The 144179-nt window shown below is 45.4% G+C and overlaps 2 protein-coding genes across 5 annotated transcripts; one reads left to right on the top strand and one right to left on the bottom strand.

Moving 5' to 3' along the window:
• The first annotated feature begins 58267 nt into the window (after positions 1-58267).
• On the top strand, positions 58268-65940 carry ZBTB33 (zinc finger and BTB domain containing 33). 4 transcript variants are annotated; one of them, XM_027608919.2, is made up of 4 exons: positions 58546-58724; positions 59638-59728; positions 60164-60227; positions 60936-65940. In XM_027608919.2, exon 4 carries the CDS (start codon positions 60938-60940, stop codon positions 62954-62956), a length of 2019 nt encoding a protein of 672 aa, XP_027464720.1. In that variant the 5' UTR covers positions 58546-58724; positions 59638-59728; positions 60164-60227; positions 60936-60937; the 3' UTR covers positions 62957-65940. The 4 variants fall into 4 exon arrangements, with proteins under 4 accessions (XP_027464717.1, XP_027464716.1, XP_027464720.1 ...); XM_027608916.2 differs by lacking the exons at positions 58546-58724; positions 59638-59728 and adding an exon at positions 58268-58490; XM_027608917.2 differs by lacking the exon at positions 59638-59728.
• Positions 65941-66799: 859 nt separating this feature from the next.
• On the bottom strand, positions 66800-116248 carry TMEM255A (transmembrane protein 255A). Its single transcript, XM_027608260.1, has 10 exons — positions 116037-116248; positions 109249-109391; positions 99589-99651; positions 97704-97793; positions 92657-92725; positions 91367-91438; positions 90845-90933; positions 82736-82898; positions 76818-76961; positions 66800-69210 (listed from the first exon to the last, which is right to left on the bottom strand). Exons 1-10 carry the CDS (start codon positions 116092-116094, stop codon positions 69052-69054), a joined length of 1050 nt encoding a protein of 349 aa, XP_027464061.1. The 5' UTR covers positions 116095-116248; the 3' UTR covers positions 66800-69051.
• Between the last annotated feature and the right edge of the window lie 27931 nt (positions 116249-144179).

The raw sequence follows: 144179 nt of genomic DNA, 5'->3' as shown, positions 1-144179 counted from the left end.
CCTCGTAGTACCACAGCAGGTGCCAAACCGTAGCCTTGCCCTCTCCCTGTGTTCCCTGTGTACGTGTGTGGTGGAGGCGGCACGCGGTACCTCTGGAATGGGAGCCCGAAACACCCAGCCCCACAGCAAGGGCTTTCCTAAGGGGCAGAGCTCTGAGCTCCTTTGTGTCATGCTTTTGGGGCAAGGACAGCAGGGACCCCTGGAGAGAGTAAGTAGTCTGGCTCCTGGCGTGATCTTTCAGGCAAATACAAAGGATTTGTTGGGCAGGCATCATGGAAAGAGGCTGGTTTCTCCACATCTCACTTGGTGCCCAGCCCGTGCACTGCATTCTCTGGAGGGAGGACCCCTGGTCAACCACGCTCTTACATGTAGCTGCCTTCCTAGCCCAGTGCCTATGGCAGAGGCCTTCCTCAGGCACCTCTGCTAACGCCTCCTCATCTGAGGCAGTGGGGCACTTAAAGACACATTTTCTCCACTCAGTACTCAGTACTTTTCCAGTCTCAGCCCTTCCCGCGCCTCCTCCTGCCTGTGTGTCCATAAGATGGCAGGAGCCTTCTGTTCAGGGCTTCCTCCACGGTGAGACCATCCCTCGAGGCTGCGCTAATCCATTTGACCCTTGCTGGAGCCGGCCCATGGGAGGAAATGGAACAGTGGGGGGGTCGTCAGCACCTTCTCTGGTTCACCCTCTGGCTATACTATCAAAAGGAAGTGATTAGAGCCTTGACTGTTAGTTTTACTTTGACTTCTTGTTTTAATCGACTACTCTGAAACCTGGTGACTCAGCTTTCTGTAGCTCAGCTCAGCTCTTGAGAAAGAGGTGCAGGAAGCAGGGTAGTTGATGTGGAAGAAAATCTCAGGGGGCACTTCACCAATGGGGTACCAGCAAAGCGTGCTGGCAAGTCAGCTGCAAGAGGCAGAGGATCTCACGGGGCACTTCGCCAGTGGGTGTCAGGAAGTGGCAGCAGAAGCCACGGGGCATTCTTGGAGGATGGCAGCGAATTGTTTTTTCCTTTTTTTTTTTTTAAGATTTAGTTATTTATTTGAGAGAGAGAGCGCACGAGCGGGAGGGGCAGAGGGACAGGGAGAATCTCCAGCAGACCCTGTGCTGAGCACGGATCCCAACGCGGGACTCTATCTCAAACCCTGAGATCATGACCTGAGCCGAAATCAAGAGTCAGCCACCCAGGCACCCCGCAAATTGTTTATATAAGCTTTTGCGTTCCAAGATGGACCACTGGTCCTTCTCTTTAGCTCCCAACACCCTGGCTGAAATCGTTGGGTGGGTCAAATTAGAAATCCAACAGCGAGGGACTGTAAGAAGGCCAGGGAAGCAATTTGCTCACTACTCTTTCCTGTTCTCTGATGACGGAACCAGAAGTTGTCAGAGACCAGGGAAACTGAGTTGCACCCAATGACTGTTCTTAGATCTAAGCCCATCCCTGGTGCCAGTGGACAGTCTGCTGGGCATTGTGTTAATTGAGACTCATGCTTCTAATTAAAAAAAAGAAACAAAACGTAGAGCTCTTTGAGATTGCTATGTCCAGTGACTTGACAAGTTTGCCTCTGTGATGAAAGAGGGAATCGTGTTCAACTTCACAAGGGAAAGGGGCTCCGAGTGAGGTGCGTCACCATAGACCCCCCTCCTCCAGAGTGCCTTGACGGTAGCCACTTTGCCTGAGGAGGAGGAAGAAGGGAGAGATGAGAGGGTAGGATTATCAGAGACCCTCCTCCTCAGCTTTGGACTCTGACAGATTTGGCCCACACATGAGGAGGCAATGGAAAAACTTGTCTGGAGCGCCCTTACAGAAGCTACGGAGGCCCCGCGCGCAGCCTGGTAGTCTTTGGGGTCTACAGTGAGAGAGTGGGAGTGGGGTTTGATGAGGTGGTTCACCAGGCGAAGATTTTTAGGTTTGTTCATGCTGCTTCTGCTCGTTATCGAACCCAATTAAACCTCCACCCAATTAAGCTTCAGAATGAGGTTAGGTCAGTTGGTCAGCCACACAATCTGGATCTTCACTGAGAAATTTCTGGGCACTGAAAAAGTGGCTACTGCAAATAGAGCAAATTTGACTGACCAAAGAAACAATGTCAAAATGGCGATCAGGAGCCCTCTTGTGGACTTTCTGGGCAAGAGCTTTTTCCAAAGACAGCTCTGGGCCCAGTCACTCAATAACGGGTCCTCAAAGAAGGAGATTGATGTGCTCCCCACTAAGGAACTCTGGGCCAGTACCAGGTCATGGGGCACTTGATAGATGCTAGGGTCTGCATGGTGATGGCCCTCTGCCTCTCCTGGTGAATCGGGAGACAAATCCAAGAGTCCGAATGTCTTAGTGTCTTGGTCAGCTCAGGACAGAATGAGTGGCCTGCTATTGGCTTTGGTGGATACTGAGCACATGATCGATGGCTGTGAGGTAATCTTAAGACCAGAAATCCCAGTCATGTCACAGATCCAAGCAGATGTCTCAAATCACCTGGTGGAGGTGGTTCAAGAGTCTTCCATACTAAAATATAAATGGTACCTATAGGAATGAACAAAACTCAGCCCAGATGAGGTCTCATAACTCCAAGGAAAGATCTCAGGAATGTCTCTCTGGCTCCCTGGCATATTTCCCAAGGAGGCAGCCCAGTGAGGTCCCAGATAGAGAGGCTTCCTGGACCACAGATGGGCCTGTTCACTGTCAGCTCCTCCTGGTTAACTACTAACAAGCAGGGATGGGGTTCAGCTGCCATCCACTTCCCGGGTGTGGTAAGGGATGCTCAGTATAATGGGCAGAGCTTCGTGCAGGATGACTGGCTGGCTGTCCCGGCCACCTCAACAAAGAGGTTTGCTATATTTTTGCTGACTGGTGTACTGTGGCTAATGGCCTCGACATATTTTGGGGCCACTGGCAAGACTCAGATTGGCATGTAGAGCAAGCCTCCCTGTGGGGACTAGCCATTAGTAGAAGTCAGTTCTCCTAATAAGCTTCTTGTTACTCATATGGACGCTCACCAGAAAGACCCCAACGTGGGGGTGGGGAACATCACAAACGGGTGGACTGTGCTCATCAACCACCTAGGGAGACTGAAGTGTCCTTTACCCCAGAGCAAGCAGACACGCCTCTAGGATCCACAAGAGAATGGCCGTTGAGAATTCAGTGTAGGGAAGGAAAAATTCTTTCTCTACCCTTCAAGGTCTTCTAGCTGGACTAAATTAAATCTACATGAGACAGAGTAATATGGAAAAAAACCCCAGTGTCATTATGTGAGCACAGAGGCCCAGTAATGAAATTGAGACCTAAAGAAATAAATGACCAAAACAGGCAGTTTTTATACTTTTTAGACAAAGAGACAATAAATTTATGAGGAATTGACAGGATAAAGAAAACAGGTGTTTGGGAGCTTTTTTTTTTTAAGATTTTTATTTATTTGACAGAGAGAGAGTGCGAGAAAGGGAACACAAACAGGGGGAGTGGGAGAGGGAGAAGCAGGCTTCCCGCGGAGCAGGGAGCCCGATGCGGGGCTCGATCCCAGGACCCTGGGATCATGACCAGAGCTGAAGGCAGACGCTTGGCAGACGCTTGACGACTGAGCCACCCAGGCGCCCCTGTTGGGGAGCTTTAGTAGGGGATTCTAAGCGGAATTTAGGCTGAGGTAGTAGATTAAGAGGAAAAGAAAAACCCCACAAGGTTTGTTTCTACAGTTTTCTCAGCTTTGAAGTCTCTATCTCTGGTCACAAGGATATTTTTTAACTTCTTAGTACAAGGATGGTATTTTTCTCAGGGGAGATTTGTTTCCTGTTTCTTGGGGACAGGACGGTCTGAGTGTCCTTATATTGGCTGTAACTTTTCTTTAAAACTATCGGTATGCCAAAGTGGCACATTTTGGGGTGGCCTGCCCTTGGCCCTGCGTCGGAAACCATCCTAGACTGGGCCCACGTGCAGGGGCTGTCACTGCTGTCAGAAGAAAACATGGGGAGAAAGCTCCTTGATGTTGGTTCTGACAGTGATTTCTTGGATGTGACACCAAAAGCACATGCAACAAAGCGGGAATAAACGAGTGGGACTACCTCAACCTAAAAAGCTCCTGCGCAACAATGGAAACCATCAACAGAATGAAAAGGAGAAAATATTTGCAAGCCATGTATCTGCTAAGAGGTTAATATCTAAAATATATAAGGAACTCCTATAATTCAACAGGGAAAAGACAAGTTACTGGTTAAAAAGTGGACAAAGGCCCTGGGTGGACAGTTTTCCAGAGAAGTCATGCACATAGCACCACTCCTCATCAGGAAAATGCAAATCAAAAGCACAATGAGATCTCACTTTCTGGGGGAGCAACATTTGCCACCCCAAAATGTGTCTCTGGCATGAGGATTAATTTAGGCTGATCATTATTATTTTTTTAAAGATTTTATTTATTTGACAGAGAGAGACACAGTGAGAGAGGGAACACAAGCAGGGGGAGTGGGAGAGGGAGAAGCAGGCTTCCCGCTGAGCAGGGAGCCCGATGTGGGACTCGATCCTAGGACCCTGGGATCATGACCTGAGCCGAAGGCAGACGCTTAACAATTGAGCCACCCAGGCGCCCCTAGGCTGATTGTTTTTAAGAAACCGAAGACTCAGGAAGTTTTTCTTTTTACTTCTCTCTTTTTACCTTTACCACTGCCTGAAAGAATTTCGATAGAGGGCCTCTTCCTGGAAACGAGCTACTATCCTAGATAATGACAGTATAATGTGACCTCAGGTGTGGTAGACAGGGAGAAACCTAGCAAAGTCTATGTGTTAAAATTCCTCTCTGCGCCTTGTTGTTTCTTTATGGCCCAGCAAATATCTGTTTCCCAAACATTTATTTTTCATCTTCCTGCGAATGACTCGCCTGCCCTTTGAAGTCTCAGACCCCTCCCCACTTCTCAGTTCAGGATGGCATACATAACTTCATTTTGCCTGTCTTTGGAATGTCTTATGTTTATGGGGATTCCCCACAGGTATATAATTAAATTTGTTTTTCTCCTATTATTCTGTCTTGTGTCATTTTAATTATTCAGCCAACCCACCAAAAGAACTAAGAGGGGAAGGGGGAAATTTTCCCTTCTCTGACAACCTTACCCCTGTTGGGATGGCTACTATCAAAAAGACAGGAGATAACAGGCGTTGGCGAGGATGTGGGGAAAAGGGAAGCCTCGTGCACCGTTGGTGGGAATGTAAATTGGTGCAGCCACTGTGGAAAAACAGTGTGGAAGTTCCTCAACATTAAAAATAGAATTACTGGGGCGCCTGGGTGGCTCAGTTGGTTTAGCAACTGCCTTCAGCTCAGGTCATGATCCTGGAGTCCTGGGATTGAGTCCTCCATCGGGCTCCCTGCTCAGCAGGGAGTCTGCTTCTCCCTCTGACCCTTCCCCCTCTCATGTGCGCTCTCTCTCTCTCTCATTCTCTCTCTCTCAGATAAAAAAATAAAATCTTTAAAAAAAATTGAATTACTATATGATCTAACAATCCCACTTCTGGGTATATATCTGAAGGAAAGGAAATCAGAATCTTGAAGAGATATTTGCACTCCCATGTTCATTGCAGCATTATTCAAATTATTCACAGTAGCAAAACATGGGAACAACCTAAGGGTCTATAGATGGATGAACAGATAAAGAAATATATATAAAATGTGGGAGAGATATATAATGTGAGATATATATATAATGTGAGATATATGTATATATATCTGCTGTCATTTTTGGCAACATGGATTAAACCAGAGGGCATTTTGCTAAGGGCAATAAGCCAGACAGAGAAAGCTAAATACTGTATGATCTCATTCATACATGGAATCAAAAAAAATTAAGTCAAACTCATAGAAACAGAGAGTTGAACGGTCATTGCCAGGGGCTGGGGCTGGAGGAAATCAGATGTTGGTCAAAAGATAAGTTCTGGGGAGCTAATGTTTGATGTGGTGACCACAGTTAATAATACTGTATTGTGTACTTGACATTTGCTAAGAGAGTCTATCTTTTTCTCTTTTTTTCAAGTTTCAGATATTTATTAATGATTTCATGTATTTAGAGGGGAACGATTTCCTGGATAACTGGAAAGTTGTGCAGGTGGCTTCTGGAAGACCTTCATTTTAAGCAGCTTTATGGTGAAACGTTTCATTTAGAAGTCTGGACCTTCTTCAGTTTGCTGCAATCTCCGTTCACTGAGTAGAACTGGTATTGATTCTTGGGACCCAGTTTGTTCCAGGGTTCTGGATTGAACAAATTCTAGGCACAAGACGTAGAACGCTGCCAGTACCTCTGGCCCCACGACATACGAAGGGGGCACCCAGCTTGGCTGCTTCTTGGAACGTCTCAGAAGATCTGGCAGAACGTGGTGGCGGCAGAAGCCTAGAGTCTGGAAGGAGAGAACAGATCTGCAAGGAAGAGATTCTGCTAAGAGAACAGATCTTCAGCCTTCTTTCTACACACAGAAAAGGTAACTGTGAGTTGAGGGATGTGTTAGAATTACCTTAATTGTGGTCATTTCACAATGTGTATGTATATCGAATTGGATTGTGCACTTTAAGTGTATACAACTTTATTTGTCAATTAAAAATAAAGCTGGGAAAAAATTACAAATAAACTGTCAAGTAGATCCATTGATGGATGGTTCTGTTGAGTTCAGCTATCCTTACTGATTTTCTGCCTACTGGATCTGTCAGTTACTAATAGAGGGAGTGTCAAAATCCCTCACATTAATAGTGGGTTATCTATTTCTCTGTGCATTTTTATCAGTTCTTGACTCTTGTATTGTGACGCTTCGTTGTAAAGTGCATATATTTCAAAGATCATTGTGTCTTCTCAGAGAATTGACCCCCCCCTTATTATGTAATACTCTCTTTATTCCTGGGAAGTTTCCTTGTTCAAATGCCTTTTTTGTCTGAAATTAATCTCACTACTCCAGCTTTCGTTTGATTAGTGTCCGCGGTACCCCCCTCCCCTCTCTTTTACTCTTAATATATGTGTGTTTTTATATTCAAATGGGGTTTCTTGTAGACAACATATAGTCTGGTCTTGTTTATCATCCACCCTTACAGTCTCTTCTCTTAATTGGCGTATTTAGACCACTCCCATTTAAAGTGATTGTTGATATAGTTGGATTTGTACCTACCATGTTTGTCAAAATTTTGTATTTGTTGCACTTGTTCTTTGTTTTTTTCTTAATCTTCCTGTTTCTGCCTTCTCTTTTAATTGAGCATTTTTTATTATTCCATTTTCTCTTCTCTCTCAGCGTATCAGTTATATTTCTTTTTAACTTTTTAGTGGTTTCCCTAGACCTAGACTGTGCAACATAAATTTACAACTACTCTAGGTCCACCTTCAAACAGCACTGCGCCACTGTATGGGCAGTGTGGCTGTAACAGAGAATCCCCAGCTCCCCACTCCCGCCCCTTCATAACACTGCTACCGTTTCTTGCACTGACCTACGCGCTATGATCACCCGTACATTGTGGCTGTTATTCCTTTGAACAGTCGTCCTTTAGATTAAATAAGGAAAATAAAATACTGTATTTTAATCTTCATTTATTCCTTCTCTGACACCTCTCCTTTATTTATGTAGATCCAGATTTCTGACCAATACCATATTCCTTCTCTCTGAAGAACATCTTTTAACATTGACTGGTGACAAAAATTCTCTCAGTTCTGTAAGTCTGAGTGTTAATGGATTGAATTGTGTCCCCCTGCAAAATTCATCTGTCAAAGCCCTAACTCCCAACATGACTGTATTTGGAGAGGGCCTTTAGAAAGGTCATTAATGTCCCCTGTGGCTATAAGGGTGGGGCCTTACTGCAATTTGACTGGTGTCCTTGTAGGAAGAGCAAGAGACACCAGGGATGCGCGCGCGCACACAGAAGGGTAAGGCCATGCGTGAAAATGGCTGTCTCCAAGCCGAGCAGAGAGGCCTCCCAAAAGGCAACACTAAAGCACCGTGATCTTTGACTTTCAGTCTCCCGAACTGTGAGAAAATCATTTTTTTGTTGTTTAAGTCACCCCGTTTGTGGTATTTTGTTATGACAGCCCTAGGAAACTACTACACCAAGAAAGTCATTATTTTCCCTTACGTCTGAAGGATGATTTTTCTGGATATAGATTCGGTTGGTGGGTTTTTTCTTTTAACACTTTAAATATTTCATTCTACTCTCTTCTTGCTTGCATGATTTTTGAAGCAAGTCTGATGTAATTCTTCCCTTTGTTCCTCTCTAAATAAGGTGTTTTTCTTCTCTGACTTTTTAAAAGATTTTTTCTTTGTCTTTGGCTTTATGCAGTTTGAATACGATATGCCTAGGGGTGTGTGTGTGTGTGTGTGTGTGTGTGTGTGTAGATAGATAGATATATATGTATATTGGCATTTATCCTGCTCGGTGTTCTCTGAGATTCCTAGATTTGTGGTGTGGTTTCTGTCATTAATTTTAGAAAAATCTCAGCCATTATTACATCAAATAGTTCCTGTTTCTTTCTTTCTTCTGCTTTTGATAGTCTCATGATATATATGCTATACCTTTTGTAATTGCCCCACAGTTATTAGATATTCTGTCCCAATTTTTATTATTTTTTTTCTATTTCAGTTCAGTTTGGGAAGTTTCTGTTGACGGATCTTCAAGTGCTCTGATTCTATCTCCAGCCCTTTCCAATCATCTGATGGGTCCATCAGATGATGTATACTTGATTTCTGTTACAGTGGTTTCTTTTTCTAGTCTTTCCTTTATATTCTTTCTTAGGGTTTCTGTCTCTATTTACATTACCTGTCTGTTCTTGCATGTTGTCTACTTTTCCCACGAAAGCCCTCAGCATATTAATCATACTTATTTTTAATTTCCCTGTCTGGTGATTTCAAAATCTCTGCCATATCTGAATCTGGTTCTGACACCTGCTTTGTCTCTTCAGATTGTTTCTTCTTTCCTTTTATCATGCCATGTAGTTCTTTGTTGTTGTTGTTGGAAGCCAGTCGTGAGTTATCAGGTATTAGGATTACAGTAAGTAGGCCTTTAGTATGATGTTTATTTTTGTCTAAGACATAGGCTGTATTTACTGTTTTCTGTCTCTGTAGTATCAGAGGATTCAGTTTCCACTAGTGTCTTTGTTTTTGTCCCCCAGCATCTTTTGTTTCCCTAGCAAACACTTCTTCCATAGAATTTGAGCCTTGCAGTTCTCGGCTGTAATCTGTAATCCACTATTGTGAGCCAGGAGCCCTGTTGATGTTTGGTCAGGTCTGGACTGAAGGCACGCATTCTGTAATCCTGGGATTAGGTCTCAGTCTTTTAGTGTACCTGTCCCCCTGGGCTGGGACCTTCTCAGGTGTTTCTCTGTTTTTCCCCCCACCTTATGTGAAGAGAGAAGGCTCAGGGGGCCTGGAGTTTGCTCATTTCCCTTACCCTGAGTCCAGTAAGGCTTCTCCCTTGCTGGGTAAGCCTTTGTTGTGGAGAATACTCTTGGCTTCTTTCAAAATAGTTCTTTCTTGCCTCTCCCTGGCCCAACAGGAAGCAATTTGCTCTCCTCGGTTATCAAGAAAAGCTGTTGAGGATTCTAGGGGCAAACACCATGATTGTGGAGGGGGTGGCTACCTTAGGTGGGGCCCCCAGGAGTTTCATCTCTCAAGCTAGTCCACAGCTCACTGAAGCTGCCGTTCAAGTCCTGGTTCAAGTCCTGGTTGCACTCACCAGCACTTCCTGTCTCAGGGGTGAGGAGTTGTAGTCCCTGCAATCTGTCATCTCTGTCATCGCTGGTTCCTCTAGGTTCGGGGTGCAGCTGGTCCCATGACCTCAGTACTCTGATGTCTCCACAGAGTCATTGATTTTTAATCTGTTCATATTTTTTCTTGTTGTGAAGATGGGAGTGAAGACTTGTAACAAGCCCTTTAGGTGTTAGAGTAGAATCTTTCCTTTTAGATTTTAGACGTTTCCGTTAGCTCTTTGGACATATTAAAATAGCTGATGAAAGGCTTTATCTAGTAATTCCAATGCCTGTGCTTCCTTGGGACAGTTCTCTTGATTGCTCTCCCCTCCATACATGGGCCATCCTTTCTTGATTCTTCATGTGCCTCATAAAATTTTATTTAAAACTGGACATTTTTGAATATCGTCATGTGGCAACTCTGGGAATGAGATTCCCTTCCTGCTGGGCTTCGTTGTGGCTGCCTGTTGCAGTTCATGTTTATTTAGGACTTCTCTGAATTAATTCCACAAAGACTGTCTTCGTTGTTGTATATAGCCATTGAAGTCTTAGCTCAGTTAGCTCAGTGGTCGGCTAATGGTGGACAGAGATTTCACTCAATGCCTGGAACAAATAAATCTCGCCCTCGTTTCCGAGAGGCTCAGTGTGTGCATTGCTTTCATCATTCAATCAAACAGTTTACAGCTCTGAATTAACCTTCACTAGCCTCAAGGTCAGCCAGAGTTGAGAAGTTACAGGGCCTTCTCACACTTTTCTGGAGCATGTACAGTGTCCTAAGCATGTACTTGACCTTCTAGATTCCCAGGAATATGTCAGAACTTTTCAAAGCTCCAGTGGACATGTAGTTGCTCAGCCGATTCTTTTCAGTTTTTTGGTTAGTGTGTTATTTCCCTCAAGTGTTATCTAATGCCTTAGGCATTCCCCCCCCACACACACACACAAAAACCCCACTTTCCAATGAATGTTTTTGGCCAGTGCCGTCAAGAAGAGAGCACTAGACGAGCTCTTAGTTCAAATAAAGACGAGTCTTTGGAGGAGGGTCTTCCAGTGATCCGTGAGGTTAAATAATTAATATTTGGGGAGGATGAGGCTTTCAAAGAGCACCACTCTGCCCCCTCCTGTGCTACAAACTTGGGCTGTTGTTTTTCAAGGCTCGCACAGAGCTGTGCAGTGGTAGATGGGACTAGGGTAGTTGAACATACCATAAAGTCTGCTGTTCTTGTTGACATTCAGCTGTTTTTTCTTGAACAAACACTCCTAGGTTGGGAGCGTAAAGTAGGGCAGATGTTTTGGAAACCGCTTTTCCAGTAACTCAAACAGTTAAACATAGAGTCGGCATATGACCCAGCGATTCAGCGCCTGGGCATATACCCCAAGAGCATGGAAACCATATGTTTACACAAAAATTTTGTGAATATACTCAAAACCACTGAATTACGCACTTTCAAATATGTGAAATATCTCGATATATCAAGTAAGAATTGAAGTTCTGAGATATGGAGGAACCTTGGAAACATGATGCTAAGTGAAAGAAGCCACACAGAGAAGGCCATATATTTTATGATTTCATTTACTAGGAATGTCCGGAATATTGAAGCCCATTGACAGAAAGTATATTAGTGGTTACCGGCGGCTGGGGAATGGGGAATGGGGAGTGACTGCTGGTGGGTATGAAGTTTCTTTTAGGGGTGAGGAAAATGTTCTGGAATTAGATAGTGAGGATTGAGGCAAGAATTCGCAAATATACTAGAGACCACTGAATTGTACATTTTAACAGGGTGAACATCATGGTATATGCATTGTCTCTTAATAGCAATGTTATTTTACAAAAGAAAAAATAATGCCGTGGAGAGCGTAAATCCCTCCATGTATTCAAAAAATACCAATGGACCGGCCACCATTTGATATTTCTAGGGACTAAGGACCAACAATTGAACACAAATTCTTTCCCTTGTAGGCCATATACTCTGGTATTAGATGAAAAGCAATACGGTAGCTTTTCATAATAATATCTCTGAAAATATCTTAAGAAGATAAGCACACTTGAGACTATCAAATAATTTGTTTTCCGGCTTCCTAATTGCCCTTCATGTATGATCTAGTCTGTTGTTTCTGCTCATTAGGGTCCCAAAAGCAACAAGTAAACTTTTCTCAAAACAAACACAATGATGAAGCTTTACTCAGAATTGCCAAAACGTCGAAGGAACCAAGATGTCCTTCAGTAGGTGAATGGATGAATAAGCTGTGGTACATGCAGACAGTGAAATATTATTTAGCATTAAAAAGAAATGAGCTATTAAACCATGAAAAGACATGGAAGAACCTAAAATGCATTATTACTAAGTGAAAGAAGCCAACTTGAAAAGGCTCCATCCTGTAGGATTCCAACCACAGGATATTCTGGAAAAGACAAAATTATGGAGATGTAAAAAGATCAGTGGTTGCCAAGGGTTGGGGGTCATCCGGGGAGGGTGAGTAGGGGGAGCACAGGATTTTTAGGGCAGTGCAACTACTCTGTATGATACCATAATGGTGGCCGCAAGGTAGTATACGGGTTGTTCACATCCATAGAATATACAACAGCAAGAGTCCCCTGGTTACTTCTCCAAACTCCTGTGGAGTCTCTCTCCTCCTCACTCCTGACATCCAGCCACATGGCCTCTTCTAGAAAATGTGAAACCCTCCTAACTCAGGATCTTTGCCCAGAACCTTTCATCTGGCTCGTTCATGTTTATCCTTCAGGTTCAGCTTTCATGTCGGTCTCTTGGAGTAGCCTTTTTTGACCTCACAGCCTAGATCTGAATCCATTGTACTCTCTCCTTGTACCGTGTCCCTTACATGGATGCACTTACCACCATCTGTGTATTTATTCATTTATGGTCTGGGCCCTCAGTTGGGTGGCCAATTTCATGAGCGCAAGGAAGGCGTCTCCCTTGGGCACTGATGTATTCCCAGCACATAGCCCAGGACCCAGCTGGAGTAGGTGCTCAGTTGACCTGTTGACTGCGTGAATAAATGAATGGACTCTGTGAGGTCGATGTTATTAGCTCAGAGTACTTTATCCATTTACCTGCTGCCACACAGCTAGCAAGTGGACAGAAATGAAGGAGACCTCAGAAGTATAGTTCCTAGGTGACTCTACCAGCTAGGAAAGTATTTGCTAAGAAAGGAGTTGGGGGGAGGGGCATGGAGCGGGCAGGGTAGAAGATTCCAGACCAGTGACTCTCAGGGAGATGGTCCCAGGTGTGGGGGGTATGGGGTGAGAGTGTGCAAGCTGCGTATTCAGTATTTTACTTTTGTTGAAAAAATATCTTCTGTTTTCATAAAACAGACTGCTGAGATTATCCCTTCCCTGGCTGGGAAGGAAAATAGGAAATACAGCGCTTTTCCTCTAAAAGGGCAGATTTTTCGGTTTTCCAGATGGAAGCAGGTTTCTTGGGGATCGGGAACCCACCGCCCAAGGGCTTTCCAGCCTTTCCCGAAGCAGAGCCAAGGGCTGCGGGATGCAGGACCACTCACAGGGGGAAAGTAGGTCTTGGTGACACAGCACCCCCCAAGCTGCATGCTTCCGGAACCCCCATCTCCCAGACGGCCTGCCCTTCATGCCCTCTGGCCTGCCCGTTACTTGAACATCACGCGCCCCTCCAACCTCAGCCCCCCCATTTCACCCCACGTCACCCCCATGGGCTTCGCATCCTCCCCACCGCCTGGAGTAGGCTGCTTGTCATGCTCTCTGCTGGGCAGTGAGAGCCTGTGCTTCCCAGTGAGACTAGAAACGGCCCCGTGGCTGTCTGTGAGCGGCAGGCTGGCTATTCTCCTGAATCAGATGGGGGGTGGGACCCGGCGATCTGGGGGGAGAAGCCGGCGTGGTGTGGGGTAAGGACAGCAGTGGGCATTGTATTTGCATACACGGCTTTGGTTTCCCTCTGTGGCTTGGATTGTGGGCAGTGTCGTTTCGGCATGTAGTGGTTTTTTTGTCTGTCTGCTTGTTAATATATAGGTTAAAAATAGTCTTTCTGGGAGAAGACCCTTATTTTTCTAGAGCGATATGACACATTTTTAGTGAGATGCATTAACATTCCCTTTTCAAAGGACTGATGGGAAGGGAAGAATGAGAGCAACTTCACATGCCAAAGAAAGCAAATAAGGTGTAAAGTGACTGTTTATCAACATTTAAGTCCCCACGTGCCAGTTTTTTGTTTTTGTTTTTAAGAACTTCACTAGGAATGAAATTGACTAAGTCAAAGAATGTTAAAGCTGGGAGACACTTGTAAAAAGAAACCAGCTTCTCATTATTATATATATGGAACAGGAGGCCCAGAGAGGGTAAGTGACTTGTCCAAAATCACAGAGCACTTGAGTGCAGTTGGGGCTGATTTCTAGTCTGGGGCTCAAGTGGGAAGCGGTATCTCTCTATGAAAGGAAAGTAGTGTGATTTTTAAAGATTTTATTCTATTTTTTGTTAGATGGTTATTGTAAGAGAAGTTGGGAGAACTTAATGTTTTAATTTACCTGGAGTCCTACCACTTCAAAATGATCATTGTTAGTATTTTTGCTATATTATTTTCCAGACCTCTTAATGTATATGTATCCTGGCAGAAATGCTATATTTATTAAAATTGGGTCACACTGTGCATACTGCTCTGCAATGTAATTCGTAACAGATGCTTAACTATTGTATTGAGTGGATGTACCTTCATTAATTTAATCAGTCCCTTATGATAGACAAAAAGCTTTTTCAGATGTTAAACTCTTATAAAAGATGCTGCATTAAAGATCCCTGTTTGTACATCTTTTGCTGAAGTCGTGTCTACTTATTGATCTGTGTGAATTTTTGTAGGAATGTAGTGCCGTTGTGTAGGCTGGTTGAGAACTTGGGCTCTGGAATTTACTGTGTGTCCTTTACACGCATCACAACGCTTCTAGGCTCCAATTTCTTCATCTTTTAAGTGGGATCAATCATACTACTGCTCTGCTGGAGGTGCTGGGAGGATTCAATGAGATAATACGTGTAAAATCATTAGTGCCTAACACATAGCAAGTCCTAAATCTGTATTAGCTATTGTTATTGCCTCAAGAAGATTAGTTCGTTAACATAACCCCCTTCATTTTCTATTACTCTGTAAAAGAGAGTAATCAGTTTCTCTTCATAAGGAGGTTTTTAGGTATAAAACTTCAGTAGCTAAATTGATATTTCCTATTTCTAACTCAGTTTCTCCAGAGGATAAATCATAAATTTAAGTGAATCGTGGGCCGTTGAGCTACTCACCGCGTTCTGGTTACAGAGCTTAGTGCCAGTCAAAACGGAAAAGCATAGCTTTTCATCGAAGGTTCTTTTTTTTTTTTAAGATTTTATTTATTTGACAGAGCACGAGAGAGCACAAGCAGGGGAAGTGGCAGAGGGAGAGGGGGGAAGCAGACTCCCTGCTGAGCAGGGAGCCCAACGCGGGGCTCCCACGTCGATCCCCGGACCTTGGGACCATGACCTGACCCGAAGGCAGACGCTTAACGACTGAGCCCCCCAGGCGCCCCTCATCAAAAGTTCTTGAGTAAAACTCAGCTGTTTCGTGATAAATAAAGCCGCCTCGGACTCTTTGTCCTTTGGAAAGTGCTCAAAGCACAGCGTATCCTATAAAACCAGCGGGATTTCTAGGCTATCCCCTGGAAAGATTCCGCGGTGCCTCAGAAGATCGGGGCGAGTCTGGGGAAGCGAAGGTGAAGCAGCAACAACCATTAGGTTCTGCAGTTTGGTGGCAGGTCGCCGCTGGTGTCACTTGTGCACAGGGCCGCTGACCCTCGGGCGCGCCCTGTTGGTCGGGGCCCGCAGTGGCCCCAGGCAGCTCGGGCTTCAGCGACATCTCTTCCGGCACGTGCAGCTCCTTCTCGGGGCTGGAGGCAGGAAGGGGCAGATAGAGGTTCCGCCCAGGTCATGGTCTCCGGATCATGGTCTCAGGGTCGTGAGATCGAGCCCCCCCACCCCCGTCCACGGGCTCCACACTTAGCAGAGAATCTCAGCGCTGTTGCCTGAGATTCTCTCTCCCTCTGCCTCTCCCCCTGCTTGCTCTCTCTTAAAAAAAAAGAGAAACTTAGAAGAATTTATAAACGGAATTAATTAATGACCAAAAATGATTAATGGATACGTCCAGGATAAAGGTACCCAAGTCGCTGATTAATCGAATTCCCTTGTCCCTTCAAAGGCAGGTTTGCTGACGCAGCAGGCTCAGCCTCTCTCTACCTGCCCTTATTTTTCTCTTCCGACTTGCTAGTGGAAGAAGGGCCACATCTGCAGGTCCAATGAGCAGAACCACTGCATTCATCAAGGCAGGGCAGGGCTTGTCTGTGAGTGAGGTGGTGTCCCCGCGCACTGGAAGGAAAACACTCGGACTCAGTACTGAGCTGACGTGCAGGAACTGCCTCCGGAGGAGAACAGCGACTGCACAGGTTTAAACACGGTTTTTATTGAAAATCTTATCAGATTCATCAAAGAGCTTTAAAGCAGAGAAGGCTTAGAATGAAGGAGAGCTATTACTTTTAAACATTAACTACTAACTCATGCATAGGCTATGTGCAGTTGTTCAGAAAGTAAGTATAGAAAAAAGATGGGCTATAATTATCCCTGCCCCCTAGAGCCTCCTAAGGGTCATGAGAGCTTTGTCTCAAATACCCTCACTTGCGAGGGGTTGAGGCAAAGCTGATGCTGATGTTTCAGCAAACGCCTTGGACGCAGGCCTGGAGGTTCAAAGTATATTTTCTAAAATTAACTCCACAAGGTTGAGCCATCCCACCCTGGCTAAATTTCTTTTAAAAAGGGGACGATGAGGGGCGCCTGGGTGGCTCAGATGGTTAAGCGTCTGCCTTCGGCTCGGGTCATGATCCCAGGGTCCTGGGATGGAGCCCCAGGGCCGGCTCCTGGCTCAGCCGGGAGCCTGCTTCTCCCTCTCCCTCTCCCTCTCCCTCTGCCTCTCCCCCTGCTCATGCTCTCTTCTCTCTGCATATCTGTGTCTCAAATGAATAAATAAAAGAAATCTGTTTAAAAAAATAAAAAAGGGACGGTGGTAGTGGTGGTTGTGCAGGGAAAAAGAGTCAGTCACCTACAGTTGTCGGGCACGGGGCCCAGGGTTAGAAGCCGTTCTCAGCATTCAGGACATTAACACATCCCAGGGTACCTGTAAACACCTGTCCAAGAATCATAAAGCCGGCAATCTGGCCTGGCTCTTATCTGACACTTCTCAGTGGGGAGCAAGAATTCAGGAAGATAGTTGGGGTGGAGGGGAATATGGAAACTCTCCCTGGTCCACAACACGGGCCCAGTAAAGGGCAAACCCGCGCTGTTGCAGGGCGCCTGCAGCCACGGGAGCGGAGCCCAGCAGACGCTGCATGCCCCACGGCTGCGTCCCAAGTAAAAGGAGGGGCCCCTTGCGCTCTGAGCGTTCTTGAATACACGAAGTAGTGGGCAGGGGGTTACACTTGCACCCTGACGCGGGTTTATTCATAAAAACGTGGAGTACTTGGGACTTTCTCAAGGGGCATCTGGGGTTTCTTGTAGGGTGCATCTGAACACCCAGAGGGCTCCACTTTCAGCGCATTCTGGCAAAAACCCAGAGCAAGCAGCCCCCAAGCTAATCGTTTCGTCAGGATCACTAGCCCGGCTCGTGGACTCTGGATGCGAACGGAACCCAACCAGAGTCCCAACCATTAGTTACCGACTTGCCGGAGGGGAGAGTCGTGCTCAGAGCCCACACGGCGAGGAGGATACCGTCGCTCCGGTGCCGGGGCTGCCAGGGGCCCCGCGCCTTCTCCAGCCCTATCTCTGCGGCTCTCGCCCTGGAGAGGCGAGGGCAGGCGGTGAGACGTTCTCCCAACACGTCTCCCAGGGCTCCGGGGCGTGGTGGGAAGTTTCACTCCCCACCCCTTCCCCGCTCCCGGCGGGCTGCCACCACCCACCAAAGCCCCTTCCCCAAGGCGGTGCCCCGCGGGAGTCGGGAGGAGTCGGCTAAGCGGCGAGTTAGAAACCCCCACCACGGCGCGCGCGCGCCCCCTGCCGGCAAACGCTCCGCCCACCTCGTGGCCACGCCCCGGCAAGTCCCGCCCACCACAGCAGTGGTACTGGCTCTCAGCCGCCGGACTCGGGCGACACCGGGAGAGCCGCGGGGTCAGAGCCCGGCCTGAGATAACGTCAGCGGACGGCCTTCCCCTGGGAGAGGCGAGGTACGGGACGCCGCCGCTGCTCGCAGGTCGCGACCCTTCCCCGCGCCCTGCCCGCTCTGCCTTCCGCCCTCCCAGGATCTCAGTGAAGGTAGCAGAAGAGGAGGACCGGGAGGAGGCGGGGTGGGGAGGGCGAGGAGGCCCCGAGCTGGAGCTGTCCTCCTTAGGTTCCTGGGGGGCGGCAGCCCGGAGACAGGCGGCAGCGCCTCTGCCGCACCCCGTTCAGCCCTCGCAGCTACAGAAGGGAAGCATTTCACACCGCACCGAGTACTCCCGCGTGTCCCCGCCCTACGGCGGCTTCTGGAGGTGCGAGCTCTCCAGGGCTTCGGTCCTCTCTGGATCTCTTCCGGAGTCCCCCGCCCCCCCACCTCTAATTCACAGCCAAAAGCCACCTAGCGGGCCCAAGGCCACCAGGGCCCCCCCCACCCCAGGACTCCGGGGAATCAAGGTAAATACGTTCATGCACTGTTTAAGCCAAGTGGGGGAACACTGGCCCGAAGGCTGTTTTGTAAATAACCTCTTACCGAGCCGTGCGGAAGGCACTGTGGAGCAAGTACAGGGTCAGGTCCAACCTCAATTTAAATTTTGATAATTTTAAAATCACGAGTTATTTTTGCCATGTTGTTTGATGTTTATGTTAAGTACCGCATTAAAGCATGTATCTTGATTACTGATTTCTTTGGCCTCATTATATTTTGTGTGGGAGGCAAAAACCATCCCCTAAAGCAAGCCTCAACCTGAGTATTACAGAAAAGTGCCCTGAGAGGAGCGGCATGAAGGGGATAGAAATTTTAAAACAAGCATGAAAATGCCATCCACGTCTCCGAATAGGGGACGTTGGCGGTTTTCTCTTCTCAGAAAGGAGCTTGCAATCAGCAGGGGTGTGAGTGAAGCCACAGTGCAAGCTGGTGGGCCATTCTAAAACGTGCTTCAGGACTTTTGTCCTGGACATTCTCCTGTCGGGTTTTATTGCTTTTTCCATGATTGGAAAATAAGTTTTGAATTTGGGGGCTTTAAGGGATAGAAAATGGGATCAATTCCAGATTATGGAAATTGTCCATTACCAGTGGAAACATGAGTTCGTAGAGGAAAAAAAAAAAAGAACCATTTTTCCTACACCTGTACTGTAATTTTTTTTTTTTTTTTTTGCAATAAAGCTCAACTCCTAACATAGAAATCCTTTGGGGTGGATGGTAGCCCTCCATAAAGGAGTATTTCTGTGTCCCTTATAGTCATGTTGGGACTCAATCTGACCTGGAAGTATTTACATTAATGCACTGAGGAGCTGGGTTAGAAGAGAGTTCAACTGTACTCAATTATTTGAAATATTTAACACCAAGCAGAACCTCTGAGCTAAAATGAGTGATTTTGTAAGTATCCTGGTGTTGGTGCAAGGGAGTCATTTGTCCACAGAACACAGGATAGGAGTGCCTAATGTCTGCTTAGTCATGTTGAGACTGATGGAGGAAGAGAACTTCAAGTCCAAGTCCTACTGTTGTTTTTAAGCATTTGGTAAAGCAGTGTAGGGAGTGGCACCCCTAAATTTGTCTAAAAAACAAAGCAAAAAAAAAAACAAAACAAACAATGGATAAACTTCCACTGACCTAAAAAGAGTGAAAATGGGAGTTCTGATATGGAGATCGCAGATACCACACAAGTTCAATGTTAGCAAACTACCGAAGGCATTAAGTGAATATTCTCGAGGATTTTCTAACTCTAAGGATTTTTTTCCCTTTTGGCAGTACAATTATGAACAGGTGGGTTTTGCGGAATTTGGGGGGCGGCTGTCAATTCACGGTAGACTTGTACCTGTGTTAATTTGAAGTACTTTTTCGTTTTCTCAAGCAGTGTTGACTTATTTGTAGGCCATGGGATCAACGGTGATTACTTGAGAAGATAAAAAAGTTGTATCAAAGCGCTGGCAGGGGAAAATCAGGATGACCTTATTTACTAGCTTTGCTGCAGAGCGTGTGTGAATGCCCCGTTGGAAACAGGCTGCAGATCTAGTGGTGGGGTAGTGGAGCTGAAAAGCAGCTCGCAACCTAAGGCCACAGCTGGGCTCCCCAGTCAGGTGTGGCCAGGACGTGGGAGGCCCAGGCCTCTGTGCTTTCTCAAACAGGCAAAGCAAACTTGGAGGAAGAGAAAAAGTCTGGTGACTTGCTTTCACTGGAGTTACGCAGTGGTCCCTTAATGGGGTTCTGAAAGGAGGAAGAGCCACAAGAAACAAAAAGGAAAGAAAATGTTCTCATCCTTCAAACTCTACAGCATGAATTCCAAGAAACTCAATATATGCTTTTCCCGCTCTCTCTTGCAAATATAATAGACCCATTTTATGAAGCAGTATTGGGAATAGGGACCTAATATTGGCCCAGATGACAGCCCACTGTGGGCTCTGGCTGTTGATGGAGGTTTGAGCACCAGTACATTTGAATCTCCCACAGATGAGCTCTATTACACCGGCCTTCTTTAAGGCTATATATTCATGCAGAGGAAGGGTCCTAGACCCTGAATCTGAGAGCAAAATCGAGGAGTCAGGCAGGAAGAAGAGGCCCACAGTGTCACAGTTGATAGTTTGAAAAGTTCCAGAAGGATTAAACATGATGTAAATTCTGTTAATTAGGATGCCAAATGCTGAGTGGACAGTGAGGTCAATTGACATGGTTGTTTTGTTTTTAAAATTAATTTTATTGAGGCATAACCAACACATAACAGTTTCAGGTGTACAACAATGATCTGTATACACTGCAAAATGATCGCTAAGTCTAGTTAACATCTGACATCAGTTACAAATTTTTTTCTTGTGCTGAGAGCTTTAAGATCTCTCTTAGCAACTTGTATTAACTAGTCATCATGCTGCACATTATATCCCCATGACTTATTTTATAACCAAAGTTTGTATGTTTTGACCCTCTTCACACATATCTCCCACCTCCCCCCCACCTCTAGCAAATGCCAATCCATTCTTTATCTATAAGTTTGGTTTCTTGTTTTGTTTTTTTCTTTTTTAAACATTTATTTGAGAGAGAGGCGCCTGGGTGGCTCAGTCATTAAGACTCTGCCTTTGGCTCAGGTCATGGTCCCGGGGTCCTGGGATCGAGCCCCGCATCAGGCTCCCTGCTCGGCGGGAGGCCTGCTTCTCCCTCTCCCACTCCCCCTGCTTGTGTTCCCTCTCTCGCTGTGTCTCTGTCAAATAAATAAATAAAATCTTTTAAAAAAAAGATTTATTTGAGAGACAGAGCACAAGCATGAACAGGGGGAGGGGAAGAAGGAGAGGGAGAAAGCAGTCTCAAGCGGACTCCCCATTGAGTGCAGAGCCTGATGCAGGGCTCGATCCCAGGAACCTGAGCTGAAATCAAGAGTCAGCCATAACTGGCTGAGCCACCCAGGCACCCCTTGGTTTTTTTAGATTCCATAATGTAAGATCAGACCGTATTTGTCTTTCTCTGTCTGACTTACTTAATTTAGCACAATGCCCTGGAGGTCCATCCATGACAGGCAAGGCTGGGTAGGGAGAGACAGGTAGGGGGCTACATGACTAGGCTCACAGAAATCCCAGATGTGGAGAAATGCTGAGGCGTACAAAACCAGGAATAAGGGTTATTGTTGGGGGTGAGTTAAGATGGCAGAGGAGTAGAGGATCCTAAGTTCATCTGGTCCCTGGAATTCAGCTAAATAGTTATCAAATCATTCTGAACACCTGCAAAAATCAACTGGCGATCTGAGAAAAATGCTGCAATTCTACAAATAGACAAGCAACCGCTTTTTGGAAGGTAGGAGGTGCTGAGCCCTGAATCTGGGGCAGAATATCAGAGGATAGGCAGAGGGGAGGGAGCCTACTTAAGGAGACTAGTGCAAAATATTGTAAGTAGTGGAGCACAAAATCAGAGTGTTTAGAAGTCTGATGTGGTGGGGGACGTCCCTGGGTTAAAGGTGCTAAGGTGGTGAAGCGGGGTGGAATCCTAGGTGGAACATGGTCTCGGGATTCCCAGGGTCACAAGAAGAATGGGGGTGCGTGAGTGCAGCAGAGTTCCCAAGCATCAGAGCGGGGACGCTGGCTGCAAACAGCGGGTCTAGGCGCCGGCTTTCTGCTCAGTGTCACCATAAACTGAGAACTGCTGCCCAGTCGTGTGACCTCTCTCCAGGCTGGGGCCCAGCAAAAGGCAGAAGCGCGGAGAGACCCCTGGGAGGAATGGTGCAGGTCTGCACTGCATGAATCTGTAGTTTGGAGACTTTAAACTGGGTCACGTGCCTGAGATAAAAATGCTCGGTCACAGGCTGGGTGAACAGAGTGCAGTCGGAAACCGGGGAGACAAGAGTGATTCTGTGAGGGCGCACTGAAGAATAGGGGGGTGCGGACCCTCAGCTCCAGGGCTAGAAAGCGGGACGCTGCCATATTCACCCCCCCTCCACGGCCTGCAGGCAAACAGCGGCACATAGTGCAATCCGGAGGAGCCGCTTACACTGAGACCCACCCCTAGCAAGGGTGGGGGGGCGCAGGTCCACCCAAGCAAGGACACCTGAGATTCAGCCCAACAGGCCCCTCCCCCAGAAGACCGGCAGGAACTTCCGGCTAATACCAAGTTTACCCATCACAGAGACTGGAAAACTTCAGCTCTCAGGAAAAACAGTATATAGCATTTACATTTTTTTCTTATTATTCTTTAGTCTTTCAGTTTTATTTTTTCCTTTTCAGCTATTATTTTTTCAGTTCTTTATTATTTTTATTTTTATATATACATACTTTATACATACTTTTATTATATATTATATATTTAATGTATATTTTTAATATATATATTAAATATATATATTTAATTTTTGGTTTCCTTTCACTGTATTTTATTTTTGTATATTTATAAGTTTTTCTTTTTTTTATTTTGGGATCTAGTTTCTTTTAACAAATAGACCAAAATACACCCAGGATCTAGTTTATTATTCTGTTGTTTTACTTGTTTGATTTTTTCTTATTTTGTTTTGTTTGTGTTTTCTTCTGGTTTGTTTTGTTTGTTTTTTCTGGTGTTCCTATTTTTGTCTTTTCTCTTTCTCCTATTCTTTTCTGGACATAATGACAAGACAGAGAAACTCACCCTAAAAGAAAGAACAGGAGGAAATACTCACTGCCAGGGATTTAATCAATGGATATAAGTAAGATGTTGGAACTAGAATTCAAAACAACGATTATAAAGGTACTAGCTGGGCTTGAAAACAGCACAGAAGACACTAGAAAACCCCTTATGGTAGAAATAAAAGAACTAAAATCTAATCAGGCTGAAATAAAAAATGCTATTACTGAGATGCAGTCAAAAAGGGAGGCTCTAACAGCAAGGATAAATGGGGCAGAAGAGAGAGTCAGTGGTACAGAAGACAAAATGATGGAAAATAAAGTAGCTGAGAAAGAGAAAAACTACTGGCTCATGAAGGAAGACTTCAAAAAACCAGTGATAGCATAAAGCAAAATAATATCTGGATATAGGGGACCCAGAAAATGAAGAGGGGGAGGCATAAGGTTTATTTGAACAAATTATAGTTGAGAACTTCCCTAATCTGGGGAATGAAACAGGCATTCAAATCCAGGAGGTACAGAGAAACCCCCTCAAAATCAAGAAAAATAGGTCAACACCCTGACATATAATAGTGAAGCTTGCGAATTTCAGAGATAAAGAGAAAATCCTGGGGCGCCTGGGTGGCTCAGTCGTTAAGTGTCTGCCTTCAGCTCAGGTCATGGTCCCAGGGTCCTGGGATCGGGCCCCACATCAGGCTCCCTGCTCAGCGGGAAGCCTGCTTCTCCCTCTCCCACTCCCCCTGCTTGTGTTCCCTCTCTTGCTGTGTCTCTCTCTGTCAAATAAATAAAATCTTTTAAAAAAGAGAGAGAAAATCCTGAAAGCATCTCGGGACAAGAGGTCTGTAACCTACAAGGGTAGAAACATGAGGCTGGCAGCAGACCTGTCCACCGAGACCTGGCAGGCCAGAAAGAACTGGCATGATATAATCAAGGTGCTAAATGGGAAAAATATGCAGCCAAGGATACTTTATCCAACAAGGCTGTCATTCAAAATAGGAGAGTTTCCAGGACAAACAATAACTAAAGGAATTCATGAACGCTAAACCAGCCCTGTAAGAAATATTAAAGGGGATCCTTTGAGCGAAGAGAGAGCCCAAAAGTAACAAAGACCAGAAAGGAACAGAGACAATCTACAGAAACAGCAACTTTAAAGTAATACGATGGCTCTAAATTCATATCTTTTAATAATTACTCTGAATGTAAATGGGCTAAATGCTCCAATCAAAAGATAAAGGGTATCAGACTGGATACAAAACAAGACCCAGGGGCACCTGGGTGGCTCAGTTGTTTGAACATCTGCCTTTGCCTCCATGATCTCTGGGTCCTAGGATTGAGCCCCACATGGGGGAGGTTCCCCCTGCTCAGTGGGGAGTCTGCTTCTACCTCTCCTCCTGGCCCTTCCCCCTCATCCCACTCTGTCAAATAAATAAGTAAAATCTTAAAAACTAAGACCCATCAATAAGCAGTCTACAAGAGACTCATTTTAAACCCAAAGACACCTCCAGATTAAAAGTGAGGGCGTGAAGAACCATTTACCATGCTAATGGATATCAAAAGAAAGCTGGGGTAGCAATCCTTATATCAGACAAACTAGATTTTAAACCAAAGACTGTAATAAGAGATGCAAGAGGATACTATATCATAATAAAAGGGTCTATCCAGGGGCGCCTGGGTGGCTCAGTCATTAAGCGTCTGCCTTCGGCTCAGGTCATGGTCTCAGGGTCCTGGGATCAAGCCCCGCATTGGGCTCCCTGCTCGGCGGGAAGCCTGCTTCTCCCTCTCCCACTCCCCCTGCTTGTGTTCCCTCTCTCACTGTGTCACTCTCTGTCAAATAAATAAAATCTTTAAAAAAAAAAGGGTCTATCCAACAAGATCTAACAATTGTAAATATTTATGCCCCTAACTTGGGAGCAATCAAATATATAAACTAATTAATAACAAAATTAAAGAAACACACTGATAATAATACAATAATAGTGGGGGACTTTAACACTCCACTGAAAGCAATGGACAGATCATCTAAGCAGAAGATCAACAAGGAAACAAGGGCTTTGAATGACACACTGGACCATTCTCCAGAATAGATCACATACTGGGTCACAAATCAGGTCTCAACTGGTACAAAAAGATTGAGATTATACCATGCATATTTTCAGACCATAATGCTTTAAAACTTGAACTCAATCACAAGAGGAAATTTGGAAGGAACACAAATACATGGAGGTTAAAGAGCATTCTACTAGGGAATTAATGGGTCAACCACCAAATTAAAGAAGAATTTAAAAAATACATACATAAAAAATTTATACAAATGAAGATGAAAACACAACAGTTCAGAACCTTTGGGATGCAGCAAAGGTGGACCTAAGAGGGACGTATATACCAATACAGGCCTTTCTCAAGGAGCAAGAAAAGGCTCAAATACACAAGCTAACCCTACACCTAAAAGGAGCTGGAAAAAGAACAGCAAATAAAGCCTAAATCCAGCAGGAGAAGAGGAATAATAAAGATTAGAGCAGAAATCAATGATACAGAAATAAAAAAACCCAACAGATCAATGAAACTAGAAGCTGGTTCTTTGAAAGAATTAACAAGATTGATAAACTCCTAGCCAGACTTATCAAAAAGAAAAGAGAGGGCGTCTAGGTGGCTCAGTCATTAAGCGTCTGCCTTCGGCTCAGGTCATGATCCCAGGGTCCTGGGATGGAGCCCCGCATCGGGCTTCCTGCTCAGCGGGAAGCCTGCTTCTCCCTCTCCCACTCCCCCTGCTTGTGTTCCCTCTCTCGCTGTGTCTCCCTCTGTCAAATAAATGAATAAAATCTTTTTTTAAAAAAAGATAGAGGGCCCAAATAAATAAAATCATGAATGAAAGAGGGGAAATCACAATCAACACCTAAGAAAAACCAACAAATATAAGACACTATTATAAGCAATTTTATGCCAACAAATTAGGCAATCTGGAAGAAATGGATGCATTCCTAGAAACATATAGACTACCAAACTAAAACAGGAATAGAAAACCTGAACACACCCATAACCAGCAAAGAAATTGAATCAGTAATCAAAAATCTCCTAACAAACAAGAGTCCAGGGCCAGATGGCCTCCCACTGGAATTCTGCCAAATGTTTAAAGAATTAATACTGGGGTGTCTAGGTGGCTCAGTTGGTCAAATGTCTGCCTTTGGCTCAGGTAATGATGCCAGGGGCCTGGGATTGAGCCCCACATTGGGCTCCCTGCTCAGTGGGGAGTCTGCTTCTCCCTCTCCCTCTACTCTTCCCCCTGCTCAAGCACTCGCTCTCTCAAATAAATAAAATCCTAAAAAAGAAGAAGAATTAATACCTATTCTTCTGAAACTGTTTCAAAAAATAGAAATGGGAGGCAGGTGGGTGGCTCAGTCAGTTAAGCATCTGCCTTCAGCTCAGTTCATGATCTCAGGGTCCTAGGATCGAGCCCCACATTGGGCTCTCTGCTCAGTGGGGTGTCTGCTTCTCCCTCTCCCTCTGCCTGCCATTCGCCCTGCTTGTGCTCTCTCTCTCACTCTCAAATAAATATTTTTAAAAAATAGAAATGGAAGGAAAACTTCCAAACTCATTCTATGAGGCCAGCATTACCTTGATCCCAAAACCAAACAAAGACCCCACCAAAAAGAATTACAGACCAATATCCCTGATGAACATGGATGCAAAAATTCTCACCAAGATACTAGCTAACAGGATCCAACAGTACATTAAAAGGATTATTCACCATGACCAAGTGCGATTTATTCCTGGGCTGCAAGGGTGGTTCAACATCTGTAAACCAATCAATGTGATGTACCACATTAATAAAATAAAGGACGAGAACCATATGATCTGCTCAATAGAAGCAGAAAAAGCATTTGACAAAATACAGCATCCTTTCTTGATAAAAACTCTCTGCAGTATAGGGATAGAGGGTACAAACCTCAATATAATAAAAGCCATCTATGAAAAACCCACAGCGAATATCATTCTCAATGGGCAAAAACTGAGAGCTTTCCCCCTAAGGTCAGGAACACGGCAGGGATGTCCACTATCACCACTGTTGTTCAACATAATATTGGAAGTCCTAGCCTCAGCAATCAGACAACAAGAAGAAATAAAAGGCATCCAAATCAGCAAAGAAGAAGTCAAACTGTCACTTTTCAGAGACAACATGATACTCTATGTAGAAAACCCAAAAGAGTCCACCACAAAATTGCTAGAACTGGTAGAGGAATTCAGCAAAGTCACAGGATATAAAATCAATGTACAGAAATCTGCTGCATTTCTATATACCAATAATGAAGCAGTAGAAAGAAATTAAGGAATCGATCCCATCTACAACTGCACCAAAATCACAAGATACCTAGGAATAAACCTAACCAAAGAGGTAAAGGATCTGTATTCTGAAAAATACAGAACACTTATGAAAGAAATTGAGGAAGACACAAAGAAATGGAAAAACATTCCATGCTCATGGATTGGAAGAACAAATATTGTTAAAATGTCTATGCTATCCAGAGCAATCTACACATTCAATGCAATCCCTATCAAAATACCATCGATATTTTCCACAGAGCTGGAACAAATAATCCTAAAATTTGTATGGAACGAGAAAAGACCCTGAATAGCCAGAGGAATGTTGAAAAAGAAAACCAAAGCTGGAGGCATCACAATTCCAACTTCAAGCTATATGACAAAGTTGTAATCATCAAGACAGTATGGTACTGGCATAAAAACAGACACATAGATCAATGGAACAGAATAGAGAACCCAGAAATGGACCCTCAACTCTATGGTCAACTAATCTTCGACAAAGCAGGAAAGAATGTCCAATAGAAAAAAAACAGTCTCTTCAACAAATGGTGTTGGGAAAATTGGACAGCCACATGCAGAAGAATGAAACTGGACCATTTCCTTACACCACACACAAAAATAGACTCAAAATGGATGAAAGACCTAAATGTGAGACAGGAATCCATCAAAATCCTAGAGGAGAACACAGGCAGCAACCTCTGTGACCTCAGCCACAGCAACTTCTCCCTAGACACATCTTCAAAGGCAAGGGAAACAAAAGCAAAAATGAACTACTGGGACTTCATCAAAATAAAAAGATTCTGCAAAGAAACAGCTGACAAAACTAAAAGGCAACCTACTGAATGGGAGAAGATATTTACAAATGTCTTATCAGATAAAGGGCTAGTATCCAAAAATCTATAAAGAACTTATCAAACTCAGTACCCCAAAACCAACAAATCCAGTCAAGAAATGAACAGACATTTCTCCAGAAAAGACATACAAATGGCCAACAGATACATGAAAAAATGGTCGACATCACTCAGCATCAGGGAAATGCAAATCAAAACCACAATGAGATACCACCTCACACTGGTCAGAATGGCTAAAATTAACAACTCATGAAACAACAGATGTTGGTGAGGATGCAGAGAAAGGGGAACCCTCCTACACTGTTGGTGGGAATGCAAACTGGTGCAGCCACTCTGGAAAATAGTACAAAGGCTCCTCACAAAGTTAAAAATAGAACTACCTTATGATCTGGCAATTGCACTACTGAGTATTTACCCCAAAGATACAAATGTAGGGATCCAAAGGGGCATCTGCATCCCGATGTTTATAGCAGCAATGTCCACAATAGCCCAGATGTCCACTGACACATGAATGGAGAAAGAAGATGTGGGAAATGTGTGTGTGTGTGTGTGTGTGTGTGTGTGTGTGTGTGTGTATACACACACACACATAATGGACTATGACTCAACCATCAAGAAGAATGAAATCTTGCCATTTGCAATGACATGGCTAGAACTAGAAGGTATTATGCTAAGTGAAATAAGTCAGAGAAAGACAAATACCATAAGATTTCATTCATATGTGGACTTTAAGAAACGAAACAGATGAACACAGGGGAAGGGAAGGAAAAATAAAATAAGACGAAAACAGAGAGGGAGACAAACCACAAGAGACTCTTTACTATAGAGAACAAACTGAGGGTTGCCGGAGGGGAGATGGGGGGGAAATGGGGTAACTGGGTGATGGGCATTAAGGAGGGCACTTGATGTAATGAACACTGCATGTTATATGTGATGAATCACTCATTCTACCTCTGAAACTATTAATATACTATATGTTCATTAAATTGAATTTAAATTAAAAAACAGATAAGGGAACATAAGGAGACCACCTTGTTTGTCTTAAATGTTATAGACGAGATATTTTCATGATAGTTACAAAACGACCACTGAGAGTTACCAAACTTCAATGGAGAAGTCACCAAGGTGCTGCCAGTGGTGACTTACAGATTTCAGTCCCCTGGTCAGTTTTCTATACAAGACCGACCATAAAAGCCCTCAGTGGCAACCCTGTCGGGACCCCTCTCACTCTAGTTTTTTTTTTTTTCTTTCCTTTCTGTTCTCACCTTCACTTAATAACTTTCACGTCACTTCACCCTTTTGTGTCCACGAGATCTCCATAAGACAAGAACCCTGCAACCCTGCAACAGTTGCAAATGGCAAGATTTCACTCTTTTTTACCACTGAATTGAAGGGGAAAAATCTGTGTCCAAAGATGGCTGACCGAGCCAGCAAGGGAGTCCGAGTCCCAGTCCCTGCCCTGGGGCTCTTCGGGGTCCTTCTCCCTGCCCCGCTTCATGCACACGCCAAGAGTGCCCAGTATGCAGAAGTGTATAAATTGCCCCCTTTGTTTGTGCTCGGGGCTCAGACCTTTGGAGACCACTCTCCTCTGAGCCCGCCGGCGTTAAATAAACCTCCCATCCTCCAAGATCTCCGGGTGCCACTTGGTTCTTCCGTCAGGTGATCCAGTCCAGCTTCCGTAACATTTGGTTCCCACACGGCGAAACCCAACCGCACTGGCCCATAGTTGCCACAGGTTTGGGGGCAACGGTGGGGCAGTGACGGAACGAGGGGTCATAATGGAGAAGACGTGCCCTGGCCTAATATTCAGCAGTCTCCCGCCCCAGTCGCTTCGGAGCAGCCCCGCTCTGCTGTTCCCACCGGACTGAAGGAGACTCGGCAGGTGAGGACCTGGTTCTGACATCAGATCATGGTAAGGCCTGGGGCCCCAGACCCAGACAGACCCACCTGTCGGGGTGGAAGGGGAGCCTGACCACCTCCCCCTTAGAGGTGTCACAGGTAGGGATTCCCAGGGAGGGAATGTAATAACCTCTGGAGTGTGAATGTGTGAGTGAGTGTGCAGTCCGACCTGACTACCACCAGGTGAACTGATTCTGTGGCTCCACGGGCAGGCACCTTTAAGGTCCCCAGAAGCCTATAGAGTCTGAGTGGGCCCGTCTGTGATCCCATGGTGAACGGCATACAGTCTAGGGCAGCATCGGAACAGTTTCTGATCACAAGTCCCAACGCTGAGACCGCTATGGCTAAGCCTCACCTAAGCTCCTTCGGGACACAGCCAGACGGGCATCTGATTGGTCTCCTCACCTCAGGAGGCAGCCCCCCCCCTTTGTCTGTCTCTGCGCCATTACACACGGGAATATCACCATGGGATCAGGACAGAGTAAACCCACGGTCCTTAAGACCATGATCAAAAATTTCCAGATAGGGTTCTCGGGAGACTATGGAGTCAGCACACTGAGAACCCTATGTGAATTGGAATGGCCCACCTTTGATGTCGGGTGGCCTTCAGAAGGGACACTGGACGTCCCAACAATCCGAGTGTGGTGAGTTGTAACAGGAGAACCAGGACACCCCGAACAGTTCCTGTACGTTGACTCCTGGCTAGGAATGCCCAGACCCTTCCTCCTTGGGTGCGATTCACTTGCATTAGGCAGGGACAGGCCAGGATCTTAGTCGCCTCATCTAAGCGGCCCAAAGAAGACTGACAGAAGCCCCAGCCTCCACAGAGTCTAGCTGGAGATCCCGAAGATGAACCGATCCTGCCTCCACTGTACAAACCCCAAAGTTCTGCACCCCCAGTTCCAGACACTCCACTGCCATCAGTCTCCCCGCCACCCCTAGGCCCAGAAGATACACTATGTCCAGGACTAGCAGCCAGGCTGTGCCCCAGGTTGGGCGCAAGTGCCCTCCAAATGCTGGTTACAAGAGACTCGGGAACCTGAGAGGCGCGATGAAGACGGGACAGTCCAACCCGGTCATTCCATGATGTATTATCAACCTTTCTCCACCACTGACCTCCTCAGCTGGAAACACTCCTTCCTACTCTGAGAAACCACAGGCTATGGTAGACCTCATGGAATCCCTCTTCCAGACTCATCGGCCAAGCTGGGAAGACGGCCAACAGTTACTCCGCACCCTGTTTAACACAGAGGAAAGGAGGAGAATGATGAAAGGTGCACAGCAGTACGTGGAAGAGCACGCACCAGTGGGAGTCATCGACCCTGCTGCCTGGGCGAACACAGCTGCACCCAAGGAGCGCCCAGCAGGGGACTTCCCCACATCTGAGGGACAGGCCCACATTCACCGATACCAGGAGGCCCTCCTCTGGGGAGTCCAGGCAGGAGCTAAGAAACCCATGAACACGACTAAGGTATCCTCGGTCACTCAACAACCAGGGAGTCCCCCGGGGAATACTACGAAAGATCATGTGAAGCCTACAGGATACACACTCCATTTGACCCCGAGGCACAGGAAAGCCAACAGATGGTAAACACCTCCTTTGTGGCTCAGGCTGCCCCAGACATCAGAAGAAAACTTCAGAAACTAGAGGGTTTCGCCGGGATGAACATCAACCAGCTAATAAGAGATTGCCAATAAGGTCTACATGAACAGGGAGGTCACAGCCGAGAGGGAAGCCAACAAAATGATGAAAAAGAAAGTTAGCCTCCTCGCCGCCGCCCTGAAAGAAAAGGACAACATAAAGGAGGGGAGATCCCGACCACTGAAAAGGGGGGAGACACAGAACCCCCTTGGCAAGGGATCAATGTGCCTACTGTTAAGGAGAAAGGGCATTGGAGAAACAAATGTCCCAACCGGGGAAAGGCCCAGAAGCCCAGCCACTACAAGGGAGAACCCCGAGAGGAGGACCTCATAGGCCTTGCGGGAATGGACTCAGACTGAGGGGGGCCGGGCTCTTTCCTCCTTGGCCCCCAGGAGCCCATGGTCAGAATGAAAGTAGGGGGCCAACCAGTGACTTTTATGGTTGATACTGGGGCCGAGCACTCTGTTGTCACCTCCCCAGTGGCACCTTTCAGCAAAAGGACTGCGACCATCCTTGGGGCCACCAGGACGCGGGCGATACAACAGCCCTTTTGCCAGGCTCGCCAGTGCGAACTCGGGGGCCACAAGGTCCGACACGAATTCCTTTATCTGCCCGATTCCCCATCCCCCTCCTGGGCCGAGACATACTCTCCAAGCTTCAGGCTCAGATGACCTTTGAGCCCACCGGACATACTAGCCTCTGATTGAACCTAAGGCAAGACGGGGTCTCTGGTACTAGCAATTACCACAGGGGGGGAGAAGAATGGAGGCTATTCTGAGCAGCCCGCCGGAGTTCAGACTCGCCTTCCCTTCAGTATGGGCTGAGGACAACCCGCCTGGACTAGCCCGGAATCAGGCCCCTATCATTGCTGAACTGATCCCAGGAGCCCAACTTCAGAGGCAAAGGCAATACCCCCTCCCACAAGAAACTAAGATTGGCATCCAAGAACATCTGGCCAAACTCAAAGAAGCAGGTATTCTAGTCGAGTGCCAGTCGGCCTGGAATACCCCACTCCTGCCGGTCAAGAAGCCAGGAGGGGGATACTGACCAGTTCAAGACCTGTGGGCCATCAACAAGGTGACCATCTCTCTGCACTCAGTGGTTCCAAATCCACACACCCTCCTCAGCCAAATCCCACGGTCGGCCAGATGGTTCACATGCCTAGATTTGAAGGATGCCTTCTTTTGCCTCCGCTTAGCTCCCCAGAGCCAGCCACTGTTTGCCTTTGAATGGTCTGACCCTGATACAGGGCGCCAGATGCAACTGACTTGGACGCGCCTCCCGCAGGGGTTTAAAAACTCACCACCCTCTTTGGGGAAGCACTGGCCGCGGACCTCGCCAGCTTCCCAAGAGAGGCCACACGATGCACCCTCCTCCGGTATGTGGATGACCTCCTCCTCACCGGTGACACACAAGACGACTGCACAAAAGGCACCAAGGCCCTCCTACAGCTCCTGTCAGACTCGGGATACCGAGCCTCATGGAAGAAGGCACACTCTGCCAACAACAGCTCCGATACCTTGGTTTCCTCCTCACCCAAGGGAAGAGAGAACTAGGGCCGGAGAGAAAGAAAGTCATCTCCCTGCCACAGCCGCAGACATAAAGGGGCCTACGAGAATTCCTGGGAGCTGCAGGATTCTGCCGCATCTGGATCCCTGGGTTCTCGGCAATAGCAAGACCCCTCTGCGGTCTCTTAGGGGGACCAGATCGAGAACCTCCTGCCTGGACTGAGGAAGCAGAAGCCGCCTTCGCAGAGATAAAGACCGCCCTGGGGCAGGCTCCAGCCCTGGGCCTACCAGGTGTAGAAAAACCCTTCAATCTCTATGCATGAAAAGGAAAAAATAGTGCTCGGGGTACTCACCCAGATTGTTGGACCCCGGCAACAGACAGTTGCTTACCTGTCGAAGAAGCTGGACCCTGTGGCAGCGGGATGGCTGCTGTGCCTCAGGGTGCTGGCAGCCACAGTCCTACTCATCAAGGACAAACTCACCCTGGGGCAAGAACTTAACGTCAAGGTCCCCCATGAACGCACAGGGACACTGCTTCCTTTCCAACTCTCGGCTAGCACAATACCAAGGGCTCCTCTGTGAAAACCCACGGGTCACCCTCGAAACAGTAAAGACATTAAACCCAGCAACCTTTCTCCCCATGGAAGAGGGGGAACCAGACCATGACTACTCCGAGGTGACTGATGAAGTCTACGCAAGCCATCCAGATCTGCGGACTCAAGCCATAAAGAATCCAGAGCTCACACTGTTCAGCGATGGCAGCAGTTACCTACAAGAGGGTGCCCGGAAAGCAGGTTATGCAGTAACCACAACCACTGAAGTCCTAGAAGCTAAGGCATTACCAGCTGGATGGTCAGCTCAACGGGCTGAACTATATGCCTTAGTCCGAGCCCTCACCCTTGGTGAAGGCAAGCAAGTCAACATCTGTACAGACTCTTGGTATGCCTTTGCTACTGTACATATACGTGGAGCCATCTACAAGGAAAGGGGCCTTCTAACCGCTGCAGGAAAAGCTATCAAGAACAAAGAGATACTGAGACTCCCCGAAGCCGTCTGGTTTCCAAAGGAAGTAGCAATCCTGCACTGTAAGGGACACCAGAGAGGAGACAACCCCACAGCGCAGGGAAATTGTCTGGTAGATGAGGCAGCCAAGACCATAGCCAGTGAGGACATGGACAGAGCCCCTTCCCTCACCATGGCCCTGACACCCCCAGAAGTCCCTCCGCCCAGTCACACTGAAAAGGAGAAAGAATGGGCCATGGCTGAGGGAGCCACCCTGACTGAAAAGGGATGGTGGATGATGCCAGACGGGCACGTCTTCATTCCAACAGCAACTGGAGGGCATCAAGTCAAGGAACACCACCAACTCACTCATCTGGGAAAAACTGCATAGAGGCCCTTCTCAAGAAGCACACTACATCAGTCAGCTGCCTGCACTACGCCGAGCAACGAGTGAATGATGCATAACATGTGCTAAAAATAATGCTCGGTTTGCACCACGGTCCCCCCCCCCAGGTGTTCAGAGGATGGGAGCAACCCCCTTCAAAGATCTAGAGGTAGACTTCACAGATGTGCAGCTGAGCAGGGCGTTCAGATATCTCCTAGTAATAGTATGCACATACGCTGGGTGGGTCGAAGCCTTCCTGACTTGGACGGAGCAAAGCCGGGAAGTAGCTAAAGCGCTCTTGTGGGAAATCGTGCCCCGGTTCGGCCTGCCATTAACAATCCATAGTGACAATGGACCCGCATTTGTGGCAGACATTGTACAGGTCTTGACCAAATCTCTCAACATCACCTGAAGACTCCACACCGCCGCCAGCCCCAAAGTTCAGGGAAAGTAGAGCGAATGAATCGCACCCTCAAGGAAACCTTAGCAAAGTTTTGTCAGGAGACTAACCTCCCGTGGCCAGATCTGCTACCCCTAGCTCTCCTGCTTGCTCAATGCATGCCTGGGACATTAGGTTTCTCCCCATTCGAATTAATATATGGACAGCCTCCCCCGTGCCTGGGGAGCCTTCCAGGAAACTTACATCAGGCTGGAGATAATAAAATAAAGGAGCAGCTTCAGGCCCTGGGGGCCACCCTAAATGAATTACAAAAATACACCACTGAGCAGACCCCTATCTCCTTACGGTCTCAAGTACACTCCTTCCAAACAGGGGACTCACTTTGGGTCAAAGATTGGAAGAAAGACCTCCTCAAACTGCAGTGGACAGGGCTCCACACTGTTGTACTAACTGCCCCTACTGCCCTCAAGGTCTCAGGTGTCACCCCGTGGGTCCACCACTCCAGAGTAAAAAAAGCTCATCATTCGGACAAGGAGTCATGCAAGTGGAAAGTCCAGCCAAACCCCACAGACCTGCTCCGGCTTCACCTTTGACGAGACCCCACCGGCTGATGGACACCTGCTCGTCATGGTCCCTAGCCCTCATCGGCGTGATATCCCTCATGCTAGGAGTCGGACTCTATACTGCTGCCCCTTCTGACTGGACTTTCCCCCAGAGACTTGCCGTTGTTGTTGTTTAGTGGGTCACCTTAGGATGTATTACTACACTCACTTGCTCACAGGTTTCCTCTCCCTCACTCTCCAGGCCACAGGGATACTAGGGAGCACCAACTACCTGCCATGTACATGCCAGCATTACCCCAAGCCCTCCTGGGCAAATAACCTTGATGCATGTGCTAAACGCCACCCAACCCTCTGCCAATACGAGGGTCTGTTCTACGTGTCCAGTTGCCCGACAGGCTGATGTCCCAACTGCTATGCGGCCCTACCCCCTGGGGACCCCCCAGCCCCTCCATGGACTCTCCCCACTCCTGTCCAGAAGGCCCCTGCCCGAGCTCCCACTCGAGAACAGACAACACCAACCCCACGGTCTCCCTGTCCTGTACCTCAGTGTACCCTAGCATGCCGAGACAATGTTATGACTCGAGGTAAGTTACTATTTGTCACAATAGGGGAGAGACACTCATGACAGGAAAAATTAGGCCCAGACTATACTGGGGGATATAGGGATCTGGGATGTTCTGAGGAAAAGGGCCTAACCTGCTGGAAACCTGACCTTTATCAACCCCTGCTGAGGCTTCCTCCCCACTGGGGACCTCTCACTCTAGACCCTCGAGTAAATGGTATGTTAGAAGGGGTCCACCATTTACTCAACACAACCAACCCTCGGTTGGCTGCAGACTGCTGGCTCTGCCTGTGAACCGGGCCCAGCTCAGCTTAGAGCGAGCCCACTGAGTTTCCTCAACCTGATCAGGCCCGCAGCTGACCCTCCCAAACCCGCAGAAATAGACCCAAAACTGGCCGATACATTGTTGTCCTACCCGGCCCCCGACTTTGTCCATAATCCTGGGGAAACACATTCAATAGGAAGCCTATCTGCCACCCAATGTCTCCAAACCCACAGCTGCTTTTCGCTTGATGGGTGCATGTCTGCCACACCATGGTGCAGTCCAGAACCTGGCACCCTTTTCACGTGTGGAAAATATATTTATCGATGCTTACTGGCTAACCGGGTGGGGACATGTGCATTGGTGCTTCTTACTCCTCAGGTAGATAGAATCCCCAATAATCAATCCCTTCCCATTCCCTTGTTGGCATATACACGGCCCAAAAAGGCCATCCAATTCATCCGACTGTTGGTTGGATTCGGCATAGCAACGGCTGTGGGCGCTGGAATAGGAGGAATCGCCTCATCCTCCAATTACTACCAGAAACTGTCAGAAAATCTCGCAGAAGATATGCAACAGGTGGCCAAGTCTATAATGACTATACAAGATTAGATAGACTCCCTCGCAGCAGTGGTACTACAGAATCGGAGGGGCTTGGATCTGCTCACTGCTGAAAAGGGGTCTTTGTCTCTTCCTAAATGAGGAATGTTGTTTTTATATGAACCAGTCAGGGTTGGTCAGAGACATGATCCAACAACTACAAGATCGGGTTGCACACAGGAGAGAAGAATTAGCAAATTCTTGGGGCAATTGGTTTAATACCTGGAGCTGGGCTACATGGCTCCTTCCCCTAGCTGGTCCTCTCCTCATGATCCTATTGGCATTCCTTTTCGGTCCATGTATTATTAATCTCATCACCTGATTCATCAGCTCTCAGATAGAATCAATTAAATTACAACTACTGGTAACCCAATACAGACCTCTAGACTGGCAAGAACCCTAATAATAATCGATGCCCATTCAAGTAGGAAAAGGCATCAAAAGGGGGGAATGAAGGGGAAAAATTTGTGGCCACAAGCCACAAGCCTCCTTACCAGACCACCTTTTTAACTCTCGAGAGGCTTCGGAGGATGTATGACCCTTTAGTCATCCTTGAAGGAAACCTTCTGTCTAAAAATCCAATATACGCTTATTGATAAGCTACTTCAGACTAAAGATGGGCTTTTCAAAGAGGGGGCTGTTTCCCTCAGAATGACTTTAAAAAGCACCTGCTTTTTACCATGCTCAGCAGCCCCCACCACCAGGGTGACACTATCTCTAATGGTCTACTGTCGGGACAATAACATTTCTTTATGCTATTACCAGGCAAAGCATAACAGCAAGGACACAGTGCAATTCACTAGCTAGTCTTGCATCCAAGACCTGGAAAATAATTAAATAACAATAAAAGTGAGGGACGCCTGGGTGGCTCATATGGTTAAATGCCCAAGTCTTGGTTTCGGCTCAAGTTGTGATCTCAGGGTTGTGAGATCAAGCCCCGTGTCATGCTCCGTGCTCAGCATGGAGTCAGCTTGAGACTCTCTCTCCTTCTGCCCCTCCCTCCCCCTGGCACATGGACTCCCTCTCTTTCTCTTAAATAAATAAATCTTAAAAAAAAAAAAGAACATTAAAAGTGGGAGAATAAAAGCAAAGCAATAAGCCTAGACCAGAGCTTGGCACATAGTTCATGCTCACTAAGGGTGAGCTGAATGGAAGGAGTGCAATATTGACTTTCCTAAGATATTTTAGCAATAATGAAAAAGCTTCTCCCATTGTGGTTTAAAATCTCAATAGTATATAGATTGGTAGGTTGTGTTTTCCTATTAAGACATTAACTTTTCAATATACTAAACAAATCCGTCTTTTCTAGAAGGTTTGGTTTAAGAATAGGAGGGCCAAGTATTAGAGACATCAGAAGTTTTAATTCTCAGAAATATGTCCCCCATTGCCATGGGTCACATTGCCATCATAATCTTAGATGGACCCCATAATACCATTTTTGTTCTAGAGCCCAAATGGAGATGGGTATTCTGGTGCCCCTGTGGCCCAGAACACCCATGGTGAGATCATGGTATTGTGGTTAAGTAGGAAAATGTCTTTTTTTTAAGAGCTACGTACAGAGATATCTAGCATCAAAGTAGGATATTTATAATTTAACTTTGAAACCTCAGCAAAAAACTCATATTTGAAACAACTATGTCAAAATGCTAACAAATGTTTAACCTGAGTGGTAAGTATATGGTGCTAATTATACTATTCCCTTTGCTTTCCTGAATATTTTCATGATGAAAAGAGAAGAAAACCCTATGTGTTTGGGGTGGGGGGCATGTTTTCCAGGAGCTCAGTCTAATGGAGGAGACAGAGGTAAAGAGATGAACAGAATCCGGAGTGATACAGGGAAGCACGGGGTGCTCGGGGCCTACAGAGAAGTCTCCGAATCTGGCTAGCTTGGAGAGGGTGGTTAAGGAATGGTGACTCTTAAGCCAGTTCTTTTAAAAATCAGTTTTATGGGGGCGCCTGGGTGGCTCAGTCGGTCAGTTAAGCATCTGCCTTCGGCTTGGCTCAGCTCATGATCCTGGGGTCCTGGGATTGAGCCCCATGTTGGGCTCCCTGCTCAGCAAGGAGCCTGCTTCTTCCTCTGCCTGCCGCTCCCCCTGCTTGTGCTCTCTCGGTCAAATAAATAAATAAAATCTTTTAAAAAATAAAATCAGTTTTATTACAAAAGTACTGCATGCCCATTGTTGAAGTGAGTAAGCCAAGCCGCATGCAGGGAGAGACTGGCATTGTAGGCAGATGGACTCTCTGTATCAAGTAACAGAAGCGAGAGAAAGAACATGGAATACTGAGGAGACAGACAGTAGTTCTTTGGTTACAGAGGATGCTGCAAGAGTGACAGGGCATGTGTGATTAGAGAGGGACCAATCAGGGTCCGAACTTTACCCTGAAGGCTACAGAGAGCTTCTGAAGGATTTTTAAGTAGGGGACAGATGTGCTCACGTTTGTGCTCTAAGAAAGTTCACTCAGGGGCACCTGGGTGGCTCAGTCGGTTAAGCGTCTGACTCTTCATTTCAACTCAGGTCATGATCTCACGCGTTGTGGGATCAGCCCTGTTTCAGGCTCCATGCTCAGTGGGGAGTCAACTTGAGATTCTCTCCATCTGTCCCTCCCCCCACTTGCACACCTGCACACTCTCTCTCTGAAATAAAATTAAAAAAAAGGTAGTTCACTCTTCCGCAGTGAGGAAGAAAAGTGACAACAGGAGCCAGGAAACCAGGTGACATCAGAGGAAAAGACACCTTTATGTAATGTGTCCCCAGAAGTGGCACCCTCTGTCAACCATCAGCCAGAAGGCACAAAAAAGTGGCTTTCTGTGAGGCACCACCCCATGGGGGGTGTCTTCCCTAATCAGCTGCCAGCCTGAAAGGGGTCCATTGTGGCGTGCCTTTTTGAAAGTGGCACAGAGGTGCCCACTGAGTGTGGGAATGACACAAGAGAGCTGCCCCCCCAGGGCTGACGTAGCCCTGTACGGCTCGCTTTGCTGCTGCACGTCTCCCGGCCCGACCCCACCTCGGTTCGCTGCCACGTGCCTCGTACGGCTAGACACCGCCCATCTGGGTCACGCCGTTCGGGTCTGAATCTCAGCTGTGTGAGCCTGAGTGCGGTGTCGCAACCTGCTCTGCGCCCCAATCCCCCAGCGCTAACATGTGGTCTGGAGTCACGTGTGGATTAAACAGCACTGACGAACACCGAGCACTTAGCGCGGTGCCCAGCACAAAGTCAGCGAGTGCTCAACGACTCTTGGCTACCGTTCTTGTGGTTTAACCTTCCTCTGAAATCAGTTTTATGAAGTAAAATGAGTTCTGAAGCCAGGCTTGCAGAGTGATGCTGGCCTTCTTACCGATGGAGGCTGAGTCACAGTCAGAGTCACTGTCGCTGTCATCAGAATACTTCTTGTGTTTTCTTTTAGAGGATTTTTTCTTTCTCTTTTTCTTGGACCTTTCTTTCGAACGACTAGACTTCCTCTTCTTCTTCTCTTCTACGTAAAGTACAAATATAAAATTAACTTCTAACAAGTATTACGATCATCAATTAGTATTACGATCATCAATTTTATTGTATTTGAAATACTGAAAAAGAACAGATGACGGGCAACTTGAGTACAAGCGAAGTCTATTGTTCGACTATTTAGAAACATTTTTTTCAACTTCTCAATACAGCAGCTCTGTAGTATTTAAAAAGATACCTTCCAGGGTGCCTGGGTGGCTCAGTTGTTAAGCATCTGCCTTCGGCTCAGGTCATGATCCCAGATCCTGGGATCGAGTCCCACATCGGGCTCCCTGCTCAGCGGGAAGCCTGCTTCTCCCTCTCCCACTCCCCCTGCTTGTGTTCCCTCTCTCGCTATGTCTCCCTCTGTCAAATAAATAAATAAAATCTTTTAAAAAAATTTAAAAAAATAAAAAAATAAAAAGATACCTTCTGAAGTAGAAGCTTAAGTGGTGCTTTTCTTTGGCTCATCATCCTCTACTGGTGTGTGTTCATCAGAGCTGAATTTAAAGAAGATGGTTGTAAGAATCAGAAAAGTGATAAAATGTGAATCGTGGAGTATAAAAATATAGAATCAAAAAATTTCAGTAATGACACCAATTGTCCAACAACAATTAAGAGCAAACACTGGAATAACTTTGTTCAGGGTCTACCACCTTCATGATAATATAATAATCACTTATGTTTGCATAAAGCTTTAGAGTTTACAAAGTACTGATCAAACCGAAAGCAACATGTAAGATTTATATTTTAAGACTTATTTTTTATTATTTGAGAGAGAGAGAGAGAGAGAGAGAGAGAAGGGGGGAAGGGGCAGAGGGAGAGAGAGAATCCCAAGCAGACTCCCTGCCTAACGCAGAGCCCAATGCAGGGCTCAGCCTCACAACCCCGAGATCATGACCTGAGTCAAAATCAAGAGTTGGACACTTAACCAACCGAGCCACCCAGGTGCCCTGTAAGATTTATATTTTCAATGCTGCCTACAAGATACTCACTTCAGACCTAATGGCACGCACATTGAAAGTGAAGGGATGGAAAAACCTTTATTGTGGAAATGGAAGTGGAAAAGAAAGCTGGGGTAACAATACTATATCAGACAAGACAGACTTTATTTACAAAAATTTTTTAGGGGCACCTGGGTGGCTCAGTTGGTTAGGCGACTGCCTTTGGCTCAGGTCATGATCCTGGAGTCCCGGGATCGAGTCCCGCATCGGGCTCCCTGCTCAGCAGGGAGTATGCTTCTCCCTCTGACCCTCCCCCCTCTAATGCTCTCTCTCTCTATCTCATTCTCTCTCTCAAATAAATAAATAAAATCTTTAAAAAAAGATTTTATTTATTTGACAGAGAGAGAGAGAAAGAAAGCATAAGCATGAGGAGCGGGAGAGAGAGAAGCAGGCTTGATCCCAGGACCCTGGCATCAGGACCTGAGCTGAAGGCAGACGCTTAATGACTAAGCCACCCAGGCACCCCTAAGAAAATTTTTTTTAATTTTTAGTAATCTATATGCCCAACGTGGGGCTTGAACTCATCACCCCGAGATCAAGAGTCGCACACCCTACTGACTGAGCCAGCCAGGGGCCCCAGACAAAATAGACTTTATTTTTTTTAAGGATTTTATTTATTTATTTGACAGAGAGAGAGACAGCGAGAGAGGGAACACAAGCGTAGGAGTGGGAGAAGGAGAAGCAAGCTTCCTGCAGAGCAGAGAGCCCGATGCGGGGCTTGATCCCAGGACTCTGGGATCATGACCCGAGCCGAAGGCAGACGCTTAACGACTGAGGCACCCAGGCGCCCCCAAAATAGACTTTAAGACAACAACTAACAGGGGTGCCTCGCTGGCTCAGTCAGTAGGGTGTGTGACTCTTGATCCTGGGGTGATGAGTTCAAGCCCCACACTGAGCATACAGATTACTAAGAAAGAAAAAAAGAGACTAAGAAGACACAAAGAAGGACACTACATAATAATAAAGGTAATAATTCAACAAAAGGATATAATAACTGTGAATATTTATGCACTCAACATGGAAGCACCTAATACTAAATACTACATTGCCTAAAGCAACTATTAACAGACATAAAGGAAAAAAAATTGACAGTAATAGAGTAATAGTAGGGGACTTTAACACCCCACTTACATCAATGGCCAGATCATCCAGACAGAAAATCAACAAGGAAACAGTGGTTTTAAAGGACAGATGGACCAGGTGGACCCAACAGATGTATTCAGAACACACTATGCAATAACAGTAGAATATATATTCTTTTCAAGTGCACACAGAACATTCTCCAGAATAGATCACATGTTAGGCCACAACACAAGTCTTAATAAGTTCAAAAGGACTGAAATCATATCATGCAACCTTTTCTAACCACAACAGTATAAAATTAAAAATCAAGAAAAAATCTGGGAAGAACACAAACACATGGACGCTAAATAACATGCTACTAAACAATGAGTGGGTCAAGGAAGAAATAGAAAAGGAAATAAAAAATACATGGACACAAATGAAAATGAAAAAAACAATGGTCCAAAACCTTTGGGATGCAGTAAAGGCTGTTCTAAGAAGGAAGATTATTATAGCAATACAGGTCTACCTCAAGAAGTAAGAAAAATCTCAAATGAACAACCTAACCTTACACCTAAAGGAGTTAGAAAAAGAACAATAAATGAAGCCTAAAGCCAGCAGTAGGAAGGAAATAATAAAGATTAGAGCAGAAATAAATGATACAGAAACTAAAAAAACCAATGGAACAGATCAATGAAACCAGAAGCTGGTTCTTTAGAAAAGTCAACAAAATTGATAAACCCTTAGTCGGGTTCATCAAAAAGAGAGAGAGAAGACTCAAAATTAGAAATGAAGGAGGAGAAATAACAACCGATATCACAGAAATGCAAAGGATTATTAGAATAGTATGAAAAATTATATGCCAACGAATTGGACAACCTAGAAGAAATGGACACGTTCCTAGAAACATATAACCTTCCAAAACTGAATCAGGAATAGAAAATCTGAACTAGTATTGAAATTAAATCAGTAATCAAAAACTCCCAATAAACAAAAGCCCAAGACCAGATGGCTTCAGAGATAAATTCTACCAAACATTTAAAGAAGAGTCAATTCCAAAAAGCAGAAAAGGAAGGAAAGCTTCCGAATTCATTCTATGAGGCCAGTATTACCCTGATACCAAAATCAGATAGAGACACTACAAAAGAGAAATACATGCCAATTATTTTTGATGAACATAGATTCAAAAATCCTCAACAAAATATTAGCAAACCGAATCAAACAATACAATAAAAAAGTCATTTACCAGGGTGCCTGGGTGGCTCAGTCAGTTAAGTACCCAACTCCTAATTTCAGCTTAGGTCATGATCTCAGAGTTGTGGGATCAAGTCCCACATCGGGCTCTGTGCTCAGTGCAGAGTCTGCTTGAGAGATTCTCTCTCTCCCTCTCCTTTTCCCCGGTGCAGGCTGTCTGTCTGTCTCCTATCTCTCCCTCCAGTAAATAAATAAATAAACAAATAAATAAAATCTTTTTTTTAAAGTCATTTACCACGATCAAGTGGGATTTATTTCAGGGATGCAAAGGTGGTTCAAAATCTGCAAATCAGAGGTGCCTGGGTGGCTCAGTCGGTTAAGCATCTGATGCTTTTTTTTTTTTTTAAGATTTTATTTATTTATTTGAGAGAGTGAGAGGTAGAGAGCACGAGAGGGAGGAGGGTTGGAGGGAGAAGCAGACTCCCTGCTGAGCAGGGAGCCCGATGAGGGACTCGATCCTGGGACTCTAGGATCATGACCTGAGCCGAAGGCAATCGCTTAACCAACTGAGCCACCCAGGCACCCAAGCATCTGACTCTTGATTTTGGCTCAGGTCATGATCTCAGGGTCCTGGGATCGACCCCCAAGTTAGGCTCCCCACTCAGCAGGGAGTCTAATTGTCTCCCTCTTCCTCTGCCCCTCCCCCTGCTCGTGTACACACACACACTCTTTAAAATAAATAAATAAACGTTTTTAAAAATTGCAAATCAACCAATGTGATGCATCACATTAACAAGAGAAAGGAGTAAAACCATATGATCATTTCGATTGGTACAGAAAAAGCATTGGACAAAGTACAACATCCATTCATGATAAAAACCCTCAACAAAGTAGGCTTAGAGGGAACATACCTCAACATAATAAAGACCATATATGAAAAACCCACAGCTAACATCATCCTCAATGGGGAAAAACTGAGAACTTTTCCTCTAAGATCAGGAATGAGACAAAGATGTCCACTCTCACCACTTTTACTCAACATACTACTGGAAGTCCTAGTGACAGCAATAAGACAAGAACAAGAAATAAAGGGCTTCCAAATTGGTAAGGAAGAAGTAAAACTGTCACTATTTGCAGATGACATGATACTCTATATAGAAAACCCTGAAGACTCCACCCAAAAACTGCTAGAACTGATAAATGAATTCAATAAGGTCGCAGGATACAAAATCAATATACAGGAATCCAGTGTATTTACACAGTAATAATGAAGTGGCAGAAAGAGAAATTATGAAAACAATTCCACTTACAATTGCACTAAAAATAATAAAATACCTAGGAATAATAAACTTAACCAAGGAGGTGAAAGACCTGAACTCTGAAAACTATAAAACATTGATGAAGAAATTGAATATGACACAAACAAATGGAAAGGCAGTCCATGCTCATGGACTGGAAGAACAAATATTGTCAAAATGAGCATAGAAGGGGCACCTGGGTGGCTCAGTTGGTTGGGCGACTGCCTTTGGCTCAGGTCATGATCCTGGAGTCCCGGGATCGGGTCCCACATCGGGCTCCCTGCTCGGCAGGGAGTCTGCTTCTCCCTCTGACCCTCTTCCCTCTCGTGCTCTCTATCTCTCATTCTCTCTCTCTCTCTCTCAAATAAATAAATAAATCTTTAAAAAAATAAAGAGCATAGAACCCAAAGCAATCTACAGATTTAATGCAATCCCTATCAAAATACCAACAGCATTTTTCACAGAACTAGAACAGATAATCCTAAAATTTGTAGGGAACCACAAAAAAATCCCAAACAGCCAAGGCAATCTTAAAAGAACAAAGCTGGAGGTATCACAATCCCAGATTTCAAGATATACTACAAAGCTATAGTAATCAAAACAGTATGGTACTGGCACAAAAATAGACAAATGGATCAAGAGAACAGAGTAGAGAGTCCAGACATAAACCCACACTTTTATGGTCAATTAATCTATGACAAAGTAGGCAAGAATATACAATGGAGAAACAACAGTCACTTCAACAAATGGTGTTGGGAAAACTGGTCAACTACATGCAAAACAATGAAACTGGACCACTTTCTTACACCATACACAAAAATAAACTCAAAATATATTAAGGACTTAAATGTGAGACCTGACACCATAAAAATCCTAGAAGATAACACAGGCAGTAACCTCTTTGACATTGGCAAATGATGTATCTGATAAGGGGTTAATATCCAAAATATATAAAGAACTCACACAACTTGGGATACCTGGTTGGCTCAGCCAGTAGAGCATGCAACTCTTCATCTAATGGTTTTAAGTTCGAGCCCCACATTGGGTGTAGAGATTACTTAAAAATAAAACCTTAGGGGCGCCTGAGTGGCTCAGTCAGTTAAGTGTCTGACTCCTAGTCTCAGGGTCATGAGTTCAAGCCCTGCATTGGGCTCCACTCTGGGCGTGGAGCCTACTTAAAAAAAAGTAAAAATAGAATTACCATATGATCCAGTAATCCCACCACTGTTACTCAGAGAAAACAAAAACATTAACTAGAAAACATATGTGCACCCCTATGTTTATTGCAGCATTATTTCCAACAGCCAAGCAACCCAAGTGTCCATTGATAGATGAATGGATAAAGAAGATGTGAAGATGTGGTGTTTACACACACACACACACACACACACACACACACACACACATAAACGGAATATTACTCAACCATAAAAGAGAATTAAATCTTGCCATTTGCAACATGAATAGACCCAGAGGGTATAATGCTAAGTGAAATAAGTCAGAGAAAGACAAATACCATATGATTTCACTCATATGTGGAATTTAAGAAATTAAACAAAGTGAACAAAGAGAAAAAGAGACAGACAAAAAACCAGACTCTTAAATACAAAGAACAGGGGCTCCTGGCTGGCTCAGTCAGTAGAACATGCAACTCTTGATCTCGGGGCTGTAAGTTTGGGCCCCATGTTGGGTGTAGAGATTACTTAAAAATAAAATCTTAAAAAAAATACAGAGAACAAACTGGTAGTTGCCAGAGAGAAGGTGGGTAGGGGAATGGATGAAATAAAGGGGATTAAGAGTACACTCACTGAGGGGCGCCTGGGTGGCTCAGTCGTTAAGCATCTGCCTTCGGCTCAGGTCACGATCCCAGGGTCCTGGGATTGAGCCCCACATCGGGCTCCCTGCTCTGCGGGAAGCCTGCTTGTCCCTCTCCCACTCCCCCTGCTTGTGTTCCCTCGCTCGCTGTGTCTCTGTCAAATAAATAAAATCTTAAAAAAAAAAAAAGAGTACACTGAGATGAGTGATGAGTAAAACTGCTGAGTCATTATATGGTACACCTGAAACTAATACCATATGATAATTATACTTGAATAAAAAAATACTTGGAGGAATCTTAAATGCATATCACTAAGTAAAAGAAGCCAATCTGAAAAAGCTACATACCACATGGTTCTAACTATATGGCATTCTACTAAAGGTAAAACTATGAAGACAGTAAAAAGATCAGTGGTTGGAGGGGAGGGAGAGATGAATAGGCAGAGGATTTTTTAAGGCAGTGAAACTCCTGTGTATGATAGTGTAATGGTGAGTACATGTCATTATACTTCTGTTCCAAACCTACAGAATGTACAATACCAAGAATGAATCCTAATGTAAACTATGGACTTTGGGTGATTATGATGTGTTGGTGTAGGTCTCACCGGCTGTAACGAAAGTACCACTCTGGTGAAGGCTGTTGATAGTTAAGGAGGCTGTCCCTGTTTGGGGCAGGGGGTATATGGGATTTCTCTGTACTTTGTGCTCAATTCTGCTATGGACCGAAACTGCTCAAGAAAAAAAAAAAGTGATTTACCTTTTCAGAATGAAACCACAGGGTAAATGTAGGAAACTATAAGGAAAGATGGAACAAACTAGAGCTAGGAAGACTGAAGAAAGACTTCATGACCGTATTCTATGTGTATAAAGGACATCCGGTACAGCAGCAACCGTTCTGTCCCCAGAGCAAGAAGCTAACACACTACAGGAAAAAGAGATTTCATTCTGTTGTAGAGAATTCTGAAAACAAGTATTATTAAAATTCTATAGTAGTTAAAAAGGGAATTTCCATATCATATAATCTTTTCCTCTGGAGATCACATCTAGAATAATTTAGGTATTGCCTAGAACATTATTTTTAGGGTTCCTTTCAACTCGAATTCTATGATCTTTTAAGAACAAGTTTTTCAGTTTGTTTATTTTTAAAAGATTTTATTTTTAAGTATGCTCTATGCCCAACACGGGGCTTGAACTCACAATCCTGAGATCAAGAGTTGCAAGCTCCACCAGCTGAGCTGGTCAGGCGCCCCTTAAGAACAAGTTTCTGATAATGCTTTATCATCCTGTCACAAATTACAGATTTTACCCGTCAAAGCACATTGTCTCAACTCAACCTACAGTGGACACAGAAATAGATGAGAGGTGGGGTGCCTTGCTGGCTCAGTCAGTAGAGCACACAACCCTTGATCTCAGGGTTGTGCGTTCAAGCCCCATGTTAGGCATAAAGATCAATGAGGGGGAAAAAAAGAAAGAGGAGAGGAAGAAAATGCTTGTGAATAGTACCAAAGAGGAAAGAAATAAGGAAAAAGAAGCAGCATTAAGCCTTCAGAGACTACTGACTTTAGGAAAATTAACTAAACTAAACCATACTGGTATATTCATTTTATTTTATTTTTTTAAGATTTTATTCATTTATTTGACAGAGAGAGACACAGTGAGCGAGGGAACACAAGCAGGAGGAATGGGAGAGGGAGAAGCAGGCTTCCCGTGGAGCAGGGAGCCTGGATTGCGGGGCTCGATCCCAGGACCCTGAGATCATGACCTGAGCCGAAGGCAGATGCTTAACGACTGAGCCACCCAGGAGCCCCTGATATATTCATTTTAAAAATCCCTTTGTAATGTTAAAACCTGACAAGCAATCTGCTATTGGGTTAGCTGAGAAAAGAAATTCAAAATAATAGAAATGTATCATTAACACTGGACCCTTCTATGAAGAAATTAGCACCCCATGAATTATAATTTAAAGAGAACACTTAGCATCCTAAAATCCACTGGCAACATGTTTTAATTCTTAGGTATGTTCCATGTTTTTATTTTTTTTAATGATTTTTTTCTATTTTGTAAAGTAAAAGAATATCATAACAAAACACATTCTGGGTGGCTTAAACAACAGAAATTTATTTTCTCACCATTCTGGAGGTTAGTAGACCAAGATCAAGGTGCCATCAGAACCGATTTCTGGTAGACCTCTCTTCCTGGCCTGTAGACTGGTGACTTCTCCCTGGGGCGTACTAGCTCTGGACCAGTGCCCCAAGACTCAGAGGGTCTCCCACTTTGAGGAGCAATCTAAAAATAAACAGAAATAACAGTTCTTGGAATATATGAGGAATATAGGGGCCAATAAGGCCTGTCAGGCTGTAAAGGCACCCAGCTCTTGTGGTTTAAGGCCTAAAATTAAGGCCCATTATTGTGGCGCCTGGGAGGCTCAGTCATTAAGCATCTGCCTTTGGCCCAGGTCATGATCCCAGGGTCCTGGGATCAAGCCCTACATCGGGCTCCCTGCTCAGCCAGGAAGCCTGCTTCTCCCTCTCCCACTCCCTGTTTGTATTCCCTCTCTGTGTCCCTCTCTGCCAAATAAATAAATAAAATCTTAAAAAAAAAAAGGCCCATTATTATGTACTGCTTTGACATCTGGGAAAACCAGTAAGGCCTCCAATGGCCTAACTACAAATTCCTCTCCCCATTCTGTCTCTGTAGGTAAGATACCCTAGCCAAATAACCCTCTTCATCATAGGGAAAAGGCCCAGTTCCAGATTATCCCTGAGTAGTGGGTCTCAGTACTCTGCCAGCGTACAGATCTCATTTGTCCAGTGTCAGGTGTCCTGTGTTTGGCCTCCCCATAACCCCATGAGGGAAATCCCTCCCTCACCAACAAGGTGAATAGGAGACCATTAAAATAGTCCCTGTTGCTGCCTGGTTTCATCTGTACTAGTAAGATAAATTATTTATCTTCCACATGCACAAATACAAATCTCATCCAAGCCGTTCTTGCATCTTTTAGTTCGAATTCTAAAATAAGAAGCTATTTGGTTTGGGGCGCCTGGGTGGCTCAGTCGTTAAGCGTCTGACTTCGGCTCAGGTCATGATCTTGGGGTCCTGGGATTGAACCCTGTGTCGGGCTCCCTGCTCAGCAGAGAGTCTGCCTCTCCCTCTCCTGCACGCCCCCCTTCGTGCGTGTGCACTCTCTCTAATAACATCTTAAAAAAAAAAAAAAGAAAAATCACAGCTTCATAGGTGCAACTTTACTGAAAAAAAAAAAAACTATTTGGTTTGATTGGCACAGACTGAGGGCACCTTTCTGAAACACATAACTCGAAGAGGTAGGTCTCCAGTGTACTCAGGACTGTTTTTACTCTTTCTGCTCCCAAGCATGAAACCCTAGTAGCTAACAGGAATGTATATTCTGTTCCAGGCACTAACTCATTACAACAACCCTAAAAATATCAGCACTATTTTTATCCCCTTTCTACAGGTGAATAAATGAAGCTAGAGAGGTTAAGCAATTTGCCCGATGTTTTGACTTTGAATTCAAATAACATTTGTTAAGTAGAGCACAGGGTGCTGGATGGTGAGCCAAAGTTCAACAACAGACCACAAGAGAAATTAAAATAGAGCAGTTAATTACTCAGAAGACCTGGAGGGAGTACAGGGAATGCCTCCAGAGGCCACACAAGGAGGTCAAGGCAGAGTGCAGATAGGGACAGGAGCTGGGGCACGTGCCTTTATTAGGGTCTGTGGGCATGGGGCTTTGGAGTTCCCAGGTTAGGGCTAGATTTAAATCTCTCTTTTTTTTAAAGATATTTATTTATTTATTTATTTATTTGACAGAGAGAGACACAGTGAGAGAGGGTACACAAGCAGGCTCCCTACTTAGCAGGAGCCCAACGTGGGGCTCGATCCCAGGACCCTGGGATCATGACCTGAGCCGAAGGCAGATGCCCAATGACTGAGCCACCCAGGCGCCCCCAGATCGGTCAATTTAAACCAAAAGAGTGGGATTTTGGTAAGCTCCAAAGGGATCTTATCTAAGGGACCTATAAAGCACAAAGGCACTGGGAAGCAGGGGAGACGGCTGATCACAAGGGCCATTGGGGAAATCCCTTAAGAACTTAACATTTGCTTGTGATTCCATGGGCAATCGCATGTGCTTGCATGGCGGGGGGGGGGGGGGGGGGGGACTAGTGTTAAGTTTAAGGTCCCTGCAGGCCACTTGGCCAAACAAAATGGATGCCCAGGCAGCAGCACCATGGAGTAGCTTGGCTAAACTCTCCACACTCAAGGCCACACAGGTATTAAGTGGCAAAGTGGGTATTCAAACTCAGGTAGTCTGAATCCAGAGACTATCCCCCTCAGTATGCCTTATTACCTCCCACTGCTGGAAGAAAAAGAATCATCAAGACATCGCCCAACTGTTGTAATTTCAACCTACCTCTCAATGTCTGTAATGGGTTTTTTTAATTTTTAATTTTTTTAACACATTTAAGGCCCTTAGTATGGTACCTGACACACTCAATAAACATTAGATATGAACACTCACACAGCAATAATTATAACTCTTTTCCTTCTTAAACTACTTTTCCACTCCAATACTCACTTTCATTAGCGGCAAACTGATCTCACCCTCCCCTCATTTCTCAAGGTCAAGGTCAAGATTGGGACCCCTTTTAACAAGACCTTTCTAGGTGGCCCCATCTCCAGTAGAGCACATCACTTTTCCTACATTCATCCAATCACCTCTTGGGAGGAAGGTTCTTCTAACTTTCCAATTTAAACCCGTTCCCAGGCGCCTGGCTGGCTCAGTCGGTAGAGCATGCAGCTCTTGATCTTGGGGTTGTTAGTTGGAGCCCCACCTTGGGCACAGAGAGTACTTAAAAAAAAAAAAAACAACCATAATCTCAACCCTTCCCAACTCCCTACAAAGAATTTCTATTTACATATCCTGTTATCATCTCAAACCGATCTTTTCATTCATTCAACACGCCATGGTTGAGCTCTTTACTAAAGGGCTAAACGCTGTGAATTCTGTAATGAATAAAATCTTCCTTTCCACGAACTCAGTCCAGTGGAGAATAAAAACATGCTCATGAATGAGAACATAACGCTATATATAAATCTGCGACCCCTGGCCACGTCCGCTACAAGGCCGAAGATGATAGGGACCAGAGGCACAGGAGGAGGGCGCCCAAGGATGAGCGAGCATTAAGAGAGGAAAGGGGCGAATAAGCGGCTGCCTTGCGCAGACTGAAGAAAAAGATGAAAATGGGCGCAAGGAAGGGAGAAGGGAGCACATGAAACGCTAAGAAGCGGGATGGGCGATGAAGGCAGGCGGGCTCCTCAGAGCGAAGGTGCGTCCGGCTCACTCACCTCCCTCCCTCTCCTTGTCCCGGAGGCCAGGCCGCCGCCCGTGGCTCCCGGAGGGGCGCGGGGAGCGGACGCAGAGACAGAAGCGAAGGGCGGGGGGCGGGGGGCCGCGGCGCAGACGGCCGCTCTGGAGAGCGAGACCGCGAACGGGATCGGCAGGGCAGGTGTGGGGATCCTCGGTCCGGGCCACTCCGGGGGCGGCGCAGGCCATTCCGGTGCCCACGCCGCCAGCAAGAGTGCGAGCGAGAGCCGCGGCTCCGCGGGGAGCGAGCGGATTTGCCTGGCTCCGCGCTCTTCCACGAAGAACTGCGACGCTTCCCCCCGGAGCCCGAGGCCTCCGTCTCCGGACTGCAGAGCGGGACACTGGAGCCATTGCTGTCGCAAAGGCAGGGAACACTCTCGGGAGCCTGGGAAAATCACAGTTGCCGTGGCTCCCAGAAGCCACCTGCGCAACCTCCCAGAGCTGAGAAATACCGGGAGAGCGTTCCGGGTACGTCGGCAAAACCCTTCCCCGGGGCTACGTGGCGTCCAGCCCATGAGAAAGGGGTGGTGTATCCGTGTAAATAAGCCGCCGCTGTCATCGGCTCGGAGCGCCTATCCTTCCAGTTCCGCGGAAGGTTGGGCAGGTCTCATTTGGGTAGGAGACCGTGTCTTTCTCAGCCTTATACTTAAAATAACCGAAGGGAAGGATGACGGACCACAGGGTACATTTCACAGAATGGCCATATCAACAACACAGTCAATTCTGCTTGTGTTTCGGGTGCTTTCTGTGCGTCTTTGTGCGTAGCATATTATATAATATTGGGCGCTTAGTGTGTCTCATATGTGTATGCGTATATATGTATGTATGCATAACATATGCATAGATATATGTGTATACATGTACATATATAATATATAGGAATGGCTCAAGTCGAATCACATATTTTTTTCTGAGTCTATCCTGAATTAAAAATCTAAATGAGGAATGGGACGAAAAAGCACAAAGTATTCAAAGTATTTCTACGCAGCTGACAGCGTGTTTATTTTAGTGTTGTCATAGTTAGCAAAAAGAAAAAATACAGTAGACCCACTTACATTTGAATTTCTGATAAACAACGAACAATGTTTTAGTATAAGTATGTCCCGTACAATAATAATACAGTATTAAATGACTATTTTTTGTTGAAGATGAGAAGGCCACTATTGTACCTCCTCCACGACCTCTAAATTCTATTCCTTACAGCTTTTCACTTGCTGTTTGATTAGGGGGAAGGGGAGGCAGCCCCTGATATCTGGAAGCTAGCAGAGCATTCAGGCCATGTTCTTCTGTTGGACATAAACTCACACAACATTAACCTAAGACAAAGTCACTAAGAGACTGATGAAGTGAGACAAAACAGACCAATTTATAATTTTGTCTAATCATAGATTTAAAAAAAAAGTCACCGTGTCACTCAGAAAACACCAGACACCCCCTCTCTTGGCCAAAATGGGTGACTGCTACTTTATCAATTATAGCTTTATTCCTGCTTTCCTCTGCCCTCCCTATAGATAAGATTTATTGAGATGCCCAATCATACAATTGCCCCTGCTTTCTGACAGCATCTGATCTAGAAGGAACTCCCCTTTCCTTAGATCATCCCCTAAATCGCCCAAATACTACAATAGGTTCTTTCTAACGTCCTCTTACTGAAACACCCCCCAGTTCCCTATGGTGTGCTTTCTCCCTCCCTGCAAAGAATAATAAACACAACTTGTCAACTATGGGTATGTTCCTGGTGATCTTTGGTTGAAGGGCATTGACATGTTCCACTGCCTAGAATGTTCTTCCCCAGATATTTGCATAGCTCTTTCCCTTACTTTATTCTGTTCTTTCCTCATACATCATCTTTTCAGAGAGGTCTTCCCCAACCACACTATTTACAGTGGCACCTGATCATTCTCTATCCCTTTACACTGTTTATTTTTCTTCACAGCATTCATTACTATCTGATATTATACATTTAGATAATATATGCACATATGTTTATTGTATGTATCTCCCATTAGAATCTAAGTTTCATGAAGACTGGGACTTTGTCTTTTTTTTTTAAGATTTAATTTATTTTTTGACAGAGCGAGCAAGAGAGGAAACACAGGCAGGGGGAGTGGGAGAGGGAGAAGCAGACTCCCCACCGAGCAGGGAGCCTGATGCGGGGCTCTATCCCAGGACCCTGGGATCATGGAACTTTGTCTTTTTGACTGTATCCACACTGCCTACAACATTGCCTGGCACAGAGTCGGTATTAAATGATATGTATTTAATGAACATATGAACGAATGGGTTTTTATTGTGTCAGGGCTGAAAACAGTTTCATTCTGTCACATATTCATTGTTTGGTCTTAGTCCTCCATTTAAATAGACTGGCTCACTGCAAAATATCCTTTCTTAATTTTTTATTTTGACTCATTTCTTATTTGATTTTATTTCACATTGCCAAGTAATTTTTCACAAAGAACTCATGGGTAGTATATTCCCTCAATTTTTTTCATATTTGAAATAAGCTATCTGGTTGTTGTTGTTGTTGTTTGATAGATTCTATTATTGTTAGCAATTGTCCACTCCCTCTTTCCCATTAGGAGGGTTATCTATCCCTATCTAATTGACTTTGGAAGGTTTTAAGAAGAAAAAGAGAAGCAGCAGTATCAAGTCACTTAAAGAGCAAATTGTTAGGATTAAGTAGAAAAGGGGATAGAGATGAACAAGCAAATGTATATTCAGCACTTATTAGGTACCAGACACTCGTTCATTCAACATTAAGTAGTCATATTTATCCACCTTTGAGTGGATCAAGTCAGGCTTCACAGGTAAGTTAGTGCTTGAATTGCATCTTTCTGGAAGACCAGGCACTTGGCCAAACAACAGGAGAGACAAACTGTGGATATGAAAGGAATGGTTATCCCAAGCTCAGGGTTCCTGGCACGGACATGGAAGCAGTCAACAGCGTGACATAGTTTGGAAACTGAAACTCAAAACAATTCTATGGGAAGGTATTATCTCTATTATACAGGGACTGAATGAACGTCATTTTTTAAATCTTTTATCATCATCCATTGAATATATATTAAGCACCCACAAGATTCTTGGCATATTAACACAGGAGAGGACAGTTGCTGCCCTCAAGAAATCCATAATCAGGGGTACCTGGGTGGCTCCGCCGGTTAAGCGTCTGCCTTTGGCTCAGGTCATGATCCCAGAATCCTGGGATCGAGCCCGCTTCTCCCTCTCCCACTCCCCCTACTTGTGTTCCCTCTCTCGCTGTTTCTCTCTGTCAAATAAATAAATAAAATCTTTTTAAAAATTAAAAAATTGAAAAAAAAGAAATTCATAATCAAGTTCAAACAAGGCAAGCAAAACACTGACAATGTGGTTATAAAACCTAACTGAGGGCGCCTGGGTGGCTCAGTTGGTTAAGCGACTGCCTTCGGCTCAGGTCATGATCCTGGAGTCCTGGGATCGAGTCCCACATCGGGCTCCCTGCTCAGCAGGGAGTCTGCTTCTCCCTCTGACTCTCCTCCCTCTCATGCTGTCTCTCATTCTCTCTCTCTCAAATAAATAAATAAAATCTTAAAAAAAATTAAAAAAAATAAAACCTAACTGATTCCATTATCAGCCAATCAAAAACCTTTCCAGAATGTGAAACAATTGATACCTTTAAAATCTACTGGGTTATTTGAAGTAGGCTTAAGTCTGCAGATAAAAAGAAAGTGAAAGGTGAAATGACCGGTCAAGAAACAGAAAATAAACGAAACTTTCCAATGATCTTGTCCAAAAGGCAATCATTAAGGCCACTCAAATTTCTTGGTCTGCTCTGCTTTCCTGCAAGAAAATTCCATTCCTGATCATTGAATCCCCTTTGGTTATAGGTAGCTTTTAAATTTTAATTTAGTTTTTGCTGGGCTGGGGGGTGAGGGACATGGCCAGAAGGGAAGAGAAGGTTTCCTGTGCTTTGAACCAACAGATTTTCATCATACCTTAGTTGGGGCTCCACATTTTAAAAGCCCTTTCAGGAAAGGGGAAAAGGCAAGGTGCTGGTAATGCTGGTGCAAAAGAAATGATATCATGTCTTCCAGTTTACTGAGAGGTAACCAACAAACATTTGATACGAAGAGTGCAGCTACTGCCACTGTGATCTGTATTTCAAAGATACATCTCATTCTAGTTTTAGTCAACTAAGCTACTGAAAGGCAAATAGATCCTAAATTTTCAAGAAGTACTTTGTCCTGTTCCTAAAAACATTTTTTTTTTTTTTGCTCCTAAATTTTGGGCAAGGATGACTCAAGAAAATGGTCATTAATGGTCATTAATCTGCTAACTAGTTTTGTTAGATCTGCTAACTCATTTTGTTTAAGTGCTCAGTTCCAGGAAAATACTAACCATCTGCTTTAGTTTCCTTTATAACAGTGTACTCCATTTTCCTGTGAAATGTCTTTATATTAAACAATGAAACTCATAATTTTAAGTTCTAATTTTAAAAACCCCAATAATGTAGTGATTCTCACATTGTTTTCTCACAATACAAAATCTTGAAGAGCCTAAGGAATTTCATGTGGATTTCTTATTTCTATGTGAAAATACAACTGTAGTACACCACTTTGGTATTTTTCTATGTGGCTTTACTTTATTGAGGAGAATGTAGAATCGATTAGGGATGGATCGATGGTGACATTCTTGTCTGATTTCATGTTGAAAAAATTAAATATAGTTAGATTTGTTTTCATTCTGGAATATCCTGATGGACATTTTCAGCAAGATTTTTGTAGGAAGGAAGCACAGGGATTCTGACTGAAAGATAAACAGGTGCAAATTCACGTTTTGGGGGATGGATGCAATATTATCCTGTACGTATTTTTTTAAAAAGAAAATGAAGGTAGTGAATGGCCTTAATTGTTGAAGAAAAAAAGCAGTATTTTGGCTCCTTAGTTGGATACGATCAATAACCAGTGTAAAGGGAGAGATTTTGCTCTCCAAACACCCATTCTGTTGTTTCGTTCATCATGGTACTCAGAAGTGTATTACCGGAGGGTTTTAAAAAATTACCACGACTCATTCATTTATTCATTCATTAAACAATTATTGAACACCGACTGCATGTCAGACACTAAAACCCCCTGAGGAGGAAATGCTATGTAAATAAAAATTATAAATTAACAATGCAAGTATTAATTTAGGGGCTCAGTGGTTGAGCGTGCGCCTCTGGCCGGGGCTCAGGTCGAAATCCTCAGATCAAGATCCTCGGATCCTGGCATCCAGCCCCTCCGCGTGGTCCCTGCTCAGCGGGGGGTCTGCTTTACCCTCTCTCTCTGCCCCTCCCCCCACTAGCGCGCGCGCGCTTTCTCTCAAATGAGTAAAATCTTAAAAAAAAAAACCAATGCAAAGGTTAATTTATTCCTCTTTCAAGATACAGCTCAAATGGGGACATTTAGTTTGCTATTGCCTTCTCTGTGTTCTATACCTTGTACTAATACTTTTGTCGACGTTTGTGTAACCATCTACTGAGCTCTTTGGACAGGGAGAGACCCTGGCTTACTCATTTTCGTATTCCACCACACCTAAATTAGATTTGGTATAGCTCAAACAGGTGGTCAGTAAACGGTAGTCGAAGCGAAGGAATTAAGATAGTACTGCATCCTTTAGTCTTCAACTTAGAAGACAGTTTAGTGTCCAAACCCTAGACTTATTTCTTAAAAAGTTATTGTAACGTCGTTGTTAACTTGTCATCCTGAGTCGATCAATTCGACTTTATTTTTATTCAGATTTTATTTCAAGGTGGTTTATCGTCTAAGAAACGGGCTAATCGAACAGTTTTCAAACTTGCAAAAGAAGTGAAACTCGTACGGTCTCGAAAAGTTTTCACGCCCTAGGAGCTTGCGCCGAATTTAGGATCCCAACCGCCCGTGACTGACGGCATTACCCCATCTTTCCCTTCCCTTTTTCCCACCCTTTCGCCCTCCGGAAAGGGCCGAACGCTCCCAGAGCTTCCCAGTCTCACTCCGCCCCCTGCGGAAAGAGCCGAAGGTAAAGCCGGGCGCCGAAACGAGCGGATTAGAGCTCGGGCCCTTCCGGAAAGACCCGAACTTCTCTCGGAGGAGGAGGGCGCCTTCGACTTCGGCGTTGCGCCCCCGCGCTGTGCCCTCTGTCGGTGGCGTGGGGCAGCTATAGCAGTGGTGGCGGCAGCCGCGTCGACGTCGACCAAGACTGGAGCGACGTTTAAAGAAGGAGCCGAGTCGCCGCGGAGTCCGGCTTCTGGTTGTTGGAGGGCTCCCACCCGTCCGCGCGGCCCGACGAGGAGAAGCGGCGGCGCCGGGAAGCAGGTGAGGACCCGACCCGGTGCCGGGAGGGGCGAGGGAGCGCGCCCGCTGCCTCCGTCGCTGGGCCGCGCCTGCGTTTGCATTCTCCTCACTTGAACCAGGAAGCGGCGGAGTCGGAGGCTCCGCTCCTCCGGCCCTTTCTTTGTGTGGGCCCGGGAGCGAAGGAGGGGACGAACCCGGAGGGCCGCGGCGCGGTCCCCTCCGCCGTCAGGGGCCGAGGGGCTGCCGGTGCCCTGGGTAGGCCCGGCGCGTGGGGAGCCCACCACGGGGACCCACTTGGCTTTTTCCTCGCCCTCCGCCTGCCTTTTTGTGCCTCCTTTTCTCCTCCTAGCTCCTACTTTGATTTAGAGCTTTTCTGCCCGGCCCATCCTCCCTTTCGTCCCCTTCCCAGGGCATAACAATGCCGCCCGTTTGGCCTCATCCCCTCCCAACACCCCACCCTCCCGTTCGCCACCTTCTACTTTCCCCGGCTTGCCGGCGGACCCCCGCCCTGGCGGTGCCGTTCGTACCTCCATCAGGATTTGCAGGAAGCTGCCTTTTCGCGTGAATTGGGGTGAAAGAAAAAAAAAAAAAACCCTCGGTTGCAGCCGGCTGGGTGCAAATGGGGAAGAGGGGGTGGAGTAAGGAAGATGGGGTTCAGCTGCCGCAGGGAGCCGCGTGTCGGTTGGCTTTACCCGCTCGCGGATGGCGTTTCTCTATTTTCCACCTTCACCTGCCCTCAGTCAAGGGTTTGTCTCACAGTGATGCGGAATGGCTTTTCCGTAGGCAGGTCGCAGATCTCGGGGTGGGTTCAGAGCGATTTGTGCCGTTCCTGGGCCCACCCTGACGGGGAAAAGCGGGAGGAGATCTAAACAAAATGAAACCAATTCCCAGTGTCACCTGGACACGTACGTTTGATGCATTGCCCCCTTCCAAGGACCCATTTGCAAAAGACAAAAATTGTATTCGGAAAACCTATCTACCTACTTAAAAGCGACTTCTGTCGAAATCCCCGTATTTCGGAAGCCCTGGTGGCTGGCTTGCTGTCCAAAGGTCACCCTTTCTGATGAGTGCCTTTATGGTAACCTGGAATTCCTTGGTACTGTTAAACGAGCAACGCCTTATTTCAAATCCTCATTTCTAGACTTTTTGCCTACTTTTTGTTTTTAAGCTGCAGTTTTGAAAATTTCGAAGATGCTTGAGACGCCCCGCCTTCCACGTGTATATAACTTGAGCACTGTGACGACAGTGCTACTCTTTTGGTAACTTTAAAGGGAAAGAATATTAGCAATAAAAGTGTTTCTCTACCTAAAGTACTTATCAGCCAATTGTTTATATATATATATATAATCTATAAAAGTTAAATATATAAAAATTATATATTTAATACATGTATATATTTTAAACTACTCGGCACCCTTGTTACTGCTAATGTATTCTGTGACGGGCAAAAAAAGAATGTTTTGGGAGTGGTACACAGCATTGCTCTTTACTGACCTCCCCCTCCCTTTTTTTAGAGTAACCGCCTGCTCTGTTCCAATAAGTTTATGTTTTCATTTTCACTAACACATCTGGTATAAAAAAAGTTCTCATACCAGTGCGCATAATTCTTTACCAGCAAATTGAAATGTTTCGTGTTTTCATGCAAATAAGCATTAAGAAATGGTGACCTTTCCTTTGTCTTATTTTTTTCACAGTACCATCTGTTGACTTCGCTTGGCACTCTAACATTTCACCTCTGGAGATTGTAAGAGTAGAGAGGTGAGGGGAAGGGGCAAGGAGATGATGAAAGGGGCGAGGGTAAAAAAGGTGGTTCATAGTTTATCTAGGTGAGGCACCCCAATTTAAATAACAGAAAACTGACGGGCAGTCTAGAGGTCATAACCTGTCAGTGTTTATAAACACTTATTCGGTCATTGGCTGTAGGGAGTAGCTTTTGAATGTGTTCTTAAAAGATCTGTTAAATTTTAGGAGGAGTATAGAATGATGTTGCACACAGCAAGCTTTTCTGACACTTAAATCATTCATTTACAGGTGAAATAACTTCTGTGTGTTCACGAAGACTTTTTCTTAAAGTTTTAAGACCATTAAAAATGAACTCTTTAAGTCTTCTTGAGGACAGAACCTAAAAATGGAACTAAGAAAATTAGTTCTAATCTTAAAAAAAAAAATTGCTTAGTGGTGACGCATGTATCTGAGATTCAGAGGAAGAGATTACCGTTCAGATCTGTAGATCAATTAAAAACTCGCTTGTCTCTTCTCAGGGGGAAGTCATGAGATTTGATGCATGGTCCAAAAGCCAGCCTGTATGAACAATTTATATACAAGCCAAAAAGTTATGCCAAACTTCAGTTAAAACTTGAATACACTATTTAGTGATGCTGCAGCTTACATTCTGAATGATAAAAGTACTTCTTGTTTTTCTTTTCTAATCCTCTCCCACCCCTTCCTCCTCCCTTTCTCTTACAGGCATGGAGAGTAGAAAACTGATTTCTGCTACAGACATTCAGTACTCTGGCAGTCTGCTGAACTCCTTGAATGAGCAGCGTGGCCATGGACTCTTCTGTGACGTTACCGTTATCGTGGAAGACCGAAAATTCCGGGCCCACAGGAATATTCTCTCAGCTTCTAGTACTTATTTCCATCAGCTCTTCTCAGTTGCCGGGCAAGTTGTTGAACTGAGCTTTATAAGAGCAGAGATTTTTGCCGAAATTCTCAATTATATCTATAGTTCTAAAATTGTTCGTGTTAGATCGGATTTACTTGATGAGTTGATTAAATCAGGGCAGCTGTTAGGGGTTAAATTTATAGCAGAGCTTGGTGTCCCATTGTCACAGGTTAAAAGCATCTCAGGTACATCTCAGGACGGTAATGCAGACACCTTACCTCCTGGTTCTAGTGACAAGAACCTTGAAATACAAAAATCAAAAGATGAAGCCCAAGATAACGGGGCCACTATAATGCCTATTATAACAGAGTCTTTTTCCTTATCTGCTGAAGATTACGAGACAAAAAAGATCATTGTTACTGATTCAGATGATGATGACGATGACGTCATTTTCTGCTCTGAGATTCTGCCTGCAAAGGAAACTTTGCCGAGTACCAATGCAGTGGCTCAGGTCCAGCCTAACCCAGGTTCTGTTGCCATTTCAGATGTTGCACCTTGTGCTAGTAATAACTCTCCCCCTTTACCAAATCTCACACCTACTCAGAAACTTCCTACTTCTGTGAATCAGGCAACTCTGAGCCAGACACAAGGAAGTGAAAAATTGCTGGTATCTTCAGCCCCGACACATCTGACTCCCAACATTATTTTGCTAAATCAGACACCACTTACTACACCACCAAATGTTACTTCTTCACTTCCAAATCATATGTCTCCTTCAATCAATTTGCTTGTGCAGAATCAGCAGACACCAAACAGTGCTGTTATAACAGGAAACAAGGCCAATGAAGAGGAGGAGGAGGAAATTATAGATGATGATGATGACACTATTAGCTCCAGTCCAGATTCGGCGGTCAGTAATACATCTTTGGTCCCCCAGGCTGATATCCCCCCAAATGCCACTTTTGATGGATCGTTGGTACAGAAGATGCAGATACCTACACTTCTGCAAGAGCCACTTTCCAATTCTTTAAAAATTTCAGATATAATTACTAGAAACACTAGTGATGCAGGTTTAGGATCAAAACATCTAATGGAGGGTCAGAAGATCATTACTTTAGATACAGCTACTGAGATTGAAGGCTTGTCAACGGGTTGCAAGGTTTATGCAAATATTGGTGAAGATACTTATGACATAGTGATCCCTGTCAAAGATGACCCTGACGAAGGGGAGGCCAGACTTGAGAATGAGATACCAAAAACATCTAGCGGTGAGACGCCCAACAAACGTATGAAAGTAAAACATGATGATCACTATGAGTTAATAGTAGATGGGAGGGTCTATTATATCTGTATTGTGTGCAAAAGGTCCTATGTCTGTCTGACAAGCTTGCGGAGACATTTTAACATTCATTCTTGGGAGAAGAAGTACCCTTGCCGTTACTGTGAGAAGGTATTTCCTCTTGCAGAATATCGCACAAAACACGAAATTCATCACACAGGGGAGCGAAGGTACCAGTGTTTGGCCTGTGGCAAATCCTTCATCAACTATCAGTTTATGTCTTCACACATAAAATCAGTTCATAGTCAAGATCCTTCTGGAGACTCAAAGCTTTATCGTTTACATCCATGCAGGTCCTTACAGATCAGACAATATGCATATCTTTCTGATAGGTCAGGCGCTATGCCTGTAATGAAGGATGATGCTATTGGGTATAAGGTTGATGCTGGGAAAGACCCTGCAGTAGGGCCTGCACCTCCTCCTCAGAACAAGCCAATGACCTGGGAAGATATTTTTATTCAGCAGGAAAATGATTCAATTTTTAAACAGAATGTAACAGATGGCAGTACTGAGTTTGAATTTATAATACCAGAATCTTATTGAACTTTGAAATCTCAGAAAGTTTGGTTTGCGTTCAGGGGCAGGGGTTTCAAAAGACCTGTAAAACAAATTAAGGTGAAAACGAGTTCATTTCATCTGCCACGTCATCTGAAGGCAGTCTAGTTGGATTATTTGTTGATAATTTTTAGAAGCAAATTATTCTGAAAGTTTGAGTAGAGAGTGAGAAGTTCCCCCCCACCCCGAGTATCTGTTTATATAGTTAGCTTTCAGCTCGTTTTAAAGAGGCAAGAAGAAAAAAAGCTTGGAGAGATAGTTTCCTGAATAGAATTTGAAGCAGTCTGAATGTTCTTTGAAAATAACTGGAGTTATTAGCATACCCTAGTTTATCTTACAACTTTCCCCTTCCATGTTAGCACTTTACTGCTGAATTCTCAATTACCTTAATATTGAGACTATAAATGTGTGTTGTGTTTTGGATGTGGCATAAAAAGTAAACAAGAACTTCTAAAGTTGTTCTGGAAAATTTCAGAGTAAGTCTCTGCTTGGTTGTGTATTCCACTAGTCCAAATGGATAGCAACCTCCTGCCTCCCTCCCGCCGTGAAAATGGCTGTGCAGACAAGTGTCTCATCTGAAGAAAGAGTTTTAGCTAATTAGAATTGAGTTTTGCTTTTATTGCCATCGTCTGGAAAAGACTTTGGTGGCTGGACTACTATATATATACCTTTGCAGTTGTGGTCTCTGTGGGCAAAAATGTTAATGGAAAACAAATCTCTGTATTGCAGACAGGAGGAGAGGAGAAGTTCTGTTGCGTTTGTTTTGAAGTCTTTATTCTTACATGATAGAGAGTGGAAGTGAATGGAGAGTTCCTTTTTTGTTCATATGGTTAAAAATGTTCCCTTGAGAAATTTCAAAGTTCGAATCCGAAAGCCACCAAATAAATCTTTCATTATGTATAAATCTTTATAAATGATAGATTCCATAAATGAGACTCCTACATATTTTAGGCAGGAGGCTACTGGTATATATTTTTAAATGTTCATATTACTTAGAATTTCTAATAGAAAGTTTTCATTTGAAATAGTTGAATCCATGATCTAGTGTTTTCCTTTCACAAGACCTTTTAGGTTTTTACCCTTTCTAAAGTAAGTTCCATTCCATCTGCAAAGTGCTGCAATATTATAGCAATCAGAAACTATATATGGAATGTTATATAGGCTTGTTGATTCCCGTTTATCTTGAGAACAATACGTGTACCTTTCTTCCTGTTCAAGTGACACATATTTAAAACACTTAGAAACTAAAGTCAAAACTCATTGAAGTGCTAGTACTAAAAGGAAGCAGGTTGGAACAAATATATAGCCTAGCCTTTATAACAGGATTAACGTGTTGAACTTCTGTAAATTACTTTTTGCAAAGGAAAAAGATTAATAGATACTGAAAAAGTTTGTTGTGCATAGTCGTTAGTCCTTTGTAACCTTGCTTAAATATTTCTTAACATAGATATTTTCTTTCTCTTTAACTACGTATTTTTAAAAACAGTCTATTTCTTGACTTTGAACTTAAAGCTTTAATCATAATTTTTCATGTATACATCATTCTTCTGATGGTAAGCTAGATTTGAAGATAATGGTTTCAGTGTTTCAGTTGGTAGTGGAGGGTATCAGGCCTCAGTATTTGCAATAATACAAGAAGGAAGAAAAATATTATAATCCTTTGCTTACCGAGGGCTAGAATGATGTGCATCTGTCTGTTTTCTGTTCTGTGAGTCTAGACGTTTAAACCGTTTTGTGAACTAATCCTTGGAGAAGTTTAAGTTAACCTTAGAACTTGACTCTGATCTCTGGAATCACAATATCTGTTTCCGTTCTGTGCAGATATTGACAACATTACTCTTTGACTATAAGGTGCACTCAGAAATATTTTCAGTGGAAATTTGTTTGAGTTTCATTAATGCTGTTTCACCAGTTAGACATAATTACTTCTGCAAGCGTGAATGATACTGATGGCCAGCAGAGCTTCCAGACCTTTCAAAGTTAACTGCTAGGAAAATTAGATGATCATAATAAAACTTGAGAGTGTCTAACAAGGCTATTATGACAAACCAGGAATTGAGTCTGTAAGGGAAAACTATCCATTCTGAATAATATGGATGTAATTATTTGCTGCTGCTGTGCTCTGTGTCAATTCTGAGTATACAATTTAAACCCTGTGCCTAATGAAGGTGTCTTCTAGAGTTTTTTTGGGGAGAAGGAAAACTGGAAAGTTAACTTGTATTTTTGCCAGAAGACTCTTCCTTGCATGTATGTCAAGGTCTTCAGTTTTTTCAGAAGTTTCTATATCCAAAGTTAAGAATTCGTGTGAACTACTCCTTTGGGGCTGAAACCATTCACTCCCAGTGTTTATTGGGTTGGAAATCTGTAGCAAGATTCTGTTTAAAACTTACCGTGGTGTTTTCCTATTTCATACTTAGCTTTCTGGCTACTAAATTCCTTCTTTTTTCTTTCAAGTTGGCTGCAAATTTGCTCCTGTGCTAAATTACCTGTAAACCTTCTGGATAGGAACTGTTTGAAATAGCAATTTGTTGAAAGAGAAGACAGAAAATGAAAATGCCCAAACTAAGCAAAGATTTTAAAATGCCATAGCAATCTTGCAAGATTTACTTTAAAAAATATTTTTAGATGATCATTATCATCTCAGTGGTACTGATCCCCCACATGCAACTACTATGAGGAATTGATGTTTTCTTCTTTCCATTGTACCAAAAAGATAAATGGTTAAAAATGGTCAAGGTATTTTGTATTGTCAAGGCATGCCTAATCTAAAGGATTAAATGTTAATTCAACAGCCCTGGCTTCCTCAGCTCTGTCAATCATACGAAACCTTGTTCATTTCCACCCAATACTGTAATGTTCATACTTGTACAATCTTTCTTATCATATGACTTTAAGTTCTACTTTTCATTAACCATTACCTGGTATTAGTTTGTAGAGCTTCTTATGGCAAAAATAAAATGTTATAATTCTGATTTTTGAGTGTATTTTTTACAAGATTATCTTTCAGAAATGATACAGACTTGGAGGGCCTGGCTTGCTCAGTTGGTGGAGCATGCGGGGGGAGGTGGGGTCGTGAGTTCAGGCCCCACGTTGGCAGTAGAGCTCACTTAAAAAAAAGAAATTACATAAGACTTTACTAGTCTGTTGCTTTTCGGTTTCTGTAGTAGGAGACTGGGGCTATTTCTGATGACAGCATAACAGAAGTTTCTACTAGGTCTGTAGGGGTGCTGACCATACTGACTCCATCTTTGGCTCTCCATTTTGTTCATGTCTGTGCAGTGACCTCCCTTGGGGCCATGTGTCCCAGGCCCCTTGGAGGTTAACGTATGACTGGAATGCGGGAAGGCTTGTTTTGATCTTTCCTAAAGTTGTGTAAACAACTAGGAGTGCTAACAGTTTCTTCCCCTCCCCTCTGGCACACAGATGGCACCACTTTAGATAGCTACACTTTGACCTCACCACAATGCTGTATAAAATCTGTGGATTAAGGTCCAGACTTCGTGGAGTATAGCTGTTGTAGTGCCTGGATTGTGGTGGTCTGCTCCATTCTCCACCCCCCCAACCCCCGTCAGTAAGTTACCCTGAGTAAAACTCTGTCAGCGGTATGGCATGGCTCGCTTCGCTTGCTTCATTGTTTGGTCTCAAAATGCCTTCTCAGTCTGGAGGATGCTTTACTGTCTCTCTTCTACCTTCTACCAGGTTTTATATGTTGGTTCATCGCATCCCCATTGCACCTTGAACCATAATAGTCAAAAGTGAGCGGGCTGTTGTCAGTTGCTTTGGAGCGTTCATGATACTTTTGTAGGTTCCATGAAGACGCGTGTAAGTGGATAAGGAGGAGGGTAGTTTTATTAATTTGAAACATCACAAAAGCAGTCTGGGTTTCCAACATGGCAGTGATACAGATTTTAAGCAACATCCAGTTTATACAGGTTCTGGATTAATATTTTAATGTTTCATGCCCAGTTCAATACTTGAAAGCAGAATTAGGAATAAAGCAGTAAATATTACAAAATGCAGTCAAGGTACATATTGGAAATACAAATTCCTTCATTACAGCAAATGTTTTGCAAAAGAGTAAAGCAGCAAATACTAATTTTTCTAAGGTAACATGCACTTTATATAATTCAATGTAATAAAAAAAGAAGCTGCTCAAATTAAGTGTTACAAAATCTATTCTGTTTCAAGTTATTTTGTAAAGTAAGAAAAGTATATAGAAATGAGTCAGAGTCTTAACACTTTAAGAAATGTGATAAATGTAGGATATACTGTGTAATGGTGCCTCTTAAAAAATTAAATACTCATACACGTTCACTAAAGCAAAAGGTACAGTGTAAATGGCAAAAAATTTCATTGAGTATTACAAGTTGGTATTTGTATAGTAAGTCAATTGGTTATTAGTCCCTTTTTGAAATCCAATAGAATTTAATATGCTCAGAACTGTAGAAAATAATAGTAATTTTATATAACGCAAAAGGATTCTAGTGTTCCCGATTTGAACTCTGGATGAGGCATCATTCGCGATGCCGGAAGTCAAACTGAATGCTTTGCAAACACTTACTGTGAACAATGTGTGCACTTGTTGTGCCTTGATAATTCTTGATGGCTGGGTGTCTACAAGGTAGATGGGAGCACCAGCATTTGCCTGCTACCTCTAATCCATCAAGTCGGGAGGTAGCGAAATTGGCCGGAAAATTTTCCCATATGCGTTCTGTGTTTGCAGAACTATCTAATTAGGTACCCTCCTGTAGCCCCTGTATTTTTACGTCATACAAGTGTAGGATTATCCGTCTTCCTTTAAATCACTCCAGTTCTCAGGTTAACATAAGATCGCAGTGAAAGTGTTGGTTCTGAAGTGAAGGCATGGGTGCCAAAGTGTTAAATTCGTCAGGTGGATGGTTTAAAGCTATGCTTAATTAAAAGAACTGTACAAACACCTACCACAATGTGCTAGATGGATTTGAAATTTACGGTAACACCTAAGAATTTGTCAAGTTGGCTACTTTTGAGGTTTTGCAGACTTAAAGCGGCATTGTAACACTTTCATAATCTTGAACACTGTCATGATTGGTCTCAACAGAAAAAAGGACCAATAAGAGCAGTGGCATTAGAATACAGATGATTCTTTTGGGGTGGGGTGCGGGATACGAGCGGTTTGCTGGGATGGAAGCACAATATTTGAAGATTAAATAGTCACAAAGATTAGTAACAATTCATCATCACCACCCAAGAACCTAACCTAGCGTTTTTAACTCTGAATTTTAACCGTAAGATCTCCCATAGCCAATGTCTTTTGTAATACTGCACCATGCAGTAGAACCACTGTCTCCTAAGTTATCGGGTGTGTAACTGAGATCAACTCAAAACACCTCACACGTTGCTCTTTGTATTTCAGTGCGTCCTAAACAATCGATCCTGTTCCCCACTACTCGAGGGAATATTGCACTTTTCCCTTTGGGAGGTACTGATAACAAAAGCTGAGCTGAATGATCACAACAGCCGTTTTTACAATACTCACAGAGAAGAAAGGAGTACAAGATACGGGCAGCGTTTTTCGACATCCAGACACAAGCAAACAAAATCTTAGCCGGAACTCTCTGTATTGGAACCACTGGGTAGCTCCATCTGGGAAATTTTCCTTAGGGACTGACTTTAGTGGTAGGGAAAGATAGGGCCTATAGATAAGCCAGGTGCTTCACCCAAGGTGCTAGGGTGGCGGTCTGCCAAGGGTTTGAGGACGACACTGCATTTACACAAAGTGAAATAGGTGGCAAGCACCACTGAGGACAGAGGTGGAGCCATAGGGAAATGCACGTCCATACAGGACAAGCTTCTTGCCGGGATGGCTCCCCAGCCTTGCTTAGAGTGCGCGCTGCCCTTTTTGGAAGTGCTGGGTTCAGCCTAGCCACCCCTACTCTGCACTGATAAATGAATAAGCTTCATCCCTATCTTTCCCTAGCTTGGCAGGCCTTCGCAAAACTTTATGCGTAAGAATCACACTTTAAATTTTGTACCCTACGCACTTCCACTAAAGCAGAAATACAAAAGCCACAATAATCTCAATAGCCAGCAGGCATTCCTCTTTAGGGGCTGTAAGGTGGTGGTTTTTCAAAAGGCGGGTAGTAGGGGGGAGAGTAGCGGGGCGGTGCGCTCGAGGACCACATGTAGCTGGGCGAAGGCGAGGCGGACTGGGGCTCATCAGAAAGTCCAGAGGGAGGGGAGGATGGAAAGACACCGGAATGCTGTGTAATAAAAGCAAAACCAGTTTAGGCAGCCGGGTTGCGATTCCTCCACAGCCCATCGTTACTTAAAAAGTGAATGTGGACCAAGTTTGCTTCTCTTTGGAAGAACGGAGGGCTCCTAAGCCTCACAAAGTTAATGAGGGGCAATGAGCCCGTGGGTCGGTCCCACTCTCCCGGTCCCTCAGGCTGCACAGCTCCCTGCAGATAGCATGGGGTCCTCCTCCCTGGCCCTTTGAGCCCTGCATCCAGTCACCCGTTCTTTTTTTTTTTTTTTAAAGATTTTATTTATTTATTTCAGAGAAAGAGAGGATGAGAGACAGAAAGCACGAGGGGGAAGGGGGTCAGAGGGAGAAGCAGACTCCCCGCCGAGCAGGGAGCCCGATGTGGGACTCGATCCCGGGACTCCAGGATCATGACCTGAGCCGAAGGCAGTCGCTTAACCAACTGAGCCACCCAGGCGCCCCAGTCACCCATTCTTGTTGCTCCTACTTCTATGTTGTCTCTTCAATCCACCACTCCCTTGTCCACGTTTACAGCCCAAGCCTTCAATACCTCTCCCTCGAGCCTATGGCAACAGCATCCCAGCTAGTCTTGAGAAAGGTACTTTGGGCCATAGGAACTTCTGAGGTTAAGCCAGTAATACCTGGGAAAGTCTTTGCTACCAGAATATGTCGCAGAGCCCATCTCACAGACCAAAACAGAAAACAAAAACTAAGGTCAGAGAGCCTAAGTGGGCTTTCTTGGATCTGGGCTCTTCTGAGTCTGACAATTTCTATTTCATCTATTTCACCCACCAACCCCAAGTGCAGGGTAGGTTGGAGGGCAGAGAGGAACACAGGCATGGAGGTGAGAATACCAATGGTAAGAACAAGGAACAATCTGTCAGGTTGCAGAGACACAAGATGCAATTTGACTTTGTGTTGTCTAACTTTGGTACTCTTTGGGAAGAGAGAGGATATAGATTTTTTTTTTTCTTTTTTAAAAACAGTGAATTGACACATCGGGAGTCATTGCTACTTCTTTCTCTCTGGCTCATGTATACCCTTGACTCTAATGATTTTCCTGCTCAAGGAGAGTTGGCCTGTTTTTGTTTTGTTCATTACTGTATCCCCCAGAGCTCAGAACAGTGCTTGGCAAGTAGTAGGTGCTCAAATAAATGTTGAATGAGTGACCCTAACCTCAGGAGTATATAAGATGAACTTGGCACGGTTTTCTTTTTTAAAGATTTTATCTACTTATCTGAGAGACAGAAGCAGACCCCCGCTGAGCAGAGAGCCCAACGCAGGGCTCGATCCCAGGACCCCGGGATCATGACCTGGGCGAGGGCAGATGCTTAACTGACTGAACCACCCAGGTGCCCCAATTGGGCATGTTTTTTTAAAAGTAAAATCGATTTGGGGCGCCTGGGTGGCTCAGATGGTTAGGCGTCTGCCTTCGGCTCGGGTCGTGGTCCCGGGGTCCTGGGATCGAGTCCCGCGTCGGGCTCCCTGCTCCTTGGGAGCCTGCTTCTCCCTCTGCTGCTCTCTCTCTCTCCCTCTGTCTCTCATGAATAAATGAATAAAATATTTAAAAAAAAAATAAATAAAAGTAAAATCGATTTTCAAAGAATACCGTCCCATCTTGTGGGTACCGCTGCCTTGCTCCAGCAGTAGGACATGGCTGAGGCCTGAAGACGAGGGGATTAGCCGGATAGCAGGAGGCCAGGGGCCAGTTTTAGGCTCTCAGGGAGGGTGAACATAATAAGCCAATGAACAAGGCTGGAGAACTGCAATTTCCTGGTGTGTCGGTGTGTCTTAGCTCTAGGAGCAACTGGTACATTAAACAAACAAACAAACACAAAAAGGGGCGCCTGAGTGGCTCAGTCGTTAAGCGTCTGCCTTTGGCTCAGGTCATGATCCCGGGGTCCTGGGATCCAGCCCCGCATTGGGCTCCCTGCTCGGCAGGAAGCCTGCTTCTCCCTCTCCCTCTGCCCCTGCTTGTGTTCCCTCTCTTGCTACGTCTCTCTCTGTCAAATAAATAAATAAAATCTTAAAACAAAAAGACCCATTTACCCCAAAATTTCTCAAGAGTTCAAGTGCTGTTTGGGGGGAGGTCATGCCTTTACTTTGTGTGGCTGGCCAGAGTCTTGAGTCCATCATGTTATTTTTTAAAGGCCTGGGGCAATCGAGACGCAGCCTTGACATGGGATTTCTGGAGCCTGAGCCCACCTGGCTGAGTCTCCTAATCCCCAGTCCTCACCCCTGCATGCCTTAGAAAGGGCTGTCCAGGTTTCTAGGTCTTGCAGGAGACACGGAAATATCTGTCCACATCATGCTGGGGCCACCATCACTCCCTCCGCCTCCCCCATCCCATCCATTATTTCTGCCCTGAGGGAAGGAATGACAGGGTCCTAGAACCTGCAGAGCCTCTAAAGACAAAACTTGAGTCAGTGGATTTGAGACAAGCCCGATTCCTTGCTAAAATCCCAACTTCTCTCCCGCCTCCGGGAAGACTTCCTGGTTTTCCATTCTGCACTGCAGGCCTCCCTCCCTCGGCCCTCCTCTCCTGCTGCTTTCCTCAATGAAGAACGCTGTCCTCTCAGCCCAGTGGGGACAAGAGTCTCCATGCCCAGGGACAGGGACGTGGTGCTTGGCCCTTCTGAATGCCGCCACGGGAGGGTGAGAACCAGGCGGCTGGTCTTAGGTGCTTCCAGCCCCAGACGGGAGGCCAAGTTTCCGACAGCGCAGCGAAAGGCAGTTCTGTCCCGAAAGGTGCTATGAGAGGCTTCTGTGGGCAGCCCCTGCCGCGGGGGGCAGTTGTACACTTTGATAGTAAAAGGGGGGGGGTGACACAACGGCCTTTGGTACTCACTTCTTGCTTTCATGTTTGGGAAGTATTCAAGTGGCCGGGGCTGGGATGTTTCTCACTTCCCTTTGAGGACGTTGGGAGCCTTAAGGATAAAATTGAAGGGCTCCTGGCAGAGCTAAGGAGCTAACTGGCTGTAGTCCACACACCCTTGGGGCCCGGTGGGGGGTGGGGTGGGGGACAAGGCCCACAGGACCAGCACGTAGTTTCCTAGCAACAGGCAGGCACCTTGGGAAGGATTTGGCTTTGTTGCAGCTGGGGAGCTGGCCTGGTGCCTTTTGGTTCCTGCCTCCGAGTCGACTTTACTAATGGGACAGGCAGCTCAGAAGAACAGAGCTTGGAATCCTCGCTCAGCGCGAAGCATGAAAAGCACCTAGATAGCCTACTGGTGGGCCTCCGTCAGTTCGAGCTTCCCGAGTCCCTTCTTGGAGGCCGGAGCCAGAGGAGGGGCGAGGCGCAGGCGTGGCAATTCACCAGGTGGACAGGAAAGGAACCAGCCCCTGGTTAGAGTGAAGTAGGGGGACCAGCCCGGTAGGCCCGACTGGGAAGTATGGCTGGAATCCCTTAAGGTTGTACATAAAGCTCCCCTGGGTTGAATTTCCCAGCGGAAGTGGAAACCGATGCTTTATACCCTGCGGAATTTGGACTACTTGGCTGAAACCAAAGTACAGGCAGGAGGGAAATGAACGTGTGGGCAACAGAAGTGAGTGGGGAGGTTAGCGAGGAGGCAAAGGTAGTCTCAGTTTCTATCCTTCCTGCCTTGGGGGATGGGGAGCTCATGAAGGGAAGACACCGCGGAGTCCAATGTTTGCAAGAGTCCCGTTCCTCCCAGCTCAGCACTCACAGTATCCTCGGGGCCATCTGACCAGAGTGAAGTCCTCGCTTTAGGTCTGACCACAGGGAATGTTTCCCAAGCTTCCTAACTGGACAGCTACCCAATGAGGGCACGACTTGGAGGGGTTAAAACAAAACCCTATCCCTCTCTTTCCTCTCCCTTCTCTCAGCCTCTGGGTAAAAAGGAACAGTAGTCTTCAAACAAAGTCACAAATATAGTCCTATTTGGAAATGACCCGAATGGGGAAGTTGTTTGGAAGAAAGTCTAGAAAGGTCATCTGTGATGTGGGCCCTTTTCCAATCTGAGAAGATCCTAAGGGAACTCTGGCTTTTTTTGGTGGTGGTGGTGGTGGGAGTGGGCCTGTGCTTCTAGAAGTTTTATCGTCAGAGCTGGTGTGCGTTTTGCTGATGGCTTTCTATTTATCTGGCAATGCAAGCAAGGTGTTCCCCCATCCTCTTGGCTTTCCTGGGTAAAGACTGGTATTTCCTCCTATGAAACTATAAGGGAATGAAAGTTGGTGAACAAAAGAAAGCTCAATTCAAACACACCATTTAAGTTCTAGAAGAAAACAAGTTCCTTAAAAACACATCACTTGGGGCGCCTGGGTGGCTCAGTCAGTTGAGGGTCTGACTCTTGGTTTTGGCTCAGGTCATGATCTCGGGATTGAGGGATTGAGGGATTGAGCCCCACAGGGGACTCTGCTCTCAGTGCGGAATCTGCTGGAGATTATTTCTCTCCCTCTCCCTCCCCTTCTGCTCCTCCCCCTGCTCATGTGCGCTCTCTCTCTCTCTCTCTCTCTCTCTAAAATAAATAAAGTCTCTAAAAAAATTTAAAACCCCACATCACTCAAAACCCACACCACACAACTCTAAAGTCTCCAAAAAGGAAACACAAAGACAGCTCGAACCTAGAAAAAGAACCGGGAGAGGTATGAGAAGTGTCCCAGCAGCCGCTAGAGTGGGGAGCAATTTAATAATTAATCAGAGAGAGTTTACTCTCTAGAGACCCCTTCTGAGTCATGATTAGGAAGCCCATAATTTAAATCAGTAAAAAATATAAAGATCCTAAAATTAACTGGGGGAAAAAGATCTATGCTGTGCTCAGGTTTACGGCTTCTCCAAAGAATTCTTCAAGCCTCTTCTAGAGTCAGACAGACTCCAATGACAAGAGACTGGCAACGACAAGACTGTTTCCCTCAAAGGATTAAATTGGATGATATATGTGAAGCACTCGGCACCATGTTTGGTGCAGAACAAGGGCTCAGTGAATGGGAGCTGTTATTAAAAAGTAGAGGCTTCCACAAATCCCTGACGTCCGTGCTATAAACCCACAGTGTAGGTTTGGGTTAGGGACCCTGTTGCTGGGTTTCCACAGCACTCTGAGTAATAGACTATTCACTTTTTTGTCTCCACTGCTGTCCCCTGACCACCTCCCACTCAAGTCCCTGATTTCTTAATGCAATCAATCTTTCTATCCATGGCTCCTAGCACAGTGCCTGGCACATGGGAACACAGAGTAAACACCGACTGAACTGAAGCCAACAGCCCGGGTCACCACTGGCATTGTCAATCTTGTTTTCATCCCTGGGGTAGTGTCTGAATGAGGAACGATGGACGAAGAAATGTCTCCATACCCTACAGAGAGGCTTCCTATCTTAGAGTGTACAAGGACCATCACCAGGGAGATGATTGTTCCTACTTCAGGGGTTCGTTATAAAGCGAAAATTCCTAAAATCAATATAATCAACATAATTTGCTTCGATAAAAAATAAATGGAGGCGGGGCGCCTGGGTGGCTCAGTTGGTTAAGCAACTGCCTTCGGCTCAGGTCATGATCCCAGGGTCATGGGATCGGGCTCCCTGCTCGGCGGGAAGCCTGCTTCTCCCTCTCCCACTCCCCCTGCTTGTGTTCCCTCTCTCTCTGTCTCTCTCTGTCTCTCTGTCAATTAAATAAATAAAAAAAAAAATCTTTAAAAAAATAAAAAAAAATAAGTGGAGGGGCGCCTGGGTGGCTCAGTCGGTTAAGCGGCTGCCTTCGGCTCAGGTCATGATCCCAGGGTCCTGGGATCAAGCCCCGCATCGGGCTCCCTGCTCAGCAGAGAGCCTGCTTCTCCCTTTCCCTCTGCCTGCCGCTCTGCCTACTTGTGCTCTCTATCTCTCTGTCAAATAAATAAATTAAAAAAAAATAAGTGGAGGCAGCCTCTGGGGCTGGACCTATGTGTCTGTGGCCCCTCTATCCCAGGATGACTTTTTTTTTTTTTTTTAAGTAAGCTCTACGCCCAACATGGGGCTTGAACTCAGTCCCCGAGATCAAGAGTTGCGTGCTCTGCCAACTGAGCTGGTCAGGAGCCCGCCAGGATGACTTTGTATTACTTTTTATTGCTGTGTTAATTTCAACATCTCTGCGTTCTCTCTCTCTCTTTTTTAAAGATTTTATTTAATTATGTGTGTGTGAGAGAGAGAGAGAGCACACACGAGGGAGAGCATGAGGGGGGTGCAGAGGGAGAGGGAGAAGCAACCTCCCTGCTGAGCAGGGAGCCCGACCCCAGGACCCTGGGATCCTGACCTGAGCCAAAGGCCGATGCTTCACCAACTGAGCCACCCAGGCGCCCCGATCCTTGCAGTCTCTTAAAGGACTCCTTTTGCCTCTGTCACTGCTGAAATTGTCTATGCCCTTTTTGAACAGATTCGTGTTTTCCAGTCTGTGTAGCACCTATTTGGGTAACGAGTTCCCTCTGTTGTCTACCTGTAAATACTATAGGCTTCAGAAAAGTTCCAGCATTATTTTTTTCCCAAGCTTTGATGGACACCTCCTTGTTCTGGTTCTGCATTTTATAAGAGTGAACAAGTCCGTGGTCACACTATATATATTACTGTTGCCATATACAGGCCTAGACCTCCACGCACAGCATCTAAGCCGAACAAAAGGACACTGTCTTCAACAAAATGGGACTTTCCAGGTTCAATTATTTTGTTAATCTAAAGCTGAAATTAGGTTGCCCAAGGGCTTTGTGTTTGTAAACTGGCTGGCTAATTGGAAGCACCCCCAAACAGTCATGCCTTTATGTCCCCTTGGAGCATCTAGGGGCCCTTAATCAGGAGAAGCAAATTCATTATGGGCTCCTCTCCTTTCAAAGGTATTCCCTTTGGTCCTCAAATTTTCAATTAACCAGACTTCCGTGTAATCCCACTCTTCTATGGTCAAGGGTTGACGATCACTGTACATGTTGAAAAGACCATTTTGCTTGTTTCCTTGAAGTGCCTAGCCCAGTGCTCTGCACACAATGAAGCCCTTTTAATTAAGTGCCTTTCTTGGTTCTGTTTTTCTGTGCTTCCTCTCAGCTCGAAAGGAAAAGGGGAAAGTGCAAATTTGGTAACTCTATTTCAGACCCATGTGATAACAAGGCAAAAAAGGGGAGGGGGGTGTTATTAAAAAAACAAAACCCTTTCTCTGCGTAGTCCTAGTTCAGGAAGTCTGGAGAAAAACAAGGGACTTGTTCCTCCTTACAGATTACATTCAATCCCTTGTGCGGCCAGAGTCCCTTGTGCTAAAGAGCAGGTCTGAGCCTCTCTCTGTGGCAGAAGAATGGGAAAAGCGGCGGTTGGACAGGGGTCCACACTGACGTACTAATGAGCACGTCCCCTCCTGGGGGCCGGTCAAGGCAATTTGGGACACGTCGATCCTCATTCCTTCTCTCCCTTTTCTTCTATCTCTCTGTTTCCTGTGTCTTTCCCACCCTCTCCGTTTCTCCCATCTTGCCTTTCTATAGTCTTTAAGCTCGCCACTGGTACCCACAGGCTGCTGAAGGCCGCCGGGCTGAGGGCCTGGCTACCTTGTCCATGGGAGGGAGGTCCCATAATTAGGGAGAGAACAAGACAGCAGGAATGGCAGCAAGAGTCACGGAGAGTTGTTTTTCCCTCAAAACATACCTGAAAGTCGTAAGCAGAATATGGCGGCAGGTGGGGAGGGCTATGGTAGTAGGTATTGTACGATGCCGCTTGAGGACGAGCGTAGTAAGAAACCGTTGGGTGGGCATTTTCAACAGAACAGTTCAGCGCTGGCAGAGCTGGGTTCTGTAGAAGAACACAAAGTAGAAACAACATAAACGTTCATCACCGGGAGAATGATTAAATAAACTGGAACGTCCATACTGTGCAATACCATGCAGCTCTTGAGCCACAACGATGTGCACCTATGGTCCCTGCCAGAGAAAGCTGTCCAGCAGACATCGTTAAGTAATAACAAGACTAGAAAGCCACCGCCAAACTAAGGAGAACAATAAAGAGATCAGTGGTGGCCAGGGGTTGTGGCTGAGGGGAGGGAGGAACAGGCAGAGCACAGAGGGTTTATAGGGCGGTGACATGACCCTGTGTAATAGTATAATGATGGGTACATGTCATTATACATTTGTCCAAACCCGCAGAATTACAACACCAAGAGTGAGCCCTAAGGTGAACTATGGACTTTGGGTGACAATGACTTGGCGCTGTAGGTTCATCCTTGATAATAAATGTGCCTCTCTGCTGGGGATGTAGTTAAAGGGGGAGGCTACGTGTGGGGTGGGAGCAGGGAGGACATGGGAAATCTCTATACCTTCCTCTTTTTTTTAAGATTATATTTATTAATTTGACAGGGAGAGAGAGACAGTGAGAGAGGGAACACAAGCAGGCGGAGTGGGAGAGGGAGAAGCAGGCCTCCCGCTGAGCAGGGAGCCCGATGCGGGGCTCGATCCCAGGACCCTGGGATCATGACCTGAGCCGAAGGCAGTCGCTTAACGACCGAGCCACCCAGGTGCCCCTCTACACCTTCCTCTTAATTTTGTTGTGAACCTAAAACTCCTCCAAAAAAAAAAAAAAAAATGAACCCACTACGTTATATAGCATGATTCCTGACTTACGTAAAAACAAAGACCTGAACAACTATACATGTATGTACGTTTGTAAATTAAAAGAAATTAACCTGGAAAGATTCACAACAGACTGTCAACTGTGCTTATCTCTAGGGAGGGAAGTAGCATCAGGAGGTAAATGGGGATCCTTCACTTTCTTTCCTTTTTTTTTTTTTTTAACTTAAGTAGGCTCCATGCCCAACGTGGAGCCCAGTGTGGGGCTTGAACTCATGACCCTGAGATCCAGACCTGAGCTGAGATCAAGAGCTCGACCCTTAACTGACTAAGCCACGCAGGTGCCCTCCTTTTATATATATATATATATAATAGGTATTACTTGTGTCATTTTCCCCCAATTTATTATTTTGAAAAATTCAAACCTACAGAAAATTTGAAATCATGTAAAAAAACCAAAAAGACAAAGGAAAGAATAAGACCCCAAATACACTGCTAAAGGAAGTCACCACTGCTCATTAGTTCCCAAACAGGGCTGTCCCAAGCAGGACCTTATGAGTGCCACATGGGTCAAGGTGCAGGGTAAGTGTTTTTCCCGTTTTCCGTGTCATTGACACTGCTGCCATTGGCGTGGATAATCAAGAGCTGTCTGCAAAATCATTGAGTCTTGATTCTTGGTACATATCTACTCCACATTAACGGAGAGCAGAAGCTTCCTCTCAAGTGATGAAAGCGTGTGGGCAGGCTTTGGCAATGGGCTACAGGCAGCCACGCCGGGGGTGTTGGCACAGGAATCTTCCTTAGAGCAAGTTTCAACACAGTTCTACTGCTCTCTTCCTTGGAGTGGGTTACTGTTTACATCTCTGGGAGGTTTGAAGAGCTACAAACCTCAGGCATTACAATGCAGCTCCCAGACAAGCAGAAAAATGTTTGTCAGCCCCTCCCACGCTCGGGACAGGGCTGAGATTCTTGACCATTCCAAGGGCTGGCTCGCTTTATAGAGAAAGAGTGCTCAGAAACGCCCTTACCTCTCCACCAGAATGCTAAGAAGAAATTTCATCCCCGAGGAAGTCCCAGAAAGCATGTTCCCTTGGCCTTCTGTCAGTTAAAAGCACGCTCTCCAGCTCTTGCAAAATGAAACCAGTTCTTCTATGCAAATAAACTAAGCCTAGCCAGAGAGAAACAATCATGCAATGTAAACTCTATAAAATAAATTGTTGTGTGTTCAGAGAAGAGGCCGGGGGGGGGGGGGGGAGGGGGGCAGGATCATCTTTGAAAGGAAGTTGACTATTACAGAGAAAGCGACACAAGAGGAAGATGGAATGAGCACAGAAAAGGCACGGAAGAGAGGAGAGTCCAGGGTAGAGGGTGTGGACAGAATGGGCAGGGCAAGAGAGGCCAGGGGAGCAAAGGGAGGTAAACGGTCGGGCAGGGAAGGGGCCCAAGAGATGGCTCCAAATAAATGTCTGGTGAGGCCTTACATCGCTGTGATTTTATAACACATTTGGGCTCTGTGTCTGTTTGTGTGTGCGTACAGCAGTGTGTGTATTCCTGTTAAAACCCTGGGGCTCCGGGGGCGCCTGGGTGGCTCAGTCAAGTGTCTGCCTCGGGCTCAGGTCATGATCCCGGGGTCCTAGGATCGAGTCCCGCATCAGGCTCTCCGCTCAGCAGGGAGTCTGCTTCTCCCTCTGACCCTCCCCCCTCTTGTGCTCTCTCGCTCTCTCTCTCTCTCTCTCTCTCTCTCACTTTCTCTCCCTCAAATAAATAAATAAATAAAATCTTTAGAAAAACAACTCTGGGGCTCTAAAGTTCTGAGACCCGCCTCCAATCACTGATCAGTCACATTCTGAGCTCCAGGGAAACATGAAATTTCTAGGCGGCCCAGGAAATGGTGAACGCAGTCTTGCCTGGACGAGACTGAGTCTATTCTGAGGCGATGATTGTGGACTTTGGAAAGAGTGCCACTTTTATGCCTCCCTGCTTTCCTCCAAACCAGAGACACCAAAGATGAGAAACTGGCAAGATGCAGTCACCTTTTAAAGACCCATCTCAACTTCTTCTATCTTGGATCAACAGATACTTCATCAAACATTTCTCGAAGATCCTTTTCCCCATGCCGCCTCTGGTCAGGGAATGAGGACATCCTTGTTCCTCTCAGGAGGCCACATTCTGGAAGCGGCGGCTCCTAGCTGATCATGTTGTCAGCTGCCAGCTCCCAGCCCTTGGCTCCTGTCCTCACTCCCTAGGAATGGCTTTCACCAGCCAGCCCCCCGCGGGCCTCCCTGCACATCCCCGGGCCTTCTGCTCAGCGGGGAGGCACACCACGAGTCACCAACCGCGTTTGGACCCAGGCCAAAGACTGTATTTAGGCTCACCTGGCTGATGTTCCAGGATGGCCTACACCACATCTCATTTTAGTAAAGCCATCAAAGTAAGGGCTCTTCCTGGGCCCCCCATCTTCCATTCCCACTCACTCTCCCATCTCACGAATCGGATCTTTGCTCTCAGTCTTCCGTTTTGCCCACTGGTCCTTGACTGAGTTCCCAGGCCCTGCATTTGTACTTCTCTGGCCCTCCTCCTTTCCTCCTAAGGAAGCTCTGGACAGCTGGAAACAACTCGCCTTTAACTGTTCTAAATTAAAACCGCTAAACAAAGGAGTTAATGTGTGTTGAAACACTTGTGGAACCGGAAAGGGCTATCCAAACATTGGTCCAGGCAGCTGGGGTGCAGTAGAAAGAGCAAAGGCTCTGGCATCGGACAAAGCTGGGCTCCAGTCCCAGCTCTGCTGTTTAGTTCTGGGCAAGTCACTTGACCTCTGTTGGCCTGTTTCCTCATCTGTTAAATGGGGGCAGTAATACTTATCTCATCAGGTAGTAATAGTGGGGAGGAGTGAAGAAAGTAATTGTGCAAAAGCCCTTTGTATAAAGGACCATCGTCACTGCTACCTTTCAGGACAGACCCTCAACAAACCCCCTTTCCCCCTAAAGATCAAAGGTCACAGTGAAATGAAGAGTCCAGAAATAAACCTGTACATCGACAGTCAACTGACTCCTTGCAGGAACCCCATGGAGCCTACCGAGTAGCCACCACCCACTGCATTTGTGCCTCAGGGTAGCTCGGCCGCCCAGGTCTGAAAGCACTAGGAATGTTCCAGAGAACCCTTAACACCCATCCTGGTGTCCCATCTCCTCAACTCACCAACCCCAGAGCTTCTCCTCCAGCCAGAGTGGCTCACATTCTGCATGGTGCCTCTGCTTTCAGCTGCCCCCTGGGGAAAGTCTCCAAGAACACAGGGCATTCTTTGTTCAACCCAGGAACAGTTTTTCTGAAGCCCTCTCACCCCAAAGCTCCCTTAGGCCCAGCCCTACGGGACTTCCTTCCTCCGAGGGTCCCATCTATGCTGATGTGTCCCCCACTCCTTAGCGCTCCGGCTTGCCCTGGCGTGGGGAGGGGTGCAGGAATGAGAAATGTGTGTATGAGGGGCGCCTGGGTGGCTCAGTTGAGCGCCCGACTCTGGGTTTTGGCTCAGGTTGTAATCTCAGGGTCGTGAGCTCAAGCCCTGTGTCGGGCTCTGTGCTGGGCGTGGAGTCCGCTTGAGATTCTCTCTCCCTCTCCCTCCTCCCCGCCCCTGGCTCTCACTATCTTTCTCTCTCTAAAAATAAATAAATAGAAAGTTAAAAAAAAAAAAGGGGGGGGGAATGCGTGAGTGAGAGAGGGAGAGAAAAAAAGACCGACAGACAGGACGTGAGCAGGGAAGGAATTCTCTTGACTTGGAGTCACCAGCAGGAACACTCAATAACTTCCTGACAACTTGGTCGTGCTCTGGAGTGTTTTCTTTTCCCTTGTCTTACCCCCCCCTTTCACTTTCCATTGCTTAGCCTTTTGACAGTCCAAGGTCAAGTTACAAACTGCCTTTCAGGTTCCTGTTCCTCAGAGAGCCCAAAATGGGACAGAAACAGCCCCGGGCTGAGGGGCTATCTGCCTCCTTTCTGGGGTCAAAGGAAAACCCCTTTTAGGCACAAAATAATTCCCTAAACACATGAGGGACCCCTCTAATGCAGTGGTACTCAATACTGGCTGCAGAGCAGAACCATCTGGGGAACTTATAAAAATATTGATGCCCATGCTTCAATTTAGACCAATTAAATTAGAAACTCTGGAGGAGGGGTCCAGGCATCTGGGCTCTTTTAAACACCTCAGGTGATTCTATTCTAATAGGAAGCCAGGTTGACAACCATAGCTCTAAAGCTATTATCTCCATAATTAGAGATCAAGGTTTGTTAAATGAGCAAAGAAATGCTTAGAAACGCTTTAAAAGCACAGGAAGGAAGAAGCCCCCTATTATGGGGCACTTACTGGGTGCACGCGCGTGAGCGCGCACACACACACACACACACACACACACACACACATATGGCAAGGAGTTGAGAGGGAAGATAGGGAACTCAGGGAGGCTGAGGTTGAGGACAAGACCCTGCAAACAGCTTAGCCCAGGGCTGGCCCTTCCAGTGGAGAAAGAGAAGAGCCCACATGGTCTTTCTGGAGAAACTCCAGGATGAAATTCCTGGGGAGGGGGAGACTAGCATTACTCTTACCTGAGCTAAAAAACCTCTTTTCTTCCAACTCTCCCAAATCTGTTTAAAAAAAAAAAAAAAAACTGCCCAGAAAGGTTTCTACTAAAAGTGTGTGTTTGGGCGGGGGGGAACATGAAAGGCTATGTTTACATAACCAGCATGAACGGGAGAATTGAGGCCACCAGCTCCTCACCCCCGCCCCCAGAATGTGCCTCAAGAACACGGGCAACTCATGTTAACAAGAAATTTTTGCAGACTAATGACATTGCCTGGCTCCTTCAACTTGAGATGTTGGAAGGCAGCTACATTCTTAAAGCAATGGCTTCTGATTCCTCCCTTCAAAACATGGGTCCCCATCGCCTCCAACTTCCTAGGCTCCACCTTGGTCCCCAGCAGGGGCTCTGGAATGGGAAAGCACTTCCTTCCTTACCATGTCCTTAAAGCCTCCAAGGACAGCGGCAGTGATGATGCCCAGGAACAGGCCGACGATGTTGAGGATGGTGGCAGACCAGAGCAGGTGGTAGAGGTGAATGATGTCCTGGCAGCTGCTGACGTCGATGTATTCATAGTACCCACCAGTGATCTCCACGCGGCTGGACAGGAAGAAGCACACACCCGTCAGTCCCCAGGGAGCAGGCTGTCCCCCGAGGCTTTGGCTACCACGTAGCTCAGCGAAAAGACAGGTGAGCAGGTGGGCAGGTAGGGTGAGGGACAGCATAGCCGTGAATGCACTGGGGGAGCGAGGCACTATGATAAAGTGTGATTGCTGTTTATCCAAAAAAATAAATTAAAAAAACCACCTCCCCCCTACCAGGGAAACACTTGTCACCATCACTAACAGAATAGGTATGCCTATCAATCTGTCATCATAGATGCCGATCAAATCTACGATTGGGAAAAATAATACAATAGTACCCAGTATTAGATAGCATATATTGACCCTTGCTCCGTGCCAGGCACAGTGCTAAGCATTTTACACGCGTGAATTCGTTAAATCTGTGCTGTCCAATATGGTTAGCTACTGGTCATGTGACTGCTTAAATTTAAATTAATTAAAATGAAGTAAAACAAAAAATTCAGTTGCTCAGGCTCACCAGCCACATTTCAAGTGCTCAATAGCCACACTTCCAAAAGCCACACTAGAGGCGGGCTACTGCACTGGACAGAGCAGATTGCTTTACCATTTTTGCAGAAAGTTCTATTAGACAGCACTGCAAACCCTTACACTATTCTATGAGGTACGTACTATCACCATTCCCATTTTCCAGATGAAGAAACTGAAGCACAGAGAGGTTAGGAACTTGCCCAAGTCATAAGTGGTAAAGCTGGGATCCGAATTCAGGCTTCAAAGATTTCGCCGTTTCCTCTTTCAAAACAAAACAGCAACAAACACAACAACAACGTCCCAGGAAAGAACTGAAGCCAAGCTGCTGCCCAAAACCCGAATCTCACCTCCTTGGAGAGGCCTTCCCTGGCCACACTCAGTCCAAAGCCACCCCCACCCTCTCCCCGCCCAGCCACCGTCCCTCACATTACTTGCTGTGGACTGAATTGTGTCCTCCTCCCACATTCGCAAGTTGAAGCCCTAACTCCCAATAGGATTGCATTCCGACACAGACAGGGCTTTTAGGAAGTAATTGAGGTTAAATGAGGTCAGAAGCGTGGAGCCCTAATCCGATAAGATTGATGGCTTTATAAAAAGAGGAAGAGAGAGAGAGAGAGAGAGAAATCTCTCTCCAGCTACATGCACACACTGAGGAAAGGCCAGGTGAGGACACAGGGAGAAGGTGGGTGTCTGCAAGCCAGGAAGAGAGCCCTCCCCAGACCCCCGCCATGTGGACACCCTGACCTCAGACTTCCAGCCTCCAGAACTCTGAGCAAATGAATGTCTCTTGTTGAAGCCACCCAGTCTATGGTATTTACCATGGCAGCCTGAGCTGCCTAATACATTACCCTCCTTGAATTGCTCTCTAGCACTCATTCATTACTGTCTGTCTCTCCGACCTGAACGGAAGCTCTAGGGCAGGGACTCGGTTTGTTTTGTCCACTGCTGTCCCTGACACCTAGCTGGTGCTCCATAAACACTTGTTGAGCTGATTCAATGAAAGTTCCTGTCTTCTTGGATGTTGCAAACTAGTTTACAACTTGGCCGCTGGAATCGCTAATGAATCTCCAACATTGTGGTTCTTAAAATGAAAGTCACGACCAAAACGCCCTGGCGTCGGGGTGGTTATTAGGTGGGACTCCCCTCTTAGAAGAACCCTGGAAGTGAAAAGGGGAAAAAAATTAAAGCTTAGCCTCCAAAGCGAACCAGGGAGGGACTGTTCATGCAAGAAAAGACTTTTTAAACTTCACAGATGATTTTATTTTATCTTGGGATTCTTTAAAATCAGTGTTTTCGGTGTTTTTTCTGAGGACTTGCCATCCGTGCAGTTACGGGACAGAATGCATCAGAACCATCTGTGTTTGTGTGTATGAGTGCCTGCCTGTGTGTGTCAGTGTGTTATTTGTGTGTCTGCGGGTGCATATGTCTTGGAGAAAGAGATGCTTAAACATGCAGATTCCCAGGCCCCAGGCCCACAGACTCTGGCAGAATCTCTCAGGGTGAGGCTCAGGGATCTGTGTTAACGAGCTCACTGATGTTTGAAACCCACTGTTTTATTTGTTTGTTTTTTATTTTTAAAGGAAACTCTGCCCCCAAAGTGGGGCTCCAACTCTCGACCCTGAGATCAACAGTCGCACACTCCACCCGACAGAGCCCGCCAGGTGCCTTGAAACCCACTGTTTTAAATAGTAAGCTTCCTTAGTGAAATTTTAAAGGTGTCTTCATTCATTGGAATTTGAACTGGATTTCAGTATGTTCAAGGGCAGAGCTGGAGCCCACCCACAAGCAGGAAGGGATACACAGAAAGCTTATTGCCTAAAGCTTAAAGACCCGTGGCTCTCTGCATACATCCATGAACATAGTAACTCCAAAGTAATTATTACTTGTGGCAGGTAGAATATTTTCTTTTTGATAGTATCAAATAAGAATATGTATATCTAGCTATCATAGATGTCGATCAAATCTACAATTCTGAAAAATAATGCAATTATAATAGCAAAAAGTGCTATAGTCCTTACTATTATCTGGTACTATTCTAAGCAGTTTGCAAACACTAACTTACTTAATCTCTATAATAACCCTGTATGGTAGGGGCTATTTTTATCCCTGTTACATACAGATGAGAAAATCAAGGCAGAGACAGAAATTAAGTAGCAGAGGTGAGATTTGAACTCAGACACTCTGGCCTTGAGTTTATACTTAACCGTGACATTTTGCTGCCTCCCGAAATCAAAACTGAGCACCACTGACATAAATCACTGTCGAATTCTGTTACTCTATCATTATTAATTATAATCAAACAAATCAGATTTATATTTCATGCTACATCTTTTCATATTACTTGCACATATCTTTTCTTTTTTCCCTGAACCTAGTAGAAAACCATGAGCCATAACATTGGCTCCATAGCACCTAGGATATTAGACACTGGATGGAGAAATGATCCAGTAAAGAGGGGTCAAGAAAGAAGACATATTTCATCATCCTTTTGAAAAATTCTTGCTTCTGATATAAAATATGAACATATCCCATGTTTATTGGGATTTTAAGGCATTACTCTGAAGAGTATCACTTATTAATAAAGAGATTTATTCAGTGAAAAGAAAGTTAGCTTACTGCCACAAAGAGGTACAAACCGGACTGCCCAAAAGGCAGGCCCGTGGGTAAGGATGAGTGCGGGATCCCTGCCCACTTTTCCAAGCCTGGGCGACTCAATGAGAGAACGCACCAAAGCACCACTCCAGCACATAATAAGAGCCCCTGGCAAAACATGTAGCCATGGTTTGTTTTCCCTTCTAAGGGCCAGCCTCTGGCAACGAACCTTAGAATTTCCTTATTAAAAGGGTTGATACTTGAAAGGCTCAGACCACACCACCATGATAGGTTAGTGGTTTGTTTAAAAATATTCAATAATTTTAGATACCATATGTTTGGTTCCAGTTTGAGCAGGTTCAGCAGCTACTGAAATATTTTTTACTTAACCATGAAGGAAAAGAACATTAATACTTAGACCTGGTTCAGGGTTTAGCAAAATGAATGCGGTTTGTTTCTGTGTGAGATTCATGATTCCACTTGGTTCAGTCTCCAGGACTGCAAGGCCCTCCTACCAGTCCCTACCACTGCCCGATTAAGCTTCCTCAAACATTTTTAAAACTGAATAATTCATTTAATCAAAATCCTTCCATGGCTCCCCATTCATTACCTTCCGGCAAAAGGGTCCAAATTCCTCAGCCTGCCATAATCTGAGTCCAAAATGGAGTCCACGCTCCAGCTAACCTGGGGCCCCCAGGAGCCCAGACCCGGCCATGCTGGGTACTTATTCCAAACCTATGCTCCGATTTCTCTCCCTGCATGGAAGGTACTGCCTTCTGTTCTCTGCCTGTCCTAACCTCTCCCACTGCTTGAAGCTTCCATACCCATCTCTCCAGTGTCTCCCTCAAGGACTCCAGTGCCCCATTCACTGGCTTTTTCCCTGGACTCCCACAGCCTCAGACAGTCTGTTCCTCTTAGTTTGGCACTTTGCAAATATCAGTAATTCAGTTAGTCATTCAATCCGATGTTTATTGAGGGCCCACTCAGTGCTGAGTACTGTTTTGGGTGCTGAGGCTACAGCCAAGGTGGATGTAACGTCTCCATCTAAATTGTAACCTCTTGAGGGTGAGGGTCATCTCTTACACATCTGTTGTGTCTCCCTCACTGCCTAGCACAGTGGGAGAAACGTTGTAAGTCATCAATAAATACCTGGTGAATGAGTAACTGAGTTCAAAGACTGTGGCATTGATCATGAGCTTGATTACCCAATATGGGCTTTTACCTTCTTGCTCCCAACTTGCTGGGTGTGCCTGGAGGAACAGATAACCTCTCTGTGTTTCAGTCGCCTCCTTAACAAAGGAGGAGGCAACAGATCTTGGATAAGGCAGCAGGGCATCCTTCCGTTCTTCCATAGGGGCCTGGAACCATGGGAATCTTTGTATGGGTCTAAGCTGCCCTCCCCACAACCCCACTGGTAAACTGAGTTCCGTCAGGGTAAAATTACGCTTTCTCCATACCTATTCTTCTCGAACAGTCCTTGGCACATATTTCAGGAGCTCAAGAAAAGTTTGCTGAAGGGAGGAACGAATGAAAGTAAGCTATCTCCTTTCGTTTTGTTACCAGCTGAAGTAGTTCACAAACCACCCCATATCCTTCCATTTCCTTTAGGTGACACGCTGGAAACCAGTGATACTGACTTGACCTCTCCAAAGCTGAGTGAAGTGCTCTGAGAGGCAGCTGCTGAGGAGCTGTGTCCTAGAGAAGGCCACCTTCCTGTGCAAGGCTAAATGGAATAATCTATGTTTGGTATTAAAAACCTCACTGCCTTGACGTCAAGGAAGGTCTGTGGGTTTGAGGGGACAGTAGAAACTCTGTTTCCATAGCTCTGTACAAATGACTGCCTGATGTTTTTGTTCCCACTTTTTTTTTTCTTGGACTTCTTTCCAGGAAATGGACTCGGGGAGCTGCCAATCGATTAAAAATAGGTTTCGTGTGAGGAAAACAAATACGCGCTCAGCAAAATTAAAGCCCCCGCGTCTCTCAGAATGCTTGTTGCTAGCTATATTTAGGCCTGGAGTGCAGGTCTCTTTGGAGCTGGCTGGAAAAAGCCTCAGGACAAGGAAAAACTTTGCCCTCTATTGTAGGATCATTGCCTCTTAAAGTCTCGTGGGCCTTGGTTTATGACCCCAGTGGGACTGTTTCCTGATGGAAAGTTCAGGAAATCTTTTCCTAGTGGCTTTGCCTTTGGAAACTTTGCACTGCAGACAGGGCCTTGACTGATGCCCGGGGCTGGTCTCGGTAGGTGAAAACCATTTCCAGGCTTGAAGATCCTTAGGGACAATGTCCCCGTGACCCCTCTTAGTTGCCTAGGCCAATACTTTATCTTCCTGGTGAAAAGGGTGTTCTTCTTTTTGGTACTTTGCAACAAATGTCACTCCTGTTTCATTAGGTCTTTACTCATGCCCGGTCCTGTGTCAGGGCCTGGGGGTACAGATAAGATGAAGTCATGTTCCCTGCCTTTAGAGCCTTGAAGACCATACCGGCATAACTTGCTTTAAGAAAGTAAGAAAGTCAGTTATTATCAAGTTCAGATTGATAGGAAGATATATTGTGCTCGAGCCTCTGCTTTCGGAAAAAAAAAAATTCACCTAAGGACTCAGCTAAATGGAATTTAAAGTAGGATTTAGTTTATTCAAACCTTTTCCAGCAACACAGTTAATTGCAGAGAGAAAGATGTGTCTGCAAGAAGTCACTTCGCAGCCCTCCGGGGCTGGCTGGCTCCCAGACCCGGCACCCCCCACCACCCCCAGCACCCCGGCCAGGAAGTGGGAAAACAGGGGGAGTGGGCCGGGGCGGGGCGGGGGGGAAGAGAGAGCAGTGTGGGGGGGGAGAAGGAGAGAGAAGGACAGCAGCAGGGAAGGGGAGGGAAGGGGAGGCAAAAGGAAAGAGAGCAAAATAACCCCAATTCCCCTAGGACCTATTTTACATTCCTTTGATCATTTTTGGAAGGATGAGCTCAGGAAGTACAATTATAGCCAGCTCTCCATCACCACTGCGAAGGAGGGAAGTCCTTTACAAGTGTTAGTTATTATTACAACATGAATAATTGAACCTCCCAGATAATCCCCAAACCTTATTTGAGTCCTTAAGTTTTCTCTTCCTCTGCCTGCCCAACCTTTTAACGAAATGAGGCTGGTGTGAGTTCCCCCCCACGTCACCTCCCTGCCTCCAGGCTGTCCGGTCTTGATCCTCAGACCAGAGGGACAGGCCCCCCAATACCAAGAGGAGGGAGTGGGAGTGAGGAGGGGGCTGCATCCATCTGACTCCTTTGGATTTAGCTCCATCCAGGCCCCCTCTGCCAACTCCTTTCTTCCTCTCTACCTTTCCAGGCCCTCTGCTCCCCATCTTCCATATGCTATAGCATTCAGTGGTTTATGGGGTCTGGGTTGAGTCCAATTGCTTACAGGGTCAAGTCCAAAGTCATTCCCGTGGCCAGTGAGCCCTCTATGACTGGGCCTCTGACTATAGCTCAGTCCTCACTTCCTACCCCCTGTCAAACTGCCCCTACCCCACAACTGCTGGGAATACCCTCCCCACCTCTACCCCCTTTTGGTTTGTTTTCTAACTCCCTACTTACCCTTTTTTTTTTCATTTGTTTGACAGAGAGAGACACAGCGAGAGAGGGAACACAAGCAGGGGGAGCGGGAGAGGGAGAAGCAGGCTCCCCGCCGAGCAGGGAGCCCGATGTGGGGCTCGATCCCAGGACCCTGGGATCATGACCTGAGCCGAAGGCAGACACTTAACACCTGAGCCACTCAGGCGCCCCCTCTACTTACCCTTTAAATTTCAGCTCCCACATCACCTCCTCCTACATCTCCTCCTCCTTGACACTGTCCCCCAGCAACTCTGACTTCACTCATTTGGGTGGCCAGGGTCCCCAGTATGCCCACTGATCCCCACTCTACTTAACACACTCTGTTGTCTGTAATCAGTTGTCTACACGTCTGTCTTCCCTGCTAGTCTGTGAGCTCCTCAACAGTAGACCCTGTATTCCTACCACCTAAATATGTTTTGAAAGAAAGAGTAAGTGATGTTTTTGCAATTAGAGGGCAGAGAACCAGAGTGGTTATGACAGGACTAGCACCAAGTCTGCTCCTGCCTCGGGGCCTTTGCACTTGCTATTCCTGCTGCTTGAAACACTCTTACCCCAGGTATTTACTTGGGTTGCCCTCTGGCTTCATTCAGGTCTCTGCACAAATGTCCCCTCCTCAAAGAGACCCTCCCTGGCTACTCTGTCTCACACAGCACACGTGCTCTTCACCTTGTCACTATCTACCACCCCAGGCTCATTTTTTTCTCAGACCTCTGATCAACACTTGGCATATTATATATTCATGTGCTATCGACTGTCTTCCCTAATAAAATATAAACTTCATCAGGGCAAGGACTTTTATTCTGTTTGCTGCTGAATCAGCAGTGTCTAGAACAGGGCCAGGCCCAGAGAAAGTGCTCAATAACTATTTGTTGAGTGCTATTGAACTTGCACTTAAGACAGAACTCGGTTTGAACCCTATCTCTACCATTTCAAGTTCTGTGTGACCTTGAGCCAGGTGTCTGCTTCCTCTGAGCCTCACTCTCAACATCTGTAAAATGGAGATGGTCAACCTACGTACATCAGAGGTGAGGACTAAATGAGATCAAATATTCCAAAGCACTCTGCACGGCGCCTGGCACAGAGAAGGCAAGTAACGCTTATTAGCTGAAATCTGTTGACAGACCAACGTCTTCCATTTCTCTGATCCATAGCACGTGCCCTTGGCACTCCGTCCTCCCGCCCCCACCCCTTCTAGTCCCCGTTGGGGTCCGACCGTTATTCCCCGAGCCTGGGCGTTCAGCACGTACTTGCCACAGTTGTAGAGGTCACAGCAGAAACAGGTGTTGCCCCGGATGCGAGGCGTGCAGAATCCTCGGCTGAGGTGAGGGCAGTTCACCTGAGGGCACACACAACAGTGAGGAGATGGGCTGGCACGGGATGGGGGGCAGGACCCTCTGGGACTGGAAATATGAGTTAGTGACTGATGGAGATGGTAAGGACGGTATGGACGGCTGTCAGATGAACACCCCCACGCAAGAGAGGGATGGGGATGGGCCCTGGGCTGGCTGAACTCGTGCCTGAGACAAGCCACCGGGGAGCCGGGGTCCACCCAGCCCCTGGCCACAGCCCTCAGTGCCCCATCCCTGAATGGCAGAGATGCAGAGGAAGGAAGGACAGATGGAAGGACAGAGGGAAGAACAAATGACAGTAGGAAATGAGGACGGGGGGGGGGGGCGACGGGGAGCCAGGGGACGGGGCGGGCGGGGGAAGGGGAGCAGAGGGGGAGGAAGACAGAGGGCCATCACATGCACTCTGAAGTACAATAGTACCTCTCTAGCTGCCTGGGTAAGGTTCCTCATAACCCTCGCGGAAGGAGAATTTTTGGTTGAGGAACTTATGACCTTATATAGGAAAAATAGGGTTAGGGGGACCAGGGTTACAAGTGAACCTATGGAAGTCATTATTAATATTTTCACAGTCACCAAGTTAACATAAGAAAGCGCTCAGCACGAGATCAAGAGAACAGCAATGACATTTTTGCACATCTCAAGTTTGCAAACAATTTAAAACATCGATTTTTTCCATTTACCGTCTTTCAAGAACTTTTCCAGACTCCCTTCCCCATATGGATGCAATGAAGTGCTTGTGAATGTGTTTCACTGTGTTATAGAGAATATTCATGGTAAACAGGCACTTTTTTTTATATCGGGTCCTTCATGCAAATGCTCACTGCCTTTCTGATAAACTGTCGGCACACACACGTTTCTACTCCTCCCTTTGAACCGGAGGATAGTTAGAAAAAATGGTAAATTTGCATTCGGGGGGAAGCGTAGGGGGCGCAGGTGAAAGGCAGAGCCGTAATAGAAGTATGTGCCCTGGTGCCTTGGGAGCAGGGCCATCGCTTTGCTGAGCTCCAAGGGCACCATTCATTGTATTTTATGTTGAATGGTAGTTTCGCATTCAAGGGCTCTCTGGGTTGGGGGGTGATTATTGTGTGCACGCTGAGCAGGCAGTGGGTTGGGTCACTTTCTGAAAATGACCCGGGGCCAAGCTTCACCTCACTGCCCACTGCCTCTGGTTCTGCGTGAGGCCTCATGGAACGCAAGGATTGCTGGGGCAAGAGAGAGAAGTTGCCGTGCAAAGTGGCCCAGGCTTCTCAGTGACCCTCATTTGGCTTCCTGACTTGTTTTGCCCATGGGACTCAGGCTCTGCCTCCCTAGTCCAGACCCAGGGCTCTGGTGGGGCTCCTGCTTCTCTTCCAGCTGGGCACCGAATCCAGGCAGCGAAACCATCATCTGCAGAGCTGGGGGAAGGGCCTGTCCTGTGGCCTCTGTACTCATCTGTCCCTCTTGGGATCGAAGCCACACACTGAGAGGCTGCCTGCTGGGGTCACAGGGGCAACCAGTGGCCACAGAGCAAAGTAAATCTGATTAGGTCTTATGAGGTTCCAACCTATGACCATGGCCTCATTAGACTTGTGCTCCGATCCACTGAACAAATCAACTACAGACACCTAGTGGCAAGCTTTAGGCCCGTGAAAAGGAGTAAAAGAAAGGGGGTTTCAGGCAGAGCAGAAGACTTTCCCAAAAGGTAAGGCATGCAGCCTCATTCCGGCTCACCTCCTCAGCTTCCTTCTGGGATGTCTTGGGGACGTAGTGGCACCGGTTAGCATAGAGTGGTTTCAGATCCTGGAAAGGGAAACAGCAAATCAAAGAGTTTGGGATTTGGAAAACAAAGCAGCAAGCGCTCTGATTGGTAATAAAAGATTTGAAAATGCGCGCTCATGCTCGTACACACACACACACACACACACACACACACGAGCAGGCAGTGGGTCGGGTTAGTTTCTGAAAGCTGCCCATCTATGAAGCCCGAGAATCTGAGGATTACATACAAATGTTCTCATAACTGCTTTCCACTGGGCCACTTGGTTAATGAGAAATTAGGAAACTGATTGAGAAATCGGTTCCTTGAAATTTCCTCTCTGGTTTTCTTTTATTTCTAGTCTTCATCTTCTTCCCAGGAGCCCCCAGGGAACAAGATGCAGACTCTTGCAATATCATACTTCCAAAAGGAGGGAGCCCTACTCCGACGATCAGGTCTCATTGTCACCTGAGGACAGGACTCAGGCTGGCTGACATGTGCTCGCTGCTGTCACCGCCACAGCGTTTCCAGAAGGAAGAGCTCAGGAAGCAAGCCCCAGGGGGATGAGCAGCTACTGAGGCTGCTGTAGATTTTAACTCAGCTGAACTATGAGCCATTTTCACTCAACTACACAGATTAGGTAAAGACCATGACCTCCAAAAATACTGCGAAAGCCCAGAAGACTAACATGGGGCTCAAGGACAGTTGACTTCCCGTCCTGGCTTGGCCAGCTTTCTGGTGAGGGAGCTCTCAGGCGTGGGTGTTGGGGTAGAACAGACAGACACGATCCAGCGCTGCCTGGGAACTTGCAGGCAGGGGTGCTGTTCACTTTTGGGGTGATGCTAAACATCCCCCAAGGGGTAGGAGGCTTTGGCCAAAAGCAGGCTAGGACGGGACAAGCAGTTTATGCAAAATGACCTGTGGGGTTTGGCCAAAGCACCCTCCCTCCTGCCCCCACTTTTCTCATCATTTTCAATAACCCCGGTGGCTGCTTTTCCCACCCATCATTTGCCATCTCCTGTTCCTGGCACCCAAGGGCTTCCAGCCTCCCAGCCTGCAGCCCCATCGAGGACCTAGGTCTTTCCATCAGCTGCTTTTCCATGAAACGTCCTGTCTGTTCAATGTTGGCTTAGGCTGGAGTTAGGCTGGGAAGGAATGTAGGTTCTCGTGTTTGTACAGAGCAGGGTTTATCTTCTGTGTTTGGGGAAGAGCAGAGGCCCTTATTATCTGGGGTAAGGGGACGCTTGATGTGCTGTCACAGCCCTCCTGACCTCCTGGTTCTGCAGAAAGCGTTCAGCCACCAACTAAATGAAGACAGACCCGTTCACACGTGATGGTTGTCCATGCGCTGCCTTTGGTGGCTAATCTGCATTGAGACCCCGTCGGTAGGTAGGAAAGTCACTCAGCTCGGCCTTGGCAACCTTTTTAATCTGAAGGGCTACCAATTGCGGAGTGAAGAGATGGAAATGAAAGTTGCTTCATGGTGAGTGGCTGCTCTGTGCCAGGCTCCCTTAGGGAGGTTACTGAAGGGAAAGAAACTGGGACACAAGAAGGTAAAGCGACTTTTCCAGCTGGCTAATGGCCGTGTTAGGGGGAGGGGAAGGGAAGGAAATAAGAGACCATGGAGAGAAGGAACAAGACACCTTTAGAAGGATGTGTAAGAAGGGTAGGTCTTGCGAGGAAGCACACACACCCCCAGGCCAAAGGACAGGGCAAGATGGTGCTGAAGGACTCCAACAACAGAAAAGGCGGGCTTAGGGGCGCCTTGGCTGGCTCAGCAGGTAGAGTGTGCGACTCTTGACCTCGGGGTTGTGAGTTCGAGCCCCACGTTGGGTGTAGAGATTACTTAAAAGTAAAATCTTTAAAAAAAATACATTATTTATAAAAAAAAAAAAGAAAAGAAAAGAAAGAAAGAAAGGAAAAGAAAAGACTGGCTTTAGCCCACCCAAGTGGTGCTAGGGTGCAAAAGTGCCTTTCATTAAACTGGTCAATAGATATCACCATACATCAATAAAGCCTTCTTCCTCTAAACTCTCTGGGTATCAGTGAGGACTGGCAGATATCATAGGATAGGTACAGGGCAAGCAGAAAGGTTTTCTTAAAGATTCATCCAGCCTTACCCCAAATCCCTGAATCAAATGCTCTACTGTAGGCCACTAACTGTAGGAAGTACCGAGGGCCTGGAGTCAGAGATAGGTAGGTGGTCATTAGAGGAAACTTCCAGTAAATATAACTGGATTTTTCCCCATTGCCTCTGATGGAGGCCAGTGATCAAAAAAACATGGGAGGAGGATCAAGGAAATGCAAATCAAAACCACAGCGAGGTACCACGTCATTCCCACCAGGATGGCTAGAATTAAAAAGTCAGCTACGAAGAGTTGGCAAGGATGTGCAGGAATTGGAACTCTTGTACCTACACTTCTGACGGGAAGGCAAATGGTGTGGCTATTTTGGAAAACTGTCTGGTAGGTCCCTAAAAGGGGAAACATAGTTATGACATGACCCAGCAATTCCAGTCCTAGCGATATACTCAAGGAAAATGAAAACATGTGGCCACACAGTACATGAATGTTTATAGCAGCATTATTGGTAAAAGCCACGAGCTGGAAACAACCTAAATGTCCACCGGTGAATGGATAAACAAAATGTGGTATATCCATACGATGGAATATTATCAGGCCATAAAAAGAAATGCAGCTACAGCATGGATGAGCCCCGAGAATATCATACTACATGAAAAGAAGTCAGGTCGCAAAAGACCATAATATTATATGATTCCATTAATATGAAAGGTTAATTAATATAGGGAAATCTGTAGAGAAGGAACAGTAGCCTCGTGGTTGCCTAGGGCTGAGGGGAATGGGGCATAGGGAAGTGAGAGCCCAGAATACGGGGTTTCTTTGGGGGGATGATGAAAACCTTTTAAAACTGATGTGGTGATGGTTTGCCCGTAACAGTGAAGATACTGAAACCCGCTGAACTGTACACTTTAAATGGGCAAATTATATGGGATGTGAACTATATCTCAATAAAGCTGTTTAAAAAAAATACACATCAAGAGTGGGAGGAGGAGGGAAAAGGAGGAAGCCATTTTAGCTCATGATGCCATCAAAATCTACCGCAGGCTTCTTGGCCACTAGGCCTCTGTTACCATGGAGACCGCCTCAGAGTGAATACTCCTTGTCAAATGGGGATAATAATGCCTGCCCTACATATCTCACAGGATTGCTGTGGGCCTCAAATGAGATAATAGATGGGAAGCCACACTGAAAAGCTAAATGTGCTCCACAAAAACAAGGCATTATTGTTATTAAGATGGCTCCTGTTGAATACAAAATAGCATGCATGCTGTGATTGGCTGTAACCACACTACACAAATAGGTGTGTACTCAGAGAGTAATATGCAGAAATGCTAAGACTTGCTATGTGAGGGTGGTAGGCTTGTGGATGTCACAAGTTCCCGATGTGTCATCGGCCTTTTTAACAAAGAAAAGATGAAGAAGATGGCTGCCCTCAGCTAAAATCCAAAAGGATGGGTCTGATATCGGGGCCAACCTTTAAATTCTTGGCCCTGAAAAGAAAATTGGGCCAAGAGCCTCTCTCTCCCACCCCTGACTCTGCCCCCTGCCCAGAAATTATCTCCTGAGACACCAGTTCAGAGACTGTTTGTGGGGCAGCACTGACTGCATGAGTTCCTCTAATCTTGGCAAATGACCGACTGACTCACGCCTGAGAGGGGGGTCCAAGAGCAAGTGGGAACTGAGATAATAATGTCACAGATCATCCTTCCCCAGATCCAACCATACTCATGCCACTGCCTCAGGATGACCTGCACTATTTGCCAATGTCATTGATCCACAGAAGATTCTGATAATACAATTTTGCTCTAAATTGGCTGTTTTGGAAAACAAAACATTTCCAACTAGCTCATGAGATGTTTTCATTTTCCATGCTGATTCAGTAGGAATAAAAGGAGTATTTGTGTCCGTTGTGAGGACCCGGTAAGTTGTGGTGGCTCCCTTTTGATTTTGGTTTGTGGGCCAGATCAGGGCTATGTTATGACCTCCCTGGGACCTAGGCACTTTTGCGGGCCCCTCTCTCCATTAAAAGATATTGAAAATTATATTTTCTTTATTTTAATTATATCGAATGCCTGCATCGGTATAAAGACAAATATATTTATATGTGAAAACTTCTCCTTGACCTAAAAGCTCATCGCTTGTCTACTGATTTGAAAAGAAATGATAATATTTTTATGAAACCCTGAAAGTACTATGGGTCATAGGCACTGTCTGGAATAGTGTGGAATGGAAAGTACTAAAAGAGGGGTGAGGGCTCCTGTGGAGAGCCACATGGGAATGCCCTGAAGCACAGGCTTACTCAGAGAAGAGCCCAAGTTTGGGTTTCAGGAGTCAAATGGCTTTCCTCAAGGGGCAGCTTTGAGGATTTGGCCCCGAAACGCCAGGACTGGGCTCTGAGTAGAAGCTTCTAGCACTGGGGTTTTCTCTGGACCCCAATCACATCACTAAACGCAACCCCCGTTGTAGGGACAGCAAAGTTCAGGAATCTGAGAAGAGGTGACTCTGTCCTCATGGTCTGTTCCTGTCACTGTTGAAACCTCCGAGGCCCTCAGAACTCACAGGCCTTCCTGCTTCTCCCTCCCTCCTCATCCCCAGCGTCACTTCCAAGGCCCTTCCCCTGGCCCCAGTGCCCTTGTCTCTGCCTTTCCAAATCTCACTCGCATTTCAAAGGTCGATTCAGGGAAGCCTGTTCCTGGCCACTGGAGCCCAAGAGAAATGGCTACGGCACTTAGAGTTTATGCCCCCAACTTAGCCCCGGTTCTCTAGATGACCAGGGGTCCAGCGGTGTCCTCATCTTGACGCTCAGCAACTTGAGACAGGGATCCTGTTTTCCCCCTCCTCTGTACCGTCACAGCCCTTAGCACACACAGCCCGCCGCACACACTCAACGAAACCTTGCTCTGTTGCACACGTCCTCTGACCTGGGCCTGAAAGTACTCACAATGTGTCTGGCAGCAAAGACCCCATCGACAATGGCACAACAAAAGGCCGCAATCACACCGAAGCTGATAAAGACGATAGAAGCCACCAGCTGCGGGGGTGGGGAGGGGTGGAAACAAAACACAAGTGTCTGTTAGCCTTCCACTCTTGCTGTTCCTGGAGACTAGAGGATCCCCAAGAGAATGCCAGCCAAAGCCGAACTCTGGCCTGCCGCCCTATGGGGGTGCTTTTCTTCAATCACGCAGGATGAGTGGGATGAGGGGTAGGGGCCGCCGAAGGTATTTTTTACATTTTCAGGGCAAGCTAAGAAATTTACCCCGTGAATCTGTGGACACCCGATCAAGAGGAGATTTTGCTAATATCGAGCATGCTGTCTGTGGGGGAATATTCTATCCCTGTGGAGGAATTTGTGTGGCTCCTCCATCCTCAGACTCCGAAAGATGTTGGACATTTGACGTCGCGTAGTCCACCCCCGTTTTATTTATTGTGGGGCTGGAGGCTCAAAGAGGGGTAGTGGGTGCGCCCAGGGTCCCCATCCAGTCTACAGAAGAGTCTGGTGCCCACCAGCTCCCGGTCCAGTGTTCTTCTCAACCCCTCACCGTGGGCAGTGATGAAGACAGGGACGATTCTGAGGCCCCACACAACCCCACCTGGCCTTCTGCATGGTTGGAGAAGGAACATTCAACTTATTAAGATTTAGATATCAAAGACCTCTCACAAGGGTGGAAGTCTCTGGAACTGATCAACTCTGTGTAGTGCGTACAAAAATTCTTAAGAAAAATGTTTGCTTGCACCAGACTGCCCTATACGCTGATCATGTTAGATAACAAGATTTTCCTAATAATTTGGCTTCCGTTACAAGGGAGGTACTACAAGCCGATGTGGAGGAAGGTGCTTCCAGGGGCAGGCGGTGGGGGGCGGGGGTCGCCTAAACCCACCATCTGCCCCGGGTCGACCCTCAGAAGGAGACAGAATCAGTCTTTTTCTTCCTTGAGGTGTTTGGAGGTAAACAGGGGGAAATAGCACGGCATTAAACTGCTCTCCAGGGCAAAATCAAATCAAAGTCAAGGCTACCCTAAGGTTCTCCCTCCTCAGCAGGCTAGGAGGAAATACTTCTCTCCTTCAGGAGTTGTTCAGAAGCCTCTCCCCATCAATCTCACTTCACAGCACTACAGAGAATTGGTAAATAATGGATGAATGCTGTCGTGAAATTGGCATTATTAGCTATGCGATGATCAGCTCTACAATTAAAACTCCCCCGTTATTTTGAATAATGTAAGCCCAGAGTGCAAACTCGACTGGCGGGGGAGGCGGGGAGTCCAGGTGAAATGGAAGAAGAGAGTGCTGAGTGCTCCCCTGAGGGAATCCCCCACATTGCTGGGGGAGAACAGATGGTTAGAGTTCTCTGTCCCTGGAGCTATTACCTTATCTGATTAAACTTGCTGTTAAATAGACCCCATTATCAAGGTCTAGATGCCACAGAGGCTTGTACTGGGGGAGTCTTATCAGTCCACCATCTGACCACCCCCCAGGCATCTTGATTTACAAGTGTAATATCCTAAAAGGCAGGAACCCTCTGCAAAACTTTCCCCAAAGGTTATGCATCAGAGAGGGAGGAGGAAAGCAAAGGGCAAGATCCAGAATATTCTATCTCTTTGACTTAAGGAGACTAACTAGGGCACTGAGGGAGGGTCAGGCAAGACAGGAACAAGTCCCATACCACGGGGTCACTTTAGAATAAGTTCCCTGGAGGCTGAGGAGAAAAGGCAAAGGGATATTTGCTTTTGGGGCCCGACCTGGGCAACCTTAAAAAGTGTGTTACTTATCCATATAAATATTGAGCGTCTTCAGCTGAAGAGTGCGATTCTATAGCGATGAAAACTTACCATCTGCCGTTTGTTCTCAACAAGGTTTGATCCGATGATTCCAAGGAAGGATCCAAAGCCGAGCTGCAAAGCAATATGGCAAACATAGCATGTGGGAAGGTGATCAGCCTGCCCACGCAATTATATCCAGCTCCTGGATATGATTCAGGACAACGAAAAAGGCCTGATACGACACATGCAGCTGTTACACAGATAGAACGTGTTCAATAAAAGTATTTCTCCCACCATTTGTCAATTTTTCCTTGTAGAAATGCATCTGACCTAAAAAGAAACTCATGTGCCCAAAAATTCAAAGTAAAGGTCAACCAGAGCTTTTCAGAGCCTGCCTATTTCAGTGTCAATATCTATTACCTATCATGTGACTGGTGAGTCAGTAAGAGACATATAACGGTGAAAAGCAGGTGTTATAGTCTGATCTTTATCTTTTTCTTTTTTTTTTTTTGGAAAAGAGACCGTCTACTCTGATGCATGGATTACAAAGTAAAGATTTGAAATAGCAATTTTTGATGCATCCCGCACACTAGTCAAACCCAGGAAATACTTTAGAGATCAGCAAGCACCTTAACCTAGACTTAAAAAAAAAAAAAAAACCTATTTTTTGAAAGCCTGTATTTGTGGCTGACCCACTGCAATTTATGTTAGCACTTATTCACCTCTTCTTCCATCTCTGCTTCATTTATGGACAGAAAGCATTCATTAGAGGGTGAACAGAAATGGCCGTGTAAAGCCCTGAGAAAACAATCTCCCTGTCTAAGTGGCTGGGATGATGGCTCGCTGTAGCAGGTCCCATTTCCTCTCCCTTCTGCCATTAGTGGACTGAGTCGGCCAGGCTCAGCTGCACATGATCGCTAACCGATGGCTGTCGGTGGGGATAAAAATGCAATAAGTAAAAAGTGGTGAGCACGGACCAATAAATCTTAACACAAGCTCAGTGATGCAGTTACAGGTCTCTTTAGCCTCACTAATGGTCCGGGTTGCCATCTGCAGCCTTACCTTGGCTAACAGGGGCATCTATTTCCATCTGAGGCCCCCAAGCCTTACAGCTGAACTTGGAAATCTAATGGACCCGAGGGCTGGGCAGGAGTGAGGTGGGGCAGTGTAGGGGCACTGGGTGCTGGTCTCAGAAACCCAAGAACTAAAGGGCATGAAGGGGGCATGAAGGGAAGGAATGAATACAGATTTCCAAGGACTCATTCTGCAGGGCCACTTAGCCAGCAACCCCTCTGGGGAAATAGAAGCCAACGTGCACAAGGGTATATCCCCCACCACCCAAGACGCTACTGAGAACATCCCCACTCAACAGTTAAACTCTGCCCATCTTCCGCCTGCTCTTATTTTAAATGTAATTGAAATGTGTTGTCATAAAGTATACTGATTAAAACCTGGTTCTCACACCAGCCTGGCTTCCTACCCCAGCTCTTCCGCCGTTGTCTGTGGGATCTTGAACAGACGGATTGGCCTCTCTCAACCTCAGTTTCCTGATCTGGGAAATGGGGACTTTAACAGTGGCTATCGATATCATGGGGCTTTTGCAAGCACAAACCAGGATGATACATTCAAAGAACTTAGCACGGTGCCTGGCACACAGTAAGTACTCAGTAAATATTGTTCCCATGTTTATTTCTATTTTTGAAGACATTTAACTTTTGAGCAGCTCTAACTAATTTGAGCTGGAAAGTCCTATCATTGTTTGCTCGATTTCATAAGAAAGCTTCATGTTTTCTCTTTCCTCCGCCTCCAATGTATTCCACAGCTTTTATTTTTCCGGAAGAATTCCATGACTAGTCTGTGCTTATGGCATTCTGGACCACTCGGGGAGATTGAGAGAAAGTCGGAGGCAGCTTCTTACATGGAACATAAGTCCTCTGACTGAGCAGTTTTTCAGTTTCCACAGATATTCACTTAATGTCACTTGAACCCCAACAGCAGTCTTGGCCTTCAGACGGGAAGCGAAAACACTCGTCATTCCTGGCGCTCTCAAATAACTCCCTGATGATAGTGGCCAGAAGAGGTGGGCTGAAGCCTCTTGGAATTGACTGGAAAGACAAGGCACTCGGGACTAGAAGTCCCAGGTTAGCCAGTTACCTCATCCAGTTCCCTCCCTTTCTTTCTATTCCATTTGAATCTACTCTGATGCATTCGGTTTTCTAATATTCACTAAGTGCTTGTGTCAGATAATAAGACATGACCTCTGTGCTCCAGCAGTTCATAGTCTAGTGAAAGGGAGACAGACTGTGGGTTAAGGACCACAAGAAAGGGTAAACATAGTGCTACAGGAGAAGAGAATAATTCATTTTGTACTACATCCCTGGCCCCGCTACCTGTAAACTGTGTGACCTTGGGCAAGGCCCTTACCCACTCTGTGCGTCAGTTTCCCCATCTATACAATGGGGCATCACAGTGGTAACTACCACACAGGGCTGCTGTGAGGATGGAATGAGATAAAGTATGTAGTGTGACTTCTACTGGGTATTTACCCCCAAAAAACAAAAACACTAATTCACAAAGATCTATGCACCCCTACATTTATTGCAGCATGATTTATAATAGCCAAGATATGGAAACAACCTAGGTGTCCAATGATAGACGAAGAGCTAAGGGAGATGTGGTGTACATATACGCAATGGACTATTACTCAGCCATAAAAGGATGAGCTGTTGCCATTTGTGGCAACACGGATGGACCTAGAGGGTATGATGCTAAGTGAAGTTAAGTCAGACTGAGAAAGACAAATGCCATATGATTTCACTTATATGTAAAATCTGAAAAAACTAAACAAATGAATGAACAAACAAAAAGGGTCAGACCCATAAATACAGAGCACAAACTGATGGTTGCCAGAGGGGAGGGGGGTGGGGGGTGAGCAAAATGGGTGAAGGGGAGTGGAGATACAGGCTTCCAGTTATGGAATGAAGAAGTCATGGGAAGAAAAGGCACAGCGTGGGGAATATTGACAACGGTATTGTAATAGCGTTGTATGCTGATGGATGGGAGCATGGCATAATGTATACAGAGGAGGAATCGGCATGTTGTACACCTGAAGCTAATGTAGCATCGTGTGTCAACTGTACTCAAATAAAAAAATTTTTTTTAAATAAAGTGTGTGTGGGGCGCCTGAGTGGCTCAGTCGTTGGGCGTCTGCCTTCGGCTCAGGTCATGATCCCAGGGTCCTGGGATCGAGCCCCGCATCAGGCTCCCTGCTCCGCGGGAAGCCTGCTTCTCCCTCTCCTCCCTGCTCCTGTTCTCTCTCGCTATCTCTGTCTCTGTCTCCAATACATAAAATTAAAAAAATAAAGCATGTGGTGTGACTTGCATAAGGTAGGATGCTAAATAAGTGGTAGTTCTAAGATTCCACAGAGGAGGAGACATTTTAATATGGGGTCAAAGATAAGTAGAGTTCACCGGGCGGGGAACTAGTATCTTTTGAGTCATGGCTGGAAGAATTCACTCACCTGGATGACAGGTTGATGAACTCACCAGTGTTGCTGAAACTACCGTACTTTTGGAAAGCATTTGAATTTAAAGAAGCCTGTGCTCTCCATTTTGGTCACAGTAACGCTATGGAGTTTAATGGAGCTGATACCATTCCCATTGGATAGACAGGAAAATGGTGGCCTAGAGAACTGTATGGACTTATCCCCACGTATAGCAAGTTAATGACAGGGCCAGGACTAGTCCACAGGTCCCCTGACCTACAGCTGATGCTCTTTCAGCCACCCTGTGCTGCATTTGTGGCGTGTTAGTAGAATAGTGACCTTCGTCACTATCCCTCCCTCTCCAGGAAAGAAGTTCCCTGCAAGGATGGAGTGAAAAGTCCTATTTGAGGAAGAGCTGAGGGGTTGAAAATAAAAAAGGAAAAATCAACAGAATTTCCTGAAAGTGGGCAGTTGCTTCTAATCAACTGTTTACTCTCTTGAGGCCTCAGAAAGGTAAGCTCTGTGGTCACCCCTTGAGAACTGCCTGGAATCATGGGAAGTGCAGACCTTTGGACCTCCATCTTGATTCCCCATTACCTGAATAAATAACCAACTTGCTTTGTTTTGGCTGCCCTCCACTCGTTGAAGAAAAAGTCAAATCACTGGAAATCAAAGTCAGACTTAAGGGCTCTTTTTGGACTGGGCTCTGTAACTTATGCTGATTCCCATTCACTGCTGCAGACACCCAGCACTGACACTCAGAAGGATTAGTCATTCAATACATGTTAATTGGACATCGACTCTGCAGCAGGCACTGTGCTAGATCTGTGATTTGGAGGCCAGAAGTGGGGGGGGGGGGGCGGAATATGATACCATGACCAATGAGACTACGACCAATGAGACTCAGCCTCAAGAAGCTATAATTAGGTAAACTGGTCCACAATTCCTTCCCATAATCCTGAAATCCACAAAGCTGTTAAAACCAAAAGGTTTTTTTTTTTTGTAACTAACTTGGTGGTAAAACTTTGAACTGATGTGAGATTATTTTATAATCTTTATCCACTTAGTATAAAATTCACAGTTTATTAGAGAAATATGAAGGAGCTGATTATGGGGTTTTCCTCAAGACCCCACTGGGATGTTAGATAAGGTAACATATGCACTGTATTATCTTTCTAAAATAAAATAAAAAGAGAAGTCTAAATTCTCAAACATATCTGACCCAAGGATTCAGATAAGGGATGGTGGGCCTGTATAAACAAAGCCAAAGAATATGGCCCAACAGATGCCGTAAGGGAGGATGTAAGTATTTTCTGGAACCATGAGTAGGAGAAAGCTATGGTAGGGAGTTCAAAGATGGTAGACACCACTGCGGACCCTCGCAGTTGAAAAACATCCCAGCCATGTCTTTAAGTTGGAATAGAACAGAGCATTTGGGTCAACAGAGAGAGAGAGTGCAAGGACATGCCAGACCAGGGTGAACAATGAAAAATCACAGCAGCAAGGCAGGAAAACCCAAGCTGTGTTCAGGGCAGGAACTGATAATTTTGGAAAAAGAGGGGGAATGGGAGACCAGGCCAGGGGCATCTTCAGTGAGCCCTGAATGACAAAGCTAAGGATGCAACAGGGAGCCAATGAAAGTCAGAACTTTCTGGCATTAGACGTCTGATTTAGCAAATCCAGATTCGAATCTCATCTTTGAAATGTACTTCCTAAGGTAGGAACATTATTTTATAATGAGCTTCTATTTTAGAAATATTTTCAACAAGAGGTGGACAACATTTCTGCCTAATTCACAATAAAACACAAAATCCCACTATCCAGAGCCCCGTGTGTTTCCTTAGCAGTCGATTCTTTAATCTAAACTTTGTTGGATTTATCAAGAGTCTTCACATGTGAAGCTGAAGCCACACTTGCCTAAAGAAAGTTTCTGGGCTATTGCCTCGGACGATCCCTGTTGCCTCAGTCTCCTACCATCCCATGGTAACTCTGATAATAATTTTTCAATTAACTCACACACTCGCACCTTGGAAACAGGGCTGAAACTCTTATTTTTATCTTTTTTTTTTTTTTTTCCTGAAAGGAAACCCAGGCTGATATGGGCCTTAGCAGTACAACAGCTGGGGAGAGGGTGCAAGAATGAAAGGATTTCCACGCTGATCAGGTGGCCAACCCCATCTTGTGGGTTGCTGGGGAAACACATTTAAAGGCCTCATTCTCCTGGATCTAAGGTTAAAGTGTTACAGAGAAGAAGCAGGCTCTCTCTCTTGCCTTTTTCAGCTTTATACAACAACAGAGCCTCTTGTTTTTTTAGGCCTCCGGTGCAGAAAGCTCACTGAAAACTCTTCTGGAACGGAATACACCTCAAACATTCGAGGACAGTAAAAATCCTAAGCCAGTTTGTCTTTCTTTATCAGTTTTCATTTTTAAAAAGTTGCGAAGTTCAGCTTGTACAGATTAGCACGTGTTTAAAGATGCATGTGTGTACGTGTGTCTTAGGATGTTGGTACCACATTCTAGCTCAGAGAGAGCAGCTTATGCTCGATTATAATGCACCTCACTGCGCAAGGGCATCTCGCTTGGTGAAATAAAAATGCCCCAGAAAAGTTTCACATGAGTTTGAGTTGTGCAAATATAATTATATTTTAAAATGCCTGAGATCTCAATACTTAAATGGGTTGTATGTATGGTAATTCTTGTTTTAATCTAATAACTGCTCCCTAATTTGTCTGTTTTGAAATTTTAAATTCTCATGTACTGTTAACACATTTAATTAGCAAATTAATTGGAGAGAGCAGAAAGGAAGTTTAGGATGATTCTGGTTTTTTTGCAGTTAACCCCAAAACAACAGAGCTCCAAGTAGCCTGAAATTTTTCACATTTCTATACAAGGATCCTTTATATTCTAAGTGACCAATCTGCCAGTGTGGAAGCTTAAAACGCCCCACTATGTGCATTCCGGTTTTATCTCTGAGCATATTTTATTTCTTGGGTTTTAGTTCTCCAGGTGGTTGCTGGTTGACTTGAATTAGGTTCTCCTGGGGGTTATTTATCAAAATGCAGATTCAATGTGTATTGCTTTTTCAATCAAAAGTTACCTCATCAAAAGGAAATTCAGGTTCCCGGGCCCTACCTGAACCTGCTGGATCAGAATCTCTGGGGGGTAGGGAACTGAGGTCTGAATCCGCCCCCCGCGCCCCCCCCCCGCCGCCTTTACCACGTCATTCTTATGCACATCAAGGCGGGGAAACCCCTGGCTTAGAATTTATATAGTATCTACCTCTCTAGTAACCAAACGATTCGATTAGCGAGAGCACCCCATTCCCGAATAAATCTGGATTTCTCAGGCCTGGGTCATTACTGTATTTGTTACACCGCGATCTGACCTCTAAACCCAAATGCATTTTTCCGCTTTTCAACCTGCAATCTTCCCTATTCACTTTCGATAATTAAAACCCATTTTAAAGAAACAATCTACAGGAACTCCAAGAGCACATTTTTAAAGGTTAAACCATGGGACACACTGTCCTTTAGGGATGGTTCTCCTCTTAACATTTCCATATTAGCTTTTAGTGAAACTCACACACAGACACACGCCCCCACTGCTTCAACTTCCTGGCTAGCTGAACATCAGGTACCCAAATAACAACAATCACAAGCCCTCCTTCCTTTGTTAATGCATTCCAACCTAGCCACCCACGGGCCCATATTCTACCGAGAAGGTTCATAGTCATCATTGTAGAATAAGAGGAGTTCTTACTCTTTTTTTTTTTTAAAGATTTTATTTATTTATTTGAGAGAAAGAGAATGAGAGATAGAGAGCATGAGAGGGAAGAGGATCAGAGGGAGAAGCAGACTCCCCGCCGAGCAGGGAGCCCGATGTGGGACTCGATCCCGGGACTCCAGGATCATGACCTGGGCCGAAAGCAGTCGCTTAACCAACTGAGCCACCCAGGCTCCCAGGAGTTCTTACTCTTAAGTGACATGGAAAATACCTTTTCCTCACCCATGGAGACTCTGAATCTCGGCTTGAGCATTTGCTCATCTGTCAGAAATATTTTACGAAATGCAGCTACCTGAAGCACGCAGTCATACAGACCCTATAAATTGCCTTTCCAAGCCACCAAAGCGCAATCTTACCTCCCCTCTCCTCCTCACCACCAACCCCCCTTGCTTGTGTTTAAAAATAAAACCCAATTCTGCTGACAACTGGTTTTCTTGCCTCACCACAGGAAGTGGACTGGGTGAGTTCTCACATCACATGTTTAACAGAGGGTACCGAACGGTGTCTGTGGGACACCTGCCGTTGGCTGGAGGGAGCCCTGCCCGCCCCAGAGCCCCAGAGCCGGGAAGGAACTTCCTGGGCAGCTTTCAGCTCCCGGGAGGTGGGAGGTGCAGCCCGAGTCTGGCCAGCCAGGGCTATTGAGGAGGCTGACTGTGGAACCCGTGGCCTAGGCAACCCCCGTCAGGCTTGGTCACTCACATTGCGGGCTTGTCAAAGGCATCCACCTTTAATCCTTTCCTCTCCCTTGACTTCTCTCTCCAACCCCGCCTCTCCAAATAAATAAATAAATAAATAAGGAAAAGAAAAGAAAAAAGAAAAAAACCAACAACATAAATACATCTGACCTCTTTGTTGTACTTAAAAAAAAAAAAAATCGTCCTAAACTTCCTTCCTGCTCTCTACAATTAATTACAAATTAGAATCGGGAAGTCATACAATTGATAGTGAAATATGATCCAACCTCTAGAGTTAGGCTTTTGGGCTCAAGAGCAGTGTGTGTGGATCCGAACGAGGTTCATGTTTGGTTTTTTTGTTTTTCTTTTCTTTTTCCCAGATTTATTGAGGTATAAATGGCAAATAAAAGTGTATGTGTTTAAAGCATACAACACGATGATTTGATATAAAATGAGGTTTTGTATGTCAAGAGTTCAATGGTTTACAGAGTAGATTGCATGCACCCTGGGGATGGATGGCTAAAGCAATCCACTGATCTATGGAAGAAACTATCCCAACTCCTGTTTCCTATTTATTGTTTATCTAAAATAGTAAGAAAGAAATTAAGCATTGCACATATTCAATAAACAGACTGTCACTGGTGCCCTCCCCCGGCGTGAGATGACAAGGTGGGCTGTCTTTCTCGGGGATGAAGGCAAGATCCAAACAGCAACCGGTTAATGTTGATGGTGGGGCATTGAATGTGTGCCCGGATTGTGTGATCTAGTTTTAACTGAGCCAGTCCCTACAAAATGGACAAGGGCTTTGGAAACCACTGAAGATGACCCTAATGATTTAAGCAGAAGAAGCGAGCCACAAGAAAATGGCGGAGTTGACACTTCTCTCAGGATGAGTTTTTTGTTGGCTACATTGTGGGATCGACATTAAAAAACAATGATGCCACCTTGTATGGGGACAGATGGCAGCTACGCTTGGGGTGAACACAGCATAATGTCTAGAGATATTGAATCACTATGTTGTACACCTGAAAGTAACGTAATACAGTGTGTCAACTATACTCAAATTTAAAAAAAAATCTTTAAATGACGCCAATGATAATCTAATCATATCTGATAAGTTGGCTCAAATCATTCAAAATTATCTAGTGGACTATTTCAAATAAGGATGTAAAGCCACTACCTTTCACGACAGACTTCATGTGAAGTATATATCATTCTTTGAAATTTTAGTGTTAGTATGAAGGTATTAAAAATTATTGTTTTTAATCTAATCTTTGAATTTCCATTTTTGTATGTTTTATGAACATGCATAAAACTTATAAATGAATACACATATTCTAGAAGTAAATATTCCACATATCTTTCCTGATAGGAGTGCAAGATTACTTTGGAGATCAGTGCTGTCGGTCATAGAGCGTCAAGCTGTCCTCAGGTTTCCGGGAAGATCAGGTGACCCCTATCATATATAGGAGAGCAGGTGCCCTGAGAGAAAAGGACCTTAGCCTAAGGTTAACAGTGCTAGTTAGTAACAACTCCTAGACCAGAAAACCAAGGTCCTAAAGAATGAGGTGACAAGGTGAATCAGGGACAGGGCCCAGATTCTTCTGATTCTCAGTCCAGTACTCTTCTTAATGGGCCCAGAGTTGCCCCTCTAAACACATGTAGGGAAACATTGAGGAGGAAAACTGAACACTAGAAACTCGAGCAGAATTGAAAACCATCAGAGTAGAACCCAAAAGACGGCAGGCAGACAGCCACCGAGACCTACCTATGCCTTTTATACTTACAATAACTCCTGGGTAATAACCTCCGACGGTCACATTCTGGGTCCTGGTGGTGGCGGCAAGGCCCACCGTGAGAATTAACACGGACACAATGAGCAAAGTCACAGTGACATAGATGGAGTTTCGTTTCCTTCGATTGAAGGCTCCTGAAAGCACACAGAGAAACTGAAATTGCTCATTTCGGCCAGAGAAGGAATGGACTTAAAGGAAAAATCATTAGGAAGGCCTTTCTTTCCCACTCCAACTGGTCGCTGGGGTTACCTCTGTGGAGTGGAATTACGGGGAAGGGATGGGGCTTCAGTTTTTGTTTTGTTTTGTTTTTCCGTCATCAGGTGCCACATTTACAATTTAAAAAAATCCATATTTTCAGTTGGAAAATGAACAACAGAAGAAATCTTACCAGTTACATAAAAACGAAACAAAAACAAATTTTTGTGCTTTCGGCATTCTACAAAAGATGTGTCATACCCGCTTAGTAGAGTGTTTTTTTAGGCCAAATTATAAGGCATACGATAAATGGGAACTGTGCGTGTGGAGGTATTAAATGAAAATATTTTAAAGCCAATATACGACCGAGAAAGGTTTTTTCATAAGCTGGAGATAGGAAATTTCATTTTCAGTGTAAATATCACAACCAAGTCAGGTACTGGGATTTTTTTTTTCATTTATTTCTGACATTTGCCACCTCATGTATAAACTTTAAAATGGTGTGTTGGCAAGATCTGTCACATAACAAATGTGTGTAATAAAGTAAGTGTTTGGAGGCCATTAGTCCACAAAGATATGTATCGGGGGAGGCAGATGGGGAAGATTATAACTTATGCACATTTAGGCTTATGTGAGGGTGACATAAATATAAATGACAAGAAACCCGTTCTCCTATTCAGTGCTTATCAGACATGATAGCGCAAACCAATATTTTTTTCGAAAACAGGCTTATTAAGTCAGATAGAAAAATGGTATCTAGGCTTGCTTTTGAATTTAATTTTTTTTTTAAAGGAATCGAGCACCACTCCACACTCTGCCCGCATTTCTCCGGGGGCCGGGGAAGGGGCTCTCAGCAGGAAATACCAGGCATGAGTCCCCCCTCGGAGTTCTGTAAACAGAAGCAAACGGGGGGGGGGGGGGCTGGCAGGAGAGTCCAGTTCTCTAGTGAGAAGGATGAAGCGGCGGGGGAGCCTTATGATGGGGTTGCCCACCCAGGTGGCTTGAGTGGCATTTATGGGCCTAAAGAGGCCACTAGAATCTGCTCCCAGGACCCCATCGTTCTGAGAGGCCTCACTGCAGCCTCAGGCAGCAGCTGCCTTTGAAGCCGCCCAGACTGCACCACTGGGAGGGAGGGGAGAGGGGATGAGGGAAGGGGTAGGAGGGGAGACAGCCAGCGAGACCCGGGGGGGGGGGGGCTGTGGTTGGCTGCGCAGCCGCCAGGCGATCTGCCCTCCTGGTGTGGACCAAAGCGCCCGGAGAGCCACCCTGGGTTCGGCCCACCATCCATCTTGTCTTCCCCATGCGGGCCCTGCCGAGGGCTCCAAGGGAGGTGGGAGGGGCTGGCGGTCTCCCCTGACGTCAGCCTGGAAAGTGAGGGGCATGACTCATCAGGGTCATTTCTAATGCGATCCCGTCCTGAGACTATTTCACATTGAAATGTAGAAGTGGTTGGAGCCCTTACAGGCACCCACAGACTATAAAGCACCAGACCTCGCCCTGGGAGCAGAGGGAGGGAGAGTTGGGAGATGAGGCTCCTCTCCAGTGGGACCTGAGTCCAGCCTCCACGGGGAAGAGCATAAAGGACCACTAGTGACACCTGTGACATCAGGGCCCTTTGTGAGAGCCGGCTATTTGGGATGCAAATGGCAAGCTGACTGGTGGAAACACCGCAAGCAGGGCTGGGAGAGGCGGCCTGGAGGGGTGGGGGAGAGATGAGGGGGGCCAGGATTTATTTCCTGTTCACCTGAAGGTTAGCTATCCTTCGTGGGCATCTCGAGGGGCCCTAAATGAGCGTCTAAGCCAGGGTCCCGGAGTCTATTTGATGGTGGATGCTTCTTGGTGAATCTGCGAGCTGGTTCCGCAGAGGGGCTCTAACATAAACCTACCAACATCGCCTCCCATTCCACCAGGCTTCTCCTCTGTCACTCACCCCGTCTTAGCCCTCCCCTGCCTCAAATTAGCAAAAGACGGTGAGGGAACATCTGGAGACACCAAGGGTATCTTTGTGACACCGAAATTGTCTCAACACCTCACACGGAAAACATATAACTTTAAAGACTAAATTGGGGGAGTGTGTGTATGGTCTTTCTAATTTTTTTCGGTATCACTCGCCTCTTCCTTCCCTGCCAAGTGGCTTTAAATCCTCTTCACAGCTCTTGGGTCTCCTTTGCAAATATCACTCTAGCTCTTAAAAGCACAGGAGCTAGGTCAGAAAAGTGACTCAGCAAACCACATGGTGTCATCTGAAAATCTATTTTTTTTTTCCCCTTGCTTTAGAACCTGAATTGAAAATCCAGTCAGTTGAGAAACCCGGGCAGAGATCTTACAGATTTACAGGGGCCTTGCCTCCAGATAGGATTTGCTTTGAAAATTCCTAAGAAAACTCTCTCATCACTAGTTTGAAGATCTCTTCTCTGTCCCCCTGACACCCTACCCCAAGTCACCCCCTTCTTTACGCTATAAGGACTGTAATTGTGTAAGATGAAATTATTTCTAGTTGCACCTGGGGAGTTGACCGTCATAAGGAACCCCAGGGCAAATGCTTTTAAAAAGTGAAGAATCACCTCTCCATTTACCTTTAGTGTTAATTCGACTTGAAAGTCACATCTACTTAGAGCAAGACACACCTGTTCTCTGAATGTGTGGTTCAGGCTACTAAAAGGTAGCTCATTGTGTCTGTTTAGGACATTTTCCTGGTGGCTGTTTCATTTTAGAAGGGAGCCCTATTCTTACTAAGGTACAATTTGGGGCCTGCCTTAGATGTTCCCAGGAACACAGGAACATCAGATTCTGATTTTGTTTAGTTAGTCAACCTACCAAAATCTTCCGTCCCATACCAGGACGTACTTGAATAAAGCAGAAGGTACTTGAAAACAGTGCCTATCGCAGGGTTTGATACCTAGAGAGCAGTCAGTACTTGTTGAATAAACAAGAGGCAACAAACATATCAGAATTGCTTCCCTTCTAATCAAAAAGACATGTGTGTGTGTGGGGGGGTTGTATGAATAAATATAGCTGGGTTCGTAGAGTTGATTTTTAAAAATAGGGCACACCTATTGGGGTCCCCAGAACTAAAAGCCTTCTGGTCAACTAGTACCACACAATCCCAATGTCTCTCACTGGCCTGTCTACTTGGTGCCCAGTATATTTCTGTTTGAACAACAACCACCATCCCTGCAACCATCAGCGGTGGGAGAGTCTGAAATCCTGTCATTGGCCTGCCCCCCCTTCTGCCCCTACTGCAGCCCTCCCTCTCTGCAGTGCCCTATCTCCACCCCAGATTCCTGACGACCAGGATGCTCAGCTCTAGAAGCGCCCAATTATTTGCTGTCTCCGCCCTTTCAGATACAGCCTGGTCCCCTCCCTTCCTCCTTGGGCAGAGCCCCCACCTGCACTGCGGTCTTCGAATCTGAGTCCCTCCTTTCCTCTAAAACCTGCTCAAAACTCACCTCCTCCTAAAGTTTTTCTTACCAAGCCTATTGTACCCTAATTGCTCATTATTTCATGTCCCAGAGTTCCTATATACCTTACTCAATACACATATTAATTGTAACTGCCACAACTACCGTTGTAATTGTGGGTCTGGTACCCAAGCCCTATGATAAATCCAGTTCCAGGATTATGTAGCTGACGGGAATGAAGGTGTGGGTTGCCAGAAGGTGGGATGATTTTCTCTGCTTACTCATGTTTTACCTTGTGCATGTTCTCGATTATCCCCTTGATTATAGGGTATGTAATCGCTATCAGAGTGAAGCCAGGACAGGGGCCCAGTAGCCTGTCCTGTACACTATGTTATTGATGACTGGCTAATTCGGGGGCGGGGGCTCATCTTTTGAACCAAATAGGGTTTGCTTACCTGAGTCAGCTTTGCCACACAGGGAGGGTCTCGGGAAGTCCCAGCCTCGGTACATTGGTGGAAACAGGTGGCTGCCCACACAAGTGCCTCAAGGCTCTGCCAATCTCCCAAACATTTCCTTAAAGGTGCTGATATCCCGCCCCCTCCCCCCTTTTGGAGTTCTTTAACCAGAGACGTCCAAGGCCACTGGTGAATTATAAATGTGTTGTTTGGGAGGGAAGGAGTGCCCCGCTGTAGTAGAGGTGCCTCAGCGCCTGGGGGCGGTGTTGCCAAAAGGGAGAAGGGGGTTGCTGGCAGGGGGATGTAGGGGGGCTGGTCAAATTACCATCTTCATATTGCCAAACGCCCGCCCTGCTCCGAGCCTTGGACGAACCGTTCATCCCCAGACAGCCAGCAAACGTAGCGTGCAGGCACCTTGGTGCAGTGTGTATCCGTGTGTTTTAAATGTTATTGTTTGGGCTGCGGTTGTGTCTTGCCTGTAGGGGGAATCCCCTCAGAAATGCTGCCCCTTGGGGGCTGAAACACTAACCCCCACCTCCACTTCCCCTCCCCCGCCATGCAAGGGAAGGTGGCGTTGCCAGAGCTGAGTTAAGTGGGAGTAACTCCTAAATAGCCTAGACGCTGATTCAGGCCTGGGTTGTGCGGGACCCGAGCCAGGGAACTCCGGGGAGACTCCCCTGTCCAAACTGTGGAAACCCAGGGTTACCACTCGACTCAGGAATTTGCTAGTGCCCTCGGTCTGCGGACTTTACAAAGCGGGATGCGTGGAGCAGGCTCGCGCGTCTCTAAGGGCTCTATGATTCTTTTCCCGCAGTGTCGAGTCTGGGCGAAGCCCACTCGACTTCTTGTTGCGCAGACCTTTCGAGAAACGTAAGATCGGCCGAGGGCCCCTGGGAGCCCAAGAAAGAACTCTCTTATGTCTTGTTCCCTAACCCCCAGAGCCGTGTGCCAAGGGGCAACATTTAAAGCCCTGGGCCCCTAACCTGCCCACTCCCCCACGGGCAGACCGCCTGGCGCGAGAGGCCGGCTTCGCAGGTGGTTGTGGCCCGCTGCGGAAATGCGCGCTGCGGGCCCTCGCACTCTTGCACCCAGACCTCCCTGGCGCCAACAGTCCCGCGTCGGGGAGCCAGGGGCTGCGCTGGCGCCACAGCTGGCCAAGGTGAGGAGTGCATTCTGTGTTCATGTGTGCGCGCGTGCGTGTGTGTGTGTGCGTGCGTGCGTGTGTGTGTGTGCGCGCGCACTTGTGTTAGACAGCTGGGGGAGTCTGGTACTGCTGGATTCTGGATTCGGACCCAAGTCCTTGGCCTCATTTGGACCACGTTGCAAATAACCAGACCCTTAAAAATAAAAAAAAGCAAATTCTTATACTGAATATGCAAAGCCATTGAAAATACGGATCTTCCCACCATCTAGGAGATGACACTTTCTGGGGGCCCCTCCGGTGAACGAATTCTGTTGAGACCCAGTCTTATGCAGGCAGTAGGGAGATCACATGGGGGGGTTCAACCCTCTCCCCGCTCCCTCCTCTTGAGATGTTCCCGCAAATTCATCGGAGACCTAGCAGATTGGATGGCAGGAATTCGGGACGGAGGAAATTTGCAGAATGTAAAGTATGTTGGCAAGAGATAATTCGATTTGGTTAGAGTGTATCCGAGGCGAATTTTAAGATTAGGTGGGATCATGGTTTGACAATCCCCTCCCGCTCTCCTGGGCTCCAAATTAATTTCTCCGCCCAGTGAAATCATAGGGCTTGGGAAGGTGCCTAACAGCTGAGGGGGACTGGGTTTGTGTTTTGTTTCAAACTACCAAAAAGCAGCTTCGAGGGGCAGCCAAGTTGGTGCCTAGAGGTAGCTGCTCCCCAGATGTGATGAGGAAAAGTGTTGAACCAAATCAGGCTAGTGGGTCCCCCCCCTCCATTCCACCCCCAGAGAGAAAGCGCGACTTCAGAAGATGCGCGGGCTCGCGCTCGCTCTTTCTTTCTCGCGCTCTCACTCGTCCCCCCCACCCACTTTTTTTTTTTTTTCACACTCACGCACATTCCGTGCCTTTGGAGCAGAATAGGAATCAAATTCAAGGAATGTTGATCCTGCTGCTGCAGACGGCGGGGCTGGGCTGTCTTGAGTGATTCCTTAGGAATTCCCCTCCCGCCAACCCCTCTCCTCTCTTCTCCCCCCACCCCCGCCCATCCCCCAGGGTTCCGCAAACCCCCCCCATCAGCGAGTTGCAAGTCCGCCCCCCCTCCACCACCACTGCAGCTCTGAATTTCTGGGCACCTTCGACAGAGTTGGGAGGGGGCGAGGACTCTGCTTCTCCTAATTGTCGTTAATCGTGAGCTCTTAGAAGTGACGGGGACTTTGCAAAGAGGGAGCGTCGAATGGAAAGCGGAGGCGCAGGTTGCAGGCAAGCGTTTTGATCCCCAGACAACTGGAATTTACCACCGGCTGCAAGTCTTCGGCACACGCACACAAACACGCACACACCCGCACTCCGGGGCACGGATACTCCGACGCAAGCTTGGCGCTCGCAGCTCCGCGCGTCGCCCCCGCCCCCGCCGGGCCGCTCCCCTGGAGCTCTGGCCCGCGACCCAGACCCTGGGGCACGCGGACCCCCTGCCTAGCCCCGCTTCCCGCTCCCTGGCTCCCGGGGCGACCGGGGCGCTCGTAGTCCAGAGGGCAGCGCACTCACCCCCTAGCTGCCGCCGCCCCTAGGAAAGGCAGGATGGACTTACCCATGGAATCGGGCAGGGACATGTCGCTGGACCGCTGCTGAGTCAGGGACTGATGCATGGTGAAAGCTGCCCTGTGGCCCCGGCCCCCGAAGCTGCTTCACGCGGCCCCGGCTCAGGGCGCCCCGCAGAGCATTCTACTCCGCGGCTGCCGCTCCCCGTCCCTCCGAGAGCTGAGAGAGACTGCCTCTGGTTGCGAGCTGCAGCCCAAGGGCCGCCTCCCCCCCTCCCCTCTTCTCCCTCCCTCCTCTTCTGCCTCCCTCTGCTCCGGGAGGCAGCAGCATTGGCGGTCCGAGCAGCGGCGTGCGCTTGCGCAAGACCCCCCTTCCCTCCCCCTCGGCCCCCCCATCCTAGTTAATCCACCTCCCAGCCTCCCAAGCCAGACAGGGAGCCGTTTTAGCCCCTTGGGGCCAGGGCTGCGCAGAGAAAGAGGGGGAGGCTACAGCCTGGGGCCAATCGGCCTTCTCTGTAGTTTGGAGAGAGGGTCTTGGGCAAGCATCCTGTTCTAGGATTTATAATTGGGGAGGGGGCAGAGTCAGAGGTTCAGAGCTGATGAATACACACGCGCGCGCGCGCACACACACACACACACACACACACACACACATTTGTGCAGGTTTGGTCTTAGTGCTTCCAGAATGACATAATGGAGCTGGAGATGATCCAGAGAAGGGCCACTCTATAATCAAGGGGATGGGGGAGGGTAGAGGGGGCTGCCATATGAAGATAGATTAAACAAACGCAGACTCTTTAGTCTAGAAAGATGAAGGCTGGGAAGGGATGTGACCAGAGTGTATAAAATTATGCAGAGATGGAGAGAGGGAACACAGCCTTATTCACCAGATCCGAGAATTCTAGAACCAACAGACCCCCTAAGAGCTAGATGGAGATTCAGCTAAAGCAAATACGACTCTGCATCAGCACCATCCCAGTTTGTGCTTTGGTCAAGATGCTTTTAGATCAAGGATCTCATTTTCTCCTCACAGCAGCCATGCAAGGCAGGAAGAGGAAGCATCCATAATCCCATTTTACAGATGAAGAAACTGAATCTCAGACAAGGCACGAAAATGTCCAGCCAGTCAGTGGCAGAGGTGGGATTTGAACCTAGATCTGTGGGACTCCCAGGGCAGGGCTCTTGCTGCTATGGCAGCCAAAAAGAATGGCACATCGAAAACCTAAGGCATTCATTAACCCCAAGAGGGGCAACAGGATGAAAACACAGGTAGCTTTGGAAAGAGTGAAATAGCCATGGCCGCCGGAATCCACTGCAGATTGCCAAGGGAAACTGAGGGTGAAGGGGGAATGTCCTTGATCTTGGAGGACAGCAAAGTCCCTCCCAACCAATCCTTCCAGACCCCATTAGGATATGGGGCTGGAATCACTACGTGGTCAGCCCAGAGTGTGGTTTTGAGTCCTCGAAACAGTAGCAGAACAGAATGAGGCGGAAGGGGAGGAAGAGGGTAACAGCGGGCTGGCAGTTCCCTCTGGCAACTCAGCCCCATGGGCCCTGCATCCCACGGAACTTACCTGTTTGAAGGCATCCATTCTGTCCCAGTGAGAGCCCCCAGGTCCTCATTGCCCGGTGTCCTTCCAACCACCTCCCCTGATGATTGGGCCAACGCTCTTTGCGTGTCCTCCAGGAAAGAAAAAATAATAAAAGAAAAAAAAAAAAGAAATCAAGTATAAAACTCTCCTGAGAGTCGATGGGATATAGAAGAGAACTTGGTTCTTTCCAGCTCCGGCTAATCTACTGCGAGGCTTTGTTTCCTTATCCATGAAATGGAACCAGGGGCCCTTGCCCTTTCCCATCCTCCAAAGGAAGAAAAGACGCTTCCTGAAGGTTAAAAAGGAAGCCCTTTGTAAAGAACTTGGGCACCCCAGGGGCCCGGCTGAATGCTGTGTCAGGGTATTATTAGCAGCCTTACACTATAGATGTGGTTTCGGAATCTGTGCTATATGTCCTAGATAGAGACAAGATGCCCACTGGTGTAGGGGTGTGTGTCTTAGGCATGCTTGGCTCATGTGTTAATCTCTGTAAGCTCCACAAAGGCAGAGAGCAGTCCTGTACTGATATTTGTCTTCAGTTCTGTTTACTTACCTCTCCCCACCCCTTTCACTCTAAATATCTCATATATTTAATGTGAAGAGCTCCTGCAACCAGCATTGATTTCTCAGGAGGACTTCCTAACTAACTGATTTTGTTTCTGTGAAAGTAACCTTGAAGAAACGAGGGTTTACATAGACTGGAAAAGACAGGCTTCCCCATTCTTTAGAGATTTTGGCTCCCCTCTAGCAACCAGAGAGCTAGAGATCCCTGAAGAAGCCAAATAGAAACTTGTTACTGTGCTGGTTTCAATGGACAGAGGCCTTTCCACTTTAGCACATTGCCCACTAACTAACACAGAAGGCCTATGTAATGTGACCTTTATAATCAAAGCCAGAAACGAGTGAGGTACCCTTAAGGGTGGGCAGCTTGCTTTGTGTAACATCTGTATTCCCAAATCCTGTGTGAAAATTAAAAGCTATTTTAAAAAATATGAGTGGAGCTGGCTATTCAAAAGAACTGCGTACTGTATATTTCCTTCATCCTGTCTCTTGGGGTACCTTATGGGACTTGGAACACAGCAGGCTCTCAGTCAAGTTAAAAATGACTTTGAGACCAGGAGCAGTGACCATGGCAGAAGCTGCATCAGCTCAGGGAGTAGTAACAGTCTTCTCCCCAGAGATGGTGCGCTTATTTGACAGAGGATCTGGGATAAGGGGAGGGACTAGAATGGGAGCTTGGGAAAGAAAGAAAAAAAAAAAGCAACCCACATTTCAACCAAGCCTGGCACAAAGACCCCCTTTCCTCAAAAAAAAAAAAAAAGTTCTTTTACTCCGAATGAGCTGGACAATTAAAAAGCAAGAGGCAATTTTTTCATGGGCTCCATCCTGATTTTTTTAAAGATTTTATTTATTTATTTATTTGAGAGAGCGAGAATGAGAGCGAGAGAGCACATGAGAGGGGGGAGGGTCAGAGGGAGAAGCAGACTCCCCGCTGAGCAGGGAGCCCGATGCAGGACTCCAGGATCACGACCTAAGCCGAAGGCAGTTGCTCAACCAACTGAGCCACTCAGGCGCCCCTGATTTCTTTTTATGTCAAAACGCATATAGATTTTATACAGTAATAGGCTCATAGTAAAATTTACCAATAGGAAAGCCACCTAGATGAAGGAAGAGATCTTTCATGCCAGTAAAGGCTACTATAAAACTGCTTGGTTAACTTCTGATAAAGAAGAAATGATTAAAATGGCTTAAAAATAAATCCTTTTCATTGCAAGCTTAATCAAGCATACAATGTTGCCCTAGGTTGCAAACTGTTTTATAGCACGAGGAAACGTTTGCCAATGGGGCTGCAGCCTGCTCCTCTCCATCTTCTTCAAACCAATGATGAGAGCGCTCCCCAGAAGCCTTTGGACCACTAGAAAAAGGCCAGATAGTGCTCTGTCTCTAACACATTCACCCTGAGCATAGCCATAGCACTGCGTCCACCTCCTTATTTTGATGATCAATTTCACCAAATTGCTGTAGCGCCTTCCTGATTCCAGATCTGAGAAATGTGGGCCGGTGGAGTCATGTCCCCATGGATACATACACTTAAAGGCATTCATGCATATTTGGAATGGTGGCCACCAAGTATTCACAGAAGCATGCATACACATACATGTTTAGAGCCCAGCCATTCTCTGTCCACCCTGGTTATCACCACCCACCTCTCAGCTCCCAGGCTTGAGTCCACTAAGGATAGAAAGGAGCTTCGGAATAATGGAGAACCTTGAAGAGTCCAAACATCCCTAATTGAGATTGGAGCTGTACCTTAGGTCAATGCCTAGTACCCAGCGCCTTTGCCACAAACTGCTGAATCGTCATGTTTGATGGTGTGATTTCACCCTCGAAGCTTGACTGTTTCCCATTGTCAGCTGCTCATTTTCTTTGGGCACCAGGAAAAAGCACCACAGCACCAGGGAACAACGCTGGTACTTGTCTTTGCTTTGTCACTGTTTTCTTCCTATCCCAGTGACAAAACATTATAGTTACCAAACACTGTGTTTTTCAATACCAGTAAGAAAATGTTGGTAACACAATTTATTTATTTATTTGAGCGAGAACACGAGCAGGGGGAGGGGGAGGGGCAGAGGGAGAAGCAGACTCAATGCCAGGACCCTGAGATCATGACCTGAGCCAAAGGCAGACGCCCAACCGATTGAGCCACCCAGGCATCCCCCAGTCTGAATATTTTTTAAGGCTTTTAATACATATTGCCAAATTGTCCTCCAAAGTGTTTGTAGCAAAGTCTTCCCACCATCAGCATGTCCAGCATGTGTGTGGATTCTCCCAGTCTCTTGGCTTTGCCTTGCAAAAGGAGATGTTTGAGCACTTAAGACACACCTGATTACGGCCAGTGACGGGAGGCGCCAGCCAGGAAGCTGGGTGGGAGTTCAGCCGGGCACTAAGCATCTAGTGGAAACCACAGATCTAAGAGGCAGAGTCTGAGAGCAGTCCCAATAAGGAGAAAACACAGTGTCACCATCCACAAGAACCTTAGAAACCTCCAACTGCTTAGTTGTTTTCATTGTTGTGTTCATCATTGTGCTCTGTTGTACATACCCAAAGTACCTCTTTTTCCGTAGCTTTCAAAATTTCTGTAATGATCACTTAGTCATGCCTGGTCCATAGTAGGGACTTAAATACCTGTTGAATATATGGCACTTTTAATCTATTGCTTTTTTTCTGCTTACTGGAATAAAACATGACACTGTAAAAATTCTCCAAACTGCAGAGGTACATGATGCAGCAAATTACCCTCTCCCCCACAATTCTACTCCCCAGAGATAACAGTTTATGGGTTGAAATGCATTTTTTCCTGATTTTTTTTCTCCACAAGTACTTTTGTCAGATTGTTTTGAGAATGGAATACTCCTTTTTAAAAGTAAACTTTTTCAATAATAAGATACAATATTTTTTAAGTGTTGTAAGTTGCATTTAATAACTTTCAAATACACCACGTCAAAGTCCATCTTCAGTCAATCAAACCCAACAGTAGTTCATTCTTGCACAATAAAACTCCCTTCAACTTATGTTACGATACCTACTTAGCTCTCATGGACGAGGAATGGAAATTACAACTCATATCTGATCATTAATGTGTGATGAAGAGCATCAGGAGAATTCTATGAAGATGAATATAAGGAAATGGTTCTGATTTCAAAGCACATTGCTTGGAAACATTAACAAAAATGTCCAAATGCTAGAAGTATACATGCTTCCAGTCAATTCTTGATAGGCAAGTTCAGAAAAACATCTGTTTCTTACTACCAAAGGGAGGGTTTCTTTTTAAGATCAAAGTCTGTTTTTTCACAGAATTTCACACTTTCCTAATTTGAAGGCATAAACCAGCAACAGAGAACAATAATGCATGCATCAATGAATACTCTAGGGAAATCTTGATATTCGAAAAGGCTAAATAGTGCTTTTGTGAATTTTAGAATAAATTTAACAGAGGTTAATAGTCACTAAATGCTAAGGTTAGAAGGAGACGGGTCAATGGGTAAACATCATTAACGTATTTTATACAGTAAACTATTTATTGAAGGAAAATCCATACAGGAAAACTCATCACACATATTACTTTTTAATGAGGGGGAAAAGAGCAGGAGATGAGAGTGAGTGGCCTTAAGGTCACAAGACTGGGTTGGAAGATCATTTGGTGGGTCTCATAGTTTGGACGTTCTGGTTTACCTGTCAGAAATGGCAGTTGGTGGGGACGGCAGACTAGCCTTCAGTTAAGCTGTAACTGCCCTCTTTCCTTCCTCTAATTAATTACAGAGCTGAGTACATCCTTTCCCTGTATCCCCATCAAAAAACATTCATTAAACACCTAATTAGATGTGGCATTGTCACAGGCGCCGGGGGGGGGGGGGGGCGCGTGTGCGTCCAACCGCATTGGTTCAGGTTTGAAGTGGAGAGAATTTCTGTGTTCAGTAGTTTCTGGGAATCAATAGATCTGCTCCCAGTTCAAACTGCTCCGCAGAGTCTTTAAAAATGTTTACACTCTGTGACCCAGTAATTCCACTTCTGGGAATCTGTACTAAGGAAAGAGAAATCTGGACTAAGATTTATGTGCAAGGATGTCCATGGCAATGTTCTTTATAATAAGGAAAAAAATGTGGAAAAAAACCTGAAATGCCCCAAATTAGGGATATGATTAACTAGATGATAACACAATCATATGGTGCATATGTTATATAGCTATTAAAATGGTGTTTTCAAATATTAAGGACATAGAAACATCAATAGTAATGAGTGAAAAAGTAGGCTGTATAGTTTGATTTCAATTTTGTTTAAAATTGCATATATATGCAGAGAAAAATTACCAGAAGGAAAACCATAAAGATATTTACTCTAGTTAACTCTAGGGAGTGGAATTGCAGAGGGCTACCTTCTTTTTTATACTTTTCTGTGTCTTCCAAATATATTCAGTGAGCATGTATTATTAAAATGAGCCCCTAAACCCTCTGAATTCTAGGTTACAAACGACTTAGATAAACCTGTGAATGTTTTGTAAATCACACTCTGTCCTCCCTCCGATATGGGCTTGGGGCTATTCAGTACCCACCTGCTTTGGTTCACTCTCTCTCTGTCTCTCTCTGTCTCTCGCACACAGACACACACACACACACACACACACACACACACACACACACACACAACACACACACTCAGCTCTGCTTTCAGTTGTCCTTGCCTGAGTGCAACTTTCAGGCAATGTGTCACCTCTTTCAAGGAAATTTGTACTTCTCTCTCACTGGGTGATTATTAAAGCTTCTTGGTGCAGCAGGTGGGCAAGTATTCTTTCTGGTCCCCCTCTTTCTATGCCCCTGAAATTACGCCGGTAGGGGGCTGTCTACTCTGTGGATTGCCTGAAAGGAACCGCGTTTCTGAGAGACTGACCTGTCTGGGAAGATAAAAGGAACTCTGCCCGGACTTGGTGTGGGTGGGTGGAATTTGAAGGAAAGACAGAACAGAGAGAGGGAGAAAATGAACAGCTTTGTTTATTAGCGAGGACTCCTTTGGTAAGTTTGCATTTTAGCGTCCGACTGTTCAGAAGAAACACAGCTTTGCAGTTCAGCTGGAGCCGTAAGAGGTTCTGTGGAAGATGAAATGCACCTCACTCCAGACCTGCCTCTCAGCTCTGCCCGGGAGCCCAGAGTCCTGTATAACGAGCAGGGGTTGTCCAGGAAAGACTGCTCTCCTTTAGCAAACAGCCGACAGTTGCGGACGTGAAATAGGCACCTACATGTCAAACAACACAGAAGAGTATGAACTACAAAGGTAAAGTCTTTCCCTTCCCAATTTCACTTTTAGGAGGCAACTTCTATTCAAAGTCTGGTGTGTCTTTCCCCAGACTTTTCCATTTTTCCTATGCATATACAAGTACACACACACACACACATTTACACGCATAAGTAGTGAACAAAGATGGAGCCAAACCATAACTCTTAATTCTGCAACTTACTTTAAAAACAAAAAACCCAATTCTATTTCATGGGCAGATTTCCACGTCAGTATATATAGATTTACCTCATTTTTTTCCCCAGCAGCTGCCTAGCATTCCATGGTGTGAACGTCTCAGACTTATTTAACCAACCCCCCGTGGTTGGACATTTAATTTAGTTCCAGTTTTTCATAGTTACAAGCAGTACTGCAGTACACATCCCCGTACATATACCATGGAATCAATTTAAGGGGAAATCTTCTTTCCATCAGCTGTGCATTACCTAACCATTTGCAATTAGTTTCCTGGGCTCTGGAGAACAGTTTTTAATGGCTATGCCAAATGTTCTGTAGCGTCCCGAATGGTCCAAGGCATCCTTTCCAATTAAGTTGCAGTCTGCTGCCCTCTGCATTTTAAACGACGTTCTGCGTAAAGGACAGGGCACTGTCTTACATTCCTGGTCCAGCGTTATAGTGCTCTGTCTTAATACGAAAGCCCTGCACTTGAATGGGCACCACCTGAAGAGAGTGGGTGGCCAGAGGCTGCCCATACCCAGCACCATCCCCCAGGGCCACCCAACCCAGGGACCAAAATATGTGACCTTCCCTCCTCCATTTACTTCCAGCCTCTCTCCACCACTTCTGGCAAGAAGGCCCAGCTAGAGAGTGAGGCATCTTATTTGCCTACTGACCGGCTTGAGGGAAAGAAATAAGGGAGCACAAGTACCAACCTCCACATCGAAGGAGATCAGGCTGCTTGCCGCCCCTCTCACCCCCTGCCCCCATCTGCTTCCCCTTACCCAGGTGCTCATGGCCTCTGCCATGCCTTCGGGCTGTGTGAAAGGCTTTTTCTTTGCCGCCCTATTTGGGGGTGATCTCAGTCATTGCCTGTACCCCCATCAAAGCCCATCTCTTTTTAGAATTCTCAGTTGCCAGGATTTTTTGTGTTAGCATGACAGACAGTGCTGAAGGCTCGGCATCAGGAGACTTTTTCTAGCTCTCGGCCTTGGACTACATCGATCCCTCAGAGCCTCCATTTTGACGTCTGCAAAATGGGGCTAATACAAGTATCTTCTTCACAGGGTCGATGTGCAGTGATAGGAGATAGCATATGGCAAAGCCCACTGAAAGCAAGGAACAGTGCTCCGTGATTGTATAAGGTGCCATCATTATTTACGGATTCTTCCTCCAGCTAAGCCAGTTTTATTTTGTTTTTGTTTAAACAGGGGATTTCTGGAGACTACAGTGCTCTAACTGGGAGGAGTGCTTATTACAGTGAAAATGTCACGCCGTGGAGCCAGCCAGTGGGGAAGCTATTTTGAGATGGGGAAACCCTTCCAGACTTCAAATCCACATATGCAGGGGGTTGCTGGCACCGCCAAAACAGAAGACTGACCAGAGTCCCTCAGGCAAAAATGTCAGAAAGGTCTCTGTTACCCCTTTCTGTCTCCAGGGGAGAGGGAGATGGGTTGGAAGGGGGCGAGGACAATGTGGGTTTCTGAGAGCTGGCCCAAGGACCTGTCCTCCCTAGGGAGATGTGTTCTAGCAACTGTTTGGTGTATTTTTAAAGGTCAGAGAGGCTTTGGCTCTATAGGATGGAGTGGCTGTGACACCTGATTAATGTCTGTGCAGTACTTTCCAGAATGAAATTTAATCAGCAGAATGATTGCAGCAAGCAGCTGCCTGGAGGAAAATGATCTTGTTCTAATGGTGGCTTGTTTGATGTGTTGGCATTGTAGTGGGGCACGTACATTATTAGTCCAGCCCAGGGGGCCCCAACTAGGACACTGGATCAACTAGTAAGGAAATGCAGCAAACACCAGCAGCCCCTCTCTGGCTCCTGTGCAGGGTCATCACTGTCAGATTGTCAGTTCCTGCCCACTCCGAGGACCTTTGCTGTCAGCCTCCCTCTCACCCTCAGGCTCTTTCCTGTCTGCTCCTTTAACTCCCTCCTATCATTATTACTCGTTCCCCAAGCCCCTCAGATCCATCATTTGTAGTGCTACCCCCATCCCAGCTTCAAGGCCTTCCCTGACAGCCTCCTCCAACACGCTCGCACATATGCACAGGCATCCCTCCCTCCTCTCCCCCCCTCCCAGAGGTGTCCTCAAGGCTTCAGTGGAATGAAAAATGGCCTCTCCTCACAAAATGGCCAGAGTCCCCTGGTCTAATTAACCCTTCTTGGCCTACTTTTCCATCAGAAGCACAGAGGTTATTATACTCACTCGCGGAAATTCTGTCGTCAGTATTACATTCTCTAACAGGTAGGAAATGCAGCAGGGACCCAGGTGACTGCCATGTCCCACCATTCAAATGACACGGTGTGCTCTACATCCAAGCTGACGCTGTTGGACCTCCCTCAACAGGATCTGTGGTGTGAGGTGTTTCCCCAGTAGTAGACATAAGCTGAATGAGCTAGGCACAATTTCTTGCTGATATTTGTTCCCTAGTTTGAATAATGTCCACACAACCCCTCCAGAGTGTACTCTGGAATCACCATGGGGATCGGACCCAGGATGAGGGCAGTGTTTGGAATTATTAAGGCCCCAGTTTACATTGGAAAGGGTAGTCTTTCAGGACTAAGAGGATTAAAATGGGTAGCATCTCCCAAAACCCTCTCTAAGCTCAAAGAAAGGGTTGAGCAGTCTCTTCTCCATGGGTAGTTGAGAGTACTTCATGACTCCCAGCCTTGATGGAGGAGCGAGAAATGGAAGAGGTCGAGGGAGAAGTAGTGGGAAAAATACAGCCACCGTCAGTGCCACCTCCCTGCCACCGAGTGTGGGGTGGGGGAAAGCTGTCCTCGCTGGAGGTGGGTGCAGCTGTCATCTTGCCTCCTACTTCTCCTGGCCCTGGGGAAGGTTTTCCCCGGTGGGACAATGTGCAAGGTGGAGAGTGGAAATTCCCACTGTGCTGGTGATTAAGGGAGAGAGGGACAGAGAGACAGTTATCTCAAAGAAAAAAGGCGGAGGCCAAAGAATAAAACAAGGATTTCCCCAGAAGGAAAGAAAACGAAAAAAAGAAAGAAGAAAGAAAAAAAGAAAGAAGAAAGAAAGAAAAAAAGAAAGAAAGAAAGAAAGAAAGAAAGAAAGAAAGAAAGAAAGAAAGAAAGAAAGAAAGAAAGAAAGAAGAAAGAAAGAAAGAAAGAAAGAAAGAAAGAAAGAAAGAAAGAAAGAAAGAAAGAAAGAAAGAAAGAAAGAAAGAAAGAAAGTGAGCCTCCTAGGCTTTGCCTGAGGCACCACCCTGGGGCCCTACATATGAAAGGAATCTGGAATCCAGGAAAAACAAAAAACTGACTAGTGTTCCTAGCCACATTAAGTTGTATATGTGTTTGGGGATGTCTAGAGGTGGAGTTGGACTGGAGGGGGTAGACATGGTATCCAAAGTTAGAAGACACTTTGACAAGCACACGATAAACCATCGTTGGATACTTGCTATGTGCCAGATGCTAGAAATAAATAAGATTCGGATCCTGCCCTCAAGGAGTTCACAATCAAGTAAGGGAGAGAGATTTGTAAAGAAAAAAAAAAGATAATTTTGGCATAGAAAACTAAATGTAGTGGTAAAGGTGTAAGCTGGATGCTGAGAAAGGACTGAGAAGGGGTTTATAACCCAGGCAGGAGAGATGGGGGAAGTGGTGCCTGATTAAGTATTAAAAGATTGACTCATTCATCCATTTTCTAGGATGTAAGTCCCATGAGGTCAGGGACTTGTTTTGTTCACTGTTTTAAGTCTAATGTCTAGAGCCGTACCTGGAATATGGTAGGAGCTCAATATTCATTGAATAAATGACTACATGCCTACTATGTGCCAAGCGCTGTGCTAAGTGCTTGGGAGACTTGGGGGAGGTTGATGGAAAGGGAAGAATCAAGGAAGATTTCTAGGTTTCTGGCTTGAGCAGAAGGATCGTGTTAAGTCTTCTTTAAACTTTTGGTAGAATTCGCCAGTGATGCTTTCTGGTCCTGGGCTTTGTTTTGGTGGTAATTTTGACCACTAGTTTGATGTCTTCACTTGCACAGTACTATTCAGACTTTCTATTTCTCCGTAAGTCAGCTTTGGTAATGTGCGTCTTTCTATAAATTTCTCCATTTCATCTAGTTATCTAATTTGTTGGCATACAATTGTTTATAGCATTTCTTTTTAAAAAATTTCTATAAGGTTGGCGGTAATATTCCCAACTATTATTATTGAATTGTCTATTTCTCCCTGCAATTCTGACAGTGTTTGCTTCACATATATGGAGGTGGGCTGTTTTTAGTATATATTTATAATTGTTGTATCTCCTTGAATTGTTGACCTTATTATTATTATTATAAAATCTTCTTCCTCACCTCTACTAACAACTTTTGTCTTAAAGTCTATTTTGCCTGGTATTAGGATCTCCACTCCAATTCTCTTTTGGTCACTGTTTTTACGATACATCTTTTCCAGCCTTTTACTCTCAATTTAATTGTGTCTGTGAATCCGAAGCACGTCTCCTGTAGACAGCACATAATTGGATCATGCTTTTTTATCCATTCTTCCAATCTCTGCCCTTTGATAGTAGTGTTTAATCTGTTTGGATTTAATGTAATTATCAAAAAGGTGAAATTCATGTCTGCTCTTTTGCTATTTGTTTTTTCTATTTCATGTCTTTTGTGTTTGTCAGTCCTTCCATTACTGCCTAATTTTGTGTTAAATGGATTATTTTATGGTCTACCTTTTTGATTACTTTATTGTTTCTTTTACTATATTTTCAGTTATTTTCTTAGTGGCCTCCCCGGGGACTGCAATGAACATATTAACCTATAAAAATCAAGTCGAAATTAATACCAATATTATTCAAGAACTTTGCTCCAAGAGAGCTCCATTCTCTCCTCCCTCCTTTGTGCTGATTGTCATACCAGTTACATCTTTATACACTACATGTCCATCAATACAGGTTTATCATGATTGTTCTGTGCAGTTGTTTCTTAAATCAGAAAGGGAAAAAAAGGAATGTGGCACACAGTCTAAAATTAATATTACATGTTGTTTTTACATCTGGGAAAATTAGGAATGCCTCCAATGGCCTAACTGCAAATTTCCCTCGCCACTCTGCTTCCACAGATAAGGTCCTCTGGCCAAACAACTCTCCTTATCACGGAGACCGGGCATGGTGCCTACTTATCCCTGAATAGTGGGCTTTCGTTCCCTGCCAGCCTATAGAATTATTTCAACAAGCCAATCATATCCTCCCATGGGAACTGGGGGTCACCCCATCCTCTTGATACTACCAAGCCTGCTTCCCACAACGCTTGGTTGTTCATTCTGATCCCACTTGCAAACCCCGTGTGGCTCTGTGTGACATGCAGTGCCTTCGTCCCTCAGGCTGTAAGTATATGTGACTAATAAACTGCCGTCAATCTCATGTGGCCAGTGTTGTGTGCTGTGTGTTCAGTCATCCCCATAATTCTAGGGAAGAATCCCTCCCTCATCAATGAGGTGAAGAAAAGGTGATCAAAACAATTGGCATCATGAAGAAGATAGACCAACCATGACCAAGGACACCTGGTTAGTTTTAATTAACTGCTCATGGCTAATTAACTGCTTCCATGATATGGCAAATGCTGTCTGGCACAGAGCTGCCAATTGCTGATGGACTTGCACTTTGGCTTGCAGGGCACTCTATGCTCTTTGCCAGGTGTTGGTGTCTTTTCTCACTCGAAATGCTCTAATCCTCATGACAAACATTGTTGCTAATGCCATTCGGTTTGGCCTGGGTTTGGCAGGTGGTCTCTGAGGCCTCTGACTGTGAAGGCAGCACACACAGTATCCTAATCCCTCGGCACTTGAGTCCCAACTACCGAGGATGGGGCTGTAGCTCTCTGGTTACTGTGTCTGGCCTGGTTATTGTCACTTGCTGCTAGGGCAGCCATGTAAAACTTGTTTGTCATTGTGCACTGCCAGGATGGGCCTGGGGACACCTCTTGGTGAGGTTTCTGGAAAGGAAGGAGACCACCATCCTGGAGAGAATGAAGCATGGCACCCCAGTTGCCTAATCATCATTGTTGTTCAGACAAGAGTAGCATCTTTGCTTCTCTCATGTGCTGCTACTTCCCTTGCTACTGTCATGTATGATCTCCTGGCCCCCCAAAGATAATGAGGTGCACATCCATGGTAACCCATGGGCCAGGTACTGATTTTTAAAAATGGGAAGGAGTATTTAGTACTCAATTGCTTTCCCAATGCATAACCCCCTAAGTGTGCCCGGGCTTTGTCCAGCTCACCAGCACGCCAAAGGGCTAATTTTGTGATCATAGGACTTGATGGATCCCACTCACGCCACAGACAAAATGATTTTACTGGATGTGGACCTCAACCCAGGGAAGATTGACTGGCATTCCCTGGAAGAAGAGACAGCGGCCTATGAGGCATGCCCCAGAGCCCCTGAACCTTTCCCCATGACCACCAAGAAGGTTGACATCACGGGTGATTGGGCAGAAACAGAAACTAAAAGTTGAGGCTTTACTTGGCTAAGAGTCTAAATTCTTATGGGGACTTTTTACAGAGAGAAAAATAGGGGAACAGAGGGAAGCCCTTGTGGGGAAAAGAGTAGGGCCAGGGCGGAATAGTGGACCCAATGCTCTTCCGCTCTGCCATTCTGTTGCTTATGCCCTGATGGCAACCAAGAGCTCACTCCTCAGGGCTTCAAGGAAAAAAATTAAACTGAAACAAAGGTACACAATTTGACCCTATTGGAAATCCAAAATTTACTCAAAGAATTATATAGCAAAAACACAAAAGGGCACTGATTGGCTTTTACACCTCTACAACATAGGCTCTGAATTAATGTCAACATTTGCTGAAATGCACCAATTGGCAAACCTACATGGACTTGATCAATACTGGAATTCAAATTACAGTTATACCTGGGGACCCATTAAATTTAAACAAGGTGCACTCTATAATCTTCAGGGAGTTACTGAATATAAAAGAAAGGACAAAGAGATATGCTTCATGATCAGAATTATTATTTTACCTAAATTCCCATGATCATAGCACCCATTACCCTAAAATATCCTCTAGTGGGCACAGACATTCTGACCCAATTGAGTAATAAGTTAAAATTATATAAAGTCTTTGGCCCTTATCAATTGGCTTGGCTAAATGAGATGCCATGGATTCCCCAGTTCAAAAAGTTAAGATGGCCCTATGTAACTTAAAACGGCACTGAAAGATGAAAAGTTATTACAGAAGACCTAATTAGTGAAGGGGTGATTATCCCCACTGCTTCTTCATGTAACATCCCAGTTTGGCCTGTTCTTAAACCTGGAAAGAATGAATGGTGCGTCACAGTAAGTAACTGCACATCAATGCTCTGGCCCCATCCATTAAGACCCCCATATCCAAAACTGACTACTGGAATGACTGACTCCATCTACTGGGAAATATTTTGCTATTACAGATTTGAATAATATATTCTGTTCAGTGTCTATTTCAACAGTCTCTCAACTGCTGTTTGCCTTCACCTCTGAAAGGACACAATACACCTTTACCAGGCTATCCATGGGGTACTTCAGCAGCCTTGCAATTACACACAGTCTTTGCCAGCAAGATCCTAACTGCATCCACCTTTCTCTAGAAACACAGACATAACATTACATTGATGACATCCTCCTCCAAGGAGATTCATTTGACATGTTTACTAACAACATACAAATACTCATAAAGGCCCTCAGAAAAAGGGGACAGACCATTGCCACACATAGTGCAAGGCCCCACCATCTCTGTTGCATTCCTGAAAATTCTTTAGTAAACTGAGGGTTAGTCCATCTCTGACAGTTAAGAAAATACCTGTTGATCCTTTCAGCACCCACAATGTTAATACAAGTCCAACATCTTCTAAGATTTTGGGGGGGAGTTCTGAAGATACCATAGTCTTCATTTACAAGTTTTACTTAATCTCATTAATGATGTTTCTTGCAAATTGGCCCACCTTGAATGGATCTCCAACAAAAAGCTCCAGAATCTGTCCAAACTGAAATCAAGCACTCTTATTAGTGTCCTCAAACACTCCTTCATGCATCCTTTCATGCCTCCTGGAATCTCTAGACAACCTATGATGACCATAAGTGGTCCATAGGCTTCTAATATAAGAAATCGCCCTTCATTGCCCTGCACTATACTATTAGGGCAGCAACTTGCTGGCCACAGAAATCTTCTGAAAATCAAGGCTCTCACAGTCCCTTAGCTTGTGACCTCTACACCCAGCTGCCCATTATGCTTTGGGTCATGGGAGCAGCACTCCACAAGCACATCACAGCTACTGAGACTTCCCTGTTACTAGATGGAGCCAAACCTGAGCCCTCCAGTAGATCCCACCTACAGGAGGCTGGCCTTCTCTATCCTCAGTCACTTGCCAGATGCCATGATGCTAGAAGAAGTCAAATCTCTCCCAAACCCTTGGCTACCTAGGGACCCTTTAGGATCAACTGAGTGACCAGTAATGGGAGTTCATACATTTTATGGATGGCATTGCACCGTCATACATGATGGAGTTCAGTAGAATGTTTTCATCCCTTAACCAGAGAACCCCTGAAAAGGATGGCACCCAAGAGTCAGCACAACTGACCATACTTCAGGTAGTCATTTTAACATTGGATACCTGGCCAACAAATAGTATCATTTACACATTTAAAAAATTATTTATTTATTTGAGAGAGAGCGAGAGCACAAGCAGGGGGAGGAGGGCAGAGGAAGAGGAAGAAGCAGACTCCTCACTGAGCAGGCAGCCTGATGTAGGACTCGGTCCCAGGACCTGCAGGAGCTCCATCCCAGGACCCTGGAATCATGACCTGAGTTGAAGGCAGAAGCTTAACCGACTAAACCACCCAGGTGCCCCTCATTTGCACATTTTTACAAACCCTTGGGCCACTGCCTAAGAGTTGCCCCTTTCAGAGTAAAGAACTCTGGGAATCCCTTCCCTCACATATATTCAAAATATAAATGAAGCCCACATGTCTCTACATATGCTAAGGCCACACACAATACAAGGCTTTACCAGGATGTTCCTTATCACCTTTGGAGTTACATTACCATTAGTGACAAGGGCACTCATTTCATTTCACAGAATATACAATGCTGGCTTTTAAAGAAGGCATTCGGTGGAATTTCCCCTATAGGACTCAGGAAGTTGGTTTAATCGAAAGGCATAATGGGCCCCTCAGATAACTTTGATTTAAGTTACAAAGTGGCAAACGGACCCCCCCCCCCACTGGGTGTCACTATTGCCATAGGCATTGATTAGTCTAAATTCATGGCCTCTGGGGACATGCACTCCTTGCACCAATGCCACATGGGTCCCTCAAATGCCTTTTTGGGACATAAAGGGGGACACCTCTAAAGTTCATGGTTTTTGACCATCATTTCACCACATGGCCCTCTTCCTCCTGGTCAAATACTTACTTCACTTCCTAGGGAGGCCCTTCTACTCCCTAAAAATCTCAGTCACAACAAAGATTGAAAGTGAAGACGTTCAAAGGGTCAGGTGTGATGTCAGTCTGAAAATTAATATTCTGTGCTGCCCAGACAGCTGGTAAAATCAGGAGAGCCTCAAAGAGACCAACCACAAGTTCACCTCCCCACTCTGCTCCCATGGATAAGGTCCCATAGCCAAAAAAACAAAACAAAACAAAAAAGCTTCTTATCATGGGGAACCTGGCACAGTTCTTGCTTATCCCTGAGTAGCAGGCGTCGGTTCCTTGTTGGCCCATGGAATTATTCAAACAAGTGGATCACATCCTTTGTGGGAACCAAGGGTCACCTCACCCCCTTGATACTAGAAGGTCTGCCTCCCACCGACCTTGTTCGTTCACTCTGTTCTCAAGTGCAAACCCCTTGTGTCCTTGCATGGCAGGCAGTGTCCTCTTCCCCTGGACTGTGAGTATATGTGATTAATAAACTGTCAGTCTCATCTACCTACTGTCAGGTGTCATGACACTGGGGACTCCATTCTTCATTGATGGGATGAAGAAGAGGCGATTAAAACAAGGAGTTATAAAGAAAAAAACCACACTTATATTGTCTTTTATATTTACCTATGTAACGAAGTTTTATCAGTTGTGGATTCAAGTTACTATCTAGGGTTCTTTCACTCAGCCTGAGAATCTCCCTTTAGTGTTTCTTATAGGTCAGGGCTGCCAGCAATAAATTCCATTAGTTTTTGTTTATCTGGGAATGTCTTGGTTTCTCCCTTATTTTTCTTTTTTTTTTTAAGATTTTATTTATTTATTTGACAGAGAGAGAAACACAGCGAGAGAGGGAACACAAGCAGGGGGAGTGGGAGAGGGAGAAGCAGGCTTCCTGCCGAGCAGGGAGCCCGATGCGGGGCTCGATCCCCAGACCCCGGGATCATGACCTGAGCCGAAGGCAGACGCTTAACGACTGAGCCACCCAGGCACCCCCTCCCTTATTTTTCAAGAAAACTTTTGCTGGATATAGAATTCTTAGTTGACAGTTTTTTTCTTTCAGCACTTTTATTTTTTTTTTATAATGAAAGGGGTTTTTTATTTTTTAAAAGATTTTATTTATTTATTTGACGAGAGAGACACAGCGAGAGAGGGAATACAAGCAGGGGGAGTAGGAGAGGGAGAAGCAGGCCCCCCGCCGAGCAGGGAGCCCAGTGTGGCTCGATCCCAGGACGCTGGGATCATGACCTGAGCTGAAGGCAAACGCTTAACGACTGAGCCACCCAGGCGCCCCACTTTCAGCACTTTTAATGAGTCATCTTACTGCCTTCTGAAACCCATGGTTTCTGATGAACAATTAGCTGTTAACCTTGTTGAGCAACCCTTGTATCTAATGAGTCACTTCTTTCTTGCTGCTTTCAAGATGATCTGTTTTTCGGGCGCCTGGGTGGCTCAGTTATTAAGTGTCTGCCTTCGGCTCAGGTCATGATCCCAGGGTCCTGGGATCGAGTCCCACATCGGGCTCCCTGTTCGGCGGGAAGCCTGCTTCTCCCTCTCTCACTCCCCCTGCTTGTGTTCCTGCTCTCACTATCTCTCTCTCTGTCAAATAAATAAATAAAATCTTAAAAAAAAAAAAAGATCTGTTTTTCTTTGTCTTTTGACAGTTTGATATGATGTGTCTAAGGTCTGGATCTTTTTGAGATTTTCCTACTTGGAAAATCTACTTTGTTTAGTTTCTTGGCTGTGTACATTTATGTTTTCTTTTTTAATGAAATTTGGGAAGTTTTCTGACATTATTCTTTCAAATATACTTTTTGCTCCATTCTCTCTCTCCTCTCCTTCTGGGTGTCCCATTGTGTGTATGCTTGGTTGTGTCCAACAGGTCTCTGAGACTCTGTTCATTTTTTTTTCTGCCCCTCAGATTCAAAAATTTCAATTGACCTATTTTCAAATTCACGGATTCTTTCTTCTCCCTGCTCTACTCTGTTGGCAAGTCCTTTTGTTGAATTTTTCATTTTCTTATTGTACTTTTTACTTTTGTACATTCTATTTCATTCATGTTATAATTTCTATGTCTTTATTGATAATCACTATTTCGTGAGACATCATTTTCTCATACTTTGCTTTAGTTCTGTAGACTTCAGTTCCCTTATTTTAGCATATTTAAAACATCTCATTAGAAGTGTTTATCTGGGGTGTCTGGCTGGCTCAGTCAGTAGAGCACACAACTCTTGATCTTGAGGTCATGAATTCAAGCCCCACGTTGGGCATGGAGCCTACTTTAAAAAAATAAAGTGTTTGTCTATTAATTCCAATGTCTGGACTTTCTCAGGGACAGTTCCTATTGACTGCCTTATTTCCCATGTGTATGAGTCTATCTTTCTTTTTCCTTTGCATGTCTCTGGGCAGTACAGAAACCCCAAATGGAATACAAACAGAAACAAATGAATATAACATATTTCAAATAAATAACATAACCACTTTAGGGGTTGGGGTGGAGGGAGAACTAACCCAAAAAACTTTTGAACACAATTTTTTGACTATATACCCTCAAACAAAATAATTGTAAACAAATAGTACACTCTAGTTAGTATGTATGGCTTTTTTTTTTTTTCAGTTGTATGGGTTAAAAATTCTCAAGTTACAAAATGGAAAGGAAGAAAGCTAGAATGAACTCTCTGGTGTTGAATGTCAATCAGAACTATCAGTATGAACTCATGGTTCATAATATATTTCACTTGCATATTTTCTGGCTCTGTCAACTGATAAGGCCAAGTAGTAATAATGTTCTAATGACAATGAACACACCTAATGCCCAGAGCCTGGTATCTAAATACTCTTCCTTAGTAAAAAGAACCAGGGCTACTTGGAGAAATGGCTGATTCCAAGGCTAGGACAGCAGAAATATCTTGTGGTGCCAGAAAATAAAGAGGTACTCAAAGAATGAAGTTAGCTTGAAATGACTTCTAATAGCCCAATATGGGATAATTTGACAAACAAAATAATGATAGTAGTGAAATGTAACCCATAAGATACATTTAAAAAAATTTTTATTGTTGTAGGAGTAAATTTTTTTTAAGTAAGACCAATCTTGTAGGCAATATTTCAATGTAGTCTTTAATGTGTTTGTTACAAATGAGAACTAAAGGACTAGAATTTACTTCCAAAACTAGGGCAATGGTAAATTTCCAAAGCTAAAGGAAGGTAAACCACTGTGTAAAGCGTCCTTCTATCATGTACATTATGAACCTACTGAGTGATTTCCCATCGAGTTTCAAAATTAGTCCAAGGGAGTGTCAAGGGGAAAATAAAGCCATATCTTGTTTGCTTCTTTCAAATTCATCAGACAATACTGTGTGCCCAGAGAGCATACAGAGCATACTCCTCTAGACACTATCTACGACAACAGACCTTTCTAGAATACTAAACTACTTCTAATGTCTGTAGACTGCCCCAACCAGATTTAAACTACCTGTGAGATATAAACTTCTAGTCACATATCCTAAATGCATACATTCAAAACTACCATTTTAAAATAAATTGGAAAGTAGGGAAACCTTAAAAAAAGGATACATTCTGCTATAATACACACACTATTATAAACATTATAAGTGTGTGTGTGGATATATATATAGAAAGAGCAGATAATCAAGATTTAAATAAGATGGTTAAAAAAAAAAGAAATGTAGATTTTACCAAAGGAACTATAATAACTGCCCCAAGCTACAACTATAAACAGATTCGCTACTATGGTAATTTGTCTAGGTTCTGGAAAAAAATAACTAAAACAAAAAAACACAACCCAACCAATCAAAACAAAACAAAAACAAATAAAAAACAAATAAAAAACAAACCCACAATAAAACCCACCCTAGAATAAAACAAACATTGATGAGTCTATACTGATACAAACAAACAAACAGAAAGGAAAAGCCCTGTCCTACAGCAGAATTCCAATTAATAAATGTAGAAGGAATGATGGAACTAGAAAATCACCATTTGGCAACCGCCATAATAATACTTGTTTCATGCAAGAATCACCAATGGATGCTAAGACCAGTGGGTGAGAATATAATCAGGAAAAAAGATATCTACATAGTATTGAAGCATCTTTCCGTAAGATACGTATTAATTACCAAGAGTAAAATGTAACTTTACAGTGGAGGAGCCTGTTAGGGATCACCTTAATCAAATGGTTGCAGTTAATAAACATTATGAACAAAAGCACAAAGCAATATCATGTATCTCTAATGTGATGCACTATAAAAGACAGAACATCACTCTCTGGTACTCCTGCCAAAAATGTATAACCTAAATCTAATAATGAGGGATCACCAGAAAAATCCAAATTGGGGGATATTCTATAAGATAACTGGCCTGTACTCTCTAAAAAGTCAAGGTCCAGACAAAGAATGAGGAACTAAGCAAGATTAAAAGGAGTCTAAAAAGACAATTAAATGCAGTGTGTGATTCTAGATTGTATCCTGGACCAGATGTTTTTCCTTTTGCCCTAAAGACAACCAGTGTGACAACAGGTGAAATTTAAATTTAAGATTAGTACATTTCATAAGAGTATGATATCAGTGTTAATTTTTAATTTTGATCATTGTTCTGTAGTTATATATGAGAAGTTCTGTTTATAAGAAATATCTACTTAGAGGTAAAGGAACACCAAGTCTGCAACTAAATTTTAAATGTTTCAGAAAAATATATGGGGGAAGAGAAAGCAAATGTGGTAAATTGTTAACATTTGGGCAATTGGTATATGTGAAAGGTATAGAGTACACCCTTGAAAATTTTCTGTAAGTCTGATATTATTTCAAAATAAAAAGTTTTAAAAAATTCTAGGAACAGAGTCACCTAGGTGGCTTAGTCGGTTAAGCATCTACCTTGAGCTCAGGTCATGATCTCAGGGTACTGGGATGGCTCCATGCTCAGTGGGGAGTCTGCTTCTCCCTCTCCCTCTGCCTCTCCCCCTGCTCGTGTTCTCTCTCTCTCTCCCTCTGTCCCTCCCCACAGCTCATGCTCTCTTTTACTCTCAAATAAATAAATAAATAAATAAAATATTTTTTAAAATCCTAGGAATAAACCCAATAAAATGTGTGCAAGACCTCTATGTGGAAAACTATAATGCTTTACTGAGAGACAGTGAAGATCTATATAGAAGAGATATACATTATTCATAAATTAGAAGACTCATATTGTAAAGAGGTCAATTCCCTCAAATACAGATTCAATGAAATTGCAATCACCCCCCCGAATGTTTTGTGCGCACACACGCGCGTGTGTGTGTGTGTGAGAGAGAGAGACAGACAGACAGAGACACAGAGAGACTTAAAGCTAAATTTTAAGTGTATCTAAAATTACAAGAGGTATTGTAGACACTTTTAAAGAAGCAGAAGCAGAAGTGAGAGGACGCTACCAAATATCAGACATATTATAAAGTCGTAGTAAACAGGATGATATAATATTGACACAGATAGACAAAAGAGAGCCCTAAAACAATCCCTATATATGGAAACTTGTTATATGACAGAGATGCTACTGCAGAGAAATGGAGAGAGAATGGTGCGTCATTTTAAGAACTCTGATAAACAGATGCTGAAATGGAGTTAGAAATGCAAGAGGTTTATTGGGAATGGGGTGAGTATCACCTGTGAAAGATAAAAGAGAAGGAAGCAGGATTGTGCAGCAAGAGCCTCAAACTGTGATACATACCTGATCAATTTTTGGCCAATCCAACAGGGAGCTCTAGAGCAAAGATTACCAGTTAGAGGGGTCCCACAGTGGACAGAATTGCCAGGATGGAGTACGCCCTCCATGTTGAATGGCAAGTTCTTTCTCATTGGGAGATCCTCCGTGGCTGCCACAATACATCCCTTATGCTGAGCAGATCAATTTCTCCATACACGTTTGGGGACAAGTTTTTGTAGTTTTCCCATAGGCCTCTCTTCCTGAGCAAAACTTAGAAAAGGGAAGTTAGTGGAAAAAATCCACAGCCCCCCTTGCTACAGTTGGTCCCAGAACTACAGCTGGAATCCATTGTCTCCTCCCTCACTATCCATCCTCAATTCCTCTCACCCTCCGCTATCGCCTCTGCTACTCCCGGTGGCTTACGTGGTCAAGTGAGTAAAACACTCATTACTGAGAAACTTGAACACCAGTAACCATACACACCTCAATTTGGGGTTACGGCACTTGCCTATTCGCAATTAAAATGGAGCAAGGCAAAGGAGTATCAAGAGTTGTCCAAATGGATTACATAAGTTCCATTCCTATTTCGCCATGTCCTTGTTTTGTGACTGCAGCCCACTGGGACTTGCCAGAAACTCCACAATGCGTGTCTTCTCACGCCTTACTCTTCCCACTCCCTAGGGTCTGCTGGATCATATGAGTTAAGCAGCCGGGCTGCTTTTACGTCCCAGAGTTCCTGCTCTGTGACTTGGTCGGAAGTGGTAGACTTCAATGGCCCTGGGTATATAGAGTGGCTTGGTATTCCCAGGTATGGAATGACTTGCACTAAAATCCAAATGGTCCTTCCTGGTGCTGTGCTTTTTTTCTTTGTGGTAGGGATTACCAGATGCCACAATTTGTCTTTTGCTTTGGCGGGGATTTCCCTGCATGCTCCTGACCACTGGATTCTTAAAAACTTCATTAAATCTTTATCTCCTGCAATCTGGAGCACATGTGTCTTACCAAAGCCTCCAGAGTGCTAGTCTTCTCTTGCTCATCCTGCTCAATCAGCACAATGAGATTATTGATGTAATGGATCAATGTGTTGTTCTGCAGATGTCCAGGGAGGCCAGATCTCTTTGAACTATGTTATGACAGAAGGCAGGAGAAATAACACATCCCTGGACAAAACTATAAATGAATATTGTTATACATTCCGCATGAATGTGAGCTCTTTCTGATTCTCGCTCTTGATTGGGATAGTAAAGAATGCATTTGCCAAATCAATGGCCATCTGTCATGTACCTGAAGCCAAATTAATTTGCTCTAGCAAAGGTACCATGACTATCACAGAAGCTGTGATTGGCTTCCACTTTCTTGAGCTTACTGTCATCTCTAGTCATCTTTCAAGTCCTATTCAGTTTCTGCAGGGTCAATACTGGTGTATCAAAAGTGGAACACCATCCCTTCATCATTGAGATCCTTAAGGGTGGCCCAATCTATGCCATATTCCATCCCGGGGCAAGGGATGGAATTCTGATTTTGATTTACTATCTCAGCTATGGGCTGCATTTTCAGAGCTTTTGACTTGGCCTCTCTACTACTGTAGTTCTTATGCCACAGGACAAAGACCTAATGCAGAGGTTACTCCAGCTGCTAAGTATGTCAATCCCACTGAAGACTCAGTGACCAAGGAAATGACCACCTGGTAGGTCTACAGGCCCAGCGGACCAGGGTATTAATGTCCAATAGTCCTCTAAATGTCTCTCCTTTCTCCAGCGTACAGTCACCCACATAAATGGCCATAGGTCCCTTTGGGGAAGAACTGGGGCTAGTATTATTGTATATAATTGTCATGGTGATTTAGGGTCCTTCCTTCTGGGGACCCAACCACCTCTTCAGTCAATGGGTTCCAAAAACTGACTCATATCCAGAGACTCAGCCAAAGATCATAGTTTGCCCAAACTCCTGCATCTATCTATCTATCTATCTATCTATCTATCTATCTATCATCTATCTATATATATATATATATCCTTGTTGGCTGTCCATCTATTTGGCCCTAGAGACCATACTGTATTAATCTTGTTGACTCCCTGAGTCAGGGAAGGAGTGGGGCACTTGTGCAGGTTATAAGGGTGCAGAGGCAGAGGGCCTAAGGTTGGGGCATAGATAATTAGAGGGATGCCCAGTGAAATTAGAATTTCAGATAAATAAATTTTTAGTATAAGTATGTCCCATGAGACTTTTTTTATTTGTAATTTTTAAAAAGATTTTATTTATTTATTTGAGAGAGAGAGAGAGAGGGTGACCACGCACAAGGGGGAGGGGCAGAGGGAGAAGCAGGCCCCCCGCTGAGCAGGGAGCCTGATGCCGGGCTCAATCCCAGGACCCGGGGATCATGACCTGAGCCGAAAGCAGACGCTTAACTGACTGAGCCACCCAAGAGCCTCTTTATTTGTAATTTTTATTTGCTAAATCTGGCAATGCTTGTTTGGAGAGCTGCTGTGGTCTGAGTGTTTATGTCCCCCAAGCCCCAAATTCATATGTTGAAATCCTAATGCCCAGCGTGATGATATTAGAAGGTGGGGCTGTTGGGGGGTGATGAGGCTGTGAGAGTGGAGCCCTCATGATGGGGTTGGTGCTCTTATGAAAGAGACCCCACAGAGCTCCCTAGCCCCTTCCTCCATGTGAGGACACAGCTAGAAATCTGCCACCCGGACGAGGGCCCTCCACCTGACCATGCTGGCGGCCTGATCTCAAAATTCCAGCCTCCAGAACTGTGAGCAATAAATTTCTGTTTTTTATAAGTCACCCAATCTGTGGTATTTTGTTATAGTAGCACAAACAGGCTAAGATAGGAGCCAGAATGTTCAGGGTCATCCACCCACATGTGTCCCCAGTTTTCCCAACCAAGGCTCTGATTTTAGCATAACAGACCCGTCTCTACCGAGCATTCAATCATCCTTGAAGCTTCTCTATTATTTAACACCCCCGGTTTGGTCTTCATATTTTTTTTCTGCTCCTTTACTGCACAAGATAAGAGCTTTGGTGTAAGCTACCAAAAAGGTACTCTGGATTTTGCAGTTAGATTTCAACTGTTCATGAATAGCCCTGACCTTTTCATTACCCTTCTGTAGGGCATCAGTGGAGCCAGATAACAGCTGGTAAACTTCATTGTCTTTGTATGATTCCCTCTTCTCCCGAACGCATTTCCCCAAACCCTGAATCATTGCACTGACCACGCTGCTCCCCTCCATGGAACATTTCCTCGAGACGCTAACTGTGAAAGTGTTAGCAAGGGTGCCGCCATCTGTGCCTGGGACAATCCATACCCCACATACCACCGGGGATGGGGGCCACACTGACAGCCTGGTGGTGGGTGATGCCCTCTTCCTAACTCCCATCTTACTGCCTGATTTCTCAGATCAGATGCTACATCTCCTTGTGTGTTAGTTTAGGCCCTCTGGTGGGGAGATTCTGAGGTGGAGTTGCAAGTACAAGAGGCTTCTTAGAGGGTAACATCTGTGAAAGGTAGAACCTGAGAACCTCAGACTGAGAGTTTGGGCACCCGGGAGAGCCCATTAGAGAAACTGCTCAGCAGGCCAAAGGGATGGGGCCCGAGTACATCTGCCACGCTCAGTCAGTGGCCAGAGGCTGCCGGGAAAGAGCCTGGCTCCTGCTTAAATGCTTCAGCAGATCTCCGAGGGACCACAGCTTGAGGCCGACCGCTAACTGCACTCTCAGCTGCTGGATGGCAAGTTCTTCCTCAAAGAACAGCCAAACGGCACAGATGGTTCTTTTCAAAAATGGTGCTGGGATGATTGGGTACCCATATGGAAAAACGGAAAGAAAAAAACGGAAAGAAATTGGGCCCTTACTTCAGTGAATGAGCCCAAATGAGTTACAAGTAGATTATACATCTAAATTTAAAGGGCCAAATTATGCTTTTAAAATGTACATGATTATGGTCACAACTTTGGGGTAGTGACGAACTTCTTAGACAGTACACAAAACTGCTAACTTACATAAATGAATAAAATGGATGACTTTGACCACAATAAAATTAAGCAGTTCATAGAAAAGACACCATGAAGAGAATGAAAAACCAAGCCATACAGTAGCAGAAGATATTTGCAATATATGTGTAGCAAATAAAGTTCTAGGACATATACAGAATTGTTGGAAAGTGATAAGAAAATAAGAAAAATGGGCGAGAAGTCATAAACAGTTACTCCACGGAAGTGAAAATCCAAATGGCCGATAAGCATACAAAAAAGTTCTCAATTTTATCAGAGAAATGCAAATTAAAACCATTGTGCAATATTACCACACATTCACTAGAATGGCTAAATTTTATTTTTTTTAAGATTTTATTTATTTATTTGAGAGAGAGAGAGTGAGCAAGTGTGAGAGAGCGAGAGGGCAGGAGCGGAGGGGCAGAGGAGAAGCAGGCTCCCCGCTAAGCAAGAAGTCCCACTGGGGGCTCGATCCCAGGACCCCAGGATCATGACCTGAGCTGAAGGCAGACGCTTAACCAACTGAGCCACCCAGGCGCCCCTAGAATGGCTAAATTTTTTTAAAAATTCCTTTTAAAGTGAAGACAAATTTTTTAAAAAGATTTTATTTATTAGAGAGAGAGAACATGAGCGGGGATGGGGGTGGGGGAAGGGGCAGAGGGAGAGGAAGAAGGAGACTCCCCGCTGAGCAGGGAGGCAGACACGGGGCTGGATCCCAGGACCCTGAGATCATGACCTGAGCCAAAGGCAGACGCTTAACCAACTGAGCCACCCAGGCGCCCCCCCCCACATATTTTTTAACAGCTTTATTGAGATATAATTAACATCCCATACAATTTACCCATTTTTAGTGTACCACTGGTGGTTTTTAGTCTGATCAGACACATGTAGCCATCACCATATTCAATTTTAGAACATTTTCATCACCTGGGAAATAAACTCCATACTTTGAGCTATTAAGTCCCTGTCCCTCCAACTTCCCAGCCCTAAGCAAGCACTAATATATTTTCTGTCTCTGTAGCTTTGCCTATTTTGGACATTTCATATAAATGGAATCATATAATATGTGGTTTTTTGCAATTAGCTTCTTTCACTTAAAGCAATGTTTTCAAGGTTCATATATGTTGTACCGTGCATCAGTCCTTGTATTAGCCTGTTTGGTGTGCCATAACAAAATACCACGCACTGGGTGGCTTAAACAACAGGCATTTGTTTCTTCACAGTTCTGGAGACTGGAAGTCCAAGATCAAGGTGCTAGCAGGGTTGGTTTCTGGTGAGGCCTCTCTCCTTAGCTTGCAAATGGTCGCATTTCCGCTGGGTCCTCACATGGCCTCTACTCTGTGTACCTGCAGGGAGAGAGAGGGGTATCTCTGGTATCTCCTCCTCTTCTTTTTTTTTTTTAATTTTATTTATTTGACAGAGAGAGAGAGAGCACGCACGAGCCGGGGGTGGGGGGGGGCAGAGGCAGAAGGAGAAGCAGACTCCCCACTGAGCAG

The sequence above is a fragment of the Zalophus californianus genome, chromosome X, assembly GCF_009762305.2.
Source record: "Zalophus californianus isolate mZalCal1 chromosome X, mZalCal1.pri.v2, whole genome shotgun sequence".
In the NCBI taxonomy this organism is placed as follows: Eukaryota; Metazoa; Chordata; class Mammalia; order Carnivora; family Otariidae; genus Zalophus; species Zalophus californianus.
The sequence above is the reverse complement of the archived record's forward strand: the minus strand, read 5'-3'. Positions and strand labels throughout refer to the sequence as shown.

Excerpts from the sequence above, each read along its gene's own strand:
- TMEM255A (XM_027608260.1), bottom strand. The coding sequence starts at position 116,094 with ATGCATCAGTCCCTGACTCAGCAGCGGTCCAGCGACATGTCCCTGCCC. Across the intron at positions 97,794-99,588 it reads TTGAGAACAAACGGCAGATG|CTGGTGGCTTCTATCGTCTT; the intron begins GTAAGTTTTCAT and ends CCACCCCCGCAG. Across the intron at positions 92,726-97,703 it reads TCTTTGCTGCCAGACACATT|GATCTGAAACCACTCTATGC; the intron begins GTGAGTACTTTC and ends TTCCCTTTCCAG.
- ZBTB33 (XM_027608915.2), top strand. The coding sequence starts at position 60,938 with ATGGAGAGTAGAAAACTGATTTCTGCTACAGACATTCAGTACTCTGGC.